The sequence below is a fragment of the Spermophilus citellus genome (genome assembly GCF_964194105.1).
Source record: "Spermophilus citellus genome assembly, chromosome: 3".
Classification (NCBI taxonomy): Eukaryota; Metazoa; Chordata; class Mammalia; order Rodentia; family Sciuridae; genus Spermophilus; species Spermophilus citellus.
The window spans coordinates 117,839,401-117,953,583 of record NC_138184.1 but is presented as its reverse complement, the minus strand read 5'-3'; the positions used below and the strand labels follow the sequence as shown (position 1 = coordinate 117,953,583).

Sequence of the window (114,183 nt, the reverse complement as noted above, 5' to 3'; positions counted from 1 at the left end):
TGTTTCTTAAGTTCTGTTCATGTTAGTATCATACTTGTTCTGCATCTTGCACAGCCATGAGAACAAACCCAGACATCACAATGAAGATTGATTATTTGCTGGAGCCATAACCCTGGGGGTTGGCAAGAGATCTCTGTTCCACAGTCATCTAGGAATCCCATCACCTCCCACAACCTTCAAGTCCTCCACTGGACCTCCTATTCCAGGATCCAGAAAGGGAAGGGACAACTTTTAGGACCTGGCAGTATTGCAGGGCCAGACCTGGAAGTGCTTGGTTCACCAGCGTCTTTATTCAAAGAAACAAAACAAGACACAAATGCCATCTGGCTGCTGGGGCTGGGAAATGTGGACCCACAAAATAGAGAAAGTGGCACTCCTGAGTGGCTAGTCAGTATCTGCCACAACATCTTACTCATGCTGCATTCATTATTGTGAATGAATAAAATATTTGATTATTTCAAAATGAAAACCCAAATGGAACTACCTAAAAATTCTATCAGGAAAGGGGTTAAATACAATAGACTGTAGAACGATTATATAGCGGAATATTAGCTAATCATTATCAGAGAAGACATAGGGCAATGTTGAAAAGCCTTAGAAATCCAGGCTTAAAAAAAAAAAAGTCCTATTTTTATCCAGGGTGTCTGTTTTTGAAGCAAGACAAGGAGAAAGCAATGGAAATAGACCCAATTGTTATTCTAACTAGGGATTCAGGTGCTTTTCTGCAGTCTTCCCACCACCATCACCACCCTGCCTTTTCCCTCGCACTGAACATGTATTATTTTCATAATTAAACTAGAAACAAAAATCCCATAGTTTTGGTTTCGAGTAAAAACTGCATAGTGGTAGGTGCCCCGCTCTAAAAACACCGGGGTTCACCTGCTCTTGACGCCCCGCCCTCGCCCCGCCCACGCCCCGCCCACGCCCCGCCCTCCGCGCGCGGGTGTAATGCTCGCAACCGCTGCAGGTGCTGGAGGCCCAGACCGCCTGAGAGCGCGGGGTAGGAAGGACTCGAAGGGCCCGTCCGCTCACTGCCTGAGCTCGGCTCAGCTGAGTGGGGGGGCCACCCTCCTGCCAGAGCACTATGCCTCACGGCCTGGCTCGCCATCGGTCCAGCGGCGGCCGGGTCTCGGTTGCTGAGCTGGGCGTTCCCGTCGCGGCGACTGCGCGATCCAGTCTCGCGCCTTCCCTGAACTCCTCAGGGCGGGTTTGATCCTCACCACACCCCTGCGTGCCTCCCGAATCGACTTTCTGGATGAGGCAACGAGGTACCAGGAGGTTCCCCGCCCCTGCGTTGGGTGACGACGCCAAGTCAGGCGCCAAGGGACTGAGCCTTGTCCCCGCGCAGCCTTGGCGCCTCGGTCTCCCTGGGCCCCGCCTCTCCAGTACCCAGGGCGAGCTCTGGGCTCTCCAAGCAGCGGAGACGTCAGTCTAAATATCAGCTGGCATCTCAAGGCTTTTCTATGTCCAGGTTCTGGCTTCTCAACTGGAGTGCAAAGCCCTCCGTGCCCAGGCAACGAGGAGACAGGAAGATGGTAGGGAAAGCTGGGAGCAGAGCAGGGAGAGGAGGTGAGCTGAGCATCTACTTCTTTCCCCAGGTTCTGGGACTAATATAATGGGCCCAACTTCTGGCGCCTGAGAGGAAGTACAGAGGGCCAAAGCTGCTATGAGGTGACCTGCCCTCCCCAGGACTTCCCCCAGAAGTGAGCTGTCTTCAGGGCACAGGGGCATTTCAGTGCCTGAAGTATAGACAAGGCATACCTGCCGGTCTCCCAGCACCTGTGAACCACTTGCCTCCCAAACTAGAAGGAGGGCCTTGGTCTTTATCTCTCCAGGCCAACGCAGAGAAGGGCCCTGGAGAGCAGAAATATTTTTTAGGCAAAAGTTTTACACAGGGTGCCCTGGGCCTGGCCTGGTTTGTGAGAGCTATTAGAGAGCCAGAGAGACCACTTGCCTGCCCCCTGAGGCGACTCTGCTTTCAGTGAATGCTGTCAAACTCCTGTGAGACCTCCACTCACTATACACTTCTATATCTGGGTTGTAGGACTGGTCTTGGATGCTGTAGGTGGTCAGGCCTTAGAAATCTTTGAGTGCAACCCTATCACATTTGAGGGGAAATATTTCTCTGAAACACTTGTGTGCTCAGCAGGTCTTTGGGGATGCTGATGAGATGACACAATTTATGCAACCTTTCTATTTCTTGAATCTCTCTGTGAACCCTGAGAGGGTTGAGGAAGTTCTTCCTGACAGTGATGTCGATGAAAAAAAATTAAAAAACAGGAATCACCGCATCTTTGCCTACTCTCTTCTATTTGCTCTTCTATTACTCTTTCCAGGAATACCTGAGATTTGGAGAACTTGGTGAAAACCAACAGTGACAGATTTGTGGCTGGGAGACATTTGGGGGAGGAGACTTGAGGGCTGGCTCTAGCATTATCTCTGAGACCTTGTGCACCAAATCCTGTGAGCTCTCTTGAGTCCTGGGATCTCTTCCCCAAGGTATTCCTCAGGAGCAACTGGATTCCATTTCCACCACATAGCACCTTTGAAGGCTGGAATAAAATGCTGAGCTACAATGGGACACAGCAATCCTCACTCTCAGCTACAGTGTCAGGATGTCACTCACCTTTTGTTAAGCAAGCCTAAGATTCAATTTCTGACCTTAAAAGTATTACAACAGTCTGCAGGATCAGAGTTTGAGAGAATTGTGTTGGTTCACTAGAAAATTGTAAATGGTATTATCACAGGAGTTTGAATTTTCTCCTCAATCAACCTGTCTATAAATAACTTTATTTTGATCTCCCTTGATCTTGTTACAAGTAACCAGCCGGAACATAGGAACTGCACATTTTCTTATGCTTTCCAGACCTGCAGTATGCAGTTAGAAAAAATAGAATAAAATCATTAGCCCTGATTAGTTACTGAGCACTTGAAATGTGCTCCTCCAGGTGAAAATGTGTGTTAATGAGTATATGCATGCCTGTAATACTCACTACTTAGGAGGCTGATACAAGTTCAAGGTCAACCTGGGTAATTTAGTGAGACCCTATCTCAAAATAAAAAGGGCTGGGGATGTATCTCAGTGGTAGAATAATTGCCTAGCATGTGTGAGGCCCTGTGTTCAATTCCTGATACTATAAACAAAGGGAACAAACAAAACAAAATAAAATGAACATAGTATGGGGAAAAGAATAACATTTTTTGTTAATGTATTTTATATTGTTACATGCAGAAATAATATTTTGACATAAAGGATGAATACATTATTAAAATAAACTTCACTTTTTTATTTCTAAAGTAGCTAATGAAAATTTTAAACAACATATTTTCATATCTTTAAAGGACAGTGACTGGTCTAGAACGTATATCTAAAAGCATTTCTCTTAAAGTTTAAGACAAGTTGCAAAGTTCTTTTTGCATTAGTCTGTTTTCTGTTGCTATAACAAAATACCTGAGGCTGCATAATGTATAAAGAAAAATGGTTTATTTAGCTCACAGTTTGGGAGGCTAAAAGGTCAAGACCTGTTTAGCTCCATTTGTTTGCCCTTTTGTGAAGGCTTCATGGTGGATAGCATCACGGTAGAAACATGTCCTAGAGGGAGAGGAACTATCCAGAGTCCTATTAAAACTATATTAATCTCTTCTAAGGGCAGCACCCCTAGTGACCTACTCATGTTATTATATGTCCCACTTCTTTTTTTTTTTTTTTTTTTGTACCAGGATCTGAACCCAGGGGCACTTAACCACTGGGCCACATTCCCAGCCCTTTTTTATTTTGAGACAGGGTCTTGCTAAGTTGCTTAAGGCCTTGCTAAATTGCTGAGTCTGGCTTTGAACTTGTGATTTTCCCTAGCAGTTGGAATTACAGGCATGTGCCATCACACCCAGCAGGTCCCACCTCTTAAAGTTTCCACCACTTGTCACATCTCCCTAATGAGGAACAGCTTTCAACATGTGAATGCTTAGCATACAAAACACATCCAAATTGTAGCACCTTTCTACCGCAAAAACTGAGGATTGCGCCCAGGCAATTTTCACATGTATTGGCTTGTTATCAATTCTTTTATTCCTATGTATATATGTGGGTTTGGGGCACATCACTCAAGCTTCATGACATCAGGACTGTCTGTAATTTCTGACATCTAGAGAGGAAGACAAAGGCAGCCTTCTCCAGCATTCCAATTATTGCTGAAAACAAGTCAAGTCTTTTTGCTGCTCCTTCTTTATACTCTTGGAACCTGCACAAGAATATAAGCCCCTTTCATAAAAGTAAAGCCCAGATCGCCAGGGCTGTTGTCAGAGGGAGGCCTCCTAGTAGGAAGATGCAACAGGATCCAACTCATATTCCTGTCACCTTCCTCTTGGGTGGCAGGGGCTGGGGGAGACTCTTGTCTTGATAATCATTCCTATATCCACCAGACCATGTGGGATGACGACGTTGCAACCTTCAACACTGCCACAGGTGTGGAGCAGGATCCCCCTTCCACCTGCAACACAGCCCATCTGTAAGCCAGCTTTCCATTGCTGGGGAAAAAGTACCTGAGATAATCAATTTTCAAGGAGGAAAGACTTATTTTGGCTCAGAGTTTCATTCTATGGTCAGCTTTTGAGCCTGTCTCCAGGGAGAACATCATTGTGGAAGCACATTGTGGAGCAAAGCTGCTCATCTCATGGCAGATGAGCATCAGGGCGAGAGGGGTGGGGGGAGGAAGGGAGAGAGGAAGGGAAAGAAGGGGCTGGGTCTTAAAGGCATGCCCTCAGTGACCTGTCTTCCTCCCTAGGTCCCACTTCCTAAAGGTTCTACCACCCTCTATAGTGACACAGGTTTGTGACCCATGGGGCCTTTGGAAGCTCACTGAATATTCAAACTATATCATCATTTGAGGAGGATGATGATGGGGACAAAAGAAATACCAAAAGAAACATAAATGTACGAAATATTGTTTACCATCTATGGCCTGTTCTGGGATGCTCACAGATCTCATTTCAGATAAAAGGTGGGGGAAAGATGGTTGCCCAAGTTTTCTCCTTGCTCTGATTGGCTGAACACCCTGCACTGGGCAACGCACACCAACTTAGTCAGAAAAGGAACACAGTAAGGTACCCACAAGTAAGTTAGATCATTGGAGGTGTTGTATGTGAAACTCCTTGGCTTCCTCCCCTGCATAATCATGGTCCCAAAGACAAAGCACAACTGGAGAAGATGTTGAAGAAGTCCCCCCACTCCCAGTCTTCTGGTTACACCAGAGAGGGAGACTCCTCACAGATAAGCAAAGCACTGGGCTGGAGTTTATTCCTCTCCCACTGTTCTTATTTCTTCTGCTTGGACTAGTGTGAAATAAGGGCACAGAGGATTTTTAATGTTTGTTGATTATCCACTATGTGTAAGTCTGGTAGAGGCAAAAGGTAATATCATCTTGATTTTATACAGGAGGAATCTGAAATTTGAGATTAAATCAATTGCCTGAAGACAGCTAAAAATTAGTAGACTCAGGACTGAGCAAAGCTGTCCATCTTCGGTGTCCTTGGCCTTCCCATGACATAAGCATGAATAATGCAGATTGCTCTCATATATCTTTCATGTTCTCATCTTTGGCAAGGAATATTAGAAGTTGAGAACTTCTATGGATGAAGGTGTGTCTCCTCCTTCTATGGATGTGTGTCTTCCTATGCTGAAACCTAATCCCAAGTGACGGTTTTGTTGCTGGTGGCAGAGGACTCAGGGCATGATGAGGCTATGAGGCAGGAGCCTTTATGAATGGTGAATGGGATAAGCGGTTCCAGAGATTCCCCCACCCCTCTGCCAAGTGAGGTTATAGCAAGAAGACAGGAACTGAACCAGGAAGCAGGCCTTTGCTAGACACTAACACCTTGATCTTGGAATTTCCAGCCTCCAGAACTCTGAGAAGTAAATATTTGTTATTTACAAGACGGATCGTCTATGCTGGGTGCTTTTTTGTTTGTTTTTATTTATTTTTTTAAATTTTTATAACTTTATTTTATTTATTTATATGTGGTGCTGAGGATCGAACCCAAGGCCTTGCACGTGTGAGACAAGTGCTCTACCACTGAGCCATAACCCCAGCCCCTTTTGTTTGTTTTTAAATAGCAGCCTAAATGGACTGAGGCAAAAATTCAAACTACTAAGGATCATCTTAGTAAGAAATGTTTGGTTGATTAGGTAGAAAGGCTAGCATAGTGCAAATCAGGAGACTACCGAAGGACCTCTCTCCCTCCTACTAAGTGATAGACAGAGGGAAGGAAGATTTCTGATTTACTACAAGGTATTCTAAATAGCAGACGACTTTCTGTGGAAGAAGATGCCATCACCATGTAGACAGAGGCAAAGGAGGAGGAGGTGCCAGCAGAACTGAATTTCTTTCCTCTGATGCCAGAGAAAACATTGAAGTAGGACTGGCATTGTTGGTGATCGACTGGGTCATTTTCTTCTCCAGGTCCTCAAGGCCCTACTTTATACAAAATGCACATTGAGTTTTCGTTATTGTAACAAATACCTGAAATAATAACTTATAAAGAGAAAACCATTATTTTGGCGTATAGTATTGCAGTTTTCAGTTGAAGACTGGCTGGCCCTGTTGCTTTTGGCCTATGGCAAGAAGGCACATCATGGCAGGAAGTGTGTGGAAGAGCAAAGCCATTTGCCTCATGATAGGAAGTGAAAGAAAAAGGAAGCTATTGGGCAAGGGTCCCACTCTCCCTTTTCGATATTAAACTCCCAAAGATTGGAAGTGCTCTCACTAGGCCTCACCTCTAGCAGGTTCCACCACCTCCGATAGTGCCAATCTGGAACCAAGCTTTTAACACACATCTTCTGGGAACAGTCCAGATCTAGGGTGGAGACTCTGGCATGGCTTTTTTCCAGGATGGTTGTTGGTTCACACCCCCATCTGCCCCCAGCCCCTCCTGATCTCCTCCTGAGCTTACTGTGCCATGGAGCTCCTCTAAGGAGCAGCTCTTCCCTCCCCAGCTGCCTTTTGTGCACAGGCTGTCTCCATCTTCTCCGATTTGTTTTCTCCATCCATCAATCTCACAGCCTTCTTTTATTTCAGAAATTACTCAACATTTTTGTTCTTGCACTGTCTTGCTTTGACAGCTGTCACAGATTTCTTGAAGTTTAGTGAAATTTGGGAAGGAGACAAAAGTGAGCACTCTACCATCTCAAGTCTCATGACCTTTGATTTGCAAGTGACCCCTGCTCCCATTTTACTGAAGTAAGTTGACCTGATGAGATGCCCCCACCCCCTGCAACATGGCTGCAATGCCTGCCAAGTGGCTAGACCTCTTCCATTTTATTTCCTGTCCCCATGACAAGTGTTTTGAATGAGATTTTTTATTTGCCAAATGTGTCCTTGTAATATACTCCTATCAAGTAAAACAGTAGTACTCCCATGCACGTAACAAATTAAACTGGTAAATTCTTTTCCCCAAAATGTATAGCTAAGTGCTGAAGAGTTAACAGAAAGTCTCATAAATAGGGAGCCTATTGCTTTCTTCCAGACAGCCCAGGGCTGCAGTGCTGGTGTGGCATTATGAGCTGGGCACATCTGTAGAGGTGCCAAGGAGTTTCTGAAGAAGGCCTGAGGCTGGGCCACTTCCCGGCTGACACGAAATGTTTAAGAAATCTCTCAGATGATGAAGACACCTGGGTTCTGCTGCAGATAACACCTCAGAGGAGCTTCAGGGGAAAGTATGTCTGGATTAGTGGCCAGATCTGAACTATGGGTAGAAGGCTGGGCCCAGCACAAATCACCCAGGACAGCACTGGAGTGGAGTCTGGCATGGGAAGTTTGGAGGAGACACACATCCATCCATCCATAGAAAAGCCGCCAACTTGGAGACATACAGGTACTCTAAGGGCTGAGTGAGATCTCAGGGTCCCATGGGACATTGGGCCTGAGAGGAATATAATACTTTCCTGCTAATATGGGTGGCTAGGAACTCAGGCAGTGCTATTGGATCTGCATTGTCCCCTAAAGGAAGGCACGTTGAAGGATTGGTCCCCAGCCCATGACATTATTGGGACATGGTGGAACCTTTAGGAGGTGGGGTCTAGTTGAAGGAACTTAGGTCATTGGCTATATGCCCTTAAGGGAATTTTAAGACTTCGGCTCCTTTTTCTTTTTTGATTCCCAGCTACCTTGAGGTGAACAGACCTCTTCTGTCACATGCTCCTGCCATAATGTACTGTGCCACCACAGGCCCAAAGCAACAAGACCAAGTGACTATAAAATGAATCCTTGGAAACTGTGAGGCAAAATAAATTTTTGCTTTGTTAAAGTTGATTGTCTCAGGTATTTTGTCACAGTGACAGTTGAGTAACTAAGGCAGTGTTTGGAAAAAGTAGACTGGTATTTTCTCCAGGACTAATGAAAAGGGAGAGGTGAAACTCAGCCATTGAGGACTAATTTTTAAGCTCAAATTGGGACTATTTCCTTATTCTAAGGTCAAAATGATTATCATGCTTTAAAATACAGAGAAAGCACATTAGTTGTTAAAAATGATTTTTAATCATAAATATTGCTGTAGAATCTAGGTAGTAAGCTTAGGGTTCTTCAGTATACTTTTTTTTTCCAGTTTTTCTGTATGTTTTAAAATTTTCATGGCAAAATGTCTAGAAGTGGGAAAATACATTTTATTTTGAGGAACCCCTGGTGCCACCATCAGGCTTCTCAGACTAAGCCCACATGCTCTGGGGCTAACATGTTTTGTTTAGACATTCTTTTTCGTTTTTTGAGAATGAGGTCTCAATATGTTGCTGAGCCTGAGCTCGAACTCCTGGGCTCAATCGATCCTCCTGCCTCAGTTTACTGAGTTGAATGCTGCTGTGCCTAGTTATGTTTGTGTATTTTTTGGGGTGGGGGTGGGGGTGAATACTAAGGATTGAATCCAGGGGTGTTTAACTACTCAGTCATATCCCCAGCTCTTTTTTTTTTTTTTAATTTTAAAAGTTAAGTTACTTGGGCCTTGGTGAGTTGCTGAGGCTGGTTTTGAACTTGCAGTCTTCCTTCTTCAGCCTCCCAAGTGGCTGGGATTATAGGCATGTGTCACTGAGTCCAGCACCTGTATAGTCTTAAGGTCATTTTATATCCATACATTACTTTGGGGCTGCCCCTATACCCCAAGTTAGATTTATCATGAAATGGGTCATTTTATATCACCCTTTAAAGATAAATACACCAGTATAATAATATAAGGAAAAACTATGGAGACCTTTAAAATTGCTATATGGTGCCATTGCAGCTTAACTATAGAAGTTATATCCTTAGGTAACATCTATGAGAGAAGTACAATTTTTAACCATGTAGAGTGGAATTTTAAAGTAAAGGCAGACCTACCTAAGAAGAATATATTCCTTGATAATAATACCTAATTTCCGGTTCTTCCTTTAATAGGCGCATCATCCACCCTCAACCGTACCACACATGGCTGAACTCATGACCCGCCACACATCCTTTCTCATTAGAAACTTCATTTCTACACTCTTTCCTACTCCCCAGCAAAAGAACCACAGTACATGCCCAAATTTATTTTTTATTGTGCATACATAGGAAATAGGACCCTATCAAAAGAGAACAAACAAACAAAAAAAAAAGACGTGAGCCAAGTGTTGCAGAGGAAAAGCATGCACAGGTCTGCCTAAAGTTTACTCCTAACCACCCACTCTACAGGACTTCAACGTACCAGGAGCTGGAATCAGTCTAAGAAGTGGTCACCAACCACCAGCAGCGCAAAGGAAATGAGAGTGGCCAGGAAATGTCAGCAGAAGTGGAACTTCCATGGACAGTGTCGGTGCTCAATGCACAGGAGTCTAACCCAAGTTCAATGGGAAACAAATCTTACATGAACATGGGAATATAAAATTGTTGAGCCCTACCAGTTGTTGAAAAAGATAAACAAAATTTAGTTGTGGGCACTGGGTGCCTTACTCAGCTGCACTCTGATCCAATTCCAGGGACAGTGCTGAGTGCTTTTTTATTTAAAAAAAAAAAAAAAAGAAAGTAATGGGAGAAATTGAAAATGTAAAACAAATGACCTGGAGGAAGAGGAATTGTTTGGACCCATGTAGTTGTCTCAGTTGTAAACAGCAGACATTGTGCTTTGTTGCTTCATTGAAATCGAGGACTGGAGCATGGGGAGGTATTGCAGTCAAGGACAGGAGGTCAGAGGTCACACAGGGTGGCAAGGGTCAAAGACACAGGCAGCATCATCTGTGTCCATAGATTGGTCCCCAGGGTGTTGGTTTTGGTCCCGGGCACTTCCCGTGGAATTCCCTGGAGGTCCCCACATTCTCTGTCCTTAGAGTAAGTCCGCACAGTTAACTTGAGCTCCACTGCTTTTCCTCACCCTTCATCACACATAAATACCCCAGCAGAGCAAAGACACTGTGCTTCTTGATCTAGGGGAAATGAAAACCATCCCACATCTGCTCCTGAGAGACATCTTGATGCACAAAGTTCAATGAGTAGCAATTTCTTAAGAGGCTTTGACTAGGTCAATTAAAAAAATAAGTAACACCCCCCACCAGCCCCACTCCCCATGATACTACACACAGAGTAATCTAGGTATCTTTGCTACGCTGCTTTGCTCTTAGTACACACGACACGGGCAGGTCTCAATCTGGGTTTAAATACATGTCAACACTGCTAACTACGCAGAGGAACAGAACTCCCTGCTATCTGTCAACAAAACCTGCAACTACTATAAGACCCTGGGGCAAGATAGGATTCTCCTCTGGGGATTTGCATTTCTAACATCTTCTTTATTCTATTTTTGATCACATGGTCAGTAAATGAAATCAGTACTTTTTCCATCTTTCTCAGTAAGCTCCCTATCTTCAGAGCCCAGCACACTACTGCTCAGATCAGACACAACTGCCTCCCGCTCTGGTTCAACAAGGCTGGCTGTGCCTTGCTGGGCATGTTGGCTGTTTTTTCTCCCTCTAAAGGTTGATGTGATTTCCCAGCCAGATGTGTCCTTCTGCTTTGAAAGTGCCCATCAAATCCACCCACAGCTGCCTTGGGGGAAGATGCAAGAGCCCTCTGGGCACTGGCATCCAGGGAGGACACACTCCCTATCTGATCTCAAAGGACAGGACACTACACATGTACTTCCAAGAATGCACTAAAAACGGGGATATATTTTTCTCCCCAAGTCAGAACAAGGGCTTATAAAATGAAATGTCCCAGTTTGGAGCAGGGATCAATTTCCCATAAATTTAAATAACTTTATTGATCTTCAGATAACCGCAGACATCCAACGTGAGCCTGATTCAGATCCATCTGGAGGTGGAAGCGGCAGCACTCGGCTGTTCCTTGTTTAGGCAGAAGGAAGCCTATCTTCAGGATGTGAGAGATAAAAAAAGTGTCAAGAGTCTTTTCCCCCTTGCATATTTCTCCAACAGCTTCTGGAAGAGGAAAAATGGGCTTTGATGGCTGGCAGCCACCCTGCCCAACCTCATCTGGCTTCATGGGCTGTGCTGCCTGCTGCCTGCAGGGCTCGCCTGGGCTGGCTCCTCCATCGGTCCCTCTCACAGGCTGGCTCTGCCTTCCTCTTCCTTTTAGTCTCTCCTGAAGATCTGGCCACACCACCCAAGAATGTTAACCCTTGGGGCTGTTGCCACACTGCTAGAGAGCACAGATTACATTAGAAACAGAAGCAACAGAGGAGACACAGTGTGAATTCAAATATTGTCCTCCACGGAAAACTTGAAAGGGAGCTGTGCTTGCTTTGAAGATATCAAAGAGGAGTTTGCCCTTGGACCGTCCCTGGAAGTGAACTTCAATGGGGATGGGAACATCCATGGGGATGGGAAGGGCCTGGTGAAGAGCCCCGTCCCACCTCTCCACCTCCCACGAGCATTCTCTTGCTACTTGTCCTTCACCACCTGTTCATAGGGGGGTGGGGGTGTGTTGCAGTAGGAAGGAGGGGGTGGATAGGCTGTGCCTCCCTGGGGTGAATTGGGTTGGACCTGGAAAGCCATTGCCATGGTATTCCCAACAGGATTCACTCCTAGTCCTCCAGGGTCGGTGTAATATGGCGGCCCCGGCTGCTGGGCTCCTGAAAGACAGACAATCATATGTGAGCACAAAAGAGAAAATTCTTGGCTAGGGGTATAGCTCAATATCATTTACTCAACTGACGTACATCTAGTACTCTATATGCTCAGAGAGAGGGGGATTCTGGTATATGGTAATAAACAAGAGCAACACATGGGGCCCCCTCCTCATGAGCCTCAATTCCACTGGAGGGGGACATTGACAAGTGACACATAAACTGTGACAGCATGGGTAAGTTATAAGGAAGCATGACGGAAGGAGGCGATATTGGTGGAGGCTCAGGTTTCTCTAACCCGAAACTAAATGCTGATCTGCGAAGAGCTAGTGAAGCATGTGCTAAAAGATCAGGAATTGAGAGGGCTGTGGTACACCTTAGGAGGTAAACGGGTCACAGTAAGGTATAGGACATGTTCCCTCATTGCAAGAAGAACTGGAACATTGGTTTCCCAACTCCTAGCACAGGATTAACACAGGCAGCCCCATCAACCCTGTGAACACACAGTTTGCTAGTGACTATTTCTGATGTAAGATCTCCATTTTTCCCTGCTTCAGTTTGCATTTTATGGGAGCAGGGACTACCTACCTGTTATCTAGAAGAGCCCAAGTTCACAGTCAGGAGAAAACCTACAGGGCACATGCCGATGGCAGGACAGGGGTTGTTGAATCTATGGAATCTCTATTTCCCCTGGATGCTGCCACAGATTTTCTTCTCCAAGCCTGAGGATCTAAAATGCTGGTTGACACCCCAACCTGGGTATTATATATGGCTATCTAGAGAAGGTAAGAGCAGCAAACAGGCTGGTCACCCTGCCCCAAACTGGCCCTAACTTAGAGAGCTGGTGTTCAAGAGCCTGGTTTTAGTTTTGATTACTTTGATCATGTGGATAAAAATATAGATATAATTACAGAATTAAGAAATGAAACTAGAAATTTTGTGGGTGCAGTCTGGTCTCTTTGAATGAGGCTTTACTTAAGTAAAGGGAGATTTCCAAGTATCAGAGAAGCTGTCCCTGTGTAAATATTGTGTAGGTTTTTTTTTTTTAAGGGCAAATATCCCTCTGATCATTTAATTGAATAAAAGAGATGATTTCTACAAAGATGCCCATCAAAGTATGTAAGATGTCCCAAACCTCCCAAGCTGGCATTCTGTAGATCTTAGACTTCTACAAATGTGCTGAAATAGAGAATGTGGAACAGAAACACAGGCCAAACATGTATCTAGGGTGTCATCAAGAATGGCAGGCAACCAGAGGCCACCTTTATCAAGGACTGCCTCATCCTGCATGGTATGACCCCATGGATGGCACATGCTCCCACTGGTATATCTCATCAGCTGCCTTTGGATGGGTTACTAGCCATGACCATGAGTTTCTCAAGGGCAGAGATTATAATTTATTTATATCTGGATACTTTTATATGTTGTATCATTAAAAAGTTGATGATTTGAAAAAAGAGGCCATTGTAATACTTTGGACAAGCCAGTTCAGGTGTAGACCTTTGAATACTTTTCAGAAGAAATAGAGAAGAGAGGGCAAGAAAGATAATGGGAAGAGCTAACCAAGGACTTAACCTGGGGCTAACTCAATGTGGAAAGCCAGGATGGAGACATGATCTAAAAAGAAAGGGCCTTGATTTCTGGCCTCAAAGAGGCAGTTCACCAATACACGAGAAGGGCAGGACAAATGAAAAATTCCACACTGGTTCTGTCAAGGTCAAGGCAGCACTGGAGCTTTTGGTATAAATGTGCAAACAAAAACATGGGTATGGATTAAAAGCACTACAGAAGTGTGCAGGAGGGATAAAATATGACATCTGAGGTGAAAGTTGTGGGAAAGATTAACATTCAAGACAGGAAAAGAACATAAAATATTTAAGGTTCATGAGAAGGATGTAAAAGCAACCGAGAAGAAATGGTAAAAAGTAGGAAACTAGGCACAAGGAAAGGGGAATTTTTAAGATAGAAATGACAGTAGAAGAAAAGCAATTTCAGGAATAAGGGGTTATGAGTAGATAAGATAGGTGGTAGTTAAACAAGGAAGATGCATTGTTAGGATGGGAAATCTGTGAGTATGTTTACAGGGTGTAAGGCAGATATATAGGAGAGACAAAAAGCATTTTGGGGAAGAATATAAGCTCATGAGTGCAGCATTGGAATCCATCTGCACAAAGCTCTTGGACCCCATTGCTGAGCCCCAGACCCTGCTGTACTGGAAGATGCTGAATACATTTCAAATGGGTAGAGAATCTGCATAGGGTATGGTCTGAAGAAGAACAAGTTGAGCCCAGGAGAGCCCACAGTGTGCAGGAGGAAGAACAGTGTACTCAGAGCAGACAGCCTCTATCTGGAGTGGAAGCAGGTGCCAGAGGATTATTCATTTGTTGACCATGAGAGGGCAAAGAACAAAGAGATTTGTGCAGTCCTCAGAGAAGAAGGGAGGAGTACATAATGGTCACAAATGTTTACAAAAAAAAAAAAAAAAGTGATCAGGAGCAACAGCCAACAGGAATGAGATTCCACATGAAAGGGACATTCTACATGGGGGTGATACATACCCAGGAGCCAAGGGACACCACCATCTTCCCTATAGGTCACATATTCTGAGAGAAAAGAATTAGCACTTCAGTTTTTAAAGTCGGTGGCAGATAGTTTGGTTATAGAAAATATATAGAGCATTGTGTGAAGAAGTTGGAGTTACAGAAGACTGTTTCTCTGGGAGACAAAGGGGAAAGGATTGGGAAAGGCGTGTGAGCCAAGGGCAGAGCATGCTGCCCCCAACTGTTCCTCACAGAGTAAGTGTCCATAACCTTAACCTGTTTTGCATTAGTACTGCAGGGACAGGATACAGATTGTGGGAGATGATGGGGGTGAGGCTTAGTGACATCCCAGGTCACACACACCAGTATTTGAATCCAGCAGTGGATGAAACCAGATTCTTCCACTGTCAAATGGATTTCTCATAAAAGGATGGTGAAGTGGGAGAAGCAGCCCAGGCCAGAGAGGGAGAGAGGGGTGAAGAACCAGAGAAGACTGCAGACCATTCAAGGATTAGGGCTGACTGTGGACTGTGTGGCCCGGGCCCATAATGTCCCCAGAAGATGCTCAAGTTGTATTTTTTTTTCTTCAGTGCTGTCATCTGTTTCCTCATTTTGAGATTTGCATGATTTGGGAGGGAACTCCAGGTTCACAAGGACTGATAAGAATATGTTAAGGAAGTTAATGGACAATGGCCTTCCTACGTGGGACTCTTCCACCACTGGCCTTGCCAAAGGGACAGCCAGGCAACCCTCCTTCCTGGAAATGACTGCTACTTTTGACCACAGCTGACTGCCCAGACACCAGGGAAGAGAAGGTGGGTTAATCTGCTCCCGGGAAGTGAAGAATCTGGATGGCAGCAGAGGACTGGATGAAAACAGGAAGAGGAAGAGGCAGCCTGAGAGGGCATGGGGCATGTGAGCGAGGGAGAGGTAGGTACCAGCCCGAAGCTGCACCAATTCTCAATGGAGCTCCTATTCCCTTAGGTTTCACCTGTTTTTACAACTAGCCCCGCTCTGAGTTAGTGTGTGATTTTTCACTCTCCAAACTGCCTATGTTCTTAGTTTGAATCAGGGTCCACCTCCTGACTTTCTGCATCTGTCTCCTGTTGCCCAGGCTGCACCTGAAAATTGAGGCAGGTACTCAACACATCACAGGAGACACTTGAATGCATCTCTTCTCCCATCACTTGGCCAGCTCATATTCCTATGCACAGCCCCATTCTTGGGTGGTGACACCATATTTACCCAGTTACTCATGGGGCTACTTGAGGGATAAAGACCTTCCACAGTCAAGTTCCTGTCCACTTCAGAGTTGAGTCTTACTTTTCATGGTCCTGCTTTATTCTTTATATCCGAACACTACCCAAATTGCCTGTAGCTTGTTTGCCCTCCAGGTCTCATAGAAAGCACCTCATGAGGGCTCAACATCCAAGCACTCCTCCCTCCTGGAATGCCAGTCCTCCCCTGCACATTCCTTTTCCCCAACTTCCCATCAAGCTATTTCTCATTTACCTTTTCAGTCCCAGCTCAGAATCACCAACTCCAAGAAGCAACCTCGTACTGTCTATGACCCACTTCCTGGCTGCAGCAGGAACCCAACACATCTGGAACAACCTATTTATGTCATACCACCACAGTCCAGTATGATCTTCTGAGCTTTCAACACACGAGAATAGGACAAGATATATCCTGGTTCCCTCAGAGCCAGAATAGCACCTGGCAATGGCAGATGTTCCACAAATATAGAGGATGAATGATTGAAAAAAGGATGAAAAGTGATTTGGATTTGGGCTTTGTCTCTGTTGTATTGTGCTGGCCACACTTGGAAGTTCTTGAGACACACTGCTGCTATGACAGGAGGAAACGGCTCCCATCTATACCAAGCCTGTTGCTCCCAAGGACCAGAGGAGTTCAAGGAGTCACCCCATCTCCCCATCATGGATAAGGGTGGGGAAGATCGTGGTCATTGTACCAGAGATGTCGCTTGGACTGTGTCTGTAGTATCCCTGCAGTACAGCCACTCACTCATACTGGAGTCATGACTCATGGATTTTGCAGGAGTGGCAAGATGGGATTAAATATTTGAACATGGAGAAACACTTGGAATACAAAAGAAACAGAACGGATAGGAGGTGGATAAATTATGTATTTGTCAAGAACATGAGCCCTTTAGTGAAAAAACTCAGCAACCATAGGGATGGAACATGCTGAAATGCTGGAAAACCTGTGATTGAAGATAGAGGGCAGCAGAGACAGATGCTGTCCCCCTGGGGTGAGCAGCTGAGGGATCCCCAGCCAGAGGTGGGCAATAAGGCAAGAAGATAATCAGCTCAGGCAGAGGCAGTGACTCTTCAAGAAGATGTTCATGATCCAGGGATTCACCAGATTTCTTCTCATTTGACTAAAAGTCGAACTCTGGACAAGACACTGGCCAAGTTTACCATTCAGGTCCCACAGAGAGAAGATGGACCCAGTTCTTGCTTACGCAGAGAGACTCGTTTAGAAGTAAAGGCAGGAAACCTTCGTTGCATGTGTAAAACCCATGGAGATAGGACAAGTGAGGCCTCCAGGCTCCAGAGAGTACATTTAAAAGACATTCCCCCAAACAGAAATGATTCTGTGGCACATAACTCTGGAACCAACAGCACCTTAAAAATCACCTTTAGTCAACTCCATATCACAAGAAAAGGATGGTAAGAACAAAAGCTTGAACAATTCCAAATGAAGCCCATATATTGATTCCAAAGGACAAAATTGTATAGTGAGGTTAATGCCAGAAACAAATACATCTGTCATGAAAATTAAGTCCCAGGGATCTGAAGCATGGAGAAAGACTAGACAAAAACAGGGCCCTATCGTTTGCTTGGAAAGTAAGATAAATGGCAAAGAGAAGGGCCTCAAATCTTATTTTTTTTGCTAAAGAGAATAGTTTGAAAATTGAAGGAAAGAAAATGGGTGAGGAAAAATAAAAGACTCACCCAACTAAGAACTGATTGGTTTGCGGGAGAGCATTCAGATTGCCTTAACTCTGACAAAGTGCTTCTCAGAGCAAGAAGGAAGGACAAGAACCAGTACTGCTAAGGAGAGTTTCTTGACAAATACAAGTGTTTCACAGGTATCATGTCATTCAAGACCTATAGTAATATGAGATTCCTATTACTTATTCCCATCTCACAAAGTTGAAGCACAAATAAATTTCACAACTTGCTCAAGGCAGTCTTCTTCCACTGGGCATTGCTGTATCTGTAAGAACCAAGGCAGGGGGCTGGGAATGTGGCTCAGGCGGTAGCGCACTCGTCTGGCATGCGTGCGGCCCAGGTTCGATCCTCAGCACCACATACCAACAAAGATGTTGTGTCCGCCGAGAACTAAAAAATAAATATTAAAAATTCTCTCTCTCTCTCTCCTCTCTCACTCTCTCTTAAAAAAAAAAAAAAAAAAAAGAACCAAGGCAGCTGTCCTTCAGCCAGGGAGGGGCCTAGTGAGTGAAGAGCTGGGGCAGTCAGCATGGACAGATGGAGGGAACTGGGGGCCCTGAAGATGCTGTTAAGCCATGGAGTTAGATCAGGAGCCTTATTGTTTTTGACTTTTGATCACAAGAAATAAGTCTTCCTTATTTCTCATACTAGCTGAATTGGGGTATCTGTTACTTGTAGCCCAAAGCATCTGAACTAATTCTCTCAGAGAATATCTTCATCATCAGTTGATAAATTTTCCCCTTTCTGACTGCTCCCTTTCTTTCCTCTAAGCCTTGTAGTTTGATCTGGTTTTATGTTATATCTGTTAATTTTTACAATACTGTCTCAGCTATTAATAATGTTTTTCATTTCATTGAAATCTCAGAATTTTTTTTACCTGTACTGAAATACTGTTTCCAAACATGGATAGCTTTATTTTTCCTTCCTGATGATTCAATTTTTTTCATGTTAAAACTTAGGTCAGAAATTCTGCAAAAATGTTAAATATTACTGATATTAAATATCCTAATTTTCAGGGGAATTCTTATGGTTTCTTTAAATGTAATGTTGGCAATGGATCAACATATGTAGTTTGTTCAAAAATTATTTATAAAAAAAAATTTACTGAACATTTCTATTCAAAAGGTACGTACAAATGTCCATCAGTGGCTGAATGGATAAAGGAAATGTGGTATATATACACAATGGAATACTATTCACCCATAAAAAGAACAGAAATCCTGTCATCTGCAACAACATGAATGAAACTGGAAGACATTATGTTGAGTGAAATAAGCCAGCCATGAAAAGACAAATACCACATTTTCTTACTTATATGTGGAAGCCAAAAGTTGATTTCATAGAAGTAGCGAGTAGAAAAGCAGTTACTGGAGTCTAGAAAAGGTAGGGGATCAGGTAAAAAGGAGACTGAATGATGGGTATCAAACACAGTTATACAGGAAGAGTAAGTTCTAATGACTATGTTCATAACACCTATGTAATAAACAACTAGAAGAGTTGGGAGACTTCAAATATGAGATAATGATCATTGTTTAAGAAGTTGGAAGTATTAATTAGCTTGATTTGATCACTGCATATTATATACATGTATTGAATTTTCTTACTCTATCTCATAGCTAGGTACAATTACGTATTAATTAAAAATAAATAAAAAAGAAAAAGTCTTGTTACTACATTTATAAGTTTTGATAAGGTACATTTTTATTGAATTTTATTGACAGTTTTCAGCACCTATTAAAATAATTATTTTAATAGCTTACAACGTTAATAGCCTGCCTAATATTTTTTTAAATTTTTTTAGAAGTAGTTGGACAAAATACCTTTATTTTATTTATCTTTATGTTGTGCTGAGGACTGAACCCAGCACCTCACACATGCTAGGTGAGCGCTCTACCACTGAGCCACAACCCCAGCCCTAGCCTGCCTAATATTAAATTATCTTTTATTTCTTAGATCATGTGTAGTTACGATGGTTTATCCTTTTAAAATATTATTTAATGCTGTTTCCTGATTTTGATCTGTACTTACTAAATATAATTCAATATTATTTTATTTTGAGGTTCGTTTCCAAGTTATAATAGCTTTACAACATTAAGTAGAGTTCCATAGTTTTGCATGCTCTATAGTAATCCATATATTCATGAACTTTTTCTTACAAGTTTTTTAAAACCCCACATGAATGTAGTCATTCAAGCAGATAATTCTTTAGAAACTTCTTCAAGTTTTTGCTTCCTTTTCCATTTACTGAAAATTTCAGTACTTCGATTCATCTTTAGTAACATACAATTTCTCATCCTACAAAGATTTTCCAATTCATGAATGTTTCTTAATTTTTAAACTCCTTTGGATCTGTAGTCTTTTAATTTATAGTTATATTTTTGCTTTTTTCTCTTTTATTGATTGGAGTTTCAGGGGTGGGATATACAATGTTATTTATTTTATTTTATTTTTTTTTTGCCAAACACTAGCACTTTCAGATATTTTATCTTTCTGTTTTATACAATTAATTTCTATTTTCATTTTATGTTTTCTACTTTCTATAAATTTATTTGATTAGTTTCTAAAACTAGGACAGCCCAGCTCATTTGCTTTCATATTTTAAATTTAATGAAGAATTAGAATACAAATCTACTTCTAAAAGTCAGCTTAACATGCACTGCATCTGTGTTTGTAGTCACATATCTGTTGACTCCTTTATTCATTTTCATATTCAAAAGATACTGAATTCTTGCTGAATGCACTAAGAATGTAGCAATAAAAAATACACAAAGTCTTTAGTTTTTATGGCTCTTGCAGTTTAGAGAGACAATAATCAAGATAAATAAGAAAAGTATGTTAGTTGGTGATAAGTAGTAAAAATGAAAATGTGTATCTAGCGAGAGGGTAATGGAGGAGGCTGTCTTGAGTACAGGGGTGTGTGTGGATGGAGAAAGAGCCTTTCCAGTAGAAGAACCTCAGTGCATAAGACACCAAAATGCCAGCCTGGAGATCTGAGGAAAACAAGAGGCCAATGTGTGGAAGGAGTGGAATGGGCCAGGTGGGGAGCAGTGGGAGAGGTCCAAGCCTGCCAGGCAGCTTGGGAGGACATGAAGCTGAGAAGGATGTTGGCCATGCAAAGTACTTTTGATGTCGATGCTATGGGTAACCTCTGGACACCTGGAAGCAGAAACTCTGACTTAGTTTTTGACTCTGGCTGCTTTGTAGGAAATAGATGGAAGCAGGGAAAGGTGAGCACAAAAAGACAGGACCAGTTAGGAAGAGCAGAGGTGCATTTAGTGAGATGGGGAGACTGAGTGCAGAAAGGGTAGAATTCTGAGGAAGGGGACTGGGAAAAAGAGACTTTGTGTATTTGCTCTAAAGGTGCATAGATTATCCACTAGAGAAAAAGACCTTCTTCCATTGCTTTTTGGGGAAGAGAAGAGGAAGAGAGTGAAACGGCATATCTGTGTTAGGTTGCAGGCCTGTATGGCTGGCTTGTCAATGTTTGTAGATGTTACACATTTGAAATACTGCTGAGACACACATGGACATTGTCTTAAGAATCCAAGGTCATTCTAATATCCCATAAAATCCCCCCAAGAGGAGTTTTCACTTTTTCATTCCTGGTTTTATAAATCAGGAGTTGAATAAAAAAACAGCTTTAGTTTTATTCACTACCAATGATGTTTCAAAACAGAAGCAAAAATAACTAGGCTAATAAAAATAATTCCATGGAACAGATCTGGAAGTATATGCCACGAGTTAAAACTATAGCAATAATGTTATTCCAACAGATACAAAGACTAAATCCCACATTGATCCTGTGGGTTTTCAAAGGTTCTCATTTTATTTTTAATGCTTAACCTGCAGGATATGTTACTATTGTCACCAAGGCCCGTCCTTCCTCTTTTCTTTTTTGTTCTTTATCAAAAACCTTATCTGTGCAGACACTATTCTGCATTATGGGGGGATTGTGTTAAAATATAGATTCTGATTCTGCAGGTCTGGGCAGGGCTGGGGGTTTTGCAAGAGAGTCTTCCTGTGTAACAAGCTCCCAGGGACCATGTATGTCTGTGGCCCACACTTTGAGTATCAAGAGAAAGAAACTTCATAAGTGCCTACCAATCCTCATGACATAATATTATTAGCATTACTCCTTACAAAAGAGATATCTGAATCATAAGAAGATCAGGTACCTCCCTTTCACTCCAATGCTTTAGTAAGTCCTACTGATTCCTTCAGAATCCCATCCAGCCCTGAGATTCTTTTAAAATTTTTTCTTTGAAATATTTAACAAGATAAACATGCAACAAAATTAAGAAAAAGGGAGGAAAAAAGGTACCTTAAAGCAAAAAGAAAAGGGAGAAATATCTAAAAAGGTAACTGTTTCTTTAAAAGACTTACAGAATAGTATAGACAAGTACATGTTAATTTTCTCCAAATAGTACTAACCCAACTGACACCCTGGTTTTGGACTTCTGGCTCTAGAACTGTGGGAAAATACATTTCTGTTGTTCTAAGCCACCATGTTTATAGTAATTTGTTTGAGGAATCTAAGGAAATTAATAAACATGTATTTCTTCCCCAACTACCTATAACACAAGCTTTCCTAGCCTACAACATGCACAGGTAGCACTATCAAAATACCAATAATGCTAACAAAAATTTAGTTAATAATTTAAACAATTTGTACGGCTTCTTTTTGTTTAGGACCAGTCCTAAATGATTTTATAATTTTCCCCCTCTCCTTCTGTCTATAATAGATCAAAGAGAATTAATAAAACATCTCTGTCAGCTACATTCCCAGCTGAAAGCTCTCTCTCTTCCTCTTTGTTTTCAAAAATAATGATAATCTTTACAGGTCTCATATGTGTAGCCAGGCCAGTTTCCTACTGGACAGCTTTTCCTCCATAGAGAAGCAAGGTCTAAAATATTAATACACAACAAATAGCAGACAAGAAAACAGGACTTCCTATGTTTTTGAAGTCACTAAAAGTCTTTTTAAAAAGAGAAAATTACAGCACAAGAAACTATTGCTTATCAACTAAGAAGATAAAAGGAAGATAAAATGGAAAACACATATTCTTGTTAAAGTTTCACAGATAATCTGAACATATAAGTGAAATGAAAAGGATTTCAAAATTCAGTTTTTATTTTGGGCTTTATTAGCATCTATGTTTTTCTATTAGAGAAAAGGGGTTAGAAGTTTTTATTAGAAGCAAAGGTTAGAATCTGGGGGCAGGGGCTGCTGCTCTTTAACACTACTGTATGCCCAGTGGCTAAGCACAGTGCCAACACACAGGACACCTGCTCAAAAAGCATTTGTCATTTGGTGAATGACTGAAGGATGTATACACATGGAGGAGCCATAGGCCTCACTATAATACATGAGCAGTCAGTACTGTCTGGCCCAAGTTTCCCCTTTCTCCACCTGTGGAAGGACCAATAACAGTCATTCTAAATGGGGCTCAGACTGTTTTGCTGTATTATTGGCAAAACAGAGAACAAGTATCAGGGGACTTACATTTATTGTTAAGTTTCTGCTCCCCTAAACAAAGATTATGGGTCTAAAAGCTCTTTGTGATTAATTCTAACAATAGGTAAAAAGTTCTGTCATTTGTGGCACACATCTGTAATCCCAGCTATTTAGGAAGCTAAGGCAGAAGAATCTCTTGAGCCCTGGAGTTGAAGGTCGGCCTGGGCAACATGGCAAGACCCTGTCTCAGAAAATCAAAACAACAACAAAATCCCTTCTTGTATGAAACAGACTGTTTTTGAAATGTGATATCTGTCCCTCTTAACAAAAACCAACAAAAAGCCCTCTCAATTTTGTACAGCATAACATTCTATTCCATTGCCAATCAGTCACCTTTTGCCATCAGGGGTAACTGGTAAGAAATAATCTGGTAACCGTGAAAGTGTTACTAGGAGATAGCCACCTATGCTTTTTCAACAAATAACTTCAAATACTTCCACTTGATTTCTTTCACTAAAACCATAAAATCTAAAATAATGCCACTCTGAAGAAGGCCATTGGGAGCCATTTAAGTGGAAAAACCATGAAAGTGAGACCCCATGAAGCACAGGACTCCAAAAACCCACCCACATCCCCGCAACCCACTGTTCCTCTCAGGGGGAAAAAAACTCCAAAAAAAACAAGAATGGGAATTTAAGAGCTACAGGGGTTAGAGATGGGGAGAGACTCCTCCACAACCATCTCTGCAAAGCTAAAGTACCATCATGTAGAAAAATGATTATTGTAGGCCCTCATTGTATACTTGGGTTCTGCATCTTCAGATTCAACTAATTACAGGTTGAAATATTCATGAGAACACCACATCTATATTGAACATAGAACAGACCGTATTGAACATAGAAGAACAGACTTCTTTCCCCTGGAAATTATCCCCTAAATAATATAGGATAATTATTTACATGACATTTGCATGGTATTTATAGATCATCTAGAGATGATTTAAAGTATATGGAAGGCTATGAACAGGTTATGTGCAAATACTACACCATTTTTAATCAGGGACTTGAGCATCCTTGGATCCATAGGAGTGGGCGGTGTTCTGGAATCAAGCTCCCATGGGTACCATGAGATGACTGTTCACTGTGGAAGCAGCCCTGTTTGTATTTCAGCTATGATTTGGAAAGCAATTAAACTGTCAAAACACCCTCCCCCATTTCCATTTTCTTACAGTTGGTGTCCTTTAGTTAGGTGGCCACCATCACTGCGAGCTGACAGATTTATTATAGGATTGAGACACTGGAACAGTCAGCAAACCATCAATGAAATTGTTACAAATGTGCAGCTGGAAAGAAATGAGACTATCTCCCAATGAGCAGGTTCCATATACTTTTTCCCCCCTACTGCTTCTTTTTAGTTGTACATGACTGCACAATCTGGATTTAAAATCAGCATACTATAGTTTACAGAAGCACAATTCACAATAGCTAAGTTACGGAACCAACTGAGGTGTCCTCCATTTATTTCTAATTACTTTATTAAAACAAACAAACAAAATATCAAAATAAATAATTTTTTAAAAAACTTAAATAAAAATAACACCAAAGATTTCATTAACATTAAGCCCAATCTCTCTACGTACACTTGTGTGATCACACTGGTAATTGGGTAGCCATTCATCTGAAGATACTACCTACCTCTCTCTGTGCTAAGTGTGTCTTTTGATTTTCTTGCCAAACAGTTATGTAGCCTTGACCTTGACTATCAGCTTCAGTAGCTATGTAATATCACGTACAGAAGACAGACTATAATTTAATTTTCTTTTCCTTTGTAGCTCCAGAACTACCCCCTCCTCTCATTCAACCACAAAAGCACTGAGTTGAGTGGAGGCCACCTCTCAGGTTTTCCTGAAATCCAATCCCTCCTCTAGGTCATGGCTCTGCCTTGATTTCTCCACTGTTTGTGTTCCTACAGGGTAGTGAGCATATTTCACTCAAATCCTGGCCCCTGGTGTTAGTTAGCTAATGCTTCCTGAGTGAATTATTGAAAGAAAGAATGAATGAAATCTATTTTTTCTCTTTAACATGGAGGGCACATGGATGAGGCCCTCTCAGCAGCATGATGGGAAAGGATGTGGGATTTGTAGCATGCAGGAATCTCTGACTTTCTCTTGCTACATTTTGGTCACCATTATACACATAAACTTAAAAAAAAAAAAAGAGTAAAATGCTTTCAGAGGTACTCAACAGAGGTAGTTGAGATTTTTTTGTTATTTCTCTTTGCTTAGATTTTTTTCCCTTTTTTTAATAGTGGGAATTAAACCCAGGGTGCTTAAGCAATAAGCCAGATCTCCAGCCCTTTTTGAGACAGAATTGCGCTAGGTTGGTTAGAGCCTTACTAAGTTGCTGAGCCTGGTATGAAATTGCCATTCTTCTGCCTCAGCCTCCAGAGCCACTGGGATTACAGGCATGTACTCCTGGCACCTGACTTAGATTGTTAAATTTATCCCTTCTAAAGAATCCTACAGGGCTTGGGATGTGGCTCAATCGGTAGCGCGCTCGCCTGGCATGCGTGCAGCCTGGGTTTGATCCTCAGCACCACATACAAACAAAGATGTTGTGTCCGCCGAAAACTAAAAAATAAATATTAAAAAAAAATCCTCTCCCTCTCTCTTTAAAAAAAAAAAGAATACTACAGTTATCACTGTGGCTGCTAGGACTGACAGCAGCTATTTGGAGCTCTGTAGCTTAGGAGACTCTGTGGGCATTTTAAAAAGGCTGATGAGACAGGATAGGACCTCACCTTCCAGTTCTCAGTTTCCCACCCCTTCCCCCACTTCAGTGTTGGTTAAATGCTCTACTTACTCTTCAGTCCAAATGACCTTTCCATGGGAATCCTCCTGGATCTGAGCACCAGATGGAGTTTTCCATTTACGTGGTTCCTAAGCATCCTCAACTTTGTGCAGTAACTATATATATTATGGTCAGTATGGTCATTATGGTCAGTAACTATATGTAGTTATCCTTGGGTTCTAAGACCCCTCTTGAATACTCAAATCTGCAGATATTCAAGGCCCTTACACAAAATGGCACAGTATTTGTATATAACCTACACACATCCTCCCATATATAGTACATTATCACTAGACCATTAATAATACCTAATATGATGCAAACAATATATAAATATTTGTTATACTCTATTGTTTAGGGAATAATGACAAGGAAAGAAGTTTCTACATGTTTAGTACAGATGCTTTTTTTTCAAATATAATAAATACTTGGTTGAATCTGCAGATGTGGAACATTCAGATATGGAGGGCAGACTAGTTATTTTTGTGCTATGGGCTATCACATCAGTGAGAAAGCTATGCAATGCACACAGGGCTAGAATTCAGGCTGTGCACTGGTATCCCACACACCTGCAGGTACCTTAGTGGGTTTAGAGTAAATATGTGCCAAAAGAATAATTCTTACAGGTCTGGGCTTCTCTAGGCTCCAAATATGGCTGCCCTGTATTCTAAGCCCAACTTTACCAGGCTGTAAACCCAGGAGGAACTGCAATTCACTTGGACCACAGACATGGGCTGGGCATCTTCTTGGTACCTGAGACCTGAGTACTGCACACAGCTGAATTGGGGAGTCTATTGTATACATGAAGGACTAACAATGCTATGATTTGAATGTGTCCCCTGTAAAAGCAAGCTGGAAACTTAATCTGCAAAGCAGTAATGTTTGGAGGTGGGCCTAATTGGAGACATTTAGGTCACTGAGGTCTCCTCTTTCAAGAATGAATTACATGCCAATTACAAATGGGCTTGGGACCATGAGTTCAATCTCTTAATAGTTCTCACTCATGTGATAGCTTATGCCACATTGTGAAATAGCAAGGAGGCCCAAATCAGATACTGGCCCCTCAATCTTGGACCTCCCAGCCTCCAGAACCATGAGAAATAAATTTGTTTTTTTTATGAATATCTGGACTCTGGTATTCTGTTATAGCAGCACAGAACAGACCAAGACCAAAGCCCACCATAGTAAAAGCTGTTAAAGCAGGAGGCAGAACACCCAAGGAAGAAAGTGAAGGAGAGAGAATGGCCAGTAGTGATCTCACCCTGGGGGGCAACACAGAGCAACATCTTGGAGGAAGAGTGAGTGTTTTCCAGGCAGGTGTGGGACCCATGGGATGGCAGGACTAGATGGAGGAGGTCACTCAGCCTGGGCACAGAGGATCAGATGTAGAGGTGTAGGGAGGAGTCGGGTGAGGTATGAAGTGGCCTGGGTCCTTGGCTATGGAGTCTGGACTTGCAGCTATGAGCAAAGTAAGCCAACAAAGAGTTTGAGGCAGAAGAATAACACTAATTACATTCTTCTTTTTCTTAGAACTTTCTGATGGATACGTGGAAGACAGAGAAGAGCTCGTGGAGACCCATGACTAGAAAAACTTGTAATAGGAGCTGCTCAGGGTGAGATAAGGGTCTGAAGTAAAATTCGGTAAAATCTAATGACTTATTTGTTGGATACAGTTGGCAAGGGAGACAAATGATTCCACCAAGAGAAATGGTGCATGGCTACACAGAAAACAGAGACCAGCATGAGGAAGAAGAGCAAACAGGGATGCATTCTCTTCTGCTAATACCCAGATGCCATGGGACATTCAAGGGAAACTATACAGCTAAAATGTGGATCTAATAACATCACCTGCTTATGTTTGTCCCAGTGCAGAAGAATGGAGGAGCAACATATCCTGACACTCAGCTAGCACAAAGAACCAAGGACACAGGCAACTTGCATCTGTGGGGCCAGTGTGGCCATGTGTGCCAACAAGGGCCTGGGCTGCTTCCCCTGTATCAAAAATTCTCTAATTCATCCAGATGAAAATTCAATGAATGATGGCTTTGGCTTTCCAGTTTAGTTGAAAATTTGGATTTCACACTGTGATCAAATATGAATTCAACACTAATAGGGGCTGGGGTGTAGTTCAATGTACCTCCACTGGGTAGAGTGCTTCCTTAGGCCTAGGATTCAATTTCCAGCATTGCCAACAAACAAATAACCCAAACCCAAAACAAACAAACAAAAAACATGAAAGAATAAAATTCATGTGTACTTACAAAATGGTACTAGCCTTGAGTGACAGTTTAATGTATTTCTATATTCATATCTTTCTGGGTAACATTTTAAAAAATAATCAATAAAAATATAATTTTTTTTTGGGGGGGGGAGTAGAGTTGAACTGGGGATTGAACCCAGGGGAAGATTAATACTGAGCTATATCCCCAGTCCTTTTTATTTTTTAGTTTTGAGACAGGGTCGCACTAAATTGCCAAGGCTGGTCTCAAACCACCACGCCCAACCCAGAAAATTCTTTTTTAAAGGAAAATCCTGCAAAATATCTGGTAGAAGAAAACCATGAAAAAGCAATGGGTAAATGACCATCTCTGTTCTTTTAGCATCTTGAGGACAGTCTGTCCTTTTTACATTCAATCCCCCTAATTCTCTCTTTTATTTTAACTACTCTTTTGAGGTGTGACTGATATGCAAAAAGCTATATGCAATGTATAAAACATGGGTTTGCCAATGACTAAATATCCATGAAATCATTAGTATAATGTACAGCATAAGCATATCTATCTCCTCCAAAGTTTTCTCTAGCCTCTTATTTACTATTAGTATTTTTTTGTGAGTGATAAGAACACTTAATATTAAGACCTACCCTCTTAACAATTTTTTAATTATTACATCACAGTTTATTCATCCTAGCCTGGATGCTCTAAGACTAATTCATTTTGTTTAACCAGAACTTTGTAAAAGCAAGGCAAGAACTGCTCCAGGAATTCTGATAATCCACTTGCAGTATGCAATCAACTAGTCATCACCCCCTCCCCCCACCCCCGTCTCTCAGGTAGAAACTGGGAGCAGAGCAGCATGAACACAAGCCACAAACCTACCCCTTATCCTCACTGCACACCTGTTCACAAGCCCAGAGCTCTAATGAACAGAGCCTTACCAGTCCTCTGAGGCTCTGGGCTCTCTTGTATTCTCAGAAAGCTCCTTCTAAGGAAGCAGGACCTCACATACAAGGTCAAAACCAGTGCACCAGCCAATGTCTAAAGCCAATGCTGCCCACCACAGTAGGTAGGAGATTCAAAGTTAAGGCAAAATGTTTTAAAATAACTAAGAAATAGCTCATTCTCTTGGACCTTGACACATTGCTTTAGGTGATATGCTCTAAAAAGACCAAATATAACTTGAAGAAAAATGTTTACAGTGGCACTTATAATACTAGTAAGTGCACAATAAATACATTGGATAGTAGGGGATAGGAAAGGTAGCAGAATACAACAGTCACTAATATGGCATTATGTAAAAATGTGAATATGTAACAGATGTGATTCTGCAATCTGTATTTGGGGTGAAAATGGGAGTTCAAAACACAATTTGAGTCAAATGTATGAAAGATGATATATCATGAGCTATGTAATGCTTTAAATAATCAATTAAAAAAAGAAAAAGAGAAAAAAAATACATTGAATAGATGTATAAATAAAAGGTAAAACCAAAAATTATCAGCAATCATAGAGGAGTTAAGCAAGTTCTATTTAGTAACACAACAGTAAATCCAATGGCATTAAGAACGGCAGGGAAATTACTGTTCCTACCCAGAAACTTATTTTTTTTTCTTTGATATTGTCGAGTTTATTTTTTTTTTATTTTTATTTTTTTTTATTTTTATTTTTTTTATTGATTGTTCAAAACATTACAGAGCTCATGATATATCAACAGAAACTTATACATAAAATAATTTTTAAGGAAAAAGGAATAGAGCAAAATAATATGCATATATGAACTGTATACAAGTCGTATCAATAATGATGTAAGAATATGAGGTAATGAATATATAATCTTGGTCATCAACATTTAAATGAATAAAATGGCCTGAATTTTCTCTCTAAAGGCATACTCTGTGGCAATACCCTTTATAAATGTTTATAGAAAACAGGAAAAACTATAGGGAGGAGAGACAAGGACAGGGGGCTGGCTGACCTGGAGCGGAGTTGGGGGGCTGCCTGGTGTAGGACACGTTGAAAGCAGGCTCCTCGATCAGCGGTGGGGGATACATGCGCCTCCGGATGAAGAAGCCAGCTCCACAGCAGAAGAGCACACCCATCATCAGGAGGAACCTGAGGAGAGCCAGATATGAGGCTGGAGCTCAGAGCAGGCAGGAGGTTGAGAGGAGGCCCCAGGGCTCAGGCCTGTGACTTGCAGGCTTCATGGTCTCCCTGGGGATCCAGGGATGGGTCAGAGGGCAGAGTGAGATGGGGCCACATGGATTCTTGGCCTGTAGACTCCTGGGAGGTCCTTGGATGGAAGCCATTGATACTGAGGTGCTCTGTGAGAAGTCTGTCTCAAACAGCTCCAAATGGTTAGCTGGGTTCAAAGCACTGATGCAATTACATTCTGAACAGAAGTCTGAACAGAAGATGCTGTCTTAATTCTGTCTCAAAATCACACCAGATACAGACTTTACCTGTTTCCCCCATTTTCCATTCTTCTCTGTCACAGCCATGAGAGTGAACATGTTTAATCTTTCCAACAGCTGTCTCCATTGCTATATGAACATCTATAATGAAACAAAACTATGCTTCCTAGAGCATACCTTAATTATAGATACACTACAAGAATGGAGAAAATATAATTAACAGAAAAGCTGACAATTTAGAAAACTTCAGGTTCTAAATACGGATAAACATTTGACCCTAATACCTAATTGCCTGTGGTGCCAAGTGCCTTAAGCATAGCACCTTTGTGCATTTCATGTAAAAATTCTCATTGACTCACATTATCAGCATTCAGCAACTGATTACAGGATGACTGAATGAATGACTTCTTCCCATAGACCTTTTGTTTAACAGACAAAATTGAGAAACTCTTGCCCATTTCATAACTTAAATTGTGATGGAACCCATAGAATCTACCGGAACCTCACACAACATACCACATTGTTGTAGGAAAGCCTATTAATGATACCTTTGCACAGGGTGAGCTGGTCATGGTCAATGGCACCATTATACATATGGGGGGGGAGGGAGAGAGGAGCTGATGATAAGACCTTTCACTTAATATGATGCTAATTACAAGGTCAAATAACAAGAACCTACTGGATAACTTTGGAACATTGAGCAGGGAGAACAATCAGAGGTAGGGGACAGAAAATGATTGAGGGAGGAACTGCATGTGTTGCCTTTGTGTTGCCTTCTAATTCATTATTCATTCAACAAGCAATTGTTAAGTTCCTGAATGCCCCTGGCACCATGCTGAGAATGACAGTGAGGAAAAGCAGGTGGGGTTCCCCTACACAACTTAATTTCTAACGGGGAAGGGAGACAGTAAACAAAAAATACACACAATTACTTATTTATAACTCTGATACGTACAAAGAAAGAAAAACGAGGGATGAAAGAATGGGTTTTGCAGGTGCTTGTGTGTGTGTGATAAAATATAAATTACACAGAATTCACCATTTTCAATGTTTTTCAATGTTCAATTCAGTGCACCACAAGGTTTACAGAAAGGTAGCTGTTGTACTGAGGAAGATCAAGAAAGTATCCTGCCCTTCAGTGACATTTGAACTGGAGCCTACGAAATAATAAGAGACAAGCTGGAGAGGAGGGAAGGAGCATTCTGGGTGGAAAGAACAGTGCAGGTAAGGGTGCCATGGCAGGAAAAGTTCAGGGGAGAGACCCAGAAAGAAAGGCTCTGTGGCTGGAGGTGTGGACAGTGGGTACACACCTGGTAGTCAAAGATCCAAATGCAAGGTGTTGATGAGTAAGGCAGCTGTCGGCAATAAGAATGCTGAGATTGCAGAGAAAAACAAATTTGTTTCTTAAAACTAATTTCCTGCTGGTGCAATGGAGCACACCTGTAATTATAGTGGCTCCTGAGGCTGATCTGAGGCAGGAGGATTACAAGTTCAAAGACAGAATCACTTAGCAACTTAGGGAGAGCCTGTTTCAAAAAAAAAAAAAAAAAGAAAAGAAAGAAAGAAAAGGCTAGGGATGTGGATTAGTGGGTCAAGTACCCCTGGGTTCAATCCCCAATCCAAAACAAAAAAGAAAGAAAGAAAACTAATTTCCCTTCGGTGGAGTCAGACCTTCAACACTGAATGCAACTGAAAATATCTTAAGTGGTACTATATAAACCATAGAGAGGCTGAGTGAGTGTATGCAAGGGTTTACTTTCCCAAATACTATGACTGCTAAGAGAACAATTCCCAGGATTGCAAAATACAGACGTCATCTGAGATATTGGTCTCTTCCATGAATAAAGCCAAAATGTTGATTCCATCCCCAAGTGGATCTTTTTTTAAAAAAAATTTTCCTTGAAGAAAAATGACCTTGTACCTCATACTGTAGAGTGACAGATAACAAGTATGAGGCAAACATATAGCACAGAGTCACATGGCAGGAGACCAACTCCTAGTTGAGGTATCAATCACCACCTGACTCTTTCCTTGTAGAAATTCATTAGTCTGAAAACTTATTTTAGAAGAGATGAACTGATAAAAGGGCAGAAGAATGATATGAGGGAGGAAAGGGAGGCCACAACAGGTCAGTTAAGAGATAAAGGTATGATACATAAAGAAAAGTAGTTCTTAAAGAATTAAGAGCTACAAGTTGATTCACTATATAATCTTTTGTTGCTTGGTAGGGTTTGAAAACTTTCCAAGGATTAAGAGAGGAAGTCTTGTTCCTTTTCTATCATTAGAAGCAATTTAGTTTCTTAATTTTAGTTTGTTTTTGCAACTCTTCACAGTGTTCCCCGTAGGCCTTAGTATAGCCATTCTCAACTCTGAGAGCCACGGTGGCCAGGGAGCAGCTATTACGCAAACTCTGTTGCCTGAAACCCACTCCAGAACCCAGCACGGGAAGCCCCAGCAGCAGGCTCACCCATAGAGCTGGACCTGCCAGTCTCGGACCCTGTGTGCTTTCCAGTTGTAATTAAGGGTGTCACCAGCCCACCCATTCCTAACCCTGACAATTTCTTTCACATCTACTTGGCTAAAGATCATTCAAGATTTTAGAGTTGATCAGCTTTATCCTCTTCACCAAATGTCTATCCCCTGCTGGAAGCCTCCCATCACTCTCTTCCTGTGTGTACTCTTCTTATGCTCCTGTCCTTGCACTGTGCTGTCTCTTTGATGGGGACATCCTCTCTGAAGATCTACCTACTCAAAAGTTTTCTAGCTTTTCTCAACCTTCATCAGAGGATCTGTGAGCTATTTGCAGAACACTGGCTTAAAATTATCTACCTGTACTTATCTACTTAGTCATCTGTCTTTTTCAGAAGCCTGATTGCCATAAGGGCATCTCCCCAGGACCCACAGCAGAACACGTGGTGTGCATTAGGCATCTGATATTTACTGAGAGAAGGAAGACGTGAGGCAGAAAGGATACTTTAGTATCCTTTGCATTTTAGCTGGGGCACTTCAAACTCACATAGCAAGGTGTTCTCTGGCTCTACCTCAAATTGAACCTTATGTCAGAACCTCAGTTCTAGCAACTTGATGAAACCTTCTGGCAGCTGGCACTCTGATCTGACCTTGCAAGTGCCTGACCTCATTCAACAGGACTCACATAGCTTCTGTGTGTATGGGATCCTGGTAAGTAACCATGTGCCATCATATCAAGGGATCCTGCTTCTGACAGGTGAGTGACCCCAGCCAACAGCTCTAGAGCACCTGGTTGCCAGTTCAGGTAAAATTTCCCAGGAAGACCAACAGAAGCAGCCAAGCCTTAGTAGTTCTTGTGGACGCTCATTTTTGTTTTTTCTTTTTTAATCACATAACAATCTTTGACATTTGTTTTGTCTGTTTCCAGGGCATTCCCACAAACTCATCATCTTTCATCTTGTGCTTCAGACAACTCGAATACTTCCAAATCCTTTCAGGGATCAGGATTTCATGCTGTTGACAGTCCTGCCTCCATCTGCCATGAGGTCCCACGAAGATAATCCTGGGTAAGAGCATGTCCTCAAGCTAGGTCACTCTCTGAAATGCCACTTCCCACCTGTCCTCTCCTACTTTGGTTCTAGTCCTCTCCACTTAGAAATTTACATAAAGTTGTTTACATTCGTAAAGTCTTGGGCTAAAACAATCCAACTTCCCCTATAGTTTTAGACACTAGCAACTGTGAGGTGGGGGAAGCAGGGCGTCAACACCCCCTCATTCAGTAGGGTGCAGCCATTCAGTCAAGGCTGCCTATGGTGATCCTAAAGGAGGCCTGGCCAGGTGCTAAGGGTACAGGTGAGATTCAGTTCCCAAATGTCTAAAGTCCAATCAAGGAGCTGTTGCTGTTAAGGAAAAGGCTCATGTGACAAGTGCAGCCCCCATTCCCTGTTGGCTTATCTGACCACACATTGGGAAGAATTGTTAAAGAAAACCTCACAAAAATTCAAGTGGCTGCTATAATGTTCTCAGTAAGGTTTTAAAATCTTTAAAGTGTCAATAAGGTCAGAATCTTAAAGTCATAAAGGAGCTTAAGTCAGGAAGAGCATGAAGTCTTAACCCTTAGTGGAGTTCACCTGAGGATATCACCATCACATGGGAACAGAGAAATGGGTGGGTCTAAGAAAAGCTCTTTTGGTTTTAAAGAAATTCCTCCCCATGGTGCTCTGCCATATCTGACATCGTAAGCAAAAACTACTGTGGTTTGGATAGGAGGTGGCTGCTGGAAAGCTAATTTAGGTAATGCAGGAATGTTGAGAGGTGAAAAGATTAGATTAAGAAAGTTATAACTGAATCAGTGGATTGATCCATTTGATGGATTTGTAATTTCAATAGATTACTGGGTGGTAACTGTAGGCAGGTGGGGCATGGCTGGAGGAAGCAGGTCATGGGGGATGTGCCCTTGGGGATTCTATTTTGTCCCTGGCTCCTGCCCCCCCCCCCCATCCCGCTTCCTGGTGCCATGAGCTGAGCAGCTTTCCTCCCCCACACCCTTCCACCATTATGTTCTTCCTCATCTCAGACCCAGAGCAATGAAGTCAGCCAACCATGGGCTGAAGCTCTGAAACCATAAGCTCTAAATAAATTTTTGTCAGGTATTTTGGTCACAGCTATGAAGAGCTGACTAACATACCTATTATCAATAGTGTCAAATGGATTCTCAGAAATCCCCAAAGGGGCATCCTCTGGGGATTGTTAGCCAAATTGAGGCTTCTCTCTGTAGTAGAAGCTCAGCATCCCATCCTCCTAAGTCCAATTTGATAGACTTCACATGGCTCTTCAAACTTCCTCTCCAACGAGGTGGAGGGGGGATAAGGATGCAGGCTGCCTATCTTGAAAGCTAAGATTCAGCTGACATAGGGTGAATGGAGAGAATTTCCTTCCAGACAGCAGAAACTTTATCACAAGTCTCAATCTGCTGATTCTAATTCCTCAAGATAATCAGCCTTAGCTCCATTTCCCAAAAAGAGGTCCATTCATTCCTCAGCTGATGAAGGGAGAGGCTATTGTCCAGCCCCCTCTCCAAAAGCATAACTCTTCCTCCCCAGCCAGGAGCCTGTGGAAGTGGAATGAGCTTTCTGCAAACTCTGTGAGCATAACCAACTCTCAGGAAGCCAACCTATGTACTGGTTTCGTTGGCCTAGGCCATCCCAAATGCCATAATCCAAGGTGAAGGTGACAGAACTGAGGTAGTAACAATACTGACAGTAGGCAGAGCTCTTGAGGATTGGGGGCAATGGTAGAGCCCAGCACTTGGGAACAAGAAAGAATCACGACCTACCAAAAATACCACAGCCTCTGTATGGAGAGGGCCCGCACACAGCACCTGGAGCCACAGCAGTCCTCATAGGAGCGACATCTGCAAGAGAGAGAGAGAGAGAGAATGCACAGGCTGGTTGGTCACCATTCTGGGTCAGAAGGAAGAGCCAAATCAGTCACATGGTCCTGGCCAGGTTTCAATGTAAGCATTATTACAAGGAAAAAACAGATGGGTGAAAGGACATTGCTGCCACCACTGCATTTCATACAACTAGCAGAGCTGCCTATTGTTGGTCTGGTGGCCCAAAGGAAAGGTATGAGATGGATGCAGCCCACGTAATTCAAAGTTCTGTGTTTATTATGTATTTCATGTGCCAACTCACAATGGGATCCTCTGGGAAGGCATCATGACTCAAAACCTGCCACATTTTCACCCAGAAGGAAGCTCCACCACAGAGGATTAGCAATATGCACTGATCTCTGATCAGTTTACAATCCTGATCATGGGGAAAAGGTGGAACTACCCCCCACTAAGTTCACTAATGCCTAAAGCAGAGATAATGGAGCCAAAAAGTTACAAGGCTTAGTCCTGATCTTGCCACTTCCTAGTGGTGGGACTGCTAGCAAGTTAACCTCATGAGGCTCAGTTTCTTCATTTGCAAAATGAGTGGAATGGTTGGGGCCTTTTGTTAAGGTGAGATTGCAATAAATCACCAAGTGAATCTTAAAGCAAGAGACAGAAACTTTATTCACCAGGCGGTTTGGATCCTCTAGCTGGCAGGCCAAGGGGTAGGTTGTAAGTCTACACCCTTTGACCCCCTTCCAGGGTTTGAGTACCCCTTTTATAGTCCAAAACCATATTAAAGCATACGTGGCTGTTGTTATGATTCAAAACCACAAAAAAATGTCATGAGATCCAAAATCATAATAGAAAAGAGAGTGGGCTAAAACATCCCTTGTTGTGTACAAGTTAAAGAATGGTTACTAACATCTGGACAATCAAACTCTGCCAGGGTGTATTGTCCAAGAAAACAGGAACCAAAGAGAGAACACTTTTACATTGTTTAAGAATTGCCATTTTGTGTTGTCAAACGTGCTATGCTAAACAACTGTTGATGGGTACAGAGGTGGGGCTTTCCCTGGGAGAAGCATTTCTTATATGACAAGGAGTCTCAGGGCAAAATGGAATCTGTTTGGTCATTATCCATATAGCCTGGCCCATAACACCAGAGTGATAATTTAAGTTTCTAGGACATGATTCACACATAAAGTGCTGATGAGGGTTAGGATTATTCATGCTGCCTCCTTCCCCCACATACCTAACCATACCTGAGGCCTTGGAATCTCTGAGAGAGCATGTGTTCAGGAGCTGTCCTCACTCAGAAAAGCCACCTGGGAAAGGCCCTGGTTGAGAATGGGACCCACTGCAGGCCTCTGATGAGTCATTCAGTTCCTTCTATTTCTACCCTTCCCCATTTCCTTTGTTAGTTTTTTTTTTTTTTTTTTTTTTTTGGAAAGGGAAAATGTTAGGAAAGTTCAAACCCTTTATGAGAAGCTTCTGCCAAAGAGAAGCTTTTTTTTTTTTTTAAAAGAGAGAGTAATAGAGGGAGAGAGAGAGAGAATTTTTAATATTTACTTTTTTTTTTTAGTTATGGGCGGACACAACATCGTTGTCTGTATGTGGTGCTGAGGATCGAACCCGGGCCGCACGCATGCCAGACGAGCGCGCTACCACTTGAGCCACATCCCCAGCCCAAGAGAAGCTTTTATTAGAGCAATCTGTGTCCAGGTGGGAATGGTGGTTGATTACTCCTCAATAATGTAAAATGATAACCTAATTGTGAATTTTTTTTTTCTTTAAAAAAGTAGTTGGAAGAAACATACAATTCCATGAAGATTTTTGGCACTGAATTTGCAATACAGACAGGCTTGTTTTAAGTTTAAAAAAAATGTAGAAAATATTAGCTAAGAAGGATAGTGGCCTGGAAGTCAGCAGACCAGATCTCTAAAGCTAATTCTCTAAGGTTATGTTTGTTTTGCTTTTTCTTTTCTTTTTTTTTTTTTTTAAATACAGTTCAAATTTCTTGTATTTATTAGCAGGTTTTATGTATTTTTTTCTTAACATGTATTAATTGTACATATTAATAGGGTTAATTTCTAGAAGCTGTGTGACATTTCAACACACGTATGCCGAAAATCAAAGCAGTATAGGTAGGAATTTTTAGCTTTGTTCTGCCTCTTTGTAAACACACAGCATGGACTAAAGCTAAATCCTATATTCTTCAAGTATCAACTAAGCTGAGGGGCACCCTCAACAACTACCACACCCTCCATACACACATACATACACATACACATACACACACACACACACACACACACAAAAAAAAAAAAAAACCCCACAAACAATATGGATGTTTTTTTACAACTAGTTTTCCCAGGCACTTCTCTACCTAGTACCCAAATTGTCATGATTTCAATGAGATGCTCCCATAAGGCAGTGACTTGCATCAACTAACATGTAGCAGAGACCCCTAAAGAGTGTGCATCAGATGAGCAGCCACTCAGCTCCCTGCTGAGTCCTGGGGTGGAGAAATCAAACCTAAATGGGAATGCCTGTGGAGGAACTTTCTTTCTAAAGGAGGGAGACAAACAATAAACAAGAAAAACAGGACCTGTTTTAGATGGTAATAAATTCTACTGCAGAGAAAAATAAAGCAGATGACAGCAGGGCAGGTTGAGAGAATCAGGGTGATGGGTAACATGATTTTAAATAGGGTGTTCAGGGATGACTCTGAGAAGGTGACATCTGAGCAGAAACCACATTAAAATCTAGTCTCAAGATGACCTGTGCTAGCAGAAGGGGCTGTGTTTGGGAGCAGGGGGACCCTCCAGTCGTTGGTCCATAGGCCCGGCAGATGCACTATGGAGAAGGGTGTTTAAACACAGAATGTGAGAGAATGAAATGCCCAGTGGAGTGGGGGGCACTGAACCAGGACTAGGCAAAGGGCCCAGAACCATACAAACAGCAACCTGTAATTGCTTGGTGTTCTTTTTTCTCAAAATCTTCTTGCTCTTTGGTAAAAAGTGTATGTGTCTGTCTCTGTGTGTGTGTTTGTGTGTGTGTGTGTGCGCACACACGTGCGCATATATGTGTGGAGGAAGACGGGGGAACATTCAAGGGAGATATAGGATTTCTTGCTGTTAGGGTCAGTGGTATTCAGATATTTCACTGTAAACTAAGAGACTGTTCCCTATCACGGGTTTGCAGGGTGAGTGTTCTTGATGATATGATAGTATGATAGGCAGAATTCAAAGATGGCCCCAAGATTCTCCCTCCTTATTGTATATGCCCTGCATAATCCCCTCCCTTAAATCTCCCATCCAGTGCACACATTGGGCCCCTTCCATGATTATGGAATGGTAAATAAGCAATATATATATATCTGATACAGTATAGATGGGAGAATTATCCTGTTGGTTTGAGGAGTAGCTGCCATGTTATAGGAGAGCCATGTGGCTAGAACTGAATGTGATTTCTAGTAGCTGTGAATAATCCCAGCTGTCCTGAAACCATAAGGAACTGAACCCTGCCAACAAACTGAAGGAAGTGAAGTAACTTGAAGGAGGACTCCAAGGGCCAGATGAGAACACAACTGAGTCAACCCTTGATTTCTGCCTTATGAGATCCTGAGCAGAGAATCCATCTATGCTGTGTCCATGTTTGTGACTTACAGAATCTGTGAGATAATAATTATGAATGTTATTCCAATCTGCTAATCTTTTAGTAATTTATTAGACAGCAACTGAATAAATAAAAACAACGATTCCAAGTTATGAGTCTTCTTATATAACAGACACCAAGTTAAGTGCATCACAAATGTCTGAGATTCATATGCAAGGTAAATATTATTAGTGCCGTGTTTGAAATAAGTTTAGAAAACAAGACACTGGGGATGTTGTACCCCTCAATCCAGGTCACTGCCCCCTGATACCAAGAATGGACTTGGCTAGCATTTCAGGAAACTTTAAAATTTCAGGGCTTGGAGTACATCCAATACTGATAACCATAACCTGGTATAAAAAAGGACAGCAGGTATACAGTACTAAATTTAGTAACTGAATCATCTTTCCAGAGCTGAATTTGCTAAAATACTTCACTTTCACGGTTACACTTATATAGAAGCATTTGCTGCTTTGAGACCTAAGCTCTGCAGCATCCTATTTCCCATATGAGAAGAAGCAGGCCAAAAACTGTCAAAGCTTTTAGACACATTTAGAGCCCCTCGTCTTGGATTCTAGGATGCATATGTACACGCACACACACATATACTCACCCTTCAGCCTGAAAGTACTCTACACTACAAGTATAATGGATTGTGAGCTAACTGAAACTCCTCCTTGTTGGCAAGATTCAACACCTAAGTGCTTGAGCTCACTTTTCAGGATCCAATTTTGAAACACCAGCAGCAAATACATATTGTCAACTGATTATCTGCTCTCTTCTCTCAAAACACAGAGCATGCTTTATGCTCCCTTGTTCAGCTGAAGACCCGTTTACTATAAGCATCCTTGAGGCTCATCTGTAGTTCTGGCTCAGCTCCCAGTGTGGATGTTGGCAAGTGCCAGGCACTCGAGGGACCACACAATTACTCATGGGGTGACATTCTTACCCCTTTTCCCTTGGCTGCTTTCTTCCAATGAAGCTGCTGGTAAATTGGGGCCCAAAGCACACACCTACTGACATTGTAACCAGCAGAAATTATAAACAAAACGTTAACTGTAACATTGAGTTTAATTAAAAGTAGTAAACATTTACAGGCAGTCTAGCACACTAAATAAGCCCATCATTCAACACTTCAAGTCCAGTGCTCCTAGTGCTGTAAGCCTCCAAAAGGCACTTGTAATTTCAATGGACTTCTGCAAAACTAAGCTGGATGCAGAACAAATGAGGATGGAGACAACAGACTGGGATTTTCCTTCTTGTTCTACTATGTGCCAGATGTAAAAATTCTCAGGCTCACAATAGAAAAGAACAAACATCACTCATAACCAAATCCGCCCTTCAGCACATCTAATTATAGGTCTGGGACTCTGAAATGCACATGATCCTTAAAAAGAGTGGAAAGAGTACGTACTTCGGTGGAAACAGTCTCTGGAACTGCTTTCTGTTAACCAAGTACTCCTGACTGTATGCCAGGATCCAAATGTAGATTTCGGATAAGGTCAGAGAATGGGTCAGGTCCACTGTGAATAGGTGTTAATTTGTAACTCAGTATATTACAAAGATAAAATCAGAAGTGTCTAGCCCCTTTCTCCTAAATGTTAGGCAATCCTTAAGATGCACAATGTACAAGGAAGCACATGTCTGGAAGCATATGGGCTACAAGTGAGAAATATGTCACAGCAGTGATTAGATGCAAACATAACTGGATGGTCCTTTGGGAAATTTTGGAGCCTGAGAAATAAGTACGTCATTCTTAGTACTGCCCAGGAGTGAAGAGTGTCTGGCTACCAGACACATTTATTCTTAGCCTCTAGGTCATGTGTATCTCAAGAGTAGAAAAGAAAAACAAACATAGAAAAGAAAAGAAAAACAGATTAGGTCAGGAAATTTCAATGTTAATAAAGTCACAAAATATTTCTATTTTAATAACAGTCAAATGTTGACATGTAAACATTTTCATGTGATATCATTGTGGACTGAATGTTTCTGTAGCCTCACCTTCTGCCAGATTCACTTGTTGAAACACTAATCCCCAATGGAATGGTATAAAGAGGAAGAGCCTTGGGAGATGATCAGGTCATGAGGGTGGAGTGCTTTATAACAAGAGGCAGAAAAGGGCTTCCTTATCTCTCTGTTCTCTACCTTATGAAATTATAGTATCTCCAACCTAGGACCCCAATCTGCCAGCACCTGGATTGTGGGCTTTCAAACTCCAGAATGGTGAGAAATAAATGAGTGTTGTTTAAGCCATTTATCCTTTGGTATTCTTATAGTAGTCCAGAACAAGACAATGTTAAATAGTAATTAGTCATATTTAAACTGATCAGTAAAAAATTTTCTCTGCATCTGATGGAACAACTATAATGTAAGTATTCAAGGTACATATCTAGCGATAGAGTGTGTGGGAGTTGTAAATAATTATAATAACAATTATGATTATAATCATTAATATTATTGGTGTTAAATAAGAGGGTATGGCTAAAAGGAAAAACTCAGAATTTCAAGTGAATTCCTTTCAACATCATTCCATTTACTCTCTAATCCTGAGCCAGGATGGTGGCATGTACCTGTAGCCTCAGTTTCTTAGGAGGATGAGGCAGGAGATTCATTTAAGCCCAGTTCCAGGACAGCCTGGGCAAAATACTGAGACCCAGTTTAAACAAACAAACAACAGCAAGACTCCAATCCTTTCCCCTGTCTGCAGGATTAAGTCTAAATAGAATGCTATGTTCCTGCCAGGACAATACTTTCTTTTTCCTGTCTAATATCAAGATTTTTTTTTAGTTTGATATCTGGGCCTACCATCTACATTATTCTTATTAACATCTGAATTTCCCACAGAACTAGGCCTACATCAGATGTTTCCATGCTTCCTGAGTTAGGATCAGGAAATACAATAAGGTTTACCATAGGCTTATCAATTAAGTACCTGTAAGAAACTGAGTGTTCTGGAAAAATGAAACACAGAGCTCTGTGATGTTTCAGTAGAAAATTCCAAACGCAAAGCCACAGTTTGGAGAAAGGTTGATCCTTAGCTCATCTAACATACTAGGAAAATCTCTTCAGCCTGGGAAAAATAATGAGACCCTAAAGAACTATGCACCATCCCTGGAACAGGAATCCATTCCAACTACATTCAGTGAAGGAACTTTCAACTTACCCACACAGAGACTGTCCACTGCCAGACAGAGAATCCCCAAGGCCTTGTGTCAATGGGCCTTCCTCTTGTTCAGAATCCAAGACTGGCCCACAATTGGTCTGATTCTCAACAGACAAAGCCATTCCTCTTAGTGTCTGAAGGGACTCTCATGAGTTCCTCAGTCTTTTCTCCCCCAAGAAACTGTCAAGTTTGGGTACAATGTTGGTTTCCCATCATTAGGAAGAATATCAGTTTGCTCCCATTTCCACACTTACTGCAGCCTCAGACAGTATTAACCTTTTTTTTTTTTTAAGCAACCATGACATAGGTGAATTGTAATGAGCCTTCTATCAGCTAAAACATCCAAGATTTTCTCCATAAGTTCTATCTCCCATCCTGTACTGATCCAGTAAGGTTTAGTATCTTACATTTGTCCATATTTTTTAATGTATTAAATTTAACCAATTATTTTCACCTGTCAACAGTTTTTGGATCCTACTCTATTACTCAAACATTCACTGTTTCTTACAATTTCTGTCATTTAAGGATAAGAGTTAAGCTTTTGTTGGGAGCCAGGAATTCCAAATGCCACCCAGTCAATTCTGTTCCTCCTTCAGCAGTGATTCTGTGGCAGATGCCTTAGCACAATTCTGAAGACTCCAGAGTCTAGTCAGATGGAGATGAGACTTGGGCCTGAAAATGAAGTAGAATCTTTCCCTGATCTAAAGCTGGGGTATAAAACAGGAGAGCTTCCTAAAGTCAAAGCAGGTTACCTGTAGTAAGAAAATCAAAGAAAGAAAGATGCCACATAACAGAGTGAGTCCACTTAGCTGTATGGAGTATCAGAGAGGAAGATACCAGGAGTGTAGATCGCAAGGGAGGGTGAGGCAAGAAGAGGAAGATGAGTTCACAAACATGGCCTAGCCCACAGCTAGATGTCTTCTCTGTAAATGGAGCAAACCAGTTTCACCTTGATAAAATGAATGGGGAAATAAACTCTCTGATATGTGAATGATATCTCAATTTAGGAAGGAAGGAAGGAAAAGAGAGAGGGAAGGAGGGATGGAGGGACAGGGAAGGAAGAATGGACACCACCTCTTTTCCTGATGACTGCCATAGCATGCCTTCCATATTTTCATTCAAATTGAAGCCAGAATTAGAAAGGCAGTCAGTATAAATAGGTAAATAGAATCAGGTCGGCTCAAGGAGGCCAATTTTGACTAAGTCTGGGAAGTTGGATATTGTCCCCTGAGAGATGGATATGTTAATTCCTTCTGAGCCCTTCCTCCATCCTTATCAAGAACCTGCCCCAGACTCTGCGTCTGATAGAAGAAAAAGTTGGCTCCGATCTACATACTATGGGGTCGGGCTCCAAATTCCTCAATAGGACACCCATAGCACAAGAGTTAATAACAAGAATCAACAAATGGGACTTACTTAAACTAAAAAGTTTTTTCTCAGCAAGAGAAACAATAAGAGAGGTAAATAGGGAGCCTACATCCTGGGAACAAATTTTTACTCCTCACACTTCAGATAGAGCCCTAATATCCAGAGTATACAAAGAACTCAAAAAATTAGACAATAAGATAACAAATAACCCAATCAACAAATGGGCCAAGGACCTGAACAGACACTTCTCAGAGGAGGATATACAATCAATCAACAAGTACATGAAAAAATGCTCACCATCTCTAGCAGTCAGAGAAATGCAAATCAAAACCACCCTAAGATACCATCTCACTCCAGTAAGAATGGCAGCCACTATGAAGTCAAACAACAACAAGTGCTGGCGAGGATGTGGAGAAAAGGGTACACTTGTACACTGCTGGTGGGACTGCAAATTGGTGCGGCCAATTTGGAAAGCAGTTTGGAGATTCCTGGGAAAGCTGGGAATGGAACGACCATTTGACCCTGCTATTGCCCTTCTCGGACTATTTCCTCAAGACCTTAAAAGAGCATGCTACAGGGATACTGCCACATCGATGTTCATAGCAGCACAATTCACAATAGCTAGACTGTGGAACCAACCCAGATGCCCTTCAATAGATGAATGGATAAAAAATGTGGCATCTATACACAATGGAGTACTATGCAGCAATAAAAAAATGACAAAATCATAGAATTTGCAGGGAAATGGATGGCACTAGAGCAGATTATGCTTAGTGAAGCTATCCAATCCCTAAAAAACAAATACCAAATGTCTTCTTTGATATAATGAGAGCAACTATGAACAGAGCAGGGAGGAAGAGCAGGAAGAAAAGATTAACATTAAACAGAGACATGAGATGGGAGGGAAAGGGAGAGAAAAGGGAAATTGCATGGAAATGAAGGGAGACCCTCATTGCTATACAAAATTACATATAAGAGGTTGTGAGGGGAATGGGAAAATAAACAAGGAGAGAAATGAATTACAGTAGATGGGGTAGAGAGAGAAGATGTGAGGGAAGGGGAGGGGGGGATAGTAGGGGATAGGAAAGGTATCAGAATACAACAGTTACTAATAGGGCATTATGTAAAATTGTGGATGTAACCGACGTGATTCTGCAATCTGCATTTGGGGTAAAATTGGGAGTTCATAACCCACTTCAATCTAATGTACGAAATATGATATGTCAAGAGCTTTGTAATGTTGTGAACAACCAATAAAAAAATAATAAAATTTTAAAAAAAATTTAAAAAAAAAAGAACCTGCCCCAGCTCCAACCTGTTGCCAAGGTAACCAGTCCCAGGAATTGCCCCTCCCTACAGGGAGCTATAAGGTTCTTAAGTGTTCTTTGCTACTCCATCCTGCCCTTCCTCCTTCAGCCCACCAGTTTCCCACCTTTGGGCCAACCCAGCAAGCATTCCTGGGTCTAGTACAGGGCCTAGTCACATATGCAGGAAGGAGAAAGATAAGGGGGAAAGGCAGGAGAACAAAGGAAGCCTAGGACATATAAAAAGGGCAGAATACCTCATTTCTTGGGATATCAGGATACCAGCTATGGCCCACTTCTCCCTCCTGGGAGAAGTCTATGTTATCCCTTTTAAATAAACCCTGCTCTATATGCTTGCCTCGGCGTGCTTCTCTAATGTTCAAGCCTCAACGTGTGGGGAAGTGGGACTCATCATCGATAACCCGCAGTATCAAAATCAATGATAAAATGTCAGTGATGGAGCCGATGGTGAATTCCATTAGAGACCTTCCTGCCATGTTGGGATTTTACTTGTTGTCATTTGCTGTTACCAATCCACCTAACTAGCCTAGTTGTTTAAACTAGAATTTTCTATCTATCAGCTGAGATTTGAGTAAGACAATATCAAATAACTCCATGCCCTGTCAGAGATGTCCCAGTCTCCTGGTCCCACTGGGGTGGAAAAAAAAAAAAAAGACCAACTTGATTTAAGACTAGAGGGACAAACCCCAATTAGTTCCAAATGATCACAAAGCATCCCTTTCGTAGTGGTCCCCACCATTCCTGTGACTTCCCACAGCAAAGAGCTTGAATTCCATCTTTCACACATATACTTCTGAAATGTCAGCATGGTGTGCTGCTTGCTTCCTGAGCATACTGGTGTCCTGGGTATTCCTGTCTTTTCCATCCGACAGAAAGGTTATTTGTCAGCATTGTAACATTTTCCCACTAACTAGCTTAAGCACTTTTCCTTTCAGGTGTACACACACCCAAATCTTCCCTAATACTGAGTCTATTACTCAAAAATCTAACACTCACTATCAATTCTGACTTCCTATTTCAAGCTTTTTCATTACACAAAAATGTAATTATTTCTAGTCTTATTAGGGCATCACTTGTACAGTACATCTCCAGTGTCTCTTTTAGGACTCCAATCTACCTTGGGAAGGTTCTCTCCATTTGAACCAGGCAGCAATGAATCCCACCCCTGCAAAACCCTTTATATGTGGGCATAACTCAGATAGGGAGAAGGAGGTCGGGGGGACCTCAGAAACTTCAGATGTTCTTACTCCGCGATGAGCACTCTGGAAAGTGGTGTTCTCAGCACTGAAGACACATTTATTACCAGAAGACACATTAGAATCACCAGGTAGCTTTACAAAATACCTCTGCCTAGGCTGGCTGAGTGGCATATGCCTGTCATCCCAGTTACTTGGGAGGCTGAGGGAGGATGACCATAAGTTCAAGGCCAACTTGGGAAACTCAGTAAACTTCTGCCTCAAAATAAAACATAAAAAGGGCTGAGGATGTTGCTTAGTGATACAGCAATTGCCCAGCATATGTGAGGCCTTTGTTCAATCCTAATTCCACAGTGAAAAAAATAAAATAAAATAAAACTGGTGCCTGTTGATTGGTAATCATTCCTCAATTCTACTACACAATCAGGGCTGAAAATCAATTACCTAAATTTGGAGGCTTTTTGCCCATTCTTCTTCTCAGGGCACCCAGCAGGTATATGTGGGGTCTGGAGTGGGGAATGTTGTTTTTCTTTTATGATCAATTTTTTAAGCTTTATTGAGATATAATTAGTATACCAAGAGCTTGAATATATGCAAATGCCATGATACCACAGCATTTGTTCATATTTAATGTGTACTTTTTAATTTAATTTAATTTAATTTTTTGGTATGGGAGGATTAAATTCAAGGGCACTCGACTACTGAACCTCATCCCCAGATCTATTTTTGTATCTTATTTAGAGGCAGGGTCTCATTGAGTTGCTTAGTGCCTTGCTTTTGCTGAGGCTGGCTTTGAACTCATAATCCTCCTGCCTCAGCCTCTCCAGCTGCTGGGGTTACATGTGTGCACCACTGCACCCAGCTAACGGGTACATTTTAAAAAGACATTGGCAGACACAAAGTTTTAGGCTTTTTATCTATTAGTCGAAAGCTTTGCAGACTAAGGATGAACTGACACTTTTTTTTTTCTCTCTCAACTCTGACAATGCATACATTAGAATCTTCCTTCCTAATTTGATGTGGTTTCACTGACAGGCAGAAGTGTGCTTGTTTATTTAGACATTCAGGCATATTTTGATGATCCTTTAATTTTCATTTGGTCAACATGTCCCACAGAAAAGTCAAACACCTCTGAGCTCTAGGAGGGAACAATAGTGGCTCTGATGAGGCCTGTCAGTAACTTTGAGGGGAGATAAGGCTTCCCTGCCAGTCCTTCCTTTGAAGACATATTTATTACAGAAGACACTTTCTCAAACTAATATAAACCCAAACTGCCTGTATTTAGGGTGGCATATTGGATTTATCTAGGGAAATTTTATTTTTATTTCTACCATGGAAGAAAGTACTATAAATGCTTATTAGAAACCCTATAATTAACAAACCAAGTGGATTAGAAAGTGCTCATTTTCTTGCCATTTTAACCCATTGAACAGCCCAGCTACAGCCAGAGTCAAGGTGAGGAGACGAGACAAGATGGACTGATGTGCTTTTAAACTATAGCTGTACTTTGCTAACTCCAGTTTTTGAAATTCTATCCTAGTGTTTTTGGGGTACAGATTTTTGTTGTTGTTGTTTCAGTAAATTGTTGGTTTCATGTAAAAATCAGGTCTATCTAATTCTATTCTGAAAAACAAATCCTTCTATTTTTCGGCTGATTACATATAAGATTAAAAAAATAAACCCTGGCCAGAATAGTAAGGTAATATAGTAAAAAAACAACAATGACAACAAACAAACAACAACAACAAAACAGCCATTCTATGATCTTACAATATTTTAATTTGACAATAATATTCCTATATTTGAAATCATAAAGGCATGATAAACATGAACAGAATAATATGAGTTTAGCAATGAGATCTGGAAGGGAGACAGATTCTAGTACCCCCAAATCTGGGAATTTGGAATCAGGTTGACATCTGGCTTACTTTCTTAACTCTACTTCTGCTTGAGTTAATGTCTTAGTCCTTTCAGGCTGTTTTAACCAACAACACAGGCTGGATGTTGTGCAAATAACAGAAATTTATTGCTGACACTTCTGGAGTCTGAAAAGCCTAAGATGAGGTATTAACAAATTTCTATCTGGTGAGGTCTTCATAGATGATGTCTTATTGCTGTGACTTCACAAGGCAGAAGACAAGGTAACTCTCTCCAACTTTTATGAAGGCACTAATCACTTCCCAAAGGCCCCAACTCTTGATGTATTATACTAAATACTAGGTTCCAAAGTGCAAATTTAGAGGGACATACACTCAGAGCATAGCAGTTGGTTAGCTATTATTTACCTGCCCAGAACTCTTAAATCCACATCCTAGCTTTGACTCCCTCCTGAGCTACAAAAGCAAATTCTCCAATGGCTCTACTTTCTAGATATTCTGCAAGAACTTCTACACCATAAACACAAATGATATTCTCCACTCACTCTTCTGCTAAAGCCTTCCTTCAACCTGCTTTTTTCAAGATTTCTCTCTCGTCTGCCCAACCAGAGACCTCTGAATTACTTGACTCCCTGTATCTTCATATCAGTTATCTTGAGAAATGCTTTTCAAACCCATAGCCCTCTTCCTCAGCTCCCTTCCACTGAAAGATCAGACAATTCATATTTTGTCCTCCTTCCATCTAAGTACCACCCTGTTTCCAAACACCCTTCTCAAGGACCAAGCTGACAGTGTTGCCTTGCTCAGTGCAAAAGGAAGTACTGTTTCCTCAGAAGGTCACTCAAGACCCTTCTGGTTAAGCGTCACCTTCCTTTCTCCTGCCATCAGCCATCTTCCAGGCACCCTGAAATCATTCTAGCCTATGATTCCCCAAAAATACCATAGTCTCCATACTTTCATGCCTTCCATGCTTCTTACATGCTCTGAAACTTCCCCTCATGCTTCAAAGGTTAGCTCTGTGGCCTGGGAGTTTAGCTCAGTGGTAGAGTATGCCTAAACTTGCCCAGCACTGGAAAAAAAAAAAAAAATATATATATATATATTTAAATCAGCTCTGTGAAGTCTTTCTCAACACAAGCCCCATGTCCTCCCCCATTCATTATGTTTTTATTTCCTTTTCAGGATTCCAATTTATAATTTTCACCATGCATGATTTTGTCGTGAATTGTTAAAGGCATCCGTCATCCACATCAGACACAAGCTGAAGAGCTAGCTCGTCTCACTCCTCTCTGTCTAGTCAGGGGCCTACCATGGTTCCTGGCACATCATAACTGCTTTGCCTTAAGCACAAGTGATATTGTAGCAGAAAAGAGAATCACCACAGATGGAAACACTTCATTAATTTACATGAACTCAAAGAGTATAAAGCACACTGTGATTACAATGTTAATACACAAAGCTGGTGAGGATGGTTTGAAACAGGTGCTTTCACACAAGGATGGGTCATTACCTCATGGCAATCTTCAGGGAGAATAATCTGGCAGTATTTATTCAGAGATAAAATAAGCATAATCTTTGATTCAGCAATTCTATTTCTGCCAACCTAACCCATGACAAAAAATAAGTTCTAGTGCATAAAGACAGTATGTAGGAAGATGCCTTTATTAAGTACTGGGGCATACTGTAATCCTTTTCCAACTTCTTGGACTCAGAACTGATTCACAAACGATAAGAGATGAAACACCATGTGTTATATAATACCACCAGCAGGATCTTCCTTGAAATATAGAAAACATCATTCTAAATAGAATTTTGAAAAGCTTCATGTCTGTTCGAATCTGTTCTTGCTGCCAAGTGAATACTGAAAATTCACTTATGAGCACTGCTTTAAATTTCAGGAATACAGTTAAGGAACTGTGAACCTCTAACAGTAGAAAACAAACAAGCAAACAACAACCCCAAAGCTGTTTCTTCCTGAACTGACAATAATCATAGGGTAATGTGAAAATAAATTATGGTATATCTCTATCAATATCAAAAAAGATGAGGTTGCTTTGCATACAGAATTAGAAGAATTTTATTATGCATCATTAATTTAAAAAATCAAGATATATATATAAATGGTCACATTTTAGGGGTCAGGATAGCGCTCTTGAGTGGAAGATTACAAGTGAAATATTCCTCTCTGTTATGAAGCAGAAAATATCTCTTATACCAAGAATCTTCACTGATAAGCTCAACAAGAACTTGAAAGTGAGAAATGAATTCCTGCTTTAGAATATCTGTTTCCCAGCCTGCCTCTCCAAGCTGCTAACTAAAGACAGTGCTTAACCCTTTCATCACTTAGAACAGAACAGCAGAGGTTTGGAAAGGGACATGTGGAAGAATGCAGAGTGAAGCAAGCACTACTCCCCTCCCCCACCCACCTTTTCCACCCTGTACATCCCCAAAGTTCTCCATGCTAGAAGGAGAGCCTGGTAGATGGCACCCATCAGGCCCCACTGTCTGACTATGGGACCCTGAGGGGAGCTCACACCTGTTTCCTACTGGTCAAAGGTGGCCTTGTATCTGGGGACACTAGATCTGATCCTGGCACCTCCTATTCTAGGTAAAGTGACCCAGTTGGGCACTGGCTCTGCAAAGCTTGTTTGGGGAACCTAATTTGATACCTGTGAACATCACTTCAGCCATTCATGACATTATTTATTCACAGCAGAGAAATGAATCCAGAGAGAGACAACCACATAGGGTAATATAAGTCCTTTAAAAGAAGTTTCACACTCCAATAAGGGATTTAGAAATATGGTCTGAGAATGGTTTGGTTGAAATTAATAAGCGGAGAAGAGTAAACTAGAAAGAAGAGCCTCTGTCCACTGCTGAATAAGCCAGGGACCAGGAGTGCCCAAAGGGCAGGCCCTGCCTTCCTGGTCTTTGACTCCACACCATCTCTGCTGGCTCTCTCCCTTTTAATGGTAATCTGGAAATAACAGGTCCTCAGAAATGCAGGACCTTGATGGACTTATTCCTTATTTGCTTCATGTACCCTATCTTTCTGTTATCTTTACTAAAACGCCGTCCATCTGTTTGTTCCCTTCCGTTCTCTCCCTTCAACAACAGAGCATGCAGATTCCCTATAGTCTCGATGAAGCTACCTTCAAAAATGATTCTCCACATTCTTTTTTTTCAGGGCACTTATAGCTGAACCAACAACTAAGATATGCGAGCCAAGAATTCATTTGAGCCCTGTACCTCTGCTCCATCCACGTGGCAACCAGAGATGTGGTCCAGTCATGTAAGACTGCTGATCATACTTCAAGCCCAGGGAAATGATGAGCCTATCTTGGTGTCATTTGTTAGTAAAATTAGATTGTAATGGTCTTAAGGTATCCCCAGCATTCTGAGAATAAAGGTAAGTTAGGCATCATCTTTGGGGTAAAATCTTTTCTACCTGCCAGCTCCTTAGAAGGCATTAGGGTTTATTCACTCTTTTAAATCACTGATGTCCAGTCCAGAAAGCTCAACCATTTCTAATCTACCCTTGATTGGGTGATGACAGACTCTCTTCTATTTCATTAAGAGAACAAGGAACTTGCACATCTAGATCATCAGCATTCTCTGGCATGAAGAAAAGTCCTTGTTCAAATTAATATTTATGTACCTGATAGTTTGAAAGCTCCAATTCAGATCGAATATGATGTTTAAGGAACTTCAACATCTGGACCAATGAGTGGGCACAGGCTCACAGATCCACCCAACTACCCAATTGTGGGATTCACACCCTTTCCTACTGTTGTGTCAGTATGCAGACCTACAGAAGACTCACTACTTTGAAAGGAAAATATGAGGTGCTAGATTTGTATTTGGCAAGTAGGTTGGACCCTTAATGAGCTAAAATCCATCTCACATTTGCTGCTTGTCTCAGCTATAACACATGCACCATTTCTATCATTTGTCTTTTAATCTCTAGGCTATAAATTATTGTGAGCAGCCAGCTAGAGTGTCATGGAACAAGCACAATGAATCCTTGAGGACTATGCAGCATAGGGAACTGGGGCCCAGAAAGGTTAGGAGATTTGCCCAATACCACAAAGCAATCTGATGACAGAGCCGAACCACAAAAGTCTCTTGACTTCCAGCCCCTAAAACATTCTCCAGCACCCAAGACTGCTGCCTGAATCGTGTCTCCATTTTCCATCCTTCCTCTAGGCTACCATTCGCCTGAGTTATTAAATATATATTGAATATTTTCTATGGGCCAGGTCCTGTGTTAGTGCAGAAGATAGGCAACTCAGCAAGACTGAACCTGTGCCCTTGATGAACTCCCAGTCTAGGGAGGAGACAACAGACTTTCATTTCACCAACAGTGAGTCATGTGAAGGAACATGGTCTGAGGTCTTCTTAGACACACACAATCCTCAGCTAGAACAGGAAGAAAGGAAGAGAGAAAGACCCTTGTCAAAGGATTTCAAAAGGGCATTACATATTTATCGTCAGTAGGAAGGTACATTGCACAGAGTTGGCGCTCTGTAAACATCACCTCTTCTTATTCCTGGGCTTTGTGTCATATCATATGCCTGACATACTGACATGGACCAGATCACCTCTGCCTGCTGTTGTTTCCAAGCCATCTTCCAGACACCAGACCTTTCCCTGGATATGACTATGGACAGGACAGCCTCTGGAGAGCTGAGACCACAAACTTCAGCTTTTAAAAAGTGTATTTCTTGTAGACAAGAGACACTGCTCTTTATCTAAAAGGTGACTCCACTGTCGGGAAGGGGTCAGTTACTGCCATGTGGTATCAATTCAGGCACCAAGGGGACTTCCAAATAACCTCTGGCAGATGCTACAAATGGCAGGGCTCTCTCAGAATTATCAGTGCCCTACAATGATGCAGGTCTGTCCCCAGGGCAGTAGTCCCTGATTCTTAACAGTCAGAGTTCCATCCTTTCCTCTTCAGCCACAAACCCTGCCTCTCCAAGCTTCAGTGTGTGAGAATCTGCTATAATGAAATCACAAGTGTTACCCACAGTACAGATATTACACATTGTTACTGAGTCCTTCCTCTATATGTCACAAACTTGATGATAAACTGTGCAACGACCCAAGATGGTAGGTAATATGAACGCATAGTACCTTATAGTGGCTTCTGCTCTGCACATGCAGAAGCACCAGATGCAGAACCTGCAAGGGGTGGGAGCTCCCTATTTCATGATGAGAGAGAAGGTCACAGTGCTTCCTGCAGCTACCTGGGTGTGGAAGTGAGCTCCCGGATATGAAACTGTATTGAGCCTCTTCTCTGATAAATGCCACTTTTGTCTGCTATACTTTCTGGATGGGGAGGAAAGAGTACTCCTTTGGATCCATGCCAGCAGGGCCCTTGGCTGTGCTCCTTGGCAAGGCCTTTCCTTATCTTCTCATCTCCTGCCTCTTGGCAGCTCACACTGTGTTCTAAGCCTTGCACACAAGGGGTTGAGTGAGGGAATCCTGGGTGGAAGGAAAACTCAAGTACAGAACTTGAGCAAAGGAACTGGATTTGGGGAGGCCACATGACCAGTTGCTATTTTTAAACCATACTGTTGCTAAGAGGAGACATCTAGTAAGCCCTGAACCAAATTACAAAAAAAAAAAAAAAAAAAAAGACTCCATTTTAATTAAGAGCTTTCAAAAGGGCAGCTGCAACAGTAAAGAAAGGTTATGAAGTGAAAAGTAGGGGAAAAAAAAAAGAGGAGAGAGGCTTGAAATATGTGTTTCTCTATGGATCCCAAAGGACAAATTTTTTCTTCAAAAATAAGATTTTTTTTGGTACATATACATATGTAGTCTCTCAGCTCAACTCTTTTAAAATATCAAATGGAAATAAAACTTACTAAGGAGAGGGCAGAAAGAATGATAAATTTAACATAACAAAATCCGAACAGGTGAGAGTGATATATGTCTAGGTATCTCCAATGGAAACTTAAGTATCATAAAAAAAAATTAGCCTCTATGAGCTTAGAACAGTGAAATGAAATTCAGAGACATGCAGAGAGGCAAGAAGGAGGAATGTCAGATGGGATTTCTGGTGAGACAAAAAGAAATTATATTTTCAAATATAAAAGCAAAGTTTCCAAGACAAGTTTGCAACCTAGATGTTCTTTCCCCCAATGAATTCTACATGGTAAGTTACAGTCACAAAACAGCAGTGTTATTTGAAATATATTTCCTGCATGGGAAAAAATTAATCTATAACAGCATGGAAGGACGCCAACTTGAATCAACATATCTTTAAGGAATTATCCATTTTGGAGAATCTTATATAAAGCACTTTACCCAGAAGAAATAAAAGGAATAATACACTGGAAATGTATTTTTAAAATGAGATCTGCTATAACTTGTAGGTTTTTAAATGTAATGTTCGAGTTGCTTCAGAAATAGCTAGTCAGTCTCACAGTATTACACCATAACCCTGAGGCCCAAGTACCTTCCCTGTCCTGTATAGCACAGCAATACACAAATGACATGTGGCAAACACTCAACAAATACTTGGGTTTGAGAGAATGAAGAGCAGCTGTCACTGCTTCAGGAGAGCACCTTACACATAAATGTGTAGAGAGGCCAGTTCAGGGGCAGTGTAAAGAAAACAGATCGCTAGTCCAGAGAGAGGCTTGATCCTGTCCTGGTGCTGAGCAACACGGTGAGCCCAGGCTGGCTAGGAGTCTTCCATTACCTGCACCCATGTCCGGTTCAACTCCATAGAATCCCCAGAATTGGCTTAATTGGACAGCCATGTCTTCTGCAGTCCCAAGCACTTCTAGTATGCGTTATGAGCCTTCTGTGGCGACCACATGACCTGCAGCAAATTTATCCTTGGGCAAGACCAGCTTTGATATGGAAGCAATTTCTCCTTACTTCCTTTGGATAAAAACATTTCATTATCCAACTTTTTAGAGATCAGGGAGAACAGCTTTTGAGTGTTAACTATCCCAAGTGCTGGTTGCCTGAAGTTAAGTAGCTCTTCTTCTTGGCATCATGATGGGCTCAAGGTTATATCAGGACTCTGACATTCCTTAAATGTGCACAGAAGTAGCAAATTAGTCTGTGGAAGAATTAATCACATGAACCTACACAGTAGAAATGTATGTTAGCATTAAGTATGTAGATATTCACATGTGATTTCAATTTTGACCATGATCCAGAAGGTGAGAACTTGTCTTCACATTTTAGAGAGGAGGAAATTGATGAGGTCAAAGAGCTGGTAAATACTAGGATGAAGTAATGGAGCTATTTAGAACTGGATAGAGGTGGTGAACAGTAGTACAGAGGATATTCCTCTGTGCTACTACACAGTTCACCTTAAAAGGATTAATTTTGCTGAGTTTCACCTCAAATTAAAAAAATGAGCAAATATTTGAGTCCGGATCTTTTTTACCTACTTAAAATCTATGCTTAGGGAAAGGATACCAGAATATAAGAAATAATAACAGGGATAGAAAGCTGCACAAATCAGAGGACAAACATTGACTTGTGTCAGGCACTGGACAAAGTTATGTATGTAAAATGTTTACATTTCACTGCCACTTCCTGGGAGCCCTCAGGGGACACACCATGGGTTCGACTAGTGTTAGTGAGGACTATTCAGGGTGCTCTATCAGAGCCAAATGGGGAAGGAGGAAGAAGTTCTGACTTAAGGGAAGGGAAACTGAATCATGGAAGACTTCAATAAAAAGTCACCTGCTGAGTGCATAGTGGGGACTGGAGGGACAGGCATTGCCTCAATATTTAGGAATGTGCCAGGCACTATTCTAGGCACAGGAAATTCCAAAAAGTGTAAGTCATAGCTCTGATGGAATTCAAAATAAAGAAAGAAGATATTTTAAAAAGAAAGAAAGAAAGATTAAGCTAAACTTTGTCCGTAATGTTTGTATTCAAACAAGGAACATGAAAATTCAGAAGATATGAGATCTGGAGGAGAGAAGATGCATTCAAAACTTTCTGTTTGGTTCACATGAGCATTTAGAGAGGACTGGGTTCAAATGAGGGCACTATAAATACAGGAAGATCAGAGGTAGAATCAAGAGGACGAGTGGTTGTGGCTTGGGTTTTCCAATGGCTATGAGATTAACGGCATTAATTCAAGTCTAGGGTATGTCTAGCCTATATTAGGTGCAATAAGTATTACTTGTTATTATTTCTATGTTGAGTGTCAGTATTTTAATGTCAGTATCTTAAATCATTAAAGTGACTTGACTTTTCATCTTTTGAGATAGTACATCCGGATCCTTCTCACCACTGGAGAAGAGGAAAGGAAACCAAAGCAGCAGGTCTGAATAATGAAAGCAGGACTTGTCTTTGTGTTCTCTCTTAATGCAAAAATACTCTCAAAATATGTAGTAAAAATAAAGAAAGAAACAAATGAATGAGTATAAGAATAGCTGCTGACCCTCACAAATTGATCTACAAAACAACTGGAGAAATATCTGTTTTCAAGGAAGAACACGTTTGAAGAAGCAGGTAATGCACCTTGATGCAAGAAGCTGAATCAAGGAAAGAAGGCAGACTAGTGGATATTCATTAAACAAAGAAGAAACAAAATATTTGATCTCCCTGTTATCTCATAACAATTTTTCTTCAACTTGATAGCTCTGTAATTAGAATCAAAGTCCTTATGCTGCTACTTTATTTTACAAGTGGGTTTTGTCCTTCTACAGTTGCAAAGGCTTTCTGCCAGGACCCCTGCAACATGGGGTGTTAAGGACTCCTGCTTTTCAGTATGAAACCAAGACAAGACATTGCCAATTTCCCTGTGCTTCACATATGCAGAAGCCTTCCTCCTTTCAGATTGGTCTCCCTAGACAGGTAAGAATAACAGAAAACAATGTACAACCTGGACAAATTAAGAAACAACACTTTTAGTTATTACAGTTGTCTCCAGAAACCTAAGGGGATTGGTTCCAGTACCCCTGCAGATACCAAAATCCAAGGATGCTCAACTCCCTTGTAAAAAATACCCTAGCATTTGTACAGAGCTCATGCATATCTCTCTGAATCATCTCTGGATTACTTATAATACCAAATATGATGCAAATTCTATGTAAATAGTAGTTACACTCTATTGTTTAGGGGAAAATGACAAGGGAAAAAGTCTATACATTTAGAATAGACGCATTTGGGGATAACCTGTGTCTGGCTGGCTGTAGTATGCATTTCCTGTCTAATTAGTCTATATACCGGAGTGTACTGTGCTTCTGCTATAATATAATTTATGTATATTATTGAAAAATCTGATGTTTTACAGAATTAAATTAAGATATCAGAGCTTTTGGCAAAAATTGATTTGGAACAGTCCACACAAAACCTATGGAACTTCAAAACACAAACAAAAACAGTAATTGATATCCTGGAGAGGTAATCCAGTTACCTAGGCAGGTGGCTGTGTTGAGTTTGTGGCTAACCCAGCAGATATTAATAATAGTAATAGGGAGAAATCCCAGCACACTTTCATAAGAGCAAGCCTGACAGACACTGAGGAGGGCACAGGAAGGAACAGTCCCTGCCACCTGAGTGGAGAGCTATGCAGAGCAGAGCTACAGCTGCACCTGTCTAGGGCGTGGCTTGAGGGAGATGAAGTTGTGATTTCTCTTTCACACATACACATACTCTCTCTCTTGTCTCTTTCTCTCTCTCTCTGGCTCTCTTTCTCTTCTCTCTTTCACCCCTCCTCCCCATACAAGTGCACATACTACATGAGCTCAGCTGAAAACTGTTTCTTGTCTTGCTGAAGACATAAATCTATTCCAATTGTTCTTCTCCCTTTGCTTAGGAAAATATAAACCAACATAAGTTTTGCCTTCCAAAAACTCCTTGCACCTATTTACCATTCATTTAGGAGGAGCTCAGATACCTCACAGAGCATGTAGTATTATTTCATGTGCTCAGAGTGACTGGTCTGAGCAGGTTGAATGCCCTCAGGGAGGCCACCTGCTATCCTTGAGCACAGGCAGGGCTAAATCCTGGGGTGGAGGTTGGGTCATGCCTGGGCTTTCCCCATCCCATAACCCAGGCAACTACAAATTAGAGAAATAATTCCCAGAAAAAAGAGATGACCCCAGATTCAAATCAACAGAGAGGCAAATACTTACATATAATATGTTGGATAGAGTCCTTCAAAATACCAGCAATGTTTTTTGGCCTCTGTGCACTAGAAACAGAAGCAAGAGAAACTTTGTCAGTGGTGAGTAACTTGCATATCATTGAGAAGATCTCAAACAAACAAGGAAGGAGGAGAATATAGCTTAAAAGCATGAAAATCTGGAGTGATCAATCAGGGCAGGCCAAAAGTTAAAGAGAGACCCACCCTTGTTTCTCATGACTGTTCATTTAAATTTTTTAAAAAGGAAGGAAAACAGGGGTAAAGCATTTGTTTTCCTATTATTTATATGGCTTTCCACATTTCTAAATACTGTGACTATTTCAGTAGAAAGGTAAATTTTGTTGTTTTGTGGTGCTGGTAATTGAACCCAGGGCTTCAGATGCTAGCAAGCACTCTACTAAGCTATACCTCCAGTCCCATTTTTAAAAAGTTACATGGTATGATTCTTCAGATTAGTAAAGAATGCATGAAATAAAGTATTACAAAGATTTTTATCCCCCTCTCATTTTTTTAATTTGAAAGACATCTCCCACTATTTTAATATTTCTAGATCTTTATATTTCACAATATCCCAAATGCCTTATTTAAACTATTCACCCCACAGTTGGGACTTATATCTTCCAGATGGTGTAAGTCAGGATTCATGGGCAGCCCCCATGAGGCCCACCCTAGGCCCTCTCTCAGTTGCAGGAAGAGAAAGGTGGGAGAGGGAACAATGGGCTTTCCTAATAAGTCCAACTCCTGACATTGTAGAGATGGGTTTCTAAACAAAAAGGTAGGGCAGCTGAATATGCACAAGCCTTGGAGTAGGAGACCAGATGTCACCCTAGTGGCTCACACCCACCTCCAATGATTAAGAACAAGCCAATGTCACCACTGCTCAGGGAGATCTCATTTCAGAAATGCTCTGACCTCCCTGAATAAACCTTTTCTAAGATGGCTCCACGTATGGCATCTATTTTATACTGTACAACTTCTACCTCTAAGATCCAGTCTCTTGGCCCCTAGGTATAAATAAAACTTCCAGAATACTGTAGAGCAATGCTACCAGTAGCACAAAGAAAACAGGCACAGAGAAAACCAAGTTTTCTTTGGGCAAGGCAGGGGCCCAAGGTAGGCAGGCAGCCGGTCCATCCCTTTGGCCTTTCTCCAGCCCCACTAGATGTGTAAGGATGCCCTCCTGCTACGATCTGACTGACAGATATAACGAAGTTAGAAATAGACCCCAAATCTATAGCAGCACACCAAGGGAGAGGTGTGTGCAAATGTTATGGGTTATGCTAGCTAAATTAGGTGAGTTTTGAAAATAGCATTGAAACACTGGGCTTTCTGGAATGTGCTTTAAGACACTCAGAAGCATACTCAAGCAGTCCAGAGTGACCCAGTTTTTATTAATGGAGAATGAGTTTAATTTAGCTGAGGTGAGCTCCTGTCCAGTTCAAGAAATGAAGTTTAGACAGCCGAAGAAATCAATTTATTTTGGCAGGGAAGAGCAATTTCAGGTCTCTGCCCCAAATTACAATTCATTTCACCAGAGTCTTCTGTGATAAACTGGGAGACGGGGTGTTTCTTCCATGTGTCACTTTAAATGGGTCTACTTTATTTTCCATCAGAAGCAAACTTTCTTGGAACTTGATGCTCAAGCTTGCCAGAGTCAGGAAACAGGTTCTCCTAATGGCTGCTGGCCCCAAAGGTCAGGGAACATCAGAACTCTAGTTGAAACCCTCCCTTCCTGTAGCGCTGGATGCTCCTGTGGAAAGCTCAGCAGAGACTCAGTCCACAGGCCAAAGAACAAGGGTCAGTGATGACAAAACCTATGTGGAGAAATAAAGACTCTTGCCTCCAGCGTTGCCTGCTTTGGAATTTCCCTTTCAAGAATTCCCTAATCTAAAGTGGTCACTAATTTGATTGACCAGCCCCAGGTCCCCCGGTTCTTCAGATGCCAAAAACATAGAACTGATGTACTGAACTTTAGAAAGGATTTTTTCTTTCAAAGTACTTTTGCATTTCTGAATTGACATTTTCTCTAGATATCTGAATGTTAGGAATACCATGTCACAAATTTAAACCCTTAGTGAGTGTCCTGCTCAGAAAAGGGTGGGTGTTTTGCTCAAAGTTTTTTTATATAATAATGAAATAAACACCCCTTGGCATTGTTTCTCCTGGCCTAACCAACATTACCCTGAGAAGCCTATTTTGTTTGGCTCCAGCTCCCTAGCACTGTTCTAAGACTACAAGATAGCAGAAAGACAGGCACAGGAAGACATTCAGAACTTATGGTACTCCCAGCTCTGTCGTTGGTAGGTTAAGAAATTTGAGGAAAGTACACTCTTCCAGCCTCCACCTTTTTGACCTTCAGCTGCACTTCTGGTGTGTGTGTGTAGAGTGTGTATTTGAATTTATGTATGTGGGTGTTCAATAAATGCACTGAACTGTTATATATATGCAGCACAACTCCCAGGTATTCTCAGACATGGCTATTGGTAAAGACATTTACAAAAATGTCAGGAAAACTACTGATGTATTTCTCTTTAATTGCTTATGATCCTTCTTCACAAATATGAAATACCATATGCACAGGATTACTTATTGTGGCATTATTTCTAATGTCAAAATCCTAGGAATGAGGCAAATGCCTGTTCAGAGAAGGCTGAATAATAAACGACAGCTCACTCACAATCCAGAGTACTATGAAGCCCAAAAGAATGCAGTTCTCAGAGACCCCAGATATTGACTTTTGGATTGAGTATTTTTCACATTAAAACAAAAAGTAAAGTTGAAAGGATTAAAAAAAACAGTCTTGAGGGCAGGAGGTGTTGCTCAGTGATGGAATACATGCTTAGCATGCACAAAGCCCTGGGTTTGATCCCTAGCACCCCAAAATAAATACATAAAACAATAAAACCCACTGTTCTGAGACTGAAAACACTTACTAAGGGCTATCATGACATGTATGCACATATCACTTCTTAGCCAGAAGCAACCAAGTAGCACAGACACTGTAAATTTAGTGCTCACAAGAAAATCACACACACTCTATTCCTGGGACCCTCCCTTGTGAGGGCATCATTTCTATTCCACTCTTCCTCATACCTCCCAAAATTTCTTTCCGGCTTTTTTTTTTTTTTTTTTTTGGAGGGCAGGTGCTGAGGATTGAATCCAGGACCTTGTACAGGTAAGGCAAGCACTCTACCAACTGAGCTATGTCCCCAGCCCTCTTTCTGGCACTTTTGCTGGGATATTCTGTAACTTCACTGGTGCCTACTTGTTGCTCATTCTCATTCACAGTTATTTGTTGATGACTTTTTCTTACCTAAGTATAAACCCCACATCATCCCTTTTTAAAAGCCACTTTTAAGAAAATGGATGATTGTTGGGCTAGGGATGTGGCTCAGTGGTAGAGTGTCTGCCCAGCATGCATGAAGTTCTTCCTGGGTTTGTTTGAACCCCAATACCAAAGACAAATAAAAAGAAAATGGATAGCTACATTTCCTAAAGCAGAAATGGATAGCTATATTTTCCTAAAGCAGAAAACACCTTTTCTACTGAGCTACCTAGCATTAAAATACAGCTTGCTTTTGTCGCTACTGAAAATAGTGTAAGCTTTTGAAATTTGCTAATATATAGGAAACATCTTTACTGGTTTGGTAGCTGAATTTTTGCAACAGCTTTCTTCTAAGGAGTGGTAAGATTATAATTAGGTGTACATATAATATCGCACTAAAGTTAATATGTGGCATTATTCCACTTGACAGTTAAGTAATATGAAGACCACAAATTTATAAAGTCTCATTAATTAGTTGAAATTTCAATTAATTAATGAGGCTGGATGAGGCCTCAGAAGTCTGGATTATCTGTATTGTTGAGCCTTTCCTTTGATAAATGCTTGCCAACTGAATACTAAATGTCAGCCAGTCTGCAGAATGATGCAAGAGAACACACCCTTGTGGTTAGAATGCAGAGTAGTTTCTTAGGGGCAGGAGGTAGAGAGGAAAATTCCTACAGGAAACAACCCAGGGTTGAGGAGCAGATAACATCAACTTGAAGTTCACTGAGAAGGACCGCTTCACCTACCAGGTCCAAATCTAGGATAAGCTCCAGTATGCAGGCCAAAGCCAGCCAGTGGGAACTGTGGAGCTGTGGTCTAAAGGGAAGTTTGTGAAGAATGAGGAAGGGGGGTTTCCTGAGCATTCCCAAACACTAGTGGGCTCTCAGAGGTGGCTTCTAACAGCAAGCAGGGGGCGTGGACTGGGGAAAGTGAAAAAGAAGGTACTGTGTTCAGTCTTACTGCAAGAAGCACCCAGGTAGAGGGACAAAGAAGAACCCACAGAGGAACATGAACCAAAGAACTAGACAAATAGATTCTGGTTCTCACTGACACTTACCAACCACGTTGCCATTTAGTCCAGGTCTGAAATTCCTTATTTCTAAAAAAGAATATACTTTTCCCTGCTTAATCTCTCAAATTCCTTTATGAAGAAAATGAAACTAAATATATCATATTGAGACCTACCTAGTTCAATGAATGCCACAGCCAGATAGCATCTCTGTCCTTAAATGTGTATCTTAAAGCAAGCTTTCTTATTTGTCTGGGATAAATGATAATGAATCCAAGGCTTGTTTTATTATAATCATTTATCCTCTAAGTAAAAACCAATGCTTTCAAAATTCTTGAGGACAAAGATTCTAAATATGGAATGCGTTATATTTATGCAAGATTTGGTTTCCAAAATCTCCTAAAAAGAAAAAATCCCTCTTAAAAAAAAAGTCAATTTTAGGGGTTCTTACCCACTCCTAAATTCTACCTGTTTTGCAAGATACCACCATGGTTCCCTAAAGACTGACCATCTACCAAAACAGAACATAAATCTTTAATATCTGTCAGAAGAGGCCAGCTGTTATCTTGCGTCCTCAGTAGTCAGGACATTGTACTAAGTTCTGGGCAAACAACAGGCCCTCCGTGAACTTATTGTGTAATATTTTTTTCATAAGTACAACAGAAACAACAAATAAAGAGTACTAATATACAATGTATAGACTATTAACAAAGTATCCAGGATCATGAGAAAATGCTAACATCAGGAACAACTCAACTGAGGGAATCTATGATTTCAACTGGAAAGGTCTGTAATACATCTGTACTCAAAAAAGAATTCAAGGATCAGGATACCTACAGACGTAGGTAAGCCATCCTAAAAATAGTTATCCATATTTAGTCAGGATCCAAATAAGACCAGAAGAACAAATCCTTGCTAATCTCCAAGAGTAATCCTCAATTGACACAAACTCTTCCACATCTACCTGTACAGAATATGGGAGGACCCGGGACACAATTTCCAAATTAAATAATAAACATTTCAATCTCAAGTTAAAGGAATAGTTGTACCACACTAAGACATGGTTGAATTTGTGAGAATTTGAAGCTGTGACTTTGGGATACCAAGAAATAAATAGCAGGGTCTAAGAGATTCAAATCAATGTGAATTTTGTTTAAATTCTACCTTTCCCCTTTGTTCAATGTAGATGTTGAGGTGAGATCTTCAGGTGAATTGCAGACAAACTAGCAAACTAGTGATTCACTAACAGAAATAGCCCCCCCCTGACACCTGAAAGAATAGGCCTTTATTTTACTTATTATGTCCATAGTTTTAGCCAAACAGTCTGTCCTGAGCCAGTAAGTTCCTGATTTGCTTTGAAATGGTGGGACAGCCCAGCAGGATCAGCCCCAGGAGTCTGTCTTTGTCAAAGGTGAGAGGCCCCTGCTAAGCCACAGTGCTGCTTTCACATTCATCAAAAGCTGAACTTGACACACAGGCAATGAGATCCTGGCTGTTCACAGTTCCAACCCAATTAGAGTGGGCACTTTACACTGGGTAGAGACTGAGAACAAAGGAAGCCTCTTGGATGCTGGCCGCTTTGGTACTCAGGACCTGAGACAGAGGCAGAGGGCAGCTGTGAGAGGCCCATTCAAGTCAGGACAGGAATTTAAGCAGAGGATGACATACCCCTTGAGGGTAATTATCTAAAGGTCTCTGAATTTCAATTAATAAATAGGAATGATCATACTTTAAATTCCCATGCTGGAATTTTCAGCAATTCCCTATGTGCTAATTACTTAATCCCTGGGTTTATGAAAAGAAACACCTCTTGATTATTTTTTTACAGATAAGAGTATGAGGCTTCTCACAAGCATCACTTATTAAAGGAAAGAACACAGAGAAACTTTTAACATCCTCCACTTATAGAAGAAAACACATCAGCAATTCAGATACTGCCACAAGTAATGATCAGAGTTCTGGTACTGCCTACTTTTGAAGATTCTGTGGAAATTTTTTAGTGTAAGACATAAATTAGTCCCAGCCACATATCTCTGGGAAAATTCTGTGAACTCTCATGACTTACTCTGAATAAATTTTCTTTGATTTTTCTGCTTCAGTTTTTAAGTAGGGGAGCAGGTTTTTTCAAGGTCTCCAACTCAAGCAGGTAAAAATCTCATTCCCAAATAATAAAAATTAAGACACAGTATTCATTAATAATCAAATAAGTATAAATCATAATGTGGTTTTATTTTTATTTTTTAATTTTATTAAGCATCCACTGTTGACAAAGGTATGAGGCAAAAGCCATATCACATAATACTACTGGAAAAATAAATGTAATGTTTTAGGAGGAAAATTTTTCAACACGTACCAAAAAACAATCCAGAAATATATATAATTTCAGTGAGGTTATGACATTTACCCACAGAAACAGTATTAATAATTGAATAAGCATTACTAAAAAAAATTAAAACTAGAAATAATCAAAAATAAAAATTTGAAATTTATATTTTAAGATATAAAATTTCAAATTACATTTAAAGTTTAATTTTGGTTAACAAAATATTATAATCAAAAGATGTATTAGTCAGCATTTGAAATAGAGATACTAATATATGCTAAAATGAAAATATACTGCCTTTAAAAGCCAGTAAAACAGTATACCTAGAATTAGGGATTTTTGTTATAAATTGTAGGAGGAAGAAATTAAAATAGGTAAGTACCAAAATACTGATAGTTAATTATCTTTTCAGTTATAGTAGAGATGCTTTCTTTCCATTGTAGATTTAAGTAGTCTTCAAATTTTCTGTATAGAACTCATAGAATTTTATTTTAAATCTCAAATAAATTTTACTTTAAAAAGCAGACCACCTAGTATCCAAGATGGAAATGGAAAGTTGATATGAAGAGATATTTAGCATACAGAAATATAAGTGGTTACAAACAAAAAGAAAATTATCCAACTAGGGATTAAGTAAAAAGTAATAGAGGAGTAAGAAAAGAAAAGAAATAAAGAAAGATAAGAAAAAAATTCAAAAAGTCTGGGGATGTGATTCCCTGGTTCTCCCTGCCCCCTGCACTAAAATGCATGTTTAATTTCACTGATGCAATAACACACACACACACACACACACACACACACACTCACACACACATACACACACATATTAATATGAAAAAGAATGTAATCGTTTCAGCTAAATTTATAGGGAAAATTATGTTAAAAATATCTCTTAGTTTAAGCCTTAAATTCTTCTAACAATAGCTAGAAATTGTTGTGGCCAAAGCAAGGGGAATATAAGAGTCTTAGATTAATGCAAAAGGTAAGTTCCACCGGAAAACCCCATAGACACTCAGACATTCAGAAGTCTTACTCATTCTCATATAGCATAACAGGTCTGAAAACCATGACATCTTTTTAAACAATTATCCATTTAAAGTATAATTCATGAGATAGGTGACTTCAAGCTCAGTTTACTGAGGCTTAATTTATATACTATAAAAGTCATTCATTTTCAAAGTACAGTTTGGTAAACTTTATGAAATGTATACAGTCATACTTCCATCACCCCAATCCAGTCTTAGAATATTTCCTTTTCCCCAAACAGTTCCCTCATGCCATTCTGTAGTGAAATCCATCTGCTATTCCAAACCATGGCAGTACTTTCCTGCTTTCTATCTTTATAGTTGTGCCTTTTCTACAAGGTTCAATTAAATGAAATTATGCAAGTTATAGTCTTTTATGTCTGCATTCAATCCATCTATCCTGTTGCACATATCAGCACTTCTTTGCAGTATTCCATTGAATGGATATACTACATGTTTATTTATCCACTCACCAGCTGATAGACATATGGGTTGTTTCTATGTTTTGATTATTGTGAAAAATCCTGATTAAACATTGCATGCATGTCCCAAACTGCCAGCCCTCATGATAACTCCTCATATAACTTTTCTTTTCTTTCCTTCCTTCCTTCCTTCCTTTCTTCTTTCTTTCTTTCTTTTTCTTTTTTGTTTCTAAGGCAGGGTTTGGCTATGTTGTCCAGGCTGGCCTTCAGTTCCTGTGCTCAAGTGATCTTCCTGCCTTAGCCTCCAGAGTAGTTGAGATTATAGGCACACACCATTGTACCTGGCTTGCATTTGTTGTTGTTGTTATTGTTTTGTGGTTCTTGTTTTGGTACTGGGGATTGACTTCAGGGGAGCTTTACCACTGATCTACATCCCTAGCCCTTTCTATTTTATTTTTTATTTTGTGGCAGGATCTTGTTAAGGTATGTAGGCTAGCCTCAAACTTGTGATCCTCCTGCTTCAGCCTTACAAGCAGCTGGGATAACAGCTGTGCACTACCATGCCCAGCTCACATATAACTTTTTGAGAAACTGTCAAAGATTTCCAAAGCAGCTACACTACTTTATATTCCCAACAACAACAAAAAGGGCTCTGGTTTCTCCATAACCTTGCCAACACTTTTCATCTGTCTCTTAGAAAATAACCATTTGGTACTACATTAGTATCTCATAGTAGTTTTTTTTTAATTTATTTATCCTAATTTGTTATATAGGACAGCAGAATGCATTTGAATTCATAGTACACATACAGAGAACAATTTTTCATGTCTGGATGTACACAGAGTCATACCATTTGTGTCTTCATACATGTACTTAGGGTAATGATGTCCATCTCATTCCACTGTCTTTCCTACCCCACTGCCCACTTCCATCCCCTCCTATCTAAAGTTTCCCCCCATGCTACCCTCTACCCCATCCCCATTATGGATCAGCATCTTCACATCAGAGAAAACATTTGGCATCCATCCATTCACCTGCAAATGCCACAATTTAATTCTCTTTTATTACAGAATAATATTCCATCGTGTATATATACCATAGTTTTTTTATTCATTCATCTACTGAAGGGCATCTAGGTTAATTCCACAATTTAGCTATTGTGAATTGTGCTACTCTAAACATTGATGTGGCTGTGCTATTAAAGTATGCTGATTTTAAGTCTTTTGCTTATAAACCAAGGAGTGGGACAGCTGGGTCAAATGGTGGTTCCAGTCGAAGTTTTTCAAGGAAACTCCATACTGCTTTCCAGATTGGCTGCACCAATTTGCAGTCCCACCAGCAATGTATGAGTGCACCTTTCCCCCCACATTCTCACCAACACTTATTGTTGTTTGTATTCTTAAAAGCTGCCATTCTGACTGAAGTGAAATGAAATCTTAGTTTTGATTTGTATTTTCTGATTGCTAAAGATGTTGAACATTTTTTCATATATTTGTTGATCGATTGTATATCATCTCTGAGAAGTGTCTGTTCAGTTCTCTGGCCCATTTATTGATTGGATTTTTTTTGGTGTTAAGATTTTTGAGTGCTTTACATATCCTAGAGATTAGTGCTCTATCTGATGTGTGTGTGGTAAAAATTGGCTCCCATTCTATAGGCTTTATTCACCCCACTGATTGTTTCTTTTGCCGAGAAGATTTTTAGTTTGAATTCATCTCATTTATTGATTCTTGATTTTATTTCTTGCACTATAGGCGTCTTATTAAGGAAGTTGGGGCCTAATCCCACATAATGGAGATTTGGGCCTACTTTTTCTTCTATTAGGCACAGGTCTCTGGTTTAATTCCTACGTCTTTGATCCACTTTGAGTTGAGTTTTGTGCATGGTGAGAGATAGGGGCTAATTTCATTTTGCACATATGGATTTCCAGTTTTCCCAGCACCATTTGTTGAAGAAGCTCTTTTCTCCAATGTGAGTTTCGGGCACCTTTGTCTAATATGAGATAGCTGTATTGATGTGGGTTAGTCTCTGTGTCCTCTATTCTGTACCACTGGTCTACAAGTCTGTTTTAGTGCCAATACCACGCTGTTTTTGTTACTATTGCTCTGAAGTATAGTTTAAGATCTGGTATAGTGGTGCCACCTGCTTCACTCTTCTTGCCTAAGGACTGCTTTGACTGTTCTGGGTCTCCTATTTTTCCAGATGAATTTCATGTCATAGTAGTTTAAACCGTCATTTCCCTAATGCCTAATGATGAAGAGCATCTTTTCACTCTAATTCAATTAGAAGGTAAAAACAATAGCTGTCATATATATGGAATGCTTATTATCTACAATTGCTTTTCATACAAAATCTCACTTAAAAGCATAACCCCTCTGAGTTAGGAGGCATATCCATTTACAAATAGTCAAACAAAGCTCTCACAGATGTGAATTAACTTACAAAGATAGCACAAGAAACAAGTGGAAGGTTGGGATTTGACTTAAGGTCTGCTGGTCTACAATGTCTGCATATTTTCTCTGATGGTGGAGAGATGTCACTAAAATCCAAATTTCTGTCCTTTGGAATGTCCATCATATCTTACACAAGAAAATGGCCCAAGATTTATTGTAGGCATTATTTTACTAGCTAAAAGAAAACTAAAATGGCAACTGAATTCCTATGAAAGACCCTATTACTGTATTACTGTACCTCTGAAATAAGTTTTATAACTTACTAGAAACACTCTTTCATCATTCCTCACCTCAGCGTAAAATAAGGCACAAAGCTCTGATCAGTTTTGCTAAGGAGGCTGTGCTCAGAATGGCTAACATATCACAAATAAATCACAAAGGAATGGAGCCCAAAGTTCATCCAGGAGATGACCCATGAAAAAAATATCTTGTAAGCTCAGAAAAGAGTTTTTAGCTGCTAAAAATATTTAGAGGTACGACTTTGGAACACAGAACAATGTGAAATGATATGTGGGCTTCAGCCAAAAAGGTTTATGTGACAAATTTTCCAAATGCCACAAAACAGCATTCATTCAAAAATTGATGACTGGGAGATTTAATTAGAACAGTCTGAAAGCAGTGATAACAGATGGAAATAGCAGTGCTACTGTTATTTGCTGGCAACTAATGAATATAATCAACCTTAATTATGGGCCCTATTCCAACAAAAGCACTGAACACAGCCCAAACCTTTGGATGCTCTTCCTAAGGGCCTAATCCAGAAAACCCACCCTTTTAAATGTAATCACATAGAATGTAAGAGCTGGGGTACAGAAAAGTCTCCAGGTCTGCTTTGCAACCATCTGACCTGTAATTGGGGCACCTGCTTTGAATGATATCATAGGAGGTGGCTGAAAACAGTGAAACGCTGGTTGTTTCCAATGACTGTACCCCCAGAATGGGACAACTGAAATACACCCTCTTCTCCAGTTGGGCCAAAATCTCTGCCAGTAAATCCAAAACTTAATAATCAAGACTAAGGAATAAATGTCAACTTTTCACCCTTTTTGGGCAGAAATGCCTTAAAAAATTAAGTATTATAGGCAGGAACAAAATGTCAAAAAAAGTGGATAAGAATTTTCTAACAGGTTTTGTATCTCCCTCCCACTTGGATTACATTTTAGAAGGAGTGCATGTTAGATTCTTCGATGACATAAATTCCCGAATGTCTACATTCTCACTTAAAGATGTACTAGAAATTGAAAAAAGTTGAGATGTGACTAAAACATGTCTTCAGGCTGAATCCATGTTGGTGTCACCCACATTTTAAAGGCAATATGACTTCTTGGCCCAACACCTGCTTCTGTGCTTGAGTGGCCTTGGTCAGGTCACCAGATGCCATCTAGCTGGGTTCTTCTACAAAAAGGAGAAGACATATTCCTATCTTGTCTTGAAGTTTAAATGAAATAAGGCATACAAAGTGCCTTGCACATGTACAACTACTATATGCATCTTCTGGCAAGTTGTCATATCCAGTACTGTGAGGACTTACTCTTGAGAACCATAGTCACAAAAAACTCAACCAAAGATGCAGTTCAAATTCAGTGATGTCTCTATGGATAGTGGGAACACAGAACCTATGAACTCAACCATAGTGAATTAGAACAAACTAAAAGTTTACAACTAGACCTGGTTTGATAGGACCCCCTGAGTCAGGCCTCCCGCCTGGGATTCTATACTAAAGTCAAAAAGCTATTTCCGAGGGTCTAGAAGACTGTTTTCTCTTTTGAATAGATTTACTTTTAAAAGTTAAGGGGCTAATTTTCATAGACAAATTTTGGGGTGAAACAGAAAGGCAGTTCTGTGTTGTCCTGATACACTATTATTAAAAAGTATATTCACTTGATTCTTATCTGGGGAATTAGACTCCCAGTGTACGTTTGAAACCATAGCTAGTACCTAAACCCTATTTATACTACGAAGTTCCTATATATACATATCTATGATAAATTTTAATTTATAAATCAGGCATGATAATAATAATAAAATATAACATAACAATAATTGTGATAAGAGTTATATGAATATAGTTTCTCTCTTGCTCTCTCAAAATACCTTACTATATTTTTTTTGTACTTTAAGGCTGTGGCTGACCACATGTAACTAAACTGTAGAAAGTGGAACTGAGGATAACTGGATGGCTGAACTCAGATGTTGCATATGTATAAGCTAAAATTTTGAGGACTAAGAACATTAAGTGTCAGTTCTGTCTCAATCCTGAACACCATCAACTTGATCATTTTCTGTTTAACACCAGCTCACAAGAATGATTACTTGTGGGAGACCAACCTTGCACAAGACTGAGTCACACTCCTCAGCTGGGTGCTGAGGTGCTCAGTCCCAGAAATGTGGCAGAGCTTTCCCCACCCTTCTTGGGTTTGAGGGTCGGTGTCTCATGTGGGTGTGTCTTGCTACAGCCCCATGAGTGAAGCTATACTCACCTGTTCCTTTGTAATATAACCCCTTGCCCTGTTTAGGATAGAATCTTCCATGGAAGTGCCTTGTGTGTGTCTTCTTCTCTTACTGTGCCCTTGGGAGTGGCCTACCCAGATGTCAGTCAACTTGCTGACAGTGGACATCATGAAGATAGACTCAGCCCCCTGAAACCTAACCCCTTGCCTCATTTGAATAGCTTCTCCTCAATAAAAGGGGTCAGTGTGTGTGTGTGTGTGTGTGTGTGTGTGTGTGTTCTCTCTCTCTCTCTCTCTCTCTCTCTCTCTCTCTCTCTCTCTCTTCCTGCGGACCCTTAAGGTCAGAAGAGCCGTCACAGTGACCCCAAAGAAAAGGTATTTGTGTCTCTTGTGTGGTTATTTTGCGTTGTTATATTTGACCACAATCAACTACAAACCTATATCATACTATTTTAAAATCTCACACCTGATTTTAACACGGCTCACCCAGTCAGCCCAGTTCAATTGGAGTAACCCCTGAGCCTTTTAGTTGTGAGAACAGAAACCTGGCAATTACTAACGCTGGTTCAATCAACTACCTCCAGGACAAACAGAGAGGCTTATTTATCTGCACCTTCTACATATGGTGTTCCCATGGGGCAGTACCCAAGGGGACAAGGCAGAATACAACATCCCTCTCAGGAAGGTCACCACTGTCTACCCCTCAGGTAGTTTTACCTCAGGAAGGTCCCATCCAAGGATCTCCAGAGAGCTGTCCCTTACAATACTCTGATTTATAATTTCCCATAACACAAAAGAAAACTCCTTGAGTCAGCTTTGTAGGGATCAGGATTATTGATTATGTGTTGTTTACCTTGGGCTTCTAGCTACAAAAGAGGAAGTAGTAGCATTGTGAGATAAGATATTAGGGAAGCATCCAGACTCAGTCTCAGGCCTGGAAATTCCCAACTCTCAGCTTCTGCAGAAATCCTCTTACTGTCCACCCAAAGAAATTCCCTTAAAGGGAGAATGGAAAAGAGAAGTTAGATATAGAATAAACAAAAACAGGATTATATGTTTGCTATGTGGATGCATCAAAGGGTGCTCATTTTAGGGCTGGGGATGTGGCTCAAGCGGTAGCGCGCTCGCCTCGCATGCGTGCAGCCGGGGTTTGATCCTCAGCACCACATACCAACAAAGATGTTGTGTCCGCCGAGAACTAAAGATAAATATTAAAAATTCTCTCTCTCTCTCTCTCTCTCTCTCTCTCTCTCTCTCTCTCTCTCTCTCTCTCTCTCTCTCCCCTCTCTCACTCTCTTTAAAAAAAAAAAAAAAGGGTGCTCATTTTAGTCCTAAATCCCACCTGGCCTTCTATTCTCAGTTATCGATGTGGAGATGATGATCATTTATTATGCAAATTAATTCAAATGCCTTAGACCACAATCAACTACAAACCTATATCATACTATTTTAAAATCTCACACCTGATTTTAACACTGCTCACCCAGAAACCTCAGCCCCCATCCCAGAGCTCCCAGGATACAAGGCCATACCCTAACCTGGGCCTGTGTCTCTAGCTCAGACGCCTCTCTCAGGTCAAGCACCTCCAGTCCTTTCTCTGGCCCTGCAAAGTCCCAGACTATTTCCTGGGGCTTCAATATACCAGTGCATCCCCATTCCAAACCCATGGCACCCTATCTCAATAAAACCTAACTGCTATTTAACTTAAATATGAATTTGTTCCTAAACATGAATCTATCAATGAGAACTTTGATGCCTCCTCCCTTCCCCTAGAGAGCCAGACCCTCTCATTCTATACCCCTATACTTCTTCTTTGGTAGCTTTGCACAATTACAATGATTTCCAGTTTGATGATGTGAGAGGTGGTGGAACTCTTAAGAGATGGGAGGTAATTAAGTTACTGGATCATCACCCTTGAAAGAGATGGAGACAGTTCTTACAGGACCTGGTTAGTTCCTGAGAGGAGAGGCTGTCATAAAAAGAACAAGCATTGCCGTTGACTCCCTTTTGCTTCCTGTCTTACTCTACGGTCCCTTCTGCATATAGCAATGTTGCTTTCTGCAACATTTCATCATGCTGTGAAACAGCCAGAGAGGCTCTTATCAAAGGCCAAAGAGATGGAACTGCCTGACTGATCAGCCCCCAAAACCATGAGCTAAATAAACTTCTTTTGTTCATAAAGTATCCAGCCTCAGGTCCTTTGATACAATAAAAGAAAATTGATTAATACAGGTAATTTCTACTCACTTCCTCTCATTCTCATAAACAAGAAAACACGGGCATACCATGTGCTCAAAAATTAAAGGAAATATATACCCAAAACATGCTGGACACATGATCTGAGGGACTTTCTTACCCACCTCTGACTTACAGTTACATTCAGTATATTTCATGGGTTCAGCTCATGATTATTTCTGATTATTTCTAGTTTCCTCTGACCCTCATTTTTTTCCTTTTTGTCTTACTGGTGTGTGGGTTGGTGGTAGGAAGGTGAATGAAAATATAACAGGAAGGAAGATGGTAGAAATCAGTTCTAAAAGCAAAACAACTCATTTAAGTACTATAAATAAGCAATGGCTTTTCTGCCTTGAACAACTCATTTATGGAATAATATCAAACAAACATTTTATGACTGTCTCCCATCTCTGTCAGCTACCAGTTCTAATAGCTACCTTTGCGTTATTCTTATTAAAAGGTATATTGGAAATTATTTCATGTGCTCCCCTCCCCGCTTAGGAGAATAGGAGATGGAGAAAAGATGATGTACTACCAAAGTAAAGAAATAGCAAATGTAAGCAGCTGATAAAAATTTCTACAAACACATACAACCCGACAGATATCCTCTGATTTTCCAGTTCAAATACCTAGATTCTGTTGATAAATTCAGCTGTCAAAAGACAATCATCTGTTGCTTCATTTCTCATATAATTTTGTAAATCCTTCAGTTTTGGCCAGTGCATAGCCTGGTGATAGCACCTATGACTCGGGGCAACTCTCACTTCCTCTGGCAAGCAGCTGTGTCAGGAAGTTAGGGCTGCTAAAAGCCTCACTCTGATTCAAAGGAAACTCAAAGATATTATCTCAGCATCTGTAATTCAGAGTCCCAATCTCTGTATCTTCCCAGAACTGGGTTTTTACTTTTGAGCTCACTGTAGGGTTTTCCCAGTTCTGATCCCATTCTGGCTAGGCCCACACATTTCTCTAGCTATAGCCTTCTTGCAGGTGTCCTGCTAATGAAAGAATACCAGAATAAGATGCTGCACAGCATTAGAAAGGGTCTCTCTCCTGAGCCAGGGAGACATTTGTCTAGCTGCTGCATAGAATCTTGACCAGGTGTAAGAAAATCTTCCCACAGGAACCTCATACCAGACATCTCCAATGCCGAAAGCCTCTGCTACTCAGTGCTCTTGATTTCAGGGAACTGCACACTACCTTCACACAGGCCAAATGCCATCCCCAGTTCCCCTTCTTCCATTCAATCCATGTGACCATCAAGCCCTGTCTCTCCCCAGCACTTTCCTATCTTGCCATCAAAACCACTCCCATCCTTGCTGATAACAGGGGCCAACACTTAAGCTTGCTGATGGGAGAAAAAGGAGATACAGGTAAAGACTAAGGGAGAAGGGAGAGCTAAGCCAATCCCAGAATCACTCCAGCATCCTAGACAATGCCCATGACCTCTAGTACCTGGTATCCTGTCTGGGTAGTGGTTGACCCCAAGCCCACCCCCTAACTTCTCATAGGATGCTACAAAGCATAGGGGGCTGTGTAGGGCTCTGTCAAAGACCCCAGAAAGAACCTACCATAACACAACATCTCCCAGCTATGAAATCTCCAGGGGTTCCCCATTAATTATGGCTTCCCACCTGCTAAGGTCACAAAACCCTTTCTTCTTTCTTAAAAAAAATCATTTTATTTTATTTTTTGACACATAATATTACAAGGTACAATTTAATGTCTTATCCATATTTTATATTGTGTAATGATGAACTTAGGGCAGGTAGTTAACAAATCCATCACTTTAATCATTTATGATTTCCTTATGGTGAGTACATTCCATATTTTCTGAGATACATAACACATTAATGTTAACAACAGTCACCATTTGATGCCCTCAAATACCCAATCTTATTCCTCCTATCTGACTGTAATACTGGACCATTGACCAAACTCTCTCATTTTCTTATTGGGGCTCCATTACACAAACAAAGGAGGCTGTGACCAACTTCAGAGAACCTGGGGTGCTCTTAGCTTTCTCTTAGAACCCTGATGCCTCACTGAGAGGCAAATTCCAGACTCATTGGCAGGGTTATGATGGCCTAGTTGTACACCCACTCCACTGAGTACTTCCTGTCTCTGTCTCCTCTCCACCTCTCTCCCTACCCCGACCACCTCTACCCACCTGCCCCATAAAGTCTGGTTCCATCCAACTCAGATTGCCCTCCCTCACCATTTCCACCATGGGGATTTAACATCAGCATCACTTAGATAAAATTTCCCCAATTTCCAGACTGTCAGCTATTTGCTTTCTTCTTGAGGCTCTGAATTTTATAGTAACGACTAGCACTTCACCTTAAAATGAATTTTCACTTACATTAACTCTTTGGTTTCTAGCCATACTGTGTAAAAGAGCCTACTATCAGCCAGGAAGTGTGCTCAGTGCCTAACCAATTGGAGGAGGACTTTCCTCTGTATAGAAGCCCAGCATGTGGTTTCCATCCCATAGCTGGCCTGCAGCTGCCTCCATAGGTTGTGTTTTTTCCCTGGTGACAATCTCCTGTGCTGTGCTACTGTGCTATGATCATGCATGCAGGGCCCAGCTTCCTCCTGCAGGTCTACATTTTCAGGAGCCTCTCAAGTATGAGGGTCCTGCCTCAATTATCTGCTTAACCCCAGTACCTGAATCAGGCTGCATGTGCAAGAAACATTTCTGTAAAAATGCTCATGATACCCATGCTTGTAGCAGCATAATTCATAATAGCCAAACTAAGGAACCAGCCTAGGTGCTCATCAATGAATGAATGAATGGATAAAGAAAATGTAGGAAATGGATAAACATAATGGAGTTTTATTCAGTCATAAATAAAAATGAAATCATAGCATCTGAAGAAAAATGGATGGAACTAGGGGCTACCATGTTAAGTGAAATAAGTCAAACTCAGAAAGTTAAGGGTCAGGTGTTTTCTCTCATATGCAAACGCTAGGGAGAAAAAAGAAAAAAAAAGGTGGGTGAAAAAGAAAGTCAAAGGGAGATCAGTAGAGGAAAGGGACCAAGGGGTAGGGGAGAAGTGCTGGGGAATGATAATGGCCAAATTATATTGTTACATATATTTTGCATGTATGAATACATAACAAATCCCATCAATATGTACAACTATAATTCAACAATAAAAAATTTCAAATTAAATAAAATAAAAAAATTTTAAATATTTATGCACCCCCTTCCTCCTCTGCCTAATCAGAAATGTTGATTTGATTTGACCAGAAACCTGGAGATTGGCCCTGACTGCTTTATTGGGGTGACTACAACCCAGGCAAGATTTAGCATAAAAGGGACAGAGAATTCAGGAGCACAATGTGATAAGGCAGACAATGACAGACACACTTCAATGATGACCATGTCTCTCCAAATGTTTTCTTAGAGCAGAGGAAAGGAAGAGAGAGCATTATGGCAAAGCGTGTGGCAGGAAACAGGATTCAGCCATGAAACAGATACAGACACACAATGCTGTTATGTTGAGGAACACTGATCATGGCACGGGGTGAAAGACTGGGATAGAGAGGTTGATCATCGCTCAAGTAGAGTGTCAGCTGCAGGAAAAGGCATCCTGCCCATTTCAGTTGAGACAGGCACCCAGCTTCACTTACCGTTAATTGCCCTGAACTATAACAGAAAGTGAACAGAATGGAATTCAGACAGTATGAAATCCAGAGCTCTTTCAGCAGAATGTGGGGCTATGAATATTGCCTGGAAGCAAACACTGGGATTTGAAGTTATTATGTCAATTTAAAGGATTGCACAGAAATTCTAATTTTCCTTCCTTCTGGAAGGAAAGGGCCAGCCATTTTCTGGCAGTAGTGTTGATATGACTCCAAACCTCTCAACCTGACCCCATCTAATTCCCTCACACTGTAAGAAATCTCTTTGTAATATCTTGAATCTTTGGAATAGTTTGACTCTGTCTCCCAAGGCCCACATGCTAAAGGCTTGATTACCAACCTGTGGCACCATCAGAAGGTGGTGGAACCTTTAGCAAATGGGGCCTAGTGGAAGTTAGGTCTTTGGAGGTCTGTCTCTGTTCCCAGCCACCATGAAGTGAGCAGTTCACTCTACCTCATACTACCTGCAATAATGTGCTGCTTGATCAAGGCCAAAAGCAATGAGGTAAACAGAACATGGACTAAAACTTTTAAAAACATAAGTCAAGTGGGTTATGACCCACTTGAATCTAATGTATGAAATATGATATGTCAAGAGCTTTGTAATGTTTATATATATATATATATATATAACAAAAAACAAAAACATAAGTCAAATAAATTTTTCCTTCTTATCATTGTCTATCTCTGGTATTTTGTCACAGCAATGAGGAGCTGACTAATACATCCTTCCTGATGTTTACTGGCAGAAAAAGCTTGCCTCAGAGGCTCCAGGTGAACTTCTATTCTCAGCCTCTGCTTCCTCCCTTTTAGTCGGCACTGACACTCTGCCCTCTACCCTCTGTGATTTTTGCTTGTTTCCTTGGGCTGAACACATATATTCTGTACACCAAGCACCCAGAGAACTCAACCACATCATGAAAGATTAAGTAGAATATCTTATTGAAGTATCTCTGTAACAGGTCCCCTGGGCACTTGAGCTTGTGAGAAAATCTACCTGAACCAAATGCAACAAATAACATCTATTAGGCCACTCAGACAGCAGAGGTAAAAAAAAAAAAAAAGTCAGATAAGATAACTTTATGTTCCACTTTTCTGGAGTATTATGTATAACTATGTATAACTCCTAACAAGGCTCTTCCACCTGAAAACTGAAACCCAGACTTTGGTCTAGGCTTCAGCAAATTCAACCATCAGCCAATCAACCACCTAAGCATGTGAGAATATCCTCTGTGTTCAGTTCAGCTTTACCTGAGCTAAGAACATTATAAGCAAAGAAGAACAATCAGTGGATTATGCCCCAGTTCCCTGTCAACTTAGGGAAATGAAAACAATTATAGCACAAACATAATAAAACCTCTGATTGACTTCAATTTTAGACCCTACTAATATCCACATCTACTGAGGAGATAATGTGTATAAAAGCATGTCTCTGTTTCCCTTTCCCAGCCCAGAAATAATCACCTTCTGACAGCCTCACTTTTTCCTCCCACTTCAACTACTCCAAACCATTGAAACAAAAATTCACATCTCAAACCACCCACAGAAGTTCATTCTCCCCAAATCCTTACCACTTACTGAGTACTAATAAGTACCAAATGTTACACCAGAGGAGTGGAGGCTGAAAAGAATCAGAGCTGATATCCTTTACCCACATCCCTTATTCCTCTCTACCAGCCAGGGCAAAACAGCAGCTTCATGCTCCAAGCAGGGAAGTGCCTGGCATTGCTGTCACAGCCAGATCCCAACACACTGCCTTGCTCAGCCATGTCAAGCTGTCTTCTGTTTCTATGGCTTTAAGACCTTCCCCTCCCCCCAAAAAAGACTCTTCTCCAGCTGAAATGAAGAGAACTCTTACTGCTAATCTACTCTAGAGACCATGTCCCCAGGCCCATCTCATTGCAAAAATGTTTCCAGAACATGAATACTGCAAAGTCAATTTCACAACAAACCAGAATGGGCAGCTATTCCCATATAGTACAGCTTGTGCTCTCTGAACTTTGGAAAGCTACTTGTTTCCTACTTGGACATTTCTTCTCCATTCAAGTTACTACCTGTTATTGTTCTTGAAGCCCAAGGAAGGATTTAGCCAAGGTCCCTCCAGCTCCAAAGCATTACAAATCAATAAAGAGCAAATTCAACACCTCATTTGGATCTATTTCTAAACTGAACAATATGTTGAACTTAATGCTCCAATATGTTCTCAAAATCTGAACACAAGCCTTTCCTGCCAGGCTGAATTCAAACCACACACAATGAAGCACCTGACCATCCAAAGCCTCACTATCCCATGGCCTGGCTGACAATCACCATAAACTTCAACCCTCATGACTTCAAGACAAACATAATAATCAACCAGTTAAACTTGTAAGTTAAAGCACAAGATAGATACTTACCTAAGAGTTTTACAAGAACTTTGTAACAGCAAGAAACTAGAAACTATTTAACTGTCCATCAAGTGAGAACTGATTAAAATGAGTGATACTCATTCATATAATAGTATAAAACACTTTATTATTCTGGGGGGCTTGTTATTCCAGTGGGTTTGTTCTGCCAATATGGAAATATCTCCAAACAACATCTCTTAGGGAAAAAAGAAGAAGAAACAAGATGCAGAACATTGTGCATAAAATGATCCCATCTGTGTACTTGTAACAAAATATTTGAGTACACAAATTAAAAAATTCAGAGGGCTGCACAAGAAACTCAACAGCATCCACCCCTGCAGAGAGGGTTTAGGCTTGAGAATAATGAATTGGGGAGGAAACAGGGTCCACAGATTTTGTTATTCCTTTCTACGTATATTCATTTTGTTTAAAAATTCAAAACCATCAAATCAATTATGAAAATAAGGAATAAGATCAATACAGATTAAATCACCAGATGATATAAGAAGGCCATTTCAATATTCCTCCCCAACACACACCTCTGCCTGTCCTTAAAACAAAACTAATGGGCTGTGAAACAGCCAAATGTGAGGCTGAAAGGAAGAGAAACAAAGGATCTGAATAATTCACAACTGAATAATCAGCTCTGCCATGAGTCCATGAGTGAGCTGACAGCCTGACATAGATCCTGACTTGGATGAAGCTCACGTTCACCCCTGATAGATCTTGAGGTCTTGAGGGAGGACCAAGGCCCTAGAGTAGTGTGCCTCCCAGCCATGAACCTGGAACAACAGCAGCCACAGACACGTTCCATAAATGGCTGCCGAGACACCGATACAGACAATAACTGGGACAAATAGATAAATACATTTATATATATAATATATACACATATATGTATATGCACACACATGCACACAAATGTCCCCCATAAAATGGAATAGCTATTGAAAAGAACACTAGTGAATTAACACAAATACATTCCCAACTTTCTGATCATATAAAATTTCGTGCTCATTTTCTCACAAAAACGATGGTGTACATTTCTGGTTAGTCAACAGATCCTGTTTAGCTTATAAAATAACTCCCATTTTGGTCCAGAACTGTTTGCTGAGGAGATCTTGTGTCTACACTATTCCCTCTACCTACTTTGACGCAGAAGAGAAATAGCCATGCCTTCTGGAAGGACACCTGGTCAACACAAGAAACCTGGGTTTCCTGTAGGTTCTGTACTTCATTATTAAGGATTAACATTCTGAGAGGTTCTACCTGCAGCCCCCTATCTCTCCAGACACTGTGAATGCTGTCCCCTGCAGTTGTTGAACTAGACTAAAGGCTGCTTTGCAGCATTTTTATATCTTCACTCTATTGAGACATCCACACATGGAACTTACTCCTGAATTCACTACGAACAAAGCATTAGGACAGAGTTGATGCCACTGTTATATGGCTTTGTTTTATTGGCAAGTTCATCTTATAATCCAAAAAGAGACTGAGGATGTTTATAGAAATAAATACAATTAAAAATGCAAGGAAAAATATGACACCAAATATAAAAGCAACAAAAGACAAAAACAGATGTAATGACAATATCAAAATATAAAATTTGCAGGCTACAAAAACATCAAGAAAGTAAAAATGGGGCTCAGTGGTAGAATAGCTGCTCAGCATGGGTGAGGTCCTGGATTCCAGGAAAGAGATAAATTTTTAAAAGATATCCATGAATAGAAAAAAAGTATTTGCCAATCATATAGCTGATAAGGAAACCGTTTAAAGAAATTTCATCACATAATAATAAAAATACAAACCATCAAAAGTGGGCAAAGGACTGTATACTAGTAGGAACAGATTCCTTTTGTGAGGAACAAAATATTCTAAAATTGGTTGTATGGCCATGTGAATATACTAAAAAATATTGAATTGTACACTTTAAATTGTTTGATGATTGCATGTGATTCATATCTCAATAAAAGCATTTTAAAAATAAGAAAAGCCAGCATGTACTCTTTTTTATTAATTGATAAAATATGTTTGTTAAAAGATGGCTGCTGACCAAAAGGGAAAAGAGAGGGAAATACTATGAAAGTGAAAAAAATTGAATACATAAAATGGCAAGTCTGGTGGTTTGTGCCCACAGGGCTGGTGGAGGAAGGGATGGCCCTATTCTTGGCTCCAAGGTTGCTGGGGACCAAGGCAAAACAGGAAACACCTTCAGTCAAAATATCACAGTATCAGTATCCATCACATGAAAGAAAAAATGAGAAGCAAATAGTTTTTGTGACACTGAAATGTGATGGATATTTTTCTTAGGGTCTTCCCAAAGAGAACCCAGTCCCAAATGGCATGGAAGAGTGGAGGATTTCAGAAAGGAGCTCACCAGAGGGGGAACTGAAACTGGCAGATATAATCTGACATTTAACTCTGAAAAATTATGTTGAAGGGTTTGTACCATTGGTGCAAGACTTGCGAACTAATCCACTCATGTGAAATAAACTAAGCTAATGAAAACATAAGGCGACTTTGAACTCAAGGAAAAACAAAAAAGTTGTACAATAAAAGAAGTGAAATATTGGCATTCTATATACCTCTATGGTCAACAAAGTTTAAATACTGAGTATGGATATAACAAAATATTATATATACCTTATACACATACACAAACACAGAGAGTTTTTTATTGTATATTTTGTGATATAACCAAATACACTGAGAGGACAGAGGAAAAAAGATTAAATAAATAATGTCTACTAGTGTTGAATTAAGAGTTACAAGTAAATGTACACTAGTTTAAAATTTGGAGGTAAACATTAAAAGAGCCAGAGAAAAGAAATAAAAGTAGTTGCCTCTGAGAAACAACACAAATAGCAAGGCATGAAAGGTATGCCATTATTTTTACTTTTAAGCTTTGGTACTTTTAATTTTAAAATCTTCTACATATATGCAAGTATTACTTTCCTGAAGGTAATCTTAAAAAAATAAATCAACTTGTTACATACAGCAAATCAATAAAGAGCAAATTCAATACCTCATTTGGATCTATTTCTAAACTGAACAATATGTTGAACTTAATGCTGCAATGTGTACTCAGAATCTGAACACAAGCCTTTCCTGCCAGGAAAATTCACTTATGATGAACATTACTCATGACTACCATTTCTTTCATAGGACACCAGATGAGCCCTGTTAGAAGCAAAATACTCTTTCATCAGGAGGGTCATCCTGCTGGCCACTGCAGCCTCTGGTGCTCTGAGGTGGGAGCATATGCTGCTGCCAATCAGTTCCTGCCTCCTTCACAGTCCCACGACCCCAACACAGAGCAGCACATATCTGACACATGTCATAACTGAGAAACCCAGAAGAGTACCGGCTGAGAAAGAGGAGGTTCCCCTTTCTGGCTCAGCGTGCATAGCTGAATTTGCCTTAAGATAAACACAGGTGTGATTAAACCCCAATGTGACAGGAAAAATGAAACACATGTGACTGAAGTTGGAGACGGATTTGTAGGTCACACTGGTCACATACCTAACAGAGCTCAAGGGGGCATTAGCTGTTCCTAAATACCACCTGATCTTACTGTTTCTAAGGTTCCTGCTCTGACAATATCACATATGCACTAGTCTTCAGTGGTGTACCTTCAAGGCTAAAAGAACTATTGATTGGGGGAGTTGAACCTCTTGTGTTTAAAAAGAGTCGTTGTGCTGAGGGTTGGTGGGACATAAATGAAGAGAGAGAGTTACAGATGCTCTGAATGCTGCTGAGAGGCAGTTGTGTCCTATCCTGGTGCATTTCAGCCTTAGACTCATCAACTCCAGCACGTGAAGATTTTTTTTTTAATGGTCTAGAAATTATTAAAAGAAAACTCAAAATTCCTGCAATGACTGCTGCTAAGAATGCAGGTGCTGAAGGATCTTTGAAAGTGAGAAAATTCTGCAAAGCTCCTCAGAAGTTGGTGATGATGTTGTCCTTGGAGACTTTGCAAATGTGGTTGAAAAAGGAATCATTGCCTCAACAATGATGCTTTTATTGGATGCTGCTGGGGCATTCTCTTTGTTAAGTATAGCAGAAGAAATAGTCACAGAAACCCCTAAAGAACAGAAGGATCTGGAATGAAAGAAAGAAAGAATAAATGAATGAATGAATTGGTGGCATGGGGATAACAACTTCTGATTCCTAGAATAGAGCTTTTTGGTTACTAATGAACTGTGACAGGGAGCTCAAAGCAGAGTTCCTCACCAATAATTATAGAGAAGTCAGTTGGAGAAAAATGACCAGAGAGAAGGCTGGCTTATGTTTGAGGAAATCACTGCAATCATCAGTTACTAATTTCAGTTGACAATATGTAATGGTTTATTGCTATCACTGTCCACACCCAGAGATAATTTCTTTTGCATGTTTTAAAATAAAAAGACATTTGTACATTCCTAATACTGGGTGCAAAAGAGCCACATACCAATGTAGTGCTTTTAACTTAAGTCACTGAAACATTTTTACTACTATTATGTCAAAATGAGGATTTTAGGGTTAGCATCACCAGATGAGAAGCTCAGAAGTAGTCTTCCTGTGCAAAGGAAGAGTAATCACATAAAGAGAAATATTCTATTGTGTGACAAGCTTTGTGTAATAAAATTGTGTTTCAAGTTTAAAAACAAATAAATCAATAGTAAGTGGATTTACTGAGTCCAACTGTTGGAGTAGGTTCATAGATATTGAGTACTATTTAGTCCTAGAAACTGATGACACAGCAGTGAGCAGAGAGGAGTTGATACCTACATCATGGAGCTCATAGTATCCAACGAAGGTAGACACATATAGAGTCTAACCCATAAACCAAGATCTAACCCCCAGGGAATTCACTAAGTTGGGAATGGTTGTACAAAGAGAATGTTCAAGAAAAGGAAAGCATTAAGCATCCATCCTATAGACTAGGAGGTGATAGGAAGCACTGAATTAAGCTTAAATTCAATATCATATCATGAATTGTATGAACATAGAAAAAGGCCATTTGTAGAACAGAGAAAAAGGCCATTAGTATAAAAACCGATGAGATTCAAATAAAGCCTAGGGTTGGTTCAACTAAGTAATAAACCAATATTGGTTTCTTTTTTACGTAAATGTGGCAAGGCAATGTGAGATGCTCCATTAGTGACAATGGCATTAAGAGCCATGTAGAAACTCTGTATAAGCTTTGCAACCTTTCAGTAAATCTAAAATTGTTCCAAAATTTAAATCTGACTTAAAACTATACAAATACGTTGTTCCCTCTACCACCACACAAAAACAAACACCAACAAGAAGTTGAATTAAGGCCCTTGGCTTTGAAATGCAGAAAGCAAGGTGGGAATGATGGAGAAGGGGCTGCAGCAGACCTGAGGGCTGAGGTCATGTAGGGCTTGAAGATCCTGTCAGAAGAATTTGAGTCTTTATCCTCAATCCTATGAGAAGTCCCTCCATAAACATAAGCTTCAGGCATTTCTGTCCAGTGAACCTTGGAGACACAGAGAAAGGCAGCCTTCGGTTTGCAGATGAATGAAGCAGCAGAAGTTGAGATTACTCAGCAGATCCCTTGGCCCACATTATGCCAGCTGCTGACTGGCAGAGGGCCAGGCACATTATAAACCCTCTGACCTGGATTTTAACAGCCCACAGGAGCTGTGAAGTCTTGGGAAAAGCTGGCTCTGGGAGGTACAGGTGGGTTGGGTACTGATTGTACTGTCTTCACCTAATGCCTGCTCACATTTAGTCTCAACTCTGTCCCACCTCTGAGGCTAGGAAGAGAGAACTAACAAGACTCTGGAGAAGCCAGAGATAATAGGATCCTGGCAGGTACAAGGTGATCTTTCCTCTAGAGGAAAAGATGAATGTGAGGAGGGCTGGGGTTGTAGCTCAGTGGTAGAGTGCTTACCTAGCACTAGTGAGGCACTGGGTTCGATCTTCAACATCACATAAAAACAAAAAAATAAATAAATAAATAAATAATGGGTAAATTCTAAAAAACAAAATTACTTGGCTGGAAATGGTGGCACCTGCTGGTCATCCCAGCGGCTTGGGAGGCTGAGAGAGGAGGATCAAGAGTTCAAAGCCAGCCTCAGCAAAAGTGAGATGCTAAGCAACTCAGTGAGACCCTGTCTCTAAGTAAAACACAAAATAGGGCTGGGGATGTGGCTCAGTGGTTGAGTGCCCCTGAGTTCACTCCCCAGTACCAAAAAAAAAAAAAAAAATATATGAGTGTGAGGAGAAGCAAGCCAGGTGGCCGCTGAGGTTCAGATTCAAATGATTAGCCACACAGACACTGAGACTAGGAAAGACATTTTGGCTAATTTTAGAGAAGTCCTATACTTCTATGACATTTAAATATAGAGATCTATAATACAAATATAAATCCTTTGCATACCAATCAATTGTGCCAACTTCTGGGAAGTTACAAAATGTCATGTGAATTAAAGAAAAGGTCTTTGTGCAGAGAAATTTGTACACAAAAACTAAGTGTGTCAGTCATGCAATCCCTTACTATACTGACAGATCTTACTGGAAATTGAATTGGAAGGTGATTTTCAACTGGCCATTCATGAATGTATTTTTTTTAATTTTTTTTATTGGTTGTTCACAACATTACAAAGCTCTTGACATATCATATTTCATACATTAGATTGAAGTGGGTTATGAACCCCCAATTTTACCCCAAATGCAGATTGCAGAATCACGTCGGTTACACATCCACAATTTTACATAATGCCCTATTAGTAATTGTTGTATTCTGCTACCTTTCCTATTCCCTACTATCCCCCCTCCCCTCCCCTCCCATCTTCTCTCTCTACCCCATCTACTGTAATTCATTTCTCTCCTTGTTTATTTTCCCATTCCCCTCACAACCTCTTATATGTAATTTTGTATAGCAATGAGGGTCTCCCTTCATTTCCATGCAATTTCCCTTTTCTCTCCCTTTCCCTCCCATCTCATGTCTCTGTTTAATGTTACTCTTTTCTTCCTACTCTTCCTCCCCCATGAATGTATTTTGTCTAACCCATAATAGTTTAATAATATAAAACTTTACACAAAAATCTAGATGTCCAACTCATTGTGAAAAATCCAAAAATCTGCCAACAATTAACTGCCCGGTTCTCTGTCACCTGCCTGCCACACCTTTCCCATGTGAAACCTTTTCTATTTTACTACATGTCCCTTCACTGCCCAAGATATAGCTTGGCTGGATGTGCATGTTTATGCCATTTCCTGAACCCTGTAGGCACCTGCACTTGCCACCTTTTTCACAGAGAATTCCTGGCTGGCCACCTTACTCATTTTCTCACATTACTGTCAAGATGGATATTTGTCATCACTTGGAGGAATCTAAATTAGTTCATATAGGTGCAGATCTAATATTTATCACTCATATGAGTTACACATTCTTAAAACAGGGTGGCTTCTCTGCAGACCATCTAAGAAGATGTGCAGCATGTGGATTGGCAAGTTTGGTAACTCTCCTGTGTACGACCACTAATAGGCTCTAAACATCTTTACTTTTACCAGCTTGTGCTAGGGTTTGCCACCTTCCTCTTGGCACAAGACCACATATACAGAAATCTGGAAAGTATATTCCATTATTATTCTATAGTCACATATTAGAGGGAAGTATACAAAAGATGAAGGAAAGCCAGAATATACTATGGGTTTTGCAGTTTGTATTTCAGAATAATGAAATCCTAGAATTTCATATAACCAACAAAACCTATAACCTTGGGGAAGGGATGTTGTTTTATCACTGTTTGAATCTATAACAACATGGGGTGCCTATAGTGGGTCTGGGCACCTGAAGACACAGGATCCTGGAGTAGACCAACTATGAGGTATAGGAGTTGGTGGACTTATGCACTGGGGAAAATGCAGGTACAGTCCTGTCCATCAGGAACAATACTGCATACAAGAAGTCTGCCAACAGATAATGGATACTCCAGACAGTTAGAGATCAGGTTTTATGAATGGACTATAAATTACTAAAATTTGATAAGGGAGACAGTGCCAGATCATCATAAACCACTCTAAATCATTAAAAAGATACAAGCTCTTAAATCAAAGGCCTATTCCTATACGCAGTCACTGGACCACACAAAACAAAACTATAAGGGGTCCAAGCCTTTTAATCATTTGCCCTTCCCCCAGGGCAACTGACAACCAAGGTCAGGCACACAGACTCCCTTGGAACAGGTAGGTGCATGTAGCCTATGGCTTAATTTCCACTAAAATTCCAAATCCGTTGCTAGTCTAGACAAAAACCAAAGAAGGAAGGTATCTTCTAAGCATCACTTTGTAGCTGTAGCTAAACCAGAGCTTGATATTCTTTTTTTTTTTTTTTTTTTTGGTACTGAGGATTGAACCCAGGGGTGCTTAACCACTGAGACACATCCTCAGTCCTTTTCATTTTTTTATTTTGAGATAGGATCTTGGTAAGTTGCTTAGGTTCTCGTTAACTTGCTGAGGCTGGCTTTAATTTGTGATCCTCCTGCCTTGGCCTCTAGAGTCACTGGGATTACTGGTGTGTGCCACCTGCTCAGGGCTTGATATTCTCAAGAGCCCTTTTCTCTTCTCTCCACTTGCAGAAAAAAAGCATCTGCACCAAGGTGACTGTTAGAAGCAAAGACACATTGTCTAACACTTCACAGCAGGGCCAACCATGCACCTGGTACACTGTGCAGTTACCTTGGGAACAGAAACAAAAGGAGGAAATATCTGCTGATGAGGAGAAGATTTTTATCTACTTCCTTCACCCTAACAGTACTTTCCAAACAGACACACATCCAACTCTATGAAGAATACTTCTTTCCAGTCAAGAGAGCGTGATGTAGTTCTATAAGAAAGTTCCTGCATAGAGGGGCTGGGGTTGTGGCTCAGTGGTAGAGTGCTCACCTAGCATGTGCAAGGCCATGGGTTCGATCCTCAGCACCACATACAAACAAACAAACAAACAAATAAATAAAAGTACTTTAAAAAGAGAGAGAGAGAAGAGAAAGTCCCTGCACAGAAAAAAAAAAAGGAAAAGAAAAAATATCCTACATATTAAAAAGGTGTTCTCCCCTCTTCCCTGAAGAGAACAGTGCTCCCAAATCAGAAAAGGTTTTTTGTTCCCACCACTGCAGAGACTGACTATCCTGACTAGGAAAAGAATCCATGGGTCACATACATCAAAAGCTGAATCACTCCCCAGAGCATATGGCCTGGAAGTTGCATAACCTGTGTTAAGAGGACCAAAAAACTATGTCACAGTCACCACTCCCCATGATAAGGGAGGATGCCCCCAAATGCCTGTTTTGGAGGAAAGCACCGCATTTCCTTTTGTACATCAATTCAAGACTTCCTAGCAAAATCCATTTCTTGGAGCAACATAATTCAACCTTAAGAACTGAAGATGCAACTTCACCTTCAGCCCAAGAGAGCTAGTCTAGAAGGTGTGGGAACAGGCCAGGTGCTGTACTGGCCAGCTACTAAATCCACTGCATGAAAACAAGGGCTAAGATTGTAAATCTTTCCTAACACCAGAAATTCTTGTTTCTGCTCAAAGAAGCAAAGATGATATTTAACCCTCATACAGTTTTGATGTAGAAAATCCCCCAAAAGCCCATGTATAAAAGCATGGTCCACACCCATAGCACTACTGGGAGGTGATAGAACTTTTGAAAGGTCAAACCCAGTGGAGGGTAACTTAGGTCACTGGGGTGTGCCCTCAAAGGGATGGTGGGACTCCAGTTCCTTCCTCTTCCCCTTTTCAGTTCCTGACCAATGAGGTGAGCAGTTCCGCTCCACTACACACTCCTGCCACCATGTGCTGCCTCTCCACAGGCCCAAAGTCACAAAGCCAATCAGTCTTGGACTAGAACCTTTAAAACAAAAATCAAAATAAGTCTTTTTTTCTTTATATATCGTTTTATCTGTAATATTTCTTAAGAGTAATGAAAGCTAACAATCCTGTGATCTCATATCCTATAGGATGGAATATAAATTGGATTACAAATATAAACTTTCTGAAAGTCACTCTGTCAAGATGTATTGAATGTCTTTTAATCTGCTGATAAGTTCTGGTTAGTTGTTCCACTCTAGAAGCTTATCCTTTAAAAAACTCCAAAATACACAAAGATGTTAATCTTAAGGATTCTTACAGTAGAGGAAAATGTGAAAAAAAGCCAAATATTCAACATCAGAAGCATAGGAGAGTCATCCCAGAGCCACTTCATGAAGTATTTTATATATATATTATATATATATATATATATATATATATATATATATATATATATACACACACACATACACACACACTAAAGAAAGGTTTTGGGTAACTTTTAATGCAATGGAAGTGTTTCTGACATAAAAATGCAAAATCAAATATACTTTATGATCACCACATGGAAAATGCAAAGAAAACAGCTGGAAAGAAAATATAAAATGCTAAAGGCTTCTATATTAGAGTGGTGAATTACAAGTACCATGTTTTTGTTTCTTTGTGTATTTCTCTACTTTCTAATTATTAGAAATTATTAGTTAGGATGATTTGGGTTTATTTTCATAATAACTAAACCATAATCGAATTGAAAGTTAGAGACTGCATTGGCTTAAAGGTCCTAGGATAGGCTTCCTGGAGAAGGCTGCATCTGAAATAATAAATGAAAGACAAGGAGAAAGGATGTCCCCAGAGGGGCAGCAATAGTATGGAAACCAGAAGGCTCTGATTTGGTTCAAAAATCAGTACAGGGAAAACACAAGGCATGCAAGCCCCTTCACCCAGAGCCCATTCCCCTTATCATCCAGTGCATTCTTCCAGACTTCTTTCCAAGAAAGCTCTCCAGGCCATCTCTGCCAATAAGATTAACAGCATTTTACATGAAATTTACTTGCCATGCCTGTTGTAGTTTGATCACTTTCATTTAGGTCAGAGTAATGCCCTGGGATATTAGGACATAGAATGCCAGGCTAACCCTGCACCGTAAGCACACCCTTTTATATACCCAGGTAGGTGGAAATTGCCCACTGGATGAAAACAGCTTTCAGTGCTAAATCAGATTACAAGTGCTACCCAAGCACATCTCAAAAGTTAATTCTCCCATTTGAAGCAAATGTCTAAATTCAGGGAGAGGGAGGCCTTATTCCTTTCTCTTAAAGCAAAGAAACACTGAGTGGGGAAGGGGTCAAAGAGCTGACCCGTTAGGATGGAGGTGGAAGAAAGCCTGTTGCATACCGTGAGGGCAAACAGACACACTGAAGGAGAAAGTTAAAGCTGAAGCAGGAGAATAAACGTAAAATTGGTGCTGAGGTTGAGGTTCAGGACCAGTGAAACAGTTGGAAAGAACCTGGTGGACCTGACAGGCTCTATACCGGTACCTATGGCATTCCCCCAGGGATCCACTCCCACCAACTAGATTCTACTTCCTACAGTTTCCACCACTTCCCAGCTATAAATCCCTCAATGGATTAATGATGAGGTCATTAACTGATGCGGTCGGAGACCTGAGAGATTTAATCACGTCCCAAAAGTCCCACCTCTGAACCCTGTTGCAGTGGGGCCTAAACTTTCAACACAGGAGTCTTTGGAGGAACACCTCACATTCAAACTACAATGGGGGCAAGCTAGTCCACTGACAGTTTAGATGAGAAGGACCAATGCAAGCACCTTTTGGATTTTGAAAGGCAATGAGAGAAAGAAGATAAATTGGCTGATTTTAAAACCTCTGCACAAAATGTCTCTTCTCCTAAGAATCTTTAATTGCTTAAAAAGCTGTTCTCATAAGGTCTCTAGGAATGGGGTGGCAAATATTTATTTTCCTTTCTTATCAGAAAGCAGATGACACATATGAAGGACATATTAAATTACCATTTACTACACATGCACTATGTGTCAAAAGTACACACTCACAGGATCTCTAAGCTTATATATCTTCTACACGACAGACATGATTTTTCCAGTGTTACTAATGAAATCCAGGCAAAAGCTAGGTGACTAATGTCTCCAAAGAAGAAACGCTGAAACTAGGTCTGTGTGCCTCCAAAGTTGTCCTTTTCCTTCCACATTACACCACCTCCAAACACTGGGCAAGCATTTAGCCCAACCTTCTTCCTACAGAAGGAGTCTTATCTCCATCCAGGTCTCTGGCAAATAGCACTCAGAGAAGTAAGTGATAAGGAGCTGTTCTCTCAAGAGACCTCAGTGGCTTAGCCATTCAACTGTTAAAACCAGAGAGGTGATGGAGCACCATGAAAACAAGGTAGGATTTCCTAGACTATATTCTTGAACCCACAGGAAAAAATTATATACTCTGCTGGCTACAAATTACTAACAAAGGCTCAAACACTTTAGGAAGGCAGGCAACCCAAATCTATTACTTGCACTACTCTAATCAAAGTCAGGTTGTTGCTTTGTGTCTGGGTTTCAATGCTCCTACAGCAAAAAATGACAAAAGCTTGACAACATAATTACAACTGTCAATCTTCCTAAAATAAATTACACTTGGAAACATGCAGGGAATAACAGTATAGACACATGAGTTAATTATATCTCATAACCTCATTCCCAATGTATGTGTTACCCTAGCAGGAGGTATTGTTCGGAAGAAACAGCAGTTCATCTGTTGTAGAGGCTATTTTTAAATTTTGGATTCATGGATTTTGTTTTTCAAAAATGAGGCATTTGGGGGATAGTTTTCAGTGCAGTTATTACAGAATTTTACTGGTGCTACATTTTCATTTCCACTTTTGCAGCTCTTGGTAGAAGGAGTTGCCAGTAAGAATTTTTGTAAGAGGTCTGCTTCCCAAAATGAGGAAGAAAGAAAAATGTTCTGGAGAGCCATGACGTTTTCTTTTGACACAGATCCAGAGATGACTAGGGTAAGCTCAAACTTACTGACTATGAAACAAATTATATTTAGAGTACAGATCTAGGCCTCACTTTTTTGGTTTTGCTTTAAATATTTACCTGAAATTAACCAACGATTCAAACTGGGATTCAAAGTAAATACTTTTAATTCTACCAGAAGCTCTCACTCAGTCTTTAACCCCAACAACCTAAGACTACACCACAGCTGCTAACCTCATACATCATGACATAAGGAGCCCTACCCTGAGTCCTGCATTCCACTGGTATTGCTGTGCTCCTTTCTCTACTACTATGAAAACACACACACACCCTTCCTAGGCCTAGAATCAGGAACCATTTCCTTTCAGATCCTGGAGCATAATAGCAGGGATATTCTCAGGTTTGTCATGTTCAGTATAACAGGTTGTGTACTGCACAACTCAGGGGTGCCATTTACAAAGACTATGCTTTGACAGGCATGCCCTGAAAAAGACAAGAAATCTCAAATGCTGAAGAGGATGTGAAGACATAATCTCATACCCTGTTAGTAGAACTTTTAATTAGTACATCTTTTATGTAAAAAAATACAGAGGTTCTTCAAAAAACTAGAATAGAATTGACAAATGATCTAGCAATTCCACAGCCGGGTATGTACATCTCCAAAATAAATGAAACCAGTATGTAGAAAAAATATCTATGCTCACTTGTTTTAACACAACAGTGTTCCAAGAGTGAAGAGATGGAATCAATCTAGATGTCCATCAATGAATGAATAGATTAAGAATGTGGTATATATACACAGTGGAGCATTATTTGGCCATAAACACACACACACACACACACACACACACACACACACACAAACACAGAATTTTGTAATTTGAAGCAACATGGATGGAACTGGAGGACATTTTGTTAAGTGAAATATACCACACAGAGAAAGACCAATGTCATTTCACATTTATGTGGATGCTAAAAAAGTGACTTCACAGAATTCACAGAAGAATGAAACAGTAATTACCAGAGCTTAGGAAGGGTGCACAGAAAGATAGCAGAAGTAACGGATGCACTGGATAGGAGGAATGATGTTCTATAGAATAGCAGGATAACTAGGGTTGATAACAATCACTTGCATACTTCAAAATATCTAATAGGAAGGATTTTGAATATTACCAACACACAAAAAAAATGATAAATTTTGAGGTGATAGGTATGGTGTTCCCCGGATGTGATCCTTAAAATACAGGTACTGAAACATCACATGGTACCCCATTTACATGTACAATTGTTATGTGTCTGTTAAAAGTAAAAATATATTTCTAAAACATATATGATGTCCCCTACCTCCCTGCCTAAGGTTGAGGGCAAGGTTGCGGCATCAGACAGGCTCAAGAAGGAACATCTTGGAGCTTTCCGGGCTCTGAAGAGCACTGTGAACTAAGCATTATTGGAATGTTTTCTGTAGGCCAACAGCGCACTTAAGGGACTTCAATTAGGCAAATGATGGATTGGGAAAGGGTACACAGAGGCAGAGGGAGAATAGCCTGGGTTGAGGCAAAAAATGAAGGCCTGAAAGAGGCATGTGATAGAAACTTTAATAAGGAAGAGTCAGCAGGACTCAGGAACTGCAGCACATGCAGGGATGATGGGGCTGGAATGTCCCTGGTTCCTGGAGTAGCACCCTGGGTGGGTGGCAAAACCTTAGCTGAGATAGAAACCACCAGGGGGATCCCTGAGGGTAAGGGAGGGCTCTGCTTTAGATACAGTGTCTGAGAGGCTGCTAGGCCTCCCTGGAGGAGATACCCGAGACACGTGAGGGCATTCTGGAACTCAGCAGGGAATTCTTGAGATAGAAAATATAGATTTGGGAAATATCGGCATAAATAACATGATTGTAGTATATATGTGTAATAAGAATTGTATTCCGCGGTCATTTTTTTAGAATCAATAAAAAAATGAATAAAGTCTGTCATTTAAGATTTAGATGTGGATGAGATGCCCAAGGATCCTTAACATATTGGAAGAGGAGGAAATTCTCAACCAAGCATAGGAAACTGCCATATCTGAGGTTCAAATGAGGTCTGGGAGCAGAATGAAGAAGGCACCCAGTGAAGAAGCACTAAAGAGAGGGCATCCTGCCGCCTCTTGTAAAGGAGAAACTCAAGCGAAAGGTGATCTTCCTGAAGAGGTGCTGTTTCTAAAATCAACCATCTCATTGGAACGTGCCTCTAAGCCAAAAGAAAAATCCACCCGAGACTTAAGTTACATAGAGAAATATATTTTCAGAAAAATAAACAGTCTTAAAATAAAATTACCAAACTGCCTGTAGACTTTGGAGAAGTTACAGAAAGAAAGGGAATTAAAGAAACAAAATTCAGGGAATGGAAGGCAGGAAGGGATAAGAAAGAGAGAACAGGCTACTGGTCCCAGGCCTCCATGTTCTACCTCCCAGCAAAAGCTCTGGCCTCTGGAACGATACAGTATCAAAGTTTAGACGATGACTTGGGACAGTCATTAACCTCCATTGTCTTCAGTTTCCCCAGTACATAAAATCTGGAAAGAGGGACTGGAGTGGTGGCTCAGTGGCAGAGTGCTGGCCTAGCATGGTGAGGCACTCGGTTCGATTCTCAGCACCACATAAAAATAAATAAAGGTCCATTGACAACCAAAAATAAATAAATAAATAGACAAACAAGTAAACAAACAACTAGAAAGAACAGCCCTTACTACCTCTATTTGCTACACAAATGACCTTTGGTAAGTCAAATAACTTCTCAGCCTCAGTTTGCCCATCTGCATAATGAGTGACCATATTTATTTTACAGAGTTATTGTGAGAAACACAGGTAAGGTGAACACCTAGAACAGTGTCCCACATATTTTAAGTGCTAGATAAGATCCAGCTCTTAGCAGCATTGGTGCCATTTTGGTCCAATGTGTTGTTCTAGAGGTCCTTTTGCTAAACATGAAGTGTAAAGCATCCATGAAGGATGGGCTCTTCCTCATTTCCCTGCTCCATGCCTCATTATTTTTAAACATAACAGTAGTGGTCAATTATTTTCTATACAAGCAGCATGCCCCTGGCTGAGAACACAATTCCCATGATTAAGTTTTAAAGCAAACCAAACTTTGCTCACATAAGTTCTGTTTGCAAAGGACTTTCAAGGACTAAAATATTATAAAGACTGCTTGTGCTGGATTCACTTCAATGAGCTCTACTAATAAACCAAAACCAGAGTAAATAAATATAAATTAATGGATAATACAAAATAGCCTATAAAAAAAGAACTCACTTGTTTGTTTTCTTTTACATTCATTCTCAGATGTTACCACATTGTCCCTACCTCATGTTGGGACATGGGTTTGCATACCAGGATTTGCATACTGGGAATACTTACACACTTATACAGGGTACCAAGTACTTAGTTTAGGAATTAGAAAGCCACTGTGCTCACCCATTGTCTCTGCAAGCTACTTCTGGAGATGTCCTCTCCCAGATGGCTTCCTAAACTCCTTCTGAGATCTTCACCAAACCCACAAAAGACTGAGTGATCAGTGGGGGCCCCTGACTTCCGGCTACCAGCAAACTGAGAGGCAGTGGGCAGTTGGCACTCAGTCCAGTGGGAGATGATAATTTGCATTTGGCTTCAAAGGCTGCAAAGACCACCCCTAGGCCACAATGAGCCAAGCTGGTTCCTGAGCCACCTTCCAATTGTCAGACCTAATCATCCACATCTGGTTTTTATGAGCCTAAATTCCCATCTTCTGAATTCATATCCTATTTACAATAAAGACACATCACTTAGGGTAACATGATAGAATTTCTCAGTGCCTAATGAACAGAATACCTACCACATAAGACATCATCCAGAACTTTTCCCCAGTCTAAACCATGATGAAATCTCACAGAAGAAAATGCTATGATTAACCAGGTGTGATGGTGCAAGCCTGTGTCACCAGTTACTCAGGAAACTGAAGCTGGAAGATCTCTTAAGCCAAGATCAAAGCCAGCCTGGACTTAAAATGTCCCTTTGGGAAACAATAGGGAGAGGGGAAAAATGAGAGTCAAGGAATATTGCCAGGCCATAATGAAACAAAACCACAAACATGCTCTAGGAGAGGCACTCTGGATGTTGACTTTGTTGCATTGCATAAAGAGCTGCTGCAATCCACTATGCAACCACAAGGACGAGACTAAGCTCCAAAGAAGAGCAGAACAGAAAGGCCAAAAGGATCCAGGATGGCACCAAGCTACTGAACAAGCCAAGCTTGAAGTAACTCGAGATTTCTTATCAAACTGGGTAATAATCATCCTCAAATTTTATTACACCATTTGAATTGAATTTTCAGTTACTCTAGGTCAAAAGCATTTTAATTAGCACACAGCATAATAAGTACTCCACGGAGTATTAAAACATAGAGACACATAAGAAAATCCTTAAGAGACTGGGATGGTGGTTGCCAGGGGTTATGGGGAGGTTTAGTCAAAAAGGCACAGAATTTGTTATGTGAGATGAGTGAGTCATGGAGAATCTGTTGTGCAGCCAAGTGCCTACATAGTTAGCAATATTATTTTGTAGACTTACAAAATTTCCAAGGTATGGGGCTGAGGTTGTGGCTCAGTGGTAGCGTGCTTGCCTAGCATGCATGAGGCACTGGGTTCAATCCTCAGCACCATATAAAAATAAAGACAATAAAGTCCATCAGCAACTAAAAAAAAAAAAATTCCAAGTAGGTCATGTGTCATCCGTTCTTATCAGCAACACAAAAGTAATAATAACGGCCATGCATGGTGGTACAAACCTGTAATCCCAGCTACTTGGGGAGGCTGAGGCAGGAGAGCTGCAAGTTCAAGGGCAGCGGGGGGCAACCCAGCAAGACCCTGTCTAAAAATAAAAATTTTAAAACAGGGCTGGGTTTGTAGCTCAGTGGTACAGCACTTCCTTACCATGGGTGAAGCCTTGGGTTCAATCCCCACTACCACAAAATAATAATGCTAATGATAATAAATAAGAGGAAAGGTAGAAATTTTTGGAGGTAATAGATTTATGGAGTATATATGGTTTCATGAGTGCACAATCATTACCAAACTCATCAAGTGGGTTATGTTAATTATATACATATTTTATATATAGAAAAATTGAATAAAAAAGTTAAAATTTTAGAAAAAGAAAATCTTTCCAATTGTTTTATGTTTACTTTAAAGTTCATTCAGACATGAAAGCTCATATAAATAACATTCATTTTTCACACCCGCTATCTTACTTACATGTGAACACTGCACAGACAACAGATACTGTGGTAATCTATGAGGGGGTCCTACCACCCAGAAATGCTCTGATAATGCCAATTTCTAAAAACCTGTGTTCTGCCTCCCAAGGGCCCTCATACAAGACTGCATGAATAGGTCATGTGCTGTAGAGCCCCTCATGTCTTGTATTCACCTATCTATCTTTCCATACTCAAGTCTCAGCTTCCCGGGGCCAAAGATTCCCAAAGACAAAGGAAGAACTTCAGAGTACAGCCTAAAATATACTTCAGCTAAAAGGATGACATGAAACCCTGGCATCATTAGAAAAGCCAACTGTCCAAAAAAGAACTATTTTAGTGTTGAGACCTTTTAAGCAATAATAATGCAGACTCACTACAATAAACAAAGGAAAAGTTAGTGTTCAAGGTAGAGAACAGCTAGCCTCAAAGAATGTGTTATGCTCTTTTAAGGTTTTTCTGAAGACATAACTGTATTGATTATATTTGTGCTCAAACTTCATAAACAACTTAAGTAAATAATTGCCAGGTGGATATTAAAGTATTTCTTTAATCTGGGTCTCTCCTCCTCTGGGATGATAGTTTCAATGAGCTCCTGAACTACTACCAAAAAAATTACAAAAACAAAAACAAAAAAAATTACACACACAACTGAATTCTAATCAAAAGATCTGCAGCCCAAAATGGTACTGATTCTAGTCATGACAATCATCACCAAATGATTCCACCTCCACTCTCAGCAGCCTCACTCAACACATCACCCGGTCATACTGTCATTTGGAAAGGGACCAGAGAGGAGCCTGTCCTTTTTATCTTATGGGAGGAATATAACTTGTCCATCAGCAAGCCTTGGAGAGCAGCCACTGCCCAGAGTACTGACTGTGCCACTGGCAGACCCACAAGCCATTACAGTGGATGGACTCTCACACCTGCTCAGGTGATCAGAGCCCAAGGGTCATGATTTTGAAGACTCATTTCTTTTCTGCCAGGAAGTGTTCAAAGCCTCAAGTGCATCAATTAACCTGTGGTCTCAATTGATCCAAGGTTCCCATCATGAGAAAAAGCCTCTGCATACATCTGCAATGTATCTTGTGTAATTCAGAAAGTTAAAGGTGAATCTCAAGCTTCTGCTACTACGACCAGCCATTAATAAAAGAACCAGGTATTTTTACACTTTCTACTAAGAACTCAAAGCATGAAATTGAGCTGGGGCTGTAGCTCAGTGGTAAAGCCTTGCCTAGTACGAGCAAAGACCTGAATTTCATCCCCAGCACTGCAAAAAAAAAAAAAAAGAAAAAAAAAGAAAGAAAGAAGAAATTCAAGGCATGAACAGACTTATGTACTATGTTAGTTACCCTTTCCCCACCCTGCCTTCTGTCCCAGCATCAAGGGAAGTGAACTGTGACAGCATCCACTCACTCACTCACTGTCCACCTGAGTAAGGCTTTGGACCGACTGCACAGTGCCCCTTGGAATTAAATCACAATGTTTTAATAGAGTGTAAAAACCTTTATAATCAGTAACTTAGGGACAGTAATTGCTCCAAGCAATAACTTTTTCAACCTTCTGGCAGGCAGACTAATGCCTCTCCTCCCCACAAAGAGGACTGTATCCTAATCCATGGAACTTGTATAAAGGGACTCTACAGACATGATTAAGGATCCTAAAATGGGGAGATTATCCTGATTCATTAGGTAGGCCCAAGTATAATCACAAGAGTCTTTTTTTTTTAATTTTTTTTTTTTTTGTAGTTGTAGATGGACATTCTCTCTTAGATGTGTTTTCTTTGTTTTCCTAAATAAATATCTGTGCTGCTATTGACAAATGCTGAAGTTTTTCTGTCATGTACTTCAAGGACCCCCACCTATCCTCAGTCAAGGCACCCTTTTCTGGGAACTCCTCTGGTGACAGAATCAAATTGCAAATGGTATTTAGACTCCACTGAATACTTTAAGAGTGATGCCATGGTTTAATTTTAAACATTTTTTTTTTTTTACAATACATGAAGAACCAAATCATTGCAACCATTTCAAGTCAATGATTTAAAAAAAGGATTATATGTTCAACTTTAAACTATGTAAGAGAGAATGTCGTTTTTGAAAACTCGTTAAGAGAGCACACAAACAAAAATCTTTAACTATCTCTGAGCTAAAGAAAATGGTTCCAAAGGAAGGAGGTTAAAAAAAGAAAGGAAGGGACAGGAATATGGGGAAGGGGGTGGGGAGAAAGCTAGAAAAAGAGAAAATAGGTTTCTGAAAAGATTCTAAAGCTTGTGGAAGTGTTTGGAATTTATCTTGAGGGAAAGAGAGAAAGCCAGAGGTTTTCTTTTATCTAAGAGATGCTGTGGTTTTAAAAAGAACCCTTAGGCTATCAGGACCCATACCTGACTTCTCAATCCATCTAAAGGAAGGAAGAACAAGGAACTAGAACTTTCTGCAAAAGTAATCTCTTCAACACACACACACACACACACACACACACACACACGCACACTCATACCCATGCATACTCCCTACTCTTCATAATGGTTTAAGGCCTGTCCTTGCTCTCTCCATAATGCCAAATTATAACTCTTTTGATGACACTAAACACTTCACAAAACACCAAGAGACTGAGCCCAGCTAAAGAGCTTTATTCTTCTTTACTCTCAGTTAATTAAATGTCAAAATGCTATTGCCTTCTGCTCAGCTATCCCAACGGCATGTTAGGGGAAGAGAAGCCTAGTTTCTATCCTTTTATTGTCTTAATCCATGGCAGAAATTAGAGCCAGGGATGATGGTAATCATGATCTTCTTTTCCCTTGTTAAGGACATTTATGACCAAGTTTCTTAATCTAACCACTGACATATTAAACAACATAAGCAAGCACAAATTTTAAACAGAAGCATAATTAGAGCTGTCCATTTTTGTAGATGTGCAGTCTCCATCTTTGCAGGGTCACAGAACATTGTTTATGATTCACAATGCTCATAATCTTTTAATCCAAACTGTGGCACAAGTTAAATTCAAATCAGGTGATTTTGTGAAAAGCTTCCATCAATGTTGAGGTATTTCTCTTTTTAAAGGTATATGAACCGGTTTTAGAAAGATTAGGCCATCAAGACTCACACCTGGCTTTTCAATCCATCTAAACGAAGGAAGAACCAGGAACTAGAACTTTCTATAAAAGTAATCTCTTCAAAACATGCACACACACACACACACACACACACACACACACACACACACATTCATACCCACACATACTCCCCACTCTCCATATTGGTTTTTGTGTCAGTGAGAGCATAAGCACATAATTTTTACTCAGACTCCCTGCCAATACACAAAGAACTGAGATTCTGTAATACTTGATCATGTTGCCACACAAACAGGAGACCTAACTACCATCTGGATATCCTCTGTGCTTTCAGCAAGGTATTGATTAATTTCAAACTTCATTTCATAAGATATCTCTTTGTTCTATTCAGAAGAAATTCTTCTTTTGTCAAAAACTGAAGTGTACAGCTGTACCTCCTGAAACTGTGAAATGCAAACCCACTGCCTCCTTGTCTTCACTAAGCCCTGGGCTCTTTAACCCCAACAAATGAAGTCATCATTTCCCATCACCAAATACAAGGGCCTCTGGAGGGTTCCTTTTCCATTGTTTCACAGTTTTTGAATGCAAACAACTCCCTATTTTAGAAAACTACTAAACTCTGACTCTCGAGATCTTGTTGGATCTCGTCTCACCAAAGGCACATAATCACACACCTCAAAACCAGCATCTAAAATTGAATTCTGACTCCTTAAGGACATCGCTGTTCAAGTTAAAATCTCAAATGCCTCAAAAGGGGGTCTATGTATTTTATTCTGCTCTGCTCAACATTTTTATTAATCGATTGAATAAAACTAATAATGGTCTGATAATCAAATCTGTTTAGGGTACAAAATAAGGTTCCTGGATTTTAAAAATAGTATGTAGAGACTGTGATAGACTTAAGAATACAGAATGGATGAAGTATGAAACAGAGTAAATGTGTAACCGTCAATTTAGTTTCTTAAAAAAATAATAGCTCCATAATTGTTGTAAGCAATAACATATGTAAAAAAAAAAAAAAGCATGGAAGTCTCATGGCAAACTCAATGTGAATCTCTTGGCTGCAGGGCAGTGGGTGAGGGGAGGGACAACACACAGATATAAACTGCATGATGACAAGGTACAAACAAGACAATGCAATCAGACCACATTTAAAGTACAGAGCATCCTTACTGTTCAAATAAGTGTCAGTGGGGAAGAAATGTGAGTCAATGTCTTCGTGACAAAATTGACTTACCAACAATGAACATTTACCATTCCTTCTAAAACAGATCACCAGCACCCCTCTTAACCCAAGTAACTGTATAATCAATTTCTGCTCATAGGGTCACAGGAGAGTATAACACAGGTGGACAGAAAAATAACCTTCTGATCTCATGAAGATAAAGTATAACCATGAAGTCAATGAAAGGAACAAAGAATACTGCAAATAAGCCATTTATTAATAACCCAATAGTTGTCCAAAGCAGACTGATACAAACCAAAAGGACTAAGAGAATTTGGAGATGGCGGTGGGTAGGAGATTGGCAACTAGAGCAAATAACTCAGAGTAGCGAGGTATATCATGATAATACCACAGAAATCAAGTGAAAACTCTCTTTTTATGCATCATGACATTTTGTCAGAAAAATGACACTCTGCCCTCCAAATTGAGACATCATTCTAAAATAATCACTTAGGATAAAACAAATTATTTTTATAACATGCACTATATTTGTTTCAAAATAAAGTCCCAACCAAACGTTTTAACCCACTATTCACCATGGCATTTTGAAATTTGGTTCAAGTGGATTCACTTTGAGGCAACTTTTTCTAGGTCCAATTATTTTTAGACAATGAGGATTCTCCACTTACCGCCCAGTTCAGAGTTTTCAAACGCAGGTTTGAGGGTGATGAGATGATTTGAAATCACATCTTGGAAGAAATGACAGCAGGAAATGAATCCTGGACAAGAGCACACATATTGGGGACTATAACATTTGTGCCCAAAGGCTGAAGGGATATTATTGTGATACTTTTGAAAAGGCAAAGAGTGCAGAAGTAGGACCAGGTAGAAACAATGCTGGCCTTTTCCAAAAGTTGATGCTTTATCTTGAAAGAATGAATTTCCCTACAGAGGTGTTCAAACACAGATTAGATGTGGAGTACAGGCATACCTGTTTTTATGGTACTTTGCCTTACTGTGCTTCACAGATATTGTGTTTTTATGGCAACCATTTTTTTCAACAGTTCATGTGACTGTTAGCATTTTTAGCAGTATTTTATAGTTTAGATATTATGTTAGCGTTCTGTCACCATCACAAACACCTGAGACAAATCAACTTAAAAGCAGGAATGTTTTTTAGGGCTCATGGTTTCAGAGGTTTCAATACATGATCACTTGACCCTGTTTGTTTATAGGCAGCATAGTACTTTGTGGAAGAAGCACATAATAGAGAAGACTTGTGTACCTCATGGTGGCTGGGAAGCAAAAAGAGAGAAAGAGACTGATATTCAAAGAGACTGATATTCCTTCCACTAGGCCCTCCCTCTTTAAGGTTCCAGCACCTCCCAATAGTATCAGACTGGGAACCAATTTTCATCCCTAGCTGCTTATCTGGTGGAATATAAATTCCATCATATTTTGAAAGTGATGGATACTGGAAAGAGAAGGAGTAAGATGGAATGGGAGGGGAAGTGGAATGAAATTTTAAGTAAGGTAGTCAAATGCGGTCTCATCAAGAAGGTAATATCTGAGAGGCTTCATCAAGAAATCATGACAAAAGTGAGTTCTAGGAAAAAAAAAAAAAACATGCATCCTGAGACTAGATAAATAAGGAGCCATTACCCTGATTCTGTCCTTGTTATGTATTTCTGGAGTCTCTTCCCTCGAGTTAGACTTTATGGTCTGAACAGCTAAATGAAAACAAAGGCTAAGTAGAGCCCAGCTCTGGGAGATGTCTCCCAGACCTCCTCCCACCACCAACACCTGGCCCCATCTTTGTTCCACTACAGAAGTGAAGTTTTTGCCACCTGGTTCACTGGTTCATTTATTGCTGCCTCTTTCTCAACCATAAGTACCCAGGCTCCCCTGAAGTTTCCAGAGATAAATCCCTATAGTCTTCTTTTTCACTCAAATTGCATGTTGCTTAGATGCTAAAAACTAAAAAAGAGTAGGAGGGTTGAAAGGTTTATTTCAGAAAATTGGCAGCCAGTGGCTGCCACATTTGTTGGAATTCCAGAGCATGAAAAAACATTTGGCAGGAGACAAAAAACACCCTTAAACATAACTTGGTTCTAATTTTGAGATTCCTAGGCATCAAAATACACAGGACTGTAGAAAAATACTCAGTAATCCCTTTTTTCCTAGTTTCAAAGATAATGCTCACTGTCCAACCTTTCAAGGGTTGTTGGTTCTGCAGAACTTTGAAGCATGAGGCAGCCTCAGTTAAGAGTGTCCAGTTTTTGCAGGGCATGGTGGCAGATGCCTATACTCCCAGTGGCTTGAGAGGCTGAAATAGAAGGATCACAAGTTCAAAGGCAGCCTAAGCAATTTAGCCAGGCCCTAAACAATTAAGCAAGACACTGTCTCAAAAAAAAAAAAAAATTTAAAAGGGGATGTGGCATGTGGCTCAGTGGTAAAGCACCCCTGAGTTCACTCCTTTGTACAAAAAAAAAAAAAAAAAAAAATGTGCTTTGGGCTCCAGGGAAATATCAGAAAAATACTGAGGCTGGTCCCTTAAATGAGTTCTTCCCCTCTGTGAATGAACATAATGAACCTATAGCACTTGCATGGGTAAAGATTATACCAAATAATATACTGGGGGGGTGTAAGGTATAATTCAGTGATGGAGTGTTTGATCCCCAGCACCGCCCCCCACACACACACACACAAAATAAATAAACAAACAAATGAAAGTAGTATACTATACATTTCTGGCAAAGGCAACAAGTACTTCAAAAGTATCAATAACCTAAGCCCTAGAAACTCTGCAGTGACAAACTGTGCAATGACAATGTCTAGAAAACAATACATTGTTGAAAAGCCCCAGGGAGGTACATATGCTTGAGGCCTAATTATTCTCCAGTTTCAACCAAAGTACAATCAGGGCTTTCTTTTCTTCTTTTTCCTCTTCTTCCTCTTCCTCTTCCTCCCCCTCTTCCTCCCCCCTCTTCTTCTTCTTCTTCTTCTTCTTCTTTTTTGTTTTTGGTTTCTAAGGTGCTGTTGTGGCCCAGTGAAGGCCCCTAGGAATTACTCCACCAAGAATAGCAGGAGACAACTTAGTCTCCTCATTCTTCACACAAGAACATTCACAGGAGATCTCATCACCAGAACAGAAACATTCAAAAGGGCTTTGGGTTTTCCTATTTGTGGGAACCAGAACTTGTGGCCAATCTATAAAAAAAAATCTTCTACATTTGTGACCCAGTCCCTGGACTTAAGCAGCTGGCAGAGAAACTGGGGGAAGCAGGAGGGAGGAGAAGAAATAAAGCCCTTACTAGCTGTTGGCATAATTCATAGTAAATTCTGAGTTAAGAGAAAAAAGGTCACTCCATTAATGAGCTCCAAGAAGCCTCCCTGGGGGAGGGATGGTGCTGTCAGCTGCCTGTTCCTGCTTAGAGCTCTGCCCAGGATGTATGTTCAGGATGAGCACACAACCCAGGTTTCCTGAGACAGTACTGTTGATGTCTCCTATTCAGGCACAATTACAAACAATCAATATCCAATTTCACTCTCCAAAGTGTCATGATTTAAATTATAGGGTCCCTCAATGAAAGGGTGACTGAGTTTCTAGCAGGGATTTTGCTGCTTTACTTGTAAATTAGGTCATGAACCTCTCTCAATCCACTACTGACCTGGGGTTACACAATGTGCAAATTCCTGCATGTCCCCATGTAGACAGAGTATGGAAGAAGAAGCAAATATCATGGTGAAGGCACAGACTGGAGCCAGACTCTCAGGGTTTACAGCTCTAACCCCTCATACTTAAAAGCAGTGAAACTTGGGACTAGTTATTTAACATCTCCCATTTGAAACAAGGATGAGGATGAAAGTAAGTGCCAGAAAGGATTAATGAGTTAACATTTGTAAAGTGCTTAGAACAGTGCCTGGCACCAGGTAATCATTCTATGAATATTTACCAAATAAAAATAAGTATGCAGTTTTGTCTAAGAGGGAAATAATTTTATACAAAGAAATGGTGATGCAAGGCAGAAAGGCTCTTTTCAAAACTTTTTAGATCCCCTCCCTATTCAGATACCCCTCACTGACATAAAAACCCCATGCTTTATCTGGGGTTGTTGCTCAATGGCAGAGTGCTTGCCTAGTATCTGTGAGGCACTGGGTTCGATTCTCAGCACCATATATCAATAAATAAAATAAAGGAATATTGACACTAAAAAAATAATAAACAAAACAAAACAAAACAAAAAAACATGCTTGATCCTGGATGAAGACAGCTGGCGACAGGGTTACAGGGTTCCAGAGGGTGGAAATAGAACACTCACTGCCACAAGGCCTCCCTTATTACCTTATGATCAACTACACACTAAATTTCTACATTGAAATTGGCTCAAATAGAACAAAGAAACAAAGACAAATGTCCCAGGTTGTAGCTAGCAGTCAGAAAGAAGCCTGAAGCCAGCAAATACCTCTCTCAATTATTTTAAAACACTCAACATGAAGAGTACCCTTTGCTCCCCAAACACTCCATAATCGCACATTTATGTATGTGATTCAGGACTTCAAAAGCATCAAAAGTATGCCAATAAAACACATTTAGAGCAATCAATTTAAGATGAAAAATCACAGATATAAGTCTCACATATAAAATTCCATGTGATAAACTATAAAGAAATCTCCTTAATTCCTCCACCATACATTAGGTACCCAGGATAATCACTGCATGCAAATAGGGTACCCCACACCATCCCACAAACAAAAAAAATTACTAGTTGTATATCTGTATGTCTGGATATACAACTCTATGAAAGCAGCCTCTTAGTCATTTAGGTTTTAGTTTTATGTCATGGTTCTGCTTTTAATCATGTTTCAACCTTTCAGAAAGATTAGAACTCCTGATTAAGATGATAAATTCCTATGCAACAAAACAGCTGTTTGGAAAGAACCAAGTCTCCAAGGCTCTTTAGGATACACACAGACACAAAGCCACAGAGAAAAAAAAAGGCCTGGGAGACAAGGGTGGCACAAATGCAGAGGAAAGGGAAGGCTAGTTAATTATATTAAGCAGCGATTAAAAACAAAAAGGATTACAAATGTAGACACCCATGCATTAAGGTACACACATGTTTGTTTTGTTTGTTTTTATGTAAATAGCGGTCTCTGATTCATTTCTCTGTTGTTCTCTATGTTGAGTCACCAAGGGGATGTGATTCCTAAGGTTTTAAAATTCTAAACTAACGGAAAGATTTGGAGCAGGGAGGCATTCCACAAAAAACATTAAATACTAAACGAAAGAGATATTTCAAACAAAAACAGGAAGTCTGCTATGGTAGAGCCTGGAGCAAGGAAAAACTTTTCCATCAACCTCCTTTTCCAGAGAACTAAGACTTGCCCTCTAACATTTTCTAACAATTTCTTTTTAATACACGGAAAAAACAAAGTCGTCATTTCCAGTATCACTCAACTATTAAGGGAGAGTTTTTACAACTGTCTAAACTAGGACATTAAAAAAAGTACGTTAATCATTTCTCATTTACATTGACTTCATTAATGTAACACAAATTTCTTTCCAAATAAACAGGCTCAGTAGGGAGTTAAGTCCTAATTCAGATCCTCCACACTGGAATTCCACCATGGCCCATTTTAAAGAACCCGCTTTAGCTAGAAGGGGGTGGCCCCTGTCACAGGATGCAACTTTTCAGGCAGGAGGAGCCGCAGTCCCCACGAGGGTTGTGGTCACTGGGCGCCGCTTCCACCCTCTAGCAGTTCAACAAGTTCCCTAGGCTTCTGATCAGCACCCACCACCCGAGCTCTCGGTGGAATTTTCTTGTCACACCTGAAGACTGCGCTTCACTTTCAAAAGCACTGATGTTTCTTCCTGCTGCTCATCTCGGCTATTTTCTCTGGCATTCGCGTGACATTTCTCACCACTTCCCTTCCGCCTACTAGCAACTCGCCCCCTCTCCCGCCCCAGTCGTCCCACCACAACCCCGAACCGCTTCGCGTCCCGGACTCTCCGCGCCTGCGCTGCTCTGCTCGCGGGGACCCCCGCCCCCCCAACTCCCACCGATCTCCGGCCCTCCGCAGCAGGGAGGGTGGGCAGACAGGGCACAAAGGTCACTCCCGAGTGCTGAAAACCGGAGCAAGAAGCGGAAGAAATAAGCTTTCCAAGAGGGGGCTGGGGATAGGGGACAAGGATAGAAGGAGGAGGACAGGGAGAAGCAGCGTAAGGGTCAGGAGAGCTTCCCTGTCACCGGGGTTCCTACACCTTCCCGCACCCGGACATATGCAGGTCCGTGGGGCTGTAGTTCTCGGCCGCTCGACAATTCGACTCCCCCAGGAAGTCTCCCGGGGTAGAGAAGCCTCGTAACTGCGTCCCCCCTTCTGTCCTAGCATTGTCCGCGCCACACAAGCGCTTCGGGAGGCGCCGGGATCGGCTCGGTCCCTACCTCCGCCAGCAGCCCCAACAGCAGCGCCGCCACCCTAAGGGGCAATCGGCTCATGGCTCCTCCTTGTCCTCTCCGGGTGCGCCCGGCTGCCGGCTCGCAGGCGGGTCAGGGGCAAGTCCCCAGAGCGGTGGGCAGATGGGCTGACTCCAGCCGGGAGCCGGCGCGCGCAGGCTGGGCCAGCAGCAAGCTATCCCGGAGGTGGGACGCGCGGCGCAGATCTCGCAGCGCTCCGCCCCCGGCCGGCGCGCGCTCCCGACCTACCCGCACGGCGCGCGCGTCCGCGGGTACCCGGAATCCAAGGCCAGAGTGGGGCGCGGCTGTCGGGCGCGGGGACCCGAGATGCTGAAGTGCATGAGCCAGGGATGGGTTGAGGGACCCCACGGACCTACCAGTGTGAGAGGAGCTGCCACACGTCTTGTCTTTCGGGGGATACGGTATAGTGTCACCACCTGATAGACCGAAAAGGTTTTTAAAAGTGGCAGAGTCTCCGCGGATGGAGGAGGGGCGGAGGTGGCTGTAGAGGAACCCATTCTCGCCTCCTGGTTTTCTGATTTCTCTTCTCATTGCTTTTCTTTCTGCACGCCCCCTCTCTGCCCCCTGGTTTCTACCTTCTTCTCTCCCTTCCTTTTCTGCCTACAGCAGGGTGGGGGGTCGAGCACCCCGCCCAAGTGTGATGGAGAGGACAAAGGGCAAGGAAGGTTCACTGTGGAATAAAGGCTCCCTGCACCTCACCTCTCACTTAGATGTTGATATTTTTCTTCCAGCATATCTTCCTGCCCTGACACCATTGACCCCACCTTGAAGTACCCCTCAAGGCCGTTCGATTTTTTCACAGCACAATTCAGTTGCCATTTATTTGTAAAGATATTCAATGAACATTTGTTGAGATTTGTAAGATGTATTAAATCCTGAGCTTACGGTAGATTGTGTAGAGGTGGACAAGAAAAACGCTCTTGTAGTCTAGAGGGAGAAACACTTAACTATCAGGGTGCTGAGTGTAGAGTACAGGATAATAGAAGAGCATAAAGGTCAGGGACTACCCATAACTAGCGATGGAAGGAGGAGGATTCATGGAAATAAATGGCACTTGAGGCAAATACCCTTTACCTCACTTTTCCAGTCTTCTGTGCACCACCAGACTGTCCCTATTAGAACTTAAAAGTGAGGCAGAAAAGAACTATACCACAAGGCTGCCAAGGGTCAGTCAGTATATTGTAGTGACTTGGTCTTAATTACAATTCTTTTTAGGGCAGAAGTAGGACTGAGGATGTACCCCAGTGGCAGCGCACAGTTTCGGCATGCACAAACCTCTGGGTTGGTTCCCCAGCACCACAGTTAAAAAAAAAAAAAAAATTAAGGTCAGAAATTAATTTGCAGAAAATAGCCAAAAGTGTGTTGTATGAAAGAGACCCAAGTGTTCCCATTTACCCCATGGCAATGTAAATGATCAGTGTCCTGTAAAAATTCAGTGTGCCTTGCTGGGGTTAGAACTTTAATTTTCTAATGTTTCATTCTCTTTCCAAGAATTTCCTTCCCCCAACTTTTCAACTGGCTATATACTAAGGAGACGGGGGATCACCTGTTTTCTTCTCTGAAGGAGTTTGCTATCCTACTGGTTTAACAGTGGTCCACTTTATGCTTGGACTGTAGCCCTTGCTGCTTTGCCACTGAAACTTATTTTTTTTAAAGGACATGTTTCTTTCTCCTCTCCTTGCTTGTCCCTAATCTCCCCTCCCCAATCTCAAGGGAAATAGGATTACCTTTGTTCCTCATTTTGGGTGGATTTATCTGTCCTTGAATTCATACCCACCATAAGAATAAAGTAATCCAGACTTTGGGTATGGTACCAGAAGATCTCAGAAATGACTATTACAACTCCAACACAGAACATGTGGAATGTAGCCTTTGAATCACTTCTTTAAAAGCCCCTGCTCCTACTGATGGGCAGAATCAGTCTCTAGGACAGGAGTCCCCTGTGTTTCTCCTTTGCCAGCAAAGCAATAAATCTTCTTTTTCTTTTTTTCCCAAAGCTGGCCATGTCTTCATTATTGGATTAGCATTGAGGACAAGGCCCGACCTTTCAGCAACACTGGTTCCTTCATTAATGGGTTAAGATGGAACTTTGACCTGTGTTCACCATGTGTTTATATGCATGTTATGTTTCTATTACATTTTGAATAATATACTAATACCTGATCCAATCCACTTCCTACATCTGTGTTAGTCAGTTTTTCCTCACTGTGACCAAAATACCTCACAAGAACAACTTTGAGGAGCAAAGATTTATTTTGGCTTATGGATCTCAGAGGTGTCAGTCTGTGATTGGCAGCTTCACTGCATTAGCCTGAGGTGAGCAGAATGTCATGGTGTCAGGGCATGGAGGATGAAAGCTGCTCAGCCCAAGGCATCCTGGAAGTAAAGAGGGAGTGGGAGAAAGAAGCCTGAGAGAAGATAAACCTTTCCCAGGGCATGACCCCAATGACCTACTTCCTCCGACTAGGTGCCACCTCCCAGTAATCCATTGAGCATCAGTGGATTAGTCCCAGAATGAGGTCAGAGGCCTCATAATCCAATCACTTCCCTGAAGCCCCACCTCTGAACACAGGAGACTTTGGATGGTGGGGGTGGTGGGGGCAGTATTTCAGATACAAACCAAGAATACTCTTTATCTCCACCTTGAGAAGATTGTTTTGATGAGTTCAACTTAATCTAATTTGAATAAAAATATCCAGAGTGTGAATTTAGAATGCTAACTATGCTTTCCCCCATTCTGATACCCTTCATGTGTCTTTTCTGTCTAGTTTTGAAGGACATGGTGATTGCTTGGTATTGGTGGAGTAAGAGAGTGAGAGGTAAGCCAGGCTGTTTCCTGTTGCACAAATTGTAAGGGCATCAAGTATCACTGAAAAAGTAACAAGACAAGAGAACTGTATTTACCAGAACAACTTTCAGAGCAATAAATTCTCTGATCAGTTGTTTGGGGGTAGGACTGGACACACCTCAGGTAAGAGCTAGCAAGACAGGACCTAGAAGCTGAGACATTTGTGTTACCAAAGGAAGGGAATAACAGACTGAACTTGACCTGCAGCTGCCCTGCAAAACTTTCTGGGGTCTACATGAATGGTGATTAACAGTTGATGAATTTTAAATAACAAAGATTTATCTACATCTACTTTGATCAGAACACTAGTCTAGATGTTGATACACTTGAGCAAGATAGATAATGCAGTGGGGGAAAAACTGGCAGAGTGACTGCGCTCGTGTAGACATCAATCTAAGGAGGGATGACAAATAATAGAATAAGTAAATAAAAGTGTATGTCAGATGGAATTAAGTACCAGGAAGAAAAATAAATTAAATAAAGCATTTGGGAAGTAGGACTGAGTGTTACTAAACATAGGGGTGTCAAGCCAGATCCCTGTGGCAAGTTGCCAGGAGCAGAGACATTCAGGTAGGAAAGGAAACCTAACAAGATTATCAATCAAAGACACTGGGATAGGATCAGAGGGGCTGGATACCTAGACTCTCATAAAGATAGTGAGACCTGAATTCAAAGATGAAGTAAGGCAGGACTTGGTGGCATACACCTTAATCTCAGCAGCTCAAGAGGCTGAGGCAGGAGGATCGTGAGTTCAAAGTCAGCCTCAGCAAAAGTAGAGGTGCTAAGCAACTCAGTGAGACCCTGTCTCTAAATAAAATACAAAATAGGGCTGGGGATGTGGCTCAGTGGTCCAGTGCCCCTGAATTCAATCCCTGGTACTCACCCAACCCCCACAAAAAAAGATGAAGTGGGGGCCTATATTTGTAGTCCATTATAAAGACTTAGGATTTAGTTCTGAGAAAAATGGAATATAATTTTAGTGTTTTAAACTGAAAAGGAATATGAGCTAGCTTAAGCTTTAAAAAGATCATTCTGTGTACTATGTAGAAGGGTTGGAAAAGGTTGAGTGAAGGGCAGAGACTGCAAGAGCGGTAAGGAGATTGATATGATTAATGTGAGGTCATCATCAAATTCCCTGGTCTCTGCCCTCAGCATTCTGTATCATAGTGGTTTAAGTGACTATCTCTTCATCTAGGCTCCAGACAAGAGATGAAGGGACTTATAATAGAGAATGGGAGAAGAGATTAGATTCTATCCATACTGTATCTGAAGGCTGACACATGGCATTTTTGATTTTTAAAAAAACTACAAAATGTTCAGTGAGATGTCCAGTACAACATACCTGCAGGATATTGTTATCAAGAATCAGATTTCAGAGGCTGGGGTGGTAGCTCAATGGTAGAACACCCACGTAGCACATGCAAGGCCCTGGGTTTGAGCCTCAGTACCACATAAAAATAAATAAATTAAATAAAGACATTGTGTCCAAATACACCTAAAAAATAAATATTAAAAAAAGAATCATATTTCAGGAGCCCTATTCTAGGTGAACTGCAAGAAAAGGGTGATCCATTTAGGTAACTACAGTTATAAACTCAGAATATACCTTAATAAAAATGAGTAATGCTGCCTGAACAGGATTGGTAAGGGTCATCTGAAATGCCTTCCAAAGTCATGTAGTGGGGGATGAGGACAGGAAGAGAAGCATTCAGGCATTATTTCTAATTTGAACACATGTAGAAGTTGCCTTCTCAGAGGTCTCCTTATCTGACTAAAAGCGGCAACTTCTGGCAAATGAGTATGCTATACATTTTCTTTTCAGTCAAGTCTACTCCCAAGAAGAAACCCAAAATAAATTTATCATAACTCCCCTCTCAGGTGTAGTTTCTTGGCAATAAATAAGATGGAAAGAACACATGGTTTTGGCATAAATGTGTATTAATGAAAAGTTTTCAAATCTTCTTTATTCTCCCCAAATCCCATTTATTTTTCCTTTTTCCTTTTCTTTTTTTTAAATTTATTTTTTAAACTTTTATTTATTTTTTTTAGTCATACATGACAGTAGAATGTAATTTGACATATAATACATACATGGAATGTACATACATCAATCATATTGTCTTTTCTTTTTCTTAAGAGGAGGAAAAGTTTATCTTGGTTCAGGATTGAGGTCTCCATCCATAGGTTGTTGACTCCATAGCTCTAGGCACAAGGTGAGGCAGAGTACCACAGGGAAGGGTTTGGTGAGAAACTGCTCCCCTTGAGCAGCCAGGATATTTGTCTCTCTTAAAGCAACCTATTTGTGCTGTGTTTTGTTTTGTTTTGTTTTTGAACAGAAATCGTTTTCCCTCCTCTCCTTTTTCTTTACCAAGTTAGAAATAGAAGCTTCTAACTTTGACCATTTTGTGAACTGGCTAATTATTTTATTAGTTGTCCCTTTCATATAAATAAACCTTTTAATCTGTCATTTATTAGTTTAATTTGTAAGCCCCAGGTGTTAAACATACGAGGTGTTACAGTTTGGATCTGAAATGTCTCCCAAGGCTTGGTCCCCAGTGCAGCAATGTTCAGAGGTGGGGTTTTGGGAAACTGATTGGATCCTGAGAACTCTGATCTCACTGATGGACTAATCCATTGATAGATG

The 114,183-nt window shown here is 40.7% G+C and overlaps 1 protein-coding gene across 1 annotated transcript; it reads right to left on the bottom strand.

Moving 5' to 3' along the window:
* Positions 1–10,000: 10,000 nt before the first annotated feature.
* VOPP1 (VOPP1 WW domain binding protein) lies at positions 10,001–108,876 on the bottom strand. Its single transcript, XM_081287183.1, has 5 exons — positions 108,659–108,876; positions 58,582–58,640; positions 35,830–35,907; positions 30,089–30,225; positions 10,001–12,078 (listed from the first exon to the last, which is right to left on the bottom strand). Exons 1-5 carry the CDS (start codon positions 108,710–108,712, stop codon positions 11,888–11,890), a joined length of 519 nt encoding a protein of 172 aa, XP_081143309.1. The 5' UTR covers positions 108,713–108,876; the 3' UTR covers positions 10,001–11,887.
* Positions 108,877–114,183: the final 5,307 nt, after the last annotated feature.

Coding starts and splice junctions, on each gene's coding strand:
- VOPP1 (XM_081287183.1), bottom strand. CDS start 108,712: ATGAGCCGATTGCCCCTTAGGGTGGCGGCGCTGCTGTTGGGGCTGCTG. Junction 35,908..58,581: donor CTCTATCCAACATATTATAT/GTAAGTATTTGC, acceptor TCTCTCTTGCAG/ATGTCGCTCCTATGAGGACT. Junction 30,226..35,829: donor CAGAGGCTGTGGTATTTTTG/GTAGGTCGTGAT, acceptor GGCTCTCCTCAG/GTTCCTCCTGATGATGGGTG.